A 144,179-nucleotide genomic window follows, 5' to 3' on the forward strand; every position below is an offset into this window, starting at 1 on the left:
GGCATGGTCAGGTATTACCAATTACAGTGCTAGGTATTGTGGTGAGACAGCAGTCCCTGTATTATTCAGAGAGCCTGCAGCAAGCTTGAGTGACCCTGTTTTTTAGTTGAGAAAAGTTCTTTGATAGGAGGGGACAATGGGAGATGATATTCATGAAGTGCCTACTTTGACAAAATAAAGATTCCATATAAACTCAGGTCTGAAGAGTCCTTTCTGTTGTAGCATCTCATGTAGGGGGTTTATCAATACATGGAAAAATTCACAAAAACCATAGTATCATGAGGGAAGCAGTTATGAAGGGCCTGCTTTGATAAATGTTTCTGTGGACCTGTGGGATGATTAATATTGTCACAGTTACTACTTGCTTTCTTGCTTCTGGGCATCTCAGAGTCTTCATTATATCCTCAATAACCTTTTTTTTTTTTTTTTCCCCCATTCCGATTCTCGATGACTGTACTTCTTGAATCTTAAGAGCAAAAACGTGTCCTCAGGTAGTCAGCTCTGTAACATTTCAGTTCTCTGACCAAAAAATATTCACGTGTTCTGGTAGAGTTAGGGCAAGTAGTGGGCTCTCTTGCACTGCCAGCAAGTTTTTCTGATGAAAACTGTAGTAGCACTCTACTAGGTTATCCAGAGGACCAGTGTTGTAAGTCTGTGGCTTGTTTGGTAGTAACTACATTTTGGAAGGTTTTACACCAGAAGAATTGCTAGAGTAAAGCACTGCAAAATGTCAGATAGAGTTGATGACATCATGCATCATGTTATTTGGCCCTCCTTGAAAACCTAATGATTGACTATTCATTAGCCTCCCTATTTACAATGGTGTGTATAAAACATAGAACTTCAAAAGCATAAGCATGTGCATATATATATATACACACACACAAAATGTTGGGAACATTCCAAGGGACTATGAATACCAGCTGAGAAATACCTGTTCCTGTTCTTTGAAAAGCTTACCAGTTCTGACATTCAGCAGTAGGGAAAACTGACAACTAAAATTTAGATGCATGTTGCCAGTACTTAGCCTTAAGTGTGGTAGGGTCTAATGTGTTTTGTAGCAGTCGTAGTACTGGTGGAAAAACAGCAAATAGTGTTAGTTCTGCTTAGGATTTCTTAGCTTGTGTCATTTTAATTACGTTTTTAGTATTTCTGAAATTAACTTAAGCAACTTTATCCTTTTTTCTTTCAAAGGGAAAGACCCACAGCAGAGGCCTGCCTTTCTCATTTGTGGTTGCAGCAAGGGGAGTTCATACTCTTGTGTAGCCCTGAAGAAACTTGTTGCTCTTCTCTGATGCCAGGACACACAACAAAATGCTCAGAAGACCGGAATGTAAAATCCAATTGTAATGATACCTGTAGCAACAAGGAAGACAAAGAAAACATTCCAGAGGACAGCAGTATGGTCTCCAAACGTTTCCGTTTTGATGATTCATTGCAGTATCCCCAAGACTTCGTGACAGATGTCCTATGTTAATGTGTAATATAGACTTTTTTATAATGAATTTAGCATAATCTATTCCAGTGGCGAATATAAGATTATGGCTTGCCAATTCGTGCAGCGTTGGCATACTGGAAATGCACTTTGATTCTTTTATGCTGGTGCTTCCTTTCCTATCCATTGCTGGCAATGGATTTAACTCCTGAGAAACTGGGGTTGTTGCACCAATGAAATGAATTATTTTTTTTAAGAAGAAATAATTAAATATTTTTGCACTTTTCAAGTTTTAGTCCAAAAATGATGCCAGAGTGAACAAACTAAAACCTGAAAATGAGTTTGTTTAGACTCAAGCTTTGCCAAACATACACGCATGCTTTTATGACTAGCCTTAATCAGAAATTGGTCTAAGCAGGGAAACTGAACCTAGCTGTCTTACTGGGCTTATTTGTGACCATTCTCATTGCTTTAAGTGAAAGCTAAAGTTGCAGTGTTTTGGGAATATGATACATCTGTTGGGGCTGTTTGGAAAACTGCTTTCTCTCTAGGATCATCAGTAGTTAAGGAAATGTTTCTGTCTTATAGGTCTGGCCCACTTAAGGGTTATAATGCATACTTTGTGTGGTTTTCCTGTGTTGGATCTGCAACGCTTTTATAGAAAACAGGTAGATCGTCAGCCCTTGTGCTAGTGGTCCTTTGCTTGTGTCAGTAAGCTGTATTCGAAGAGGATGAGGGTCCCGTGCTGATGTGAATATTTTATAAACTTGTTTGCGTTCATAGAACCTCTGAAATAGTATTGTCTACCTGTATTGACCTATTCCTCATCTTAAAAAAACCCCAAACAAAACAAAACCAAAAAACCCACCAACAAACCAAACCACAAAACCCCCCCCAAAACCCCCCAAACAATACCACCCCCCCACCCCCCCAAAAAAAAACCAAAATAGAAAGCCCCTTTGGAGTTAAAGTAGTAACTGAAAATAATAATTTTTGCCAGTGAAGCTGCAATTAAAAGCTTTTCATTATGCCCTTCTAATGTAAAAGTGCAGTGATTTTTCTGTCAATTACTGTTATCCATAGTAACTTAGCTTCATGCCCGTGCTGAGAAATGGACTGCAGTGTGTTAGTATTTAAAGACAAAGTACCTAATAATTGTTTTAAGCCTTTAAATTTGAGTTTAGTGGGTTTGTTACTTTTTTTAAGTTATATTGCTTCTACTTCCTGTTTCTAGGCTCTGAGGAAATAATGCCTATGTCAAGTTTTGACTTAGAGCAAATACCAGTCATGCCTTAACAGCCTGAAACTAATACTGACAAGATAAGATCCTCATCGTAACACTGAGGCTGGAAGTCTTTTTTGTGTAGGGAATGTATTAAAACTCTCATAAATATTTTGATAGTAAGTGGCACTTTAAAATACTCATGGGATTTTCCACTCCTCAGAGCTTAGACTTAATTGTCTTTGATTTGGTTTTGGTTTGTTTTATATAACAAAGTATCAAAATCTGATAATCTTTTCAAGTGTGCCTATGGATTTGTCAATAGTTAGGCAGATTGAGGTTTTGGAACAACATATGAGTAAGAGGTGAACGTAATGAGTGATAAAAGGTGGTATTTTGCCTTACTTCACACAAGGAAGAAACGAGTTTTTTACAAATAGATTTCAATATAAGGTATCGCAATAATGGATGGGAATTCAGGACTGTTGTCTTTATGTTGGGTGACACTCATGTCGACAAGTGAAAAGTCGACTGAGGTGTAAGGCATATATGATTATCTTTCGGCTTATGTTTGTCAGAAGAAGTAAAAGTTTGCCAAGACTTAATCTCATGTGAAATGAAGTAATGGATATGTTCAGTGCATTTGAAGCTCAGATGCCTACATATAAATGAACCACTCGGAGTTTCCTCTACGTATTAATTCTCATGTAACTTTTTTCAGTGATACTGATAATATATATAATTACTTCGCTGGAGGCAGTTGTTGGATTGTGTTTAGGTACCTTGTACCCTTACTTTTCAAAGTCTTTGGCCTTTCCCAGGGGGAGTCTTATCTAACCTTTTATTTTTTCCACCAGCATGGAGTCCAATTTGAACTGGGTAAATTAAAAATACAAACAAATTTGTACATACTCAGAAGTTAAAGTTCACTTAAGATGAAGAAGAAAATGTCAAAAAGCTGTAACAGATAAAGGTAGAAAAGAATGTTGTAAAATTGTTACATTTTAAAATTCTGCAAAAAATATTACTAAACTGAAATTACAACTGGGAAGCTTGTGAAAGTCTTTGTACATTAGTATTCTACTCTTAACATCTGGAAAATAAAGCTGAAAGCATATGCCAGCACTTTATGACAAAACTGTTATTCCTTAAGATTTTTATTATGGTATCTGATGTTTACATTTCTTACTACTTTTGGAGTTAATTTATCTTTAAATTTAAATAAATGAAAATTGGTCTTATCCAAGGAACTTAAGTTTTGAAGACTTTATTTGTACTTTATGGAAACTTAAAATATACTCTGAATCAGATTTTTAGATCAGTGCATTTGACTTATTTAAAAATATTACTGTGCATGCATAACTTCAATTGGATGTAAATACATACATCGTAGACAATTGTTAGCCTGTCTTGCCTCCTTGCCATCTTACTGGGAATTACCAAGCGTAAATGAGTGATGAGTAACATTTTAAGATAGTCATACTACTTTGCAGTTCATGACCTTTTTATATTTAAAAAAAATAAACTTTGCCTTTTTTTCAAAACTGTGTTTTCATTTCTTTGCAGAATCAGAGAATGGTTGAGGTTGGAAGGGACCTCTGGAAGTCATATTGTCCAAGCCCCCTGCTCATGCAGGGCCACCTAGACATTGTTGGCCACGACCATGTCCAGATGGCTTTTGAGTATCTCCAAGGAAGGAGACTCCACCTCTGGGCAACCTGTTCCAGTGCTCTGTCATCCTCACAGGAAAAAAGTATTTCCTTATGTTCAGATGGAACCTCCTGTGTTTCAGTTTGTGCCCATTCCCTCCTGTCCTGTCACTGGACACCACTGATGGGAGCCTGGCTCCATCTTCTTTGTACCTTCCCTTCAGATATTTATATATGTTGATAAGATCCCCTCTGAGCCTTCACTTCTCTAGGCTAAACAATTCCAGCTACTATGAGCCTTTCCTCATAGGAGAGATGCTTCAGTCCCTTAGATCATCTTTGTGGCCCTTTGTTGGACTCCCAGGTATGTCTGTCTCATGTATTGAGAAGCCCAGAACTGGACACAGTACTCCTGTGCTTAGCAGAAGGGAAGGATCACCTGCGTCAACCTGCTGGTGATACTCTGCCTAATTCAGCCCGTGATGCCATAGCCTTCTCTGTGGCAAGGTCATGCTGCTGGCTCATGTTCAACTTGGTGTCCACCAGGACCTGGGTCATTTTCTGCAACACCATTTTTCAGCTGGGTGGTGCCAGCATATGTCAGTGTATAGGATTGTTCCTCCACCAGTGCAGAGCTTTGCACTTCTTGTTGAACTTCATGAGGTTCCTGTCAGCCCGTTTCTCCAGCCTGCAGAGTCCCCTATGGATGGCAGCATGCCCCTCTGGTGTATCAGCCTCTCCTTCCAGTTTTGTGTCATCTGCAGCCTTGCGGAGGGTATGCTCTGCCCTGTCATCCAGATCATTAACAAAGATGTTAAGAGGATTGGACCCAGTATGGGCCCCTGGAGTACTGACCTCTAACGACTTTTTTCCACTGATCACCATCCCCTGGGCCTGTCCATTTAGCCAGTTTTCAGTCTACCTCACGGTCTGCTCACCCAGCCCATACATCAACAGCTTGTCTATGAGGATCTTACAGGAGGCAGTGTCAAAGGCCTTGCTGAAGTCGAGGTAGCAGTGTCTGCTGCTCTCCCATCATCTACCAGCCAGTCATTTCACCACAGAAGTTTATAAAGTTGCTCAAGTGTGACTTCCCCTTGGTGAATCCATGCTGACTACACCGGATGAATCCTGAACTTGCCAGCTAACTTCCTGGAACTCTTTTATATGTGCCTGGTTTTTATACAGAAAAAGCTTATGTTCCTATATGTAATGGTTTAGTTACATCTTGCAGTATTTACTGAGGTAATACCTCTTATGTTAAATTCTGATGGCCTTTGCTGAATACCATGTAAGGAAACTGAAATGGAATGTTTGTTACACATACTAGCCTCCGAGGGCACTAATTATACATTTGTTTTGTTTTCAAGTACATGGCTTAATTTAAAGAAAAAAAAATTTCCTTTAGAAAAGGAATTACACTCAAAAGAGCTGGTAACCCCTTGTGGCCTGGATGTTTCCTACAAAGGCGCATTTCATTGACAAAATGAACGCTTTCTCATTGTTGGAAATGTACAAATGGGCTTTCTTTTTAATGAAAGAAATAGTGTATTCACATGCTTTGTTTGGTTTTGCTTGCAGCATTCAGTTCAGAAATTAATCTGAGTATTTACATTTCCTGCATTGAAGGTCCTTATCAGGAATGCTGCCTGGTTTTTCTTTTTTTTTTTTATATATAATTTTAAGATATCTAGAAAACAAACTATTCTGTTTAACACTAGTAGGGATTTGAGACAGCTTGAAATTTCTGCCTTTTCAAAAGGCCTTCTAAGGAAGGAGACATGTTAGTAAAACACGTCATCGAGACAATAGCTGACCATCTGCTTACTGGGACAGTTGTGCTTGTAATCTCTCCAAGTAAGGTAAGTTGTGCTTGGAAAAATATACTGTAACATTGGGGCAAGATAAAAGCTTGCAATTAATGTGTGCTTGTTTCAGAAACCACCCTGTGCCTTACGAACCGTGGCGGCTGACAAACTTGAAAATACTCCTTGGCCAACGCAGCACTGGTAAAGCGAGCAAGAATGAGATAGCGTGTAGAAAGTCTACCAAATTAATGGTAACAGTGCAAAGCTGAATTGCCGAGTCACCTGCCAGCGCATAAGAGTGTAAGGAAATTTCTTAATTAAAAGGAGGTACATGAATTATGACACGAAACTCTTTATCTGGTTAGCCCATGTAGTATTAATAAATAAGGGCTAGACTATTACGTAGAGTATTCAAAGAAACAATCTTTTCAGACAACAGTGCTAGTTTTTGTTGCTTTCACAACACAACAGGAAGATAAAGGATGATTTTTGAGTCAGTAACACCTGTGACAGAACTGTGGCCTTCCGGTGAAATGAAGACTTCACCTTTAAGAAGGGTGTGCGCAGAGGCTTCCTGTGACAAACACATTTGCATCCAGAGTCAGTAAGTTGGCATACCGACACCGACCACAAAGTAGTCATACTTCCTTTACTGCTATAAGAGTCTTTATAGTAAGAACTCATTTTTCTTTTTTAAACTGGCACCGATAGGTGCTCAAGCTCATTCTCGTGTTCTTTCGGAGTGGCTGTGAAGATGAAATAAGCTTACAGGTTCTGGCCTGTAACTTACTTTGTTTCTGTTGACACAGATGAACCCAGGTCTCTTCACTGTCTTTAAAAATCTATTCTGTGTTCCAGGAACTGCAGGATTGTGTTGTATGTCTGTGCTGTTACTGTGGTGGCTCTTCTAAAATTATTTGCAAAGTGATTTTTCCTTGATGGTCAGTAGTTCCATTGTGACAAGAGCAGAAGACTCATCTGACTGAACACATGCTTCTTACAGCACAGCATGTTTCTGAGAGTGTTTGTTTTTTTTTTTTTACAAAGAATATGTAAATAGTTATCATTCCTCTTTTAGAGAAGAAAATACTATTTTAGTCCTGTCTTTGATTTTATGCATTAATTATTGCATACTCAAGAGGTATGACTTAAACATCATACAGTTTTAAAAAAAATCTTTTTCAAAAGGAGGACATTTTCTAGTATTTCATAGGAACTACTTCTTACTTACAAACCCACTACTTATAGATGTACTTCCATATCATTAGTCTAGGTATGGCAAAAATAAGGTATACAAGGAAAACATAGAGATTTGGGGTTGTCTTTTAAAAAAATTTTTAACTAAAAAATGTACGGGTTTTTTGCCACTGAAAACTTGGCTAAAATCTAAAGTTTCACTGTTCATGGTGAGTTGAAGTGTTAAATTAATTATCTTTTTGAAATGATTAGTCTGTCTCATTTCAAGTGCTATGCAAAATTCAAGTCCTGCCTATGAATATAACAGAGTTTATGTATCAACTCTTGATTTAAAACCCTTAGACTTGAACTTTAATGACTAAAACTTTTCTGTTACAGAAATTATCAATCATTATCAGTTTCCACACTGTTAGAAGCCTCTATGAGACAGCTTTGCTTGCTTCTTTAAAGGTCTTTACAATGTGAGATCCATTACTTGTTTCATGTACACCACAGTGAGTCCACAAAGGGTAAATGTTAGAGAACTTAAAAATATATGTGCATATATATATTTAATAAAAAAATAGAAAAGAGATTGTAGATGGAGTACAAGAAAAGGAATTGTGTGGGCACATACTCTCATTGCTCAGCTGAGATTGCTGTAACCGCTGGAATGATTCAGGAATACAGCTTTGAGAGATGAGTTGTAGGCATTTCAGAAGCTGTGATTCTACTGCATCCAAACATCTTGTTCCATTTTCATGCCAGTTATGTTTTTCAATCTGTCATCTGAAACCTCTGGGGAAGAAGAAAACCCTTCCTGAAATTATTTTTACAGCAATACCCAAATCTGAGAATTTTCATTTCTGTACACACAGGAGTTACTACATTTGTGGTACTTTCAAACATTATTTATTTGCTCTAATCAAAACATACAAAGCATGCCAGTAAACACTTTGGTTAAGAATTAGAGGATCGCTTTTTTCACATTAAAAACAAACCATCTGGCCAGTAAAATACTTCATTATATGTAGTATTTTGGCTTAAGTTTTGTCAATTCCATGGAGTAAATCACATTGTTATCTACTGTTTAATACTTTTGCCTCTGTTTGAAGGGAGAAAGAAATGTATTCCTCGTTACTGGCACTCCAGAATTTAACTGAGGCATCAAGGTGGAATAAAAACCCCATGTTATTGAATCTTTCAGAAAATGAACACTTACTGATAAAAATGTTACCTATGCCCTTTTTTCCTTCCTGTATTTAATTTTACTGTGTCGCTGATCCTTTTCTGTTGCACTGATGCTCCAATCTTTGCTAAACTTACTATGTAACAACATACAAACTGTATGCTGGTGACTGCCTAGGTTCTGTTGACTTTGGCTGGTAATGATGGATTTTTTTTTTAATAGTCTGCTTGATTTTTTTTAATTGCTTTTAGTACAGTTCTAGAACAGATGCTGAGGAGTACTAATTTTGTGTGTACTCCCTTCTTTTCTTCATCCTTTCACCATTTTATTATTTCGACCTTATTTTTATCTCTGAAGTTAATTTAGATTGTTTTGTTAGGTATGACCGTGGAATTTCAGATGAAAGATGTTAACTGAACACAGGAAGGCAAAAAAAAGTTTTAAATCTTTTTTTCCACTATGTCCTCCTGTGGCCTTGGAAATGCTGATTAAAATCATCTGGTATTGCATTTATGTAAAGAAATTGTGTTTAACTGGTCGCTGCAGGAAAAGAATGAAATGGGGGGGGAAAAATAAATGGCAACATAAAGTTCTTAGTTATCTGTAAAAAGAAAGTTGCTCTGATAATGAAAAATGCTATATACACAAGAACTGATTTTCTCTATAACGTTCCTAATACTAGCAACCTGTCTTTCCTCCTCTGAAGGGTACAAATAGGTGTGCTATTTACAGTTTCCAAATCAGTTAATGAAAAAAAAAAAAGTCACTTTCTAGCAAAAGGAATCACAATGCCCAGCAGCGTACGGTGATGTGTGCTGAATGTGCTACTCCTGCCTTCTGCAGATACAGCTTCTAATAGGTGAACGATTCAGTATTAAAGAGAAGTAGCAAGAATCTCCCTTTGCATGTTTTCCAGCCAGACTGTTATCTATTACAGCCAGTACAGCACACAGCTTGTTTGAATCTCCCTATGTTGAGTACGAAGGTATTTCTCATTTCAAAATCAAAACCAGGCTTTGGTACTGGTTTAGACAATGCACTGGGAATTCCAAGTGATGGTGAATTTTCTGCAGCTGGACAAAACAAATACTGGTTCTTTGCCTGTGGTATTTTAACAAAGGGGCTTTTATGTTTAAAACTTGATAGATAAACTTTTACAATGTTCTATGTACAGTTCATTAGGTTGGTTACAGGCTGGAATCGGAGCTCATTTATAGGGATTTCCAGTAGGCTAACTCTCCTGTAAACTGTAGTGCTAGCTTGTATGTGTTGCTGTGAAAACATAACAAAACCTCTCATTTAAAATGCAGAAACTCGGTGACGTGTCAATGGCTGTTGAAATCCAAACCTGGTCACAGCAAAGTGATACAAGTCCTACCAGCCATACCAGTAGTTTATTTAGATGGGTCAAGCATCAGATTCATTGTGCAGGGAGCACCCCTTGACTACCAATGAAACTGAAAGAGATTTTTATTGGTTTTGTGTTAATTTACTGGTTTGGGGGAGGGGGGGCAGGGAAGATTGTTTAAATGCGAGGTCTCTTGTGCACAAGATGGGCTGTTGCATAATGCAGCACCTGAAAAAAACTTTGGTTGCTGTTGTGGTTTAGACACCCCACAGCCATTAGAACTTATTAAAAATGATTTTTTCCAAGCACAGCTGAGTTCTTTTGCATTACTTAGAGCACGTCTCACTCACTGCTTTGCCTAAAGACAGGCACCTGTGTTCACTTACTGACATACATCAGTTAATTTAAAAGGAAAGAAGGAATACCGGCCTGAACGGCAGCAAATGGCACATGCTGCTCAAAGCAATTTTAACTGTCCTTATTTTCCTGAAATTGGCAGGCGTGAAAATGGTATCAAGCACTTCCTACTGGAAGACAATCTCAGTGTAATGACAGCAAAGCTGAAATGCAGCTCGCCGTACCTGCAAATATATTGCAATAGTTTAAAAACCGTCACCACGGGTGTGATCCGTTCTCTGTGGTTTATCAGCTAGTAAACTGCACGCCTGCAATCAGCACCGCCTGAGCGGGCAGCCTCGCTGAAACTTGAGGGTGCTTCGGCGAGCGCAGCTGGGGCTTTGCCAGCAAACCCAACGGCAGAGGAAGGCCGTTACGCGGCTTCCCGCTCCGGACGTTTCTCCCTCGCTCTCCCCCGCAGCAGGGTCTGGGTTAGACTTCCGAAGACCGCAACTTTTCCGCTGCTCGGGCAACGCGTACAGGCCGGAGGAATAACGCAGCAGCCGTCACCGGGCGGGCTCCGTTCCGCCGCGGGAGGCCAGGGCCGGCCGCGGGCGCTGCCCGCTCTTCTCCCAACGGCCGTTGGCACTCGCGGAGCGCGCGGCCAGGGCGGCGGCCAGCGGCCGCGCTCGCGCTCGGTGCTCCTAGGTGAGGGCGGCGTCCCAACGCGCACACCATGGGCACCCCGCAGGTACGGGGCGGAGGGCTGTGGCGGGCGCGGCGGCCCCGAGGCCCCGCGCCGCCCGCCCGCGCCGCCTCTTTCGCCCGGGGCCGGCGGGCGGGGGCCGGGGTCCCGTGGGGTAGGGCGGCGGGCTGGACGAGAAGAGGCGCCTGGCAGCGCTCGCTGGGAACGGGAGCAGAGCGCCCGGGGGCACATCGCGACAGGAGGGGGCTCGTTCTGTCTGAAAAGCGTGTTTTTTCTTCTAAACTTTAAACAACAAGCTTGAATTAAGTTCCTGAAATTACGGGGTTTATCCCTGACGCTTAGTTAAATGCTCAAACTCTGTAAGCGGAGACCCGCTGGGGCAGCCGTGTTTGTGGAGAAAAAAAGCTTTCGTGCACTGTCCCTTTAGTTGGCGGCTGGTTGTGAGGGAAACCCTCAGAAAAACTAAACCATGATGTTTACGCTGTAAACTCCTTAAATCGGTTTTTGGGAGCAACGTAGTCCTTCTTGCAGCTGCCCAGATTTCCTTTAATTACTTCATCAGTGCAAATTTAAACAGACGGTTTTGGTTTGGGCTGCTGTTCCTGCGGGGTTTTGAGAGAGAGGAACTCTCTCCTAAAGGTATCCCATTATAAACCACAGAAGTGATTTTCAGTCTTTAGCTTCGTACGAAATATTGTGCCATAAGCCCTTTCCCCATTTGTTTGTTTGTGGGGTTTTGTTTGTTTGTTTGTTTTTTTAAACACGAAGCATGAAGAGATTTTGATTAATTCGGTTTAATTCCAGAATTGCAGGAAGCTTAAGTGCTGAAAACAAATGCCAATAGAAGCTTTTAGCTATGAATGTGGTTTTAAATCACTGGGCATTAACTGATACTAATTTGTGTTATTTCTCTAGTGGCCTGATAGGGTTGTAGTTGGTTAATGTAATTATAAGGAAGAGTCTGCCCTCTTAAATCATGTTGTTCTCCTGTTAGTAAGTCAATCCTGTTCTCTTTGTCTCTTTTCGTTTTGATGTCCTCATTCAGATTCGTTTTCTTCTAATGAAATGTGTGGGATACTCTAAGTGAAAGCACTCAGTAACTTCCTTCAGTGAATTAAAAACTCAACAGCTTTTCTCGGGTGTGTTTCTTCTTGAGGTGCATATTAGAGGGTGTGAGTTGACTGCTCATAACCGAGATAGTCCTCACTGTCTAGGACTTTCTTTTTAATACATCTTATTGCCAGTAGTAAATTTGCAGTATAGTATTTTAAAATATTGGCACTGTGTTCAGTGGAACTAATTTGAACGTTGAGTTTTTCGGTACTAGCAGCTCAGAGGTATAAGTTGTGGTGCTGAATTCTATGCTGTTCAACAAAAGAAATTCTAAACCAAACTGTGTAATGTTGTATATGAAGATATGAAAACGAGTCTTAGTAATTTTTGTAGCCCTATTATCTGTAAAAATACCCAGGTTTCTGTTATTTGTTCCTAACCAGGAATCTAAGAATTAAGACTGTGGACCTTGTCACTGAGAGAAATAGATAATAGTCTTCAGGAATTCAAAACAATTTTCTCCTATAGAACAGATTGTTGTTTTTTTTTCCCCATCCATTCCTATCAGAGGGTAGTAGATAGCAATCACCATCTGCTTTATAATCTGAACTAGAGAAACAATGAGCTTTACATTTCAATCTCATTACACAAGACAGGAGAACAAAGAGTATGTTTATACACAAAGTTGCGAAACACCTAAGGTGACTTTGTCCGAGCCAGCTCAGGTCCGGCAGCTGTAAATTTGTTGACAAACCAGTGTTCATCAGATCACCACTGAGATGGTGAGGGGGCTGGAGCACTTGGTGTATGAAGAGCGTGAGGGAACTCTGTGTGTTCAGCTTGAAGAAGGTAGCAAAGGACTGTACTTACTGTCTTGCAGTGCCTGAACTAGAGAGAAAATGATGTCAGATTCCTCTTGGTGCTGTGCGGTAGCAGGAGGAGAGACAATGCTCTCAAGTTGCAGGGAGGGAAAGTCTGTGTAGGCGGAGGGATGACATTCTCTTCCTAGTGAGATGGTTAAGCAGTGGAGAAGGTTGCCCAGAGAGGCAGTGGCATTAGAGAACTTCAGATCTCAACTGTGCAGTCTGACCTAACTTTTTGTAGTTATTACGGCTTTGAGAAGGGGAGCAGATAATGAGAGGCCCTGTTCAGCCTAATTTTTTCTATGATTCTGTCATGATTTTGTATAGAGCTGTGTCCAAACCAGTCCAAACTCTGTCCGTAGGCTACACTGTGTCCTAGAGGCTTATTGGCTTGGTGAGCAGTAGTTTCATGATGCAGTGCAGACACATGGTTAGGAGATATGTTTATGCTAGTGTTAGAAAAGACTGGTAGCTGTCAACGCCATCTGTGGTAAGAATCTTTTTGTGGTTGAGTATGTAAGGCTAGAAATAAATGTCTTCATACTTTCCCAGTAGAGTTACAAATGCTCCAATTACCACACAAAAAGCAGGCTTATCGTGTAAATGTTTCTGTATTGGTTATAATACTGCTTTCCCCTCATTTATGCTGAAGTAAGTTCATCATCTGTGTCACTGTAGACAATGAGACTGGTATAGACATTAGAATTTTGAGGTGTGGTCCATTTTGCACATGAACCGTGCCTAACTGGAAGATAGACTGGTGAGAGCATTAAATGAGGGATTGAAAGAGACGTATGTGGTTATTGTGGCGAAGTCTTCAGTCGCCTTTTCTGTGATTGCCAAAAAGCTAGATTAAAAATACCAAAATTTGCCTTCTTGGTGTTTAGGGTACTTTAATTCACCAGGCATTTTGATCTCTGTTCAAGGGAAAGCCAGATGTGCTTAACCTCATTTGGGGAAAGAGGGAGGATGGATCTTCGTTCATTAAAAGAGTAGTGCTGTTGATTTTGAAACAAGATACTTAAACCACGTTGTTGTGTGACTCCCTCTTGCAGCTAGTGGTAGTTTCTCCCCATCACGTTCAGGGGAAGAACTCTCTGGTGCTGGAATGAGTTTGCTCCCCTTTCACAAGTTGGACCACAAGTTAGTTTACACCTTATTAAGAGATTGCTAACAATGGATGCTGTATGTCTATACGTATTTTATCACTGTCAAATTCCTGTATTTTGAAGGAGGTTTTATTTGGAGCCTGATTTGATTTTTGGCTTACTTGGGAATTGCCAGAGTTATACTTAACTACAAAATTCATGTAAATAAGTGCCTAAAACTTGTGTGAGTTCTACACCACAGCAACTGTATTGCAAATGATAGCCAACCTGACTTGTTTAAGGGTAGCTTGAGTATGTCTACACAAACTTTCTGTGCTTTGTGTCTTTCCTCTGTTACAGCCTTTGCATAAGACACACAGCAAAAAGAGAAGAGCTGTAGCGTAGACGAGCAGTATTACTGCAAGTGCAGCTGCATGGGAAGAGGCTGTGTGGGCAGTGCCGGGGTATTGGTGGTGGTGTGAAACAAAGGGGAAGTAGAAGAATACAAAGGCAGTTGTGTTAGAGCCAATTTTAAATAGTCTTGCAGATAGATTGTGTTGTTTGTTTATTAGGAGGTGCTGTACGATACTAAAATGTGCTAGCCAGAGTCCTGGGCATGGTCAGAGGGTGCTCTTGGACAGACAGCTTTGATGCTGAGGGATGAGTGTTGTGGAAAAGCAGAGAATACTGACACTCTTAAATGAAAGTTTATGTATTTTAAAAAATATTGACCAAAGAACGGGGATCAAAAAATTAGTTGTTTGTATTATTTCATGGTATCTGGTGATGCTTTAATGTGTATCTTGACAAAAAGGTAGCAGTAATGCTTCCTAGCCTAAAATAAGTTTTTCAGAGCTGTGATTTTTCAAAGGTGTTTGAGAAAGTTGAATTCTACATGGAAGCACTCTAGGAAGAATAGGGGAAATTATATGAAATAGTAGGTGTAAAAAATTATTATATGAGAGATAAAAATGGAATTACAGCTAGATTACAAGTTTAAGTATTCCCAGAAGACTAAATGTCTAGTTGTGATTTTCTTTTTGGTTTGTTTGTTTGTTTGTTTGTTTGTTTTCCCAAGCCCAGTCCAAGTGGCAAAGGGAAGTTGGGAAAGAGAACAGTGAACTTAATACCACAATTGTCCCAGGTAGTTTTGTTGGCTTTTTTTATAAGCTTTCATTTTCAAATATGTGTCACAGCATGGTTATGTAAAGACCATGGTTCTTATTCAAATACATGCTGAGGTGTACGCTGAGTGCTCTCTCTGCACTATGTATGTATATTATATCTGTATGCGGAGCGTTGTTTATATTTCAGTATTTGGAAGACTTTGGAAGTGGAGTATTTGAACAAGTTTGAAAGTATTTAAGTAACGTATAAAACTAGAGCCTTTACAAACATCACATACAAGTTTAACATACTTATCTATAATGGTCTGGATATTTAGAATTTGAGGGCAACATATAAGTAATACTTCATTTTGTGATTTTTATGCTGCCTTATATTAGGCTACAGTTTCTTTGATTTACTGTATATAAGAAGTCTTGAAGTGTGTGTTAATAGTACTTACAACAAGTGTTAAGCTAAAATATTTATTCCAGGCAAGGTCTAAATCACTATGGCAGCAGACTTGTACTTCATTCCATCTGAGCAAAAACCAGAAAGATGATGAGTCAGATGAGTTTACTGTAAAAAATGAGTATTCACCTGGTAAGGTTAACATTTTTAGTACTGCTAAAGAAAACAGCTTGGAAACATAAACGTATGTGATACATCTGAACTTTTTTAAAAACTTAATTTCAAAATGTGTTTTCTTCAAGGAGAGTATTTGAAGGTGAGATGCAAGAGACACAAGAATCAGGATTCTAGAGATAATGAAGCAGGTGCTGGGCCATCAACTTCTACATTGCAGAGCAGCAGTCGTCTGAAAAGAAAACATGAAAGTTTTGGAAGTGCTCTTGTTGACATTATATTCTGAGTTTCCTTATCTTTGAATAATGTGGGTTTTCTTTTTGATCAATGAACCAAATTTTTAAATTAATTATTTTAAAAAGTTGACAATTGTAAATTGAAAGTATATATATGAGTATGATGGGGAGGGACTTTTCATCAGGGAGTGTAGTGCTCGGATGAGGGGAAGTGATTTTAAACTCAAAGAGGCTAGATTTAAGTTAGATATTAGGGAGAAATTCCTTACTGTGAGGACAGTGACGCACTGGCACAGGTTGCCCAGAGAAGCTGTGGCTGCCCCCTCCCTGGCGGTGTTCAAGGCCAGGCTGGGTGGGGCTTGGAGCAACCTGGTCTGGTGGAAGGTGTCCCTGCCCATGGCAGGAGGCTGGAACTAGATGATCTTTGAAGTCCTTTCCAACCCAAACCATTCTGTGATTCGATAACCTATATCACCAATTTTAAAAGCTGAACCTTAGCACGTAAAATAAAATCTTGATCACATGCTTCAGTGTTGTTTTTGAATCTAATGTGCATTGTTTTGCCAGTTCGCTTTTTTGTTTTGTTTGTTCACAGGTGACATGTAGGATGGCTATATATTATTTATGCCAGTAAAAGGTATCTGAAGAATGTGATGCATGCTGTTTATTTCGTTTTTTTTTTTCTCAGGCAGCAAGACCTTACTGAAGAACAGGTTCCATCCCCTGACAGAACCCAGCCTCCAAGAGCAGATTCTTCTACACCAATAGAGAAAGATATTTTGGTAGCTAAAGACCGTTTTCTAGAGTATTGAATGAAATACAGTGCCAGTCATTTATGATTGACAGAATGAGAGATGACTGGCAGTGACATATTCTTCCACTATTGGTTTCGTACGATGTGTTATTTATAGTGTTACGGTTGAGAATGGAGCATTAGGAATGTATGGATGATTCAAAGAATTGCATAGAGTGCAACAGTAACTGGAGGATAACCAGCATCAGGAAGTAATAAACAAATTTTGCTGAAGGTGAGAATAACTTGCAAGGGAGAGTGCACTGCTTTGAGCAGATAGAATACTTGAGACGATTCTTTTTGGGTTGCCCTCATCTAAGGGCTAGGATGTTCTTTGTTCTCATTCTGATTTAGGATACCTTGTATGACACAATTGCATACACAATTTTGTGTTTTATATATATTTAAAATAGATTAAGATCATTTTGGGATAAATTGATTGAAATAGATTCATGTGTTACTTCCTGACATTGATAATCTTCCAGCTCATACTCTGTTTTGCATGTCTTTGAATTTGGGCTGATACCTTTCTTCACCTGTGTTTCCTTTAATGCTCTGAGGTTTTGTTAATCAGATTTCACATGCCTGTTTAAATGCTGGCATACAAGCAGATGTACTTATTTGTGGTTATACATTTCATATTTTGAGCAATGCATTAGCTGTATGTTGCATATCCACACAAAACTTCAGAATTTATGGCTTTCTTTTTGACTATATGGTCCAGTGCCAGAGCTCATGGATAATAATGGCAGCACTGCAATGATGAGATAGACGAATATATAGTGGAAATGTATTTAAGGAGAAGGTTGGTACTGGCACAATGCAAAGGAGAGGCATATCACCAGAACTGTAGAACTGTAAAAGCAAAACCAAAAGAACCCCCAAATTTCTGTGAGTTATGTCCATGCTTCATTGAATTTTTTGTTATTTTGCTCTTATCAGAGAAATGGAATGAGGCTTATGTCACTATACCTTGTTTTTCTATCTCAACAGCTTTTTATCTTTGTTCTGCGCACTAGTGTTTGGCAGGCTGATGAAGGTATTTACATCAGATTTTGTGATGTATGTTCAACAATGATGTAATTTTCAACATAAATCAGTACTTGGTACTAGTTACATTTATTTTTACTAAATAAGCCCATATCTCTATCTAAACCTGTAGTAGCAATGATTGTCTAGGACTGGACTTAGCCAATGCATGTTATTCTTTTATCCTGCAGAAATACTACTGTTACAATCGCCATGGAATTGATACAGCAAATGTGGCCCCAATGGATGAGTCATGGCTAGACCACATCTTAGCTTTAATTCCACAACATCTGAAAGTACTTGATGAAAGTATACATTCGCTGACTGAGGAAATGAAGGAAGACTATCTTCTGAGTGTAAAAAAGGCTATAGGTAGATTTCTAGGAGATTACTTGCTTTTTTCCCCTAGTTGCTAATATTCAGAAGCATTCATTGCTGAGTCCTGTTCACTGCTGGGAACCACCATTGTGGAAGAGTTATGTAAAAGTTCTCTCCTGGATGTTACAGGCACATTTTAATAAAAAGAATACTCATGTTTTCTTATCCTTGCAATGACCAAAGATAATATTATTCATTATTTTTGGTCCTTCAACAATCCTTCAACACAATCCCTGTTTAATAGTATAGCTTTCTCCTAATTCTATTTTCATGTATATCTACATAAAACTGTTCCTCTCAATGGGTTGTGCATTTGGACATTTGGTTGAGACATTGAGGTCCGAGAGCAACAAAGCTGGTGAAGGGTCTAGGCACAAGTCTTAGGAGGAGTGGCTGAGGGAACTGGGGTTGTTTAGTCTGGAGAAGAGGAGGCTGAGGGGAGATACTATTGCTCTCTACAACTACCTGAGAGGAGGTTGTAGCGAGGTGGGGATTGGTCTGTTCTCCCAAGTAACAAGTGATAGGAATGAGGAAATGGCCTCAAGTTGCGCCAGCGGAGGTTTAGATTTGACATTAGGAAAAAATTGTTCACTGAAACATTTATCAAACATTAGAACAAGCTGCCCAGGGAAATAGTGGAGTCACCGTCCCTGGAGGTGTTTAAAAGATGTTGTAGATGTGGCACTTACGGACGTGGTTTAGTGGTGAACTTGGCAGTGCCAGGTTAATGGTTGGACTCCATGATCTCAAGGGTCTTTTACAACCTAAACGATTCTGTGATTCTGTTCCTTCACTAAGCTTATTTTCGCCTTTTTTTTTTTTTTTTTTAATACTTTTTTCAGTTGATTTTGTTTTAAGAGACACCAGGGAAAAAGGTGAAGACAAGAAGAAAGATTTTCTTCTACATCATTGTGCAGAGTAAGAAAATAGATTTATTAAAAAACACTGACTAGAGAACAGTGGGGTAGAATAGCATGTAAAAGGAACAGTCTTAGTGGTAGTCAGTGTCAGCCGTAAATAAGACTTAGTTATTAGTTATGTAAATTCAAATAATGATTATACAGCATCTTTGGAAGAACCCTGCAAAATATGTGCCTACCTTGAAAGGTCATTTGGAATTAGTTTTGTTTAGCGTTGCTTAACTGGTAGGAAGTCTTATAATTAATCCCACAGCATTTGATGTAGCAGGTCAAATGCTTATATATAAACTGCATTGTAATCAATGGAACAATGTCATGTTCTGCACAGATTTCACTGAAGCTCTGTCTTATTTACAGATTGTGACAGTTTGGCTCAATACATACAGCTTTAAGAATGTAATAAGTACAGACCGTTTTGTTCCTCAGAACAATTTGGCAGTATGTAGTATAAACAACGATAGATGCCTAGCTTTTCTGGCTGGGTTTTCCAGTATGTAGCAACCTCCATTATCCATGGAGTGGATGGACGTGGCCTTTGTTCAGAGTAATGGACTGTCTCCGTTCCATTCACACTTGCCTTAAAAAGTCTGCAGTCTACTGAAAGCAAGTGTAGTACTTCTCCCAGGATCGTACATGTGATTGTACACATGTCCAGTGTGGATCAGCCTACCTAGTATCAGGTTTCCTAGAACTGACTTTAAATCTTCCTGAGACGTTGAAAGTGAAGAGGTACCTCGTTCATAGGTGTAGCCAAAAACTGGTAAATGTGCCTTGTAGAGGAATGAAATCTTACAAATGCTGCAGAAACAAAACATTTCCACTGGTATCAACCAGGCTCTGTATTGGGGGTAGCATTACTAAGTGATTTTAAAAACAGAAAAGGTTTTGTTGTAAATTTCTGGGCTGTGGTTTGAGGTGAATGCTTTTAGATATCAAATGGTAGGCATTAGAATGTAATAGAAGGGGTGGCTGTGACAGATGTTACTCAGGCAATTTGCATCTTAAAAAGAGAAGTAATATATGATGAATTGATTGTTGTTATAGTATCCCTTGGGTGAGAGGCCATCCTACATCTGATTCTTTGTAGGTCTTCCATATGTCCTAGGAACTGTGTATGACATCACAGTAGTTTGTATATAAGCTTATGTCACATGCTTACATGCAAATCCAAAGGTACAAAATTCTTCTAGTAGAATAATAATTGGTAAAACAGTTTTGTTCAATTGACAGTATTTGAAATATGGAACTTTCTTCTAAAGAAATGTGTAACATGGATGTGGAAACCTTGAAGTTTTTTAATTTAACTTCGTGTAGCTACTTTTTCTGTCTCCTACAGAATACAGATTCACTGAGGAATGCATAAAAGCTTTATATCAGAAATTATTGGTTTATAGTTCATGATGAAAATGGAACAGAAGTATTACAAATACATGGCAAATTTGTCAGGAGTGTTTTTGCTTTTCCCTTGCAACTTAAATGTTGCAGCGTATACTTACTAAGTTGCAATGCTTAGTATTTTAATAGTAAAATCAGGCAACCTGTAGAAAATGACAAAATTTTTAAAGCAAAATAAGACTATGAGTATATAAAAACCTTCACCAAAATAGATTTATGTTTTTAAAAATTTGAAAGACCGACTGAGTTTATGAACAAGGTCTAAATTTGTGTTTTTACAGATTTGATGTGACAAGCACGAAGATACTTATTGTAGAAAATTGCATGTTAATTGACTAAATACATGTTACATGTATAATGATTTTATTACATACTAAATATAGGGGACCATGAATAGATTACAGATCTCTTAGGATTTGGCCAATATTTATCGCACGTTATTATTTTTTTTTTTTTTATAGTAGTCAGTATTTGAAGACTTCCTTTTGATGTCTGAATAATGAGCAGAAAACTAGATTTATCTCCTGAATTCTGTACTTTCTGGGATGCAAAACAATTATCTTAAAGCAAATGTATAAACATGTTGGATTCTGGTTCTTAGCACAGCTACATTCATCCTGCTCTTTGTTGTTTGGGGTTTTTTTAGAATAGACATAGTGCCAAAACCTTGGAACAAGTCTTTCTTGTCAGCATGCAGTTACACGAAGGAAAATTTGCATGCAATAAATCCTGTAATGCTTGCTGTTCTGAACTTATGGGAGACCTCATTTAAGTAAGTGTTACCTGTATCTGTTAGGTTTCAGCCACTCAATGATTTCAGAATCTATATAGGGAAATAATGGATGGTGACATCTTAAGATTTCCAAGTTGCCCTGTTGGATTTGGGACTGCTACAATATATGCATCTGAATGCAGATCATAGATATGATGGCTTTGTTCAAAAGTCATTATCCCAAATATATTTGTCTGTGTTCCCTCTAACTTTATGCTTTGAAGAGTTTCTGCCAACTGCTTATCTATAGCAGTCAAGCTTTCTTATCTGTACTTCCCCAGAAATCACATGGAACGCTTTGCCATCTTCGTTTCCTTTGGTATCTAGGCTGTTTTAAGCAAGAAGCTGCACACGAAAGTGGAATAGTTCAACCGTTTTGTACTTGATTTTCGTTAGAGCTTGGGTGAAAGCCATCTGGACCTGGCAGTTTCTGATTTTGTTATTTGGTTTGGTTTTTTCTACAGCATGTTCCACTGATGCTTTAATTTGAGACACTATGTCCTTGTACAGATAGGCTCCAGAATGGAGCTGCTATGATTTTATCTTCTCTAAGCCCTTCTTTAAAAATTTATTTTCTCTTCATTATTTTACAGACTCTGGCAAGATTCCTCCTTCTGACATGTTTGAAAAATAATTTATTTTTGGATATTACTTCCATTTTTTAAATAGTCTTTCTTGTTTTGACTACAGTCCCTTAATCTCTATTTAAATTTGACACTGTCTTTTGAAGGTAAGGAATATTCAAAACAGTCTGTCTCCCAAGAGGAGAAAGATTGCTCTCTTGCCTAGCAGGGCACTTATGTTTTTTCCTCTTACCCAATTAACAAGGGAAAAAGGCATTAGATGGGCTATTATTTTCTGCTTCCCAGAGTAGACCAAATTGCTTCCTTATTTCTTCACTGGTGATACAAGAGAGAATGAACTGACCTGTCTAGGCCAGGTGCTGTAACAAGATGCAAGGAGTGTTTTTTTGTTTTGTTTTGTTTGTGTGTGGTTTGTTTTTTTTTTTTTTAAATTTGTTGTATCTGCTAAGTAGAATGCAAAATTCAACCAACGTCTTTTAAAAATAGAAAAACTGAAAATTATTTTGGAGCTAGGTTTAGATGGTTATTTATTTATTTTTACATTAATTTATAGTATTTGTAAAAATCAACGGAGTCCTAGAAAGGAATGCTATTTAACACATTCAGAATTTTTAATGTTCAATCCTATATGTAATGAGTAAGATATACACAAACTCCGATTCTTTAAATACTTAATAGGCTCAAATGTAGTAATTACTACTTCAATTTAAGATTACGCATAGAGACAGTACTGCAATGCTTATATTTGGTTGTTCTAAAACAGTAGAAGCGAATTTCTGAAAATAACATAATTTTAAAGTGTTTAAAATAAGTTTAAAAAATCTTTATGTTTAAATGTGAAATATGAAAAAAGTTTTATGGAAATAAAAGAATGAAAACAAAGATACAGTGAATAAGCTCCTAAAATATTCATGTTATATTCTATTTCAGAAATTTACGCCTTCTTGATACAGAAATATTTCACAATAAACAGAAGGCTGAGGACCTTGCATTTTTCCAGATTGAGGTCATGAAGGAAATTGGAAAATCCAAACTGATTCTATCCAAGAAGTATGATCCAGTGTATCCGTATTTTTTAAGTTACAGGGAAATCTAACTTTCTCTTCATCTGTTTTTGAAACTGAACTTTCTGGAGAGAGAAGGAATGACCCATTTTAATATTATGTATTAAATATTTTTTATATATATATATATATAATGTATTAAATGGTGTTGTGAAATTCTTTGAGGCCTGTACGTGAAAACTGCTTTGAAAATGTTGAGCATGTTATCATGATTTGTGCAGTTATCTTATTTTGAATTTTGGTGTGACGTATTTTGCTCACTTTCTTAGAGGGACATTAACAATATATGTGAGTTAGTCTGTTATGACAAAAGCTTTTCTTTTTGTGGACTCATTTGTGCTGGATAAATGAGAAAATACAATGTTACTATCAATAATTTATGACATTTTAGAATATAAAGTGTGATATAACTTACTATATAGTAAGACTTGCCCCATCCCTGCTTCACATGAAGGAAGTGTCTCTGATAGGAAGATTAGCCTAGTATCACCTCAGTAAGAGTGTCTCTATAGAACATCTGTTGATGATTTTGGAATTTCAGTTTGTACATCCTCAGTTTTGTAGCTGCTTCCAAGAGCAGAGTCACATCAAAAATGTTGTATTAATGAGATCCATTGACTTTAGAGATTATAACTTAAAATATCAAAAGTGTTTGGATATCATAAAGCTTCTATATTCAGTCAGATTTTTTTAAAAGAAGAAAGGCAGTTTTCTTGGTAGTGCACTAAGTATGCTGCAGTTAAGTTTTCAAATAAAATATCAAAATTGCTTGGTCTTTTTTAGATACTTGTGGCCAAACTGTATTTTTTGTATACATCTGATCTTTCTTTAACCAATAATGCTCAGTTCCTGTGGTTATGTATTACTGTTTTTACTGTTTCAGATTTTAATTAAATAACACAACTGTCTCAACTGCCTGTGAAGCCTTTCTGGCCTGAGAAATAGGAGACCAAAGCAAGATAGCAAATTTGTCTGTCATAATGTCTTGTATTTTAAATATGGTTCCATAATAATAGGTAACATTTTCAGAGACATAATTCCTTAGAATTTAAATATACTGTGGTATGACCTACTTAAGTTAAACTCTAGTTTCCCGAGTATACTGCAGCATCTTTTGATTGCATGTAATATGAGGATTGATAACAATTAACTTAAAACTGCAGGTTTGTTAATGCTAATCACTTGAAAAACTTAAAAATATGGTATTCTTTTAAGGTGGCTTCCAGAAGTGCAGAAAATCTTTTACCAAGGTAATAAACGAAAACAAGTACCCAGCAATGCCAGCATCGCTAAATTAGTCTTTCTTCGGTTGTGCTGCCACTTTAATGACTCATCAACAACATTTGCTTTTACATTCAATTCAAGACTTTAAGGATTTAATTGTTCAGCCTGCAGTAAGTAGTCTTTCATATGCATACTAGCAGCATTGTTTATCCATGTACATACAATTTGTTTCCTGTTTATTTTACTTCTTTTGAAGAAATAGAAAAGAAAGTATGAACTCTGGTGGCAGGTGCTTTCTGGAAAAAAAAGGAATAATATTTTTAGGAATGCATTATTTATTAAGTAGAGTTAAAATAATGGGTTTTGTCATGTAAGAAGGGAAATATCAACATATTTTAACTCCGGTATCCCCAAAACCACAGTGCAACCAGTTAGACATACAGTAGAAATTAATTAATATAAATGCCATTTGCATCTTGCACTGGTGCTCTCTCTGTAGTACCTATCTATGAAGAAGTCTTATCTTCTCTCTGATATTAGTAGGTGTCTACTACCTGCTTTGGCAGAATAGTTCTTTGGGGAAAAAAAAATGTAAGTAAGGAGGAGTTTGTCTTTTGCACTCACATAATGTGTATTGTAGAAGTAAATATTTCTTGTTGATATTTGATGTTTTGGAGTGCAACTGGATCTTTGTTCAGCTTTTTGTTAATACAGCCTTGCCATCAAATATGCGGAGAACTCTAGCTCCAGATAATATTGATGAAAAAACATGCAGAGAATGTAAGGAAGTAAGGAATCATTTTGTGGAAGCAGCGTATATGTTCTTCATTCCTTCTCCCCTGTAATTGCTTTGTATACTTCTGAGTTAAGTGGACTTTGATGTCTGCAGTACTGTTTTCTGTTATTATTAGTAATAGGTATGTATTTTCTAATCTTATCCTTCCTAATGGTGATAGTATGCTACCTAGTGGTGATAAAATGCTTCCTCATGTTTCCTAATTAAATTTTTGTGTAGTTAGAATATGTTAGCAGATGTGGGAAAGTTAAAATTATGCCACCGAGGACAAAAGCATATACAAATTTTCATACTAGGATACGTGGGAATCCATACTGCAAATATAAGCACCATAATACTCAGTTTAGTTTTTTTGGATCAGATTCTTGTTTAGCAAATGAAGTTGGATGTAACGCTTTTTTATTTTTTTTTTTTTTTTAAGGTTAGTAGATTCATAGTGACTGCTGCAGATGGTGAATACATGTACCGCTGTACACATAATAATTAATATATTGCTACACTTGTGAGGGCTACTACTATAAAGCTACTCTGCCTCAGTCTATGCAAACAACTTTATAAAAGTTACTGGCTGGTTGTCCTGGGTTACAGTGTAAAATGTGCCAAAAGAAAAAAATATATTCTATTACCATCTTCAGGAGCTGTTGAGACCAGGTGGGGCGGTGCTCCCTGCCTCCCCCCTCTGGACTATCTCCTGTCAATGGGCACAACAATGCCTTATCGCCTGACCCATCGGTAACTCGCTCCTGGGCTATCTCCTGTTAATGGCCCATCAAGGAACTGCCTCACGACTCCCCATCCCATTGTGAGATACTCCGCCCGGGGAGGGGGGGGGAAGGAGCCAAGCAGTCCATGCCAAATAAAAACGGAGATTTTGAACACCCTAGCCGCTTTTCTTCCACTGGATTCCCAGAGGAGCTTTTCCCCCCACTGGAGTTCCAGAGGACAAGAGCTACCTGCCGAACACTGGACCTTCGGAGGAAGACCAGACTCTTTTACCTGATCGCTGCTTCCACAGAACTACACTCACCACTTCAGGAGGACTGCAGCCAGCATCTTATCGGACTGCTACTGCCACCCTAACAGGGTGTCAGGTTGTATTCCTGACTCTTGTCAGTGTAAACTAGTGGGTTGTTTGTTTTTTCCCTGCCTTGTGTTATATACATATATATATTAGTAAAGAACTGTTATTCCTATTCCCCATATCTTTGCCTGAAGGCCCGTTAATTTCAAAATTATAATAGTTTGGAGGGAAGGGGGTTACACTCTCCATTTCAAGGGAGGCTCCTGCCTTCCTCCACAGACACCTGTCTTTTCAAACCAAGACAGATTTTGGCGCCCAACGTGGGGCTCGAGGGCATCGAGAGATAAAGGAATAACGGTTTTTGTGCATTGGATATAGATTCCTTGTTAAGTGGCATCATGTGGGCTAGTTTATCCCGGTTCGTGTGGCATGTGGTGGTGACTGTATTTCTCCCATTTGCAGGCCCTTATCTAAACATGGGTCCTATAACTAAGGCTACCGTGACTGTTATCCAGTTTGTTTTATGGATTAATAAGGTGAGGAATTCATGGCTTATTAACTTCCTCTGGAAGGCGGGCACATGGATTCGGAGCTATCAAACACTAAATGTATGCTTTTGGGGTTACTTTAATAATGGTACCTACTGTGAGGAAATGACACCGGGAGAAACTTTCTCCCAACCCCTAACCCAGCTCTTTGGGTCTACTCCACCAGTTTTCGAAGGATTCAGAGCTTTCCTAAGTGCTAATGATATCATACAGTGGCTGGTGTTGCTGATAATCCTGTTTTATTCAGTATTCAGAGATCAGGGGAGATTGGCTTGGATAACTACCCTGACTAGGAATGCTGCTCCAGAATCTGACCCTGCCTCACAGCTCACATCAGAAATGAACCACTCGGATTGGGTGAAGGAGATACGTGAGATGGGCCAGATGCTGAAGGAGTGCATTCTCTCAGCTGCTGGGAATCCCTCCTCCTGCCTTGAAGAGGGAGAGTCTAATGGTGCAGCAGTAGAACCCACAGACGTTACAACCGTCCAGGTTCCAGCTGAAACGCAAGGGCAATCAGAGCCAGCAGCAGTCGCCCCTGTGGAAACGAGGAAATCTAAGATGAAATCAGACCACTCAGTTAAGAAAGGAGGGCCCTCAGAACCTGCAGGCGAGCCAGTGGTTGAGATAATCACAGAGTCCCTGACGTACGACAGTCTCCGTAATCTGCACAAAGACATCGTACGGCGGGGGCGTGAGGCTTTTACAACCTGGTTACTTCGGGTCTGGGATCTTATGGGTACGGGTGTGCAACTGGATGGCAGTGAGGCAAGGAATTTGGGACCCTTGACTCAGGACTCAGGTGTCAATCTGGTATTTGTAAGGGAGCCAGGGACCCTTTCCCTCTGGGAGCGGCTTTTAATGAGTGTGAGAGAGAGGTTTGTCCACAGAGAGAGAATGCAGGAGCACCATCATAGAATGCGCTGGAAGACCCTTGAGGAAGGGATCCAGCAGCTGAGAGAAGTGGCAGTATTGGAGGTACTCTTTGGGAGGGATGGACAGCATGGTAATGACCCTGACAAAGTCAGGTGCACAGGGCAAATGTTGTGGAATCTGGCAAATCTAGGGCCATCCGAATACTCCACCTTCATTGCAATGATTAATGCAGATAACGACCGAGAGACAGTGGGTTCTGTCACGAGCAAGCTTAGAAATTTTGAAAGCATGATCAATGGCCCAATGCAGGCTAACGTTTCTGCTGTGATTAAGAGCCTACAAGAGGAGATGAGGGAAATAAAGCAGGAGGTGAGGAGGAGCAGTTCCCATTTGGCACCGGTACAAGTCACAGGCCCCAAAGTCGGAGCCCAACGTCCCCCAGCTAGAGGGAGAGGGTACACCCCACGAGCTGAGCTATGGTACTTCCTGCGCGACCATGGGGAAGACATGGGAAGGTGGGATGGGAAACCCACTTCTGTCCTGGCAGCACGGGTGCGTCAACTCAAGGAGGGAAACACTAACCGGGGGAGTAACACTAAAGTGAAGGTAGCCTCAACCTCCCAGGACCGAGCTGCCAGATATTACAGAAGGGAGGATGATCTGACAGATCCCCTTGAAGGAACCTCTAGTATGTATGTCCAGGAAGGGAATGGTAACCAGTGCTAGAGGGGCCCTGCCTCTAGCCAGGGAGAGGCACGGGAAAACCGGATATTTTGGACGGTGTGGATCCGATGGCCTGGCACGTCAGAGCCACAAAAATACAAAGCGTTAGTTGATACTGGTGCGCAGTGTACCCTAATGCCATCGGGACATGTGGGGGCAGAACCTGTTTCCATTGCCGGGGTAACGGGGGGATCGCAGCAATTGACTCTGTTGGAAGCCGAGGTGAGCCTTACTGGGAAGGAGTGGCAGAAACATCCGATTGTGACTGGCCCAGAGGCCCCGTGTATTCTGGGCATAGACTTCCTCCGGAACGGCTATTACAAGGACCCAAAAGGTCTCAGGTGGGCATTTGGGATAGCTGCTGTGGAGGCAGAGAGCATTAGGCAATTGAACACCTTGCCCGGACTATCAGAAAACCCATCTGCAGTAGGACTCTTGAAGGTGGAAGAGCAACAAGTGCCAATTGCCACCTCGACAGTGCACCGCCGGCAGTATCGGACGAATCGAGATGCCGTGATCCCCATCCACAAAATGATCCGCGAGCTGGAGAGTCAAGGGGTGGTCAGCAAGACCCACTCACCCTTCAACAGCCCCATTTGGCCTGTGCGCAAGTCTGACGGAGAATGGAGATTGACTGTGGACTATCGTGGCTTGAATGAAGTGACTCCACCGTTGAGCGCTGCCGTGCCGGACATGCTGGAACTCCAGTACGAGCTGGAGTCCAAGGCAGCAAAGTGGTATGCCACTATTGACATTGCCAATGCTTTTTTCTCCATTCCTCTGGCAGCAGAATGTAGGCCTCAGTTTGCCTTCACCTGGAGGGGCGTACAGTACACCTGGAACCGACTGCCCCAGGGGTGGAAGCACAGTCCCACCATCTGCCATGGACTGATCCAGGCTGCACTGGAAAAGGGTGAAGCTCCGGAACATCAGCAGTACATCGATGACATCATTGTGTGGGGGAACACAGCAAAGGAAGTATTTGGGAAAGGAGAGAAGATCATCCAGATTCTCCTGGAAGCTGGTTTTGCCATCAAGAAGAGCAAAGTCAAGGGACCTGCCCGAGAGATCCAGTTCCTGGGGGTAAAGTGGCAAGACGGACGGCGTCAGATCCCCACCGAGGTCATCAATAAGATCACTGCGATGTCTCCACCAACCAGCAAGAAGGAAACACAGGCTTTCCTAGGCGCCATAGGTTTTTGGAGAATGCACATTCCTGAGTACAGCCAGATCGTGAGCCCTCTGTACCTGGTTACCCGCAAGAAGAACAATTTCCACTGGGGCCCTGAACAGCAACAAGCTTTTGCCCAAATCAAGCGGGAGATCGCTCATGCGCTAGCCCTTGGCCCAGTCAGGACGGGACCAGAGGTGAGGAACGTGCTCTACTCTGCGGCCGGGAACAATGGTTTGTCCTGGAGCCTTTGGCAGAAGGTGCCTGGAGAGACTCGTGGCCGACCACTGGGATTCTGGAGTCGAAGTTATAGAGGGTCTGAGGCCAACTACACTCCCACAGAGAAGGAAATCCTAGCAGCCTATGAAGGAGTCCAAGCTGCCTCGGAAGTGATTGGCACCGAAGCACAACTCCTCCTGGCACCCCGACTACCGGTGCTGGGGTGGATGTTTAAAGGAAAGGTTCCCTCCACCCACCACGCCACTGACGCCACATGGAGCAAATGGATTGCCCTCATCACACAGCGCGCCCGTATTGGAAACCCAAATCGCCCTGGTATTTTGGAGATAATTACGAACTGGCCGGAAGGTGAAGACTTTGGCCTCACTGACGAAGAGGAGCAGGAACAAGTGATGCGGGCTGAAGAAGCTCCACCGTACAACCAACTACCAGCAGAGGAAACACGATATGCTCTTTTCACTGACGGTTCCTGTCGCATCGTAGGGATGAACCGGAAGTGGAAAGCAGCCGTATGGAGCCCCACACGACAGGTCGCACAAGCTACTGAAGGAGAAGGTGGATCAAGTCAACTTGCTGAACTCAAAGCCGTTCAACTGGCCCTGGACATTGCTGAAAGAGAGAAGTGGCCAAAGCTCTACCTTTATACTGATTCATGGATGGTAGCCAATGCTCTGTGGGGCTGGCTGGAAAGGTGGAAAAAGGCCAACTGGCAGCGTAGGGGAAAACCAATTTGGGCTGCTGATGAGTGGAAAGATATTGCCACTCGGGTAAAGAAGCTACCTGTGAGGGTCCGTCATGTAGATGCTCATGTCCCCAGGAGTCGGGCTAACGAAGAACATCGTAACAATGAACAGGTAGATCAGGCTGCAAAAATAGAGGTGTCCCAGATAGACTTAGATTGGCAACATAAAGGAGAGTTGTTCTTAGCTCGATGGGCCCATGATGCCTCAGGCCATCAAGGCAGAGAGGCCACTTATAAATGGGCACGGGACCGAGGGGTGGATCTAACCATGAACAGTATCTCCCAGGTTATCCAAGACTGTGAGACCTGTGCTGCAATCAAGCAGGCCAAGCGGGTGAAGCCTCTGTGGTACGGTGGACGATGGTCGAAGTACAGGTATGGGGAAGCCTGGCAAATTGACTACATCACTCTTCCCCAAACCCGTCAAGGCAAGCGCTACGTGCTGACCATGGTGGAAGCAACCACTGGGTGGCTGGAGACCTACCCTGTGCCTCATGCTACTGCCCGGAACACCATCTTGGGCCTGGAAAAGCAAGTTCTTTGGAGACATGGCACCCCTGAGAGAATCGAGTCAGACAACGGGACACATTTCAAGAACAGCCTCATAAGCACTTGGGCCAGAGAACATGGAATCGAATGGATATATCATATCCCTTATCATGCACCAGCTGCCGGGAAAGTTGAACGGTGCAACGGGCTACTTAAGACTACCCTAAAAGCACTTGGAGGGGGGACTTTCAAAAATTGGGAACTGAACTTAGCAAAGGCCACCTGGATGGTCAATACCCGAGGGTCCATCAATCGAGCTGGTCCCGCCCAGTCTGGACCCTTGCACACAGTGGACGGAGATAAAGTCCCTGTGGTACACACGAGAGGTATGTTAGGAAAGACTGTTTGGATTAATCCCACATCAGGCAAAGGCACACCCCTCCGTGGGGTTGTTTTTGCTCAAGGACCTGGTTACACTTGGTGGGTAATGCAGAAAAATGGGGAAACCCGTTGTGTACCACAAGGAGACCTAATTTTAAGTGAGAACTCTGTGTAAGGTTTCATTGTGTATATATGTATATATGTATCTGTAAGGGGGCATTGGGTTGGGTATGGTGTAGATGGTAATAGAATAAGGGGTGGATTATGTCCTGGGTTACAGTGTAAAATGTGCCAAAAGAAAAAAATATATTCTATTACCATCTTCAGGAGCTGTTGAGACCAGGTGGGGCGGTGCTCCCTGCCTCCCCCCTCTGGACTATCTCCTGTCAATGGGCACAACAATGCCTTATCGCCTGACCCATCGGTAACTCGCTCCTGGACTATCTCCTGTTAATGGCCCATCAAGGAACTGCCTCACGACTCCCCATCCCATTGTGAGATACTCCGCCCGGGGAGGGGGGGGGAAGGAGCCAAGCAGTCCATGCCAAATAAAAACGGAGATTTTGAACACCCTAGCCGCTTTTCTTCCACTGGATTCCCAGAGGAGCTTTTCCCCCCACTGGAGTTCCAGAGGACAAGAGCTACCTGCCGAACACTGGACCTTCGGAGGAAGACCAGACTCTTTTACCTGATCGCTGCTTCCACAGAACTACACTCACCACTTCAGGAGGACTGCAGCCAGCATCTTATCGGACTGCTACTGCCACCCTAACAGGGTGTCAGGTTGTATTCCTGACTCTTGTCAGTGTAAACTAGTGGGTTGTTTGTTTTTTCCCTGCCTTGTGTTATATACATATATATATTAGTAAAGAACTGTTATTCCTATTCCCCATATCTTTGCCTGAAGGCCCGTTAATTTCAAAATTATAATAGTTTGGAGGGAAGGGGGTTACACTCTCCATTTCAAGGGAGGCTCCTGCCTTCCTCCACAGACACCTGTCTTTTCAAACCAAGACACTGGTTTATAGAGGATGACTCTTGTGCCTACTTACAATAACATTGTATTTCATCTTAATGAACATCAGTTTATGTGAATTTCATCAGAGACATACTTGCACAAGTATTTTTGTTAGGATTGTGGCATGTCATTTGCAATTAAAGTCCTGAAAATTTACAGTTCATATGCTGGAGTTGATGTGAAGGGGTAAGAAAGCGTGAGTCCAGCCACCTCTAAATTCCTTCCAAGCATCTAAGGTGTAGAGAGGATCCTTAACATGAACCGTGGGGGGTTTTTTGGTGTGTTTTTTTTTTGTTTTTTTTTTTTTTGTCCCTGTAAGGATATTCTGTGGTAAGAATCCTTTGTCCATCCATTCTGAAAAAGAACTCAGAAGGCTGAAGTGGTTTTCCTTAAATTGTTTCTCTCCTAGCATTTGGTGCGAACGTCAGTTCTGGAGAAACTAGTATTTACAGGCCTGTCATGAGGGCTTCTGTGTATGGAAGTCAAGCTGACTTGCCCACTAGTCCAAGAAAGCATGGGGTTTGGAGACTCACTGGGAGGCAGAGTCCCTTTTTAATCCTAAGGAATGTCAGGTGTCTCTAACAGTAAAGCAAGATTAGCACCTTTTAGAAGTATCTCAGACTCTGTCATTTCACTGCATAACATTCACTGTTACAGACAGTAGGTGCCCTTCTTTTTTGAGGAAGTAGATTATTTGTCAAGGTAAAAAGCGATAGAAGTAAGACTTGTATGAAGTTCGATGTGCAGCTACAGAGGAACAGTTATTTGCAACTGTAGCTTTTTCTTTCCCTTCTTCACTTGAAAGTTTTAAAGGCATTTTATGGTTTAACTAAATTCCTAGGTGAGATCCCTGACATTCTGGTTAAGACAATGAGAGAAAATATGTAAAATCTATTCAATATTCTGACAACTGTTATATTTGTGTTGCAGTATCTCCGTCTAGGAATGTTTGAATTGCACTGTGGTGAATTAATAAGTGCTTTACGTGAGCAGATAATATTTGTTGATATGGGAAAGTAGAAAATATCTGAAAATATTCTTTTTGAAATGTGTGATATGCTTTAGTCTCTTCAATATTAGCTAGCTAGCCTTGTCTTTGGTATTGCCTAATCAGGAGAAACAAGAGTGTAACTCCCTGCCCTTGGCAGGGCTTAAGTAGGGTCTTTATCACTTGAAGGACTGCTTCATTGTTTGAGGTAAGATGGGATGGGGCAGGAATTGTCTTTGCACACAGACCCTGACCATGGAGGGGGATGTTGCCTTGAGCTGTAGTTGCGGCGGGAGACACTGCCCAGGTGTCCCTGAACTGTGCATGTTCTGGAGGGTGGGTTCAAAAGGACAATCATGATGAAGACTATCGAGGAACTCTTCCTTCCTCCCCAAGACCACCAAGAGACCCCCGAAGAGGAAGACTGTGCCTGCACAAGGGGGAGGAGATCTAATTTGCATCTGAAGCGGGACAGAGTGTTGAATATATACTAGGCGATGACGCAATCTCGTGAATATATAAATTTTGTTGCTTTAAATAGGAGGCAATTACCGCGGCTTGGGGTGCAAGCATCCTTAATGCACCTGACCCTTGCTGGACCCAGCGCTGCAGAGCTGTAATAAACATACCTGCTTCAGAATCAGCTTTGATTGTGGAGCTCTTTCGCAGATCATTGTGAAAAAGTTGTTTCCAAAATGTTCGAAGATCATCAAGACATAAATGTGAGGTAACTCTCAAACAGAAAATGTGTATTGAAATATACTTAATTTTGTTTCCACTGTTGATTTTTTTTTTTAATTCTTAAAGGTAATGTTGATTTCATTTTTGCTGTTATCAATGTATGTGATTTGTCTGAGGATGATTAAAACAAAACAAACATGCCCAACTGGTTACTTTATGTATTTTTCAGGCTACGTGATGAGTTTGTGAGAATATCAGAAAAAGCCCTTACTACTCCGTCTAATACACAGGAACTAATGGAACTTAAGGTACTCTCTTCTTTTTTGTGAGTGCAAGTAACAAGCAGCCACCAGTACTATTGCTCTGGCCTTAAGGAGTAGCATATGCAAGTTGTCCCTTTTACAGATATGATTCTGGCCTTGTTAAAGTCGCTGGTGCTCTATCTGTATTGCAAAATAGAAAAGGACAGTCCTTTGGCTATAAGGCTAAATGTCATACCCTGGCTCTTATACATACAGCTAAACTCTTTTCCCCACCAAAACTTCATGGCTGCAGTCAGACTGCCTATTTGGAACAGTCCTTTGTCTCTGCCATCAGTTGTCCTGTGTGGTGGCATTATTGGTGAGAATGCCAGTTGGCATGGACCAAAGCCTAGTAGGCAGCTGTCCCCAAAGGTGGGGGTTGTGCAGTCTAGGGGTACACAAGGTGATCCACTGGAGTACATGAAGGAAATTTATTTTTTATCTAAAAAAAACCAGAAAGAAATTAAGCTTTACCAATATTTAATATACGGATTGACATTGGTGCCCTCACTCAAGTCTGCATGTCAGAGGGTCCTGCATCGCCTACTTATGTGAGGTGTCCTGAGGAAAGAGTGGATGTTCCACAGTGCAGAGGGATTCACAGTGGCACCCTCACTTGTTTGCTTGCTTTCAGTGTATTACGGTTTGTGTGCCCAGTTAAGTAGATTTAGGGATTATGTTATCTAGTTTTAACTAACCTAACCCTCACAAAATGAGCCAGTGGGTTAAAAAGATTCCCTTAAAGAAACTGCTTATTGAAGATAATACTAATAGTGCGAGTACAAGTGATCAACAAGAAAATGGCAGACCTGACACTTCTAGACCTAGTATGAGCTCTTAATCATCCACATTACAAAGTAAAAAAAATGATGTTCTAATCAGATTTGACAAGTTGGGCAAAAAATCCCCCCCAAATTTTCAGGAAGAGTATTTGAAATATGGGTTTATATCCACTGTTGTTAATGATGAACTTTGCCTGAAATGTCTATTGTGCCTTGAGATATTAGTTAATGATGAAACCATCACACTTAGCAAGACGTGAAAACTGAGCATCCAGATCATGAAAAGAAACCTCTACAATTTCTTCTGTGAACTTTCAAGTCATGCGATACTTAATACAGTACTCTACAAAATGTAATGATCCATGCTTAGAAGACTCAGGAGCCTCGTCTTATTTATTAGTGAAAGAGAAAAAGCCACATGCTATTGGCAAACACTTGTTCTTCCTGCTGTGGTAAAAATGGCTGAAATAGTACATGGAAGTTCCATCTAAACATAAGGAAAAACTTCTTTACGTTAAGGGTGACAGAGCACTGGAACAGGCTGCCCAGAGAGGTTGTGGAGATATTCAAAACCTGCCTGGATGCAATCCTGTGTGACCTGCTGTAGGTGAACTTGCTTTAGCAGGGGGTTGGACTAGATGATCTTCAGATGTCCCTTCCAACCTCTGCCATCCTGTGGCGAAAAACAATATGATGACAAACTAAAATGCATTTCTCTATCAACAAACACTGTTGGAAAGCACATGGAAAACATTGCTGAAGATTTGTAGAAACAAGTATTAGAACAAATTATGCAGTGTAGGAGATTTGCTATACAGCTGGATGAAAGTATGGATGTTTAACTTATCTCACTTGTATGATATTTGTGAGTTTCTGTTTCAGTAATGAAATACATGAAGAACTACCCTTTTCTGACCCACTAAAGGAAAGATGTATTGGAGAAAATATATTCTCAACAGTAAACGACTTCTTTAATAAAAGCAATAATTTATGAAAAAACTGTTCAAGTGTAACTACTGATGGAGTGGCTTCTTTGACCAGAATTAAAAAAAGGATTCCTGGGTAATGTTATAGAGGTAGCATCAGATGTGAAATTCACGCACTGCATCATTCCTAAGTATGCTATGGCAGCAACTGTGTTGGAGCCAAAAGTGCACAAAGTACTACAGGATGTCATTAGTGTGGTTAACTTTATAAAACAAGATCTTTAAATAGTAGAAGCTTCATAACAGTTTGTACTGAGATGAGGTGTAACCATGCAAATCTTCTGTGCCACACAGGTTTGCTGGTTATCTTGTTGCAAATTTCTTTAAATAGTTGTTGAATTTAAAGGTGAGTTATTAATTTTTCTTTCACAAAAAGACAAGTATTCCTAATTTTGCTGATCACCTTTTTCTGTGATGACAAGTGGCTGTCAGTAGTATGCTAACTAGCAGATATTTTTGGTAAAGTAATGACAATCTGTCCTTCAAGGTAAAGGTGACATCTTTAAGAATGAATGAGAAATTAGCTGCTTTTTGAAAGTAAATCATGCTATGATGGAGCTTTTTGAAAAATGGACATTTGGAAATGTTTCCATTGTTATGTGATTTTTGTTACTGAAAACTATGTGTCCTTCCCTTTAAAAACTCACATGTGTACAATTTAAACGGAATTGGAAACGGAATTTTCTGAGTTGTTTAAAAATTTTACAAAATGTTTCAGTGGCTTTTGAACACATTTGTTAAAAATGTAGAAATGTAAGACCTTCCAATTAGTTAGCAAGAACAACTGAGTGATGTTGGGGAAGATGGAAATTTACTAGATGAACTTCAATAAAATCCTTTGCATAATCGGTGGATGGGATCATGATTTCATAAGTGCAGCAAATGATGCAAGTCTTCCATTTGGATCTGTGCATCTTTGTTGTTTTTTAATTATTTTTTTGCAGCTATGGTAGCCATTAAAATGAAGTTTTGAAATAAACTGAACTTAGAATAAGACCTTTGAATCTCTGAATCTCAAAGTATTAAACCAAGATTAATGAAGCATATTCAATCACATTGCTCTCACTAAAAATATTATTAATGTTAGTGAAAGAAAAAAATCCTGTAAAATTAAAAATTATTTGAAATATTGTTTATTTCATCTTCAATTAATCCTTTTTAATTTCTATTTTTGTGTGTGCTTTATTGTGTACATAGTATGTTAGTGCAGTAGTATGTGTATATAATCTAAATATACATACATTTGGAGTGCATGCTCAAAAATTTCTGGCTGATAATGATGTGTGATCAAGAAAGTCTGGAGACCACTGCTGTAGGGGGAGCATGCTAGCAAGCACTGTTGCTGGCTGGAACACTGATTGAGCCTATAACTAAATATAGGTATTTAGTTAGTAATATAGGTATTACCTGGAAGTTTTTTCACTGATTTTCAGGAAGCAATGCATTCATATATAATGGCTTGGAATAAATGCATGGTTTTAGTTCTATCCCTATCTAGCTAGTGTAAGCAGGTAACAGGTAATTTCTGTAGTGTGGGCAACATGCCAGTGGAATTAAATATAGGCTGCATGTTCTTCAGGCTTCTGAACAGATAGTTTAGTCAAGTAGTGAATAGTCAAACAGTTGGTTCTCTTGAATTCAATTCAAGCACTTGAATTAAATGTGGAAGACTCAATATGCGTTCCCAATATCCTAAACTGATCAGAGTTGAAACCTTAGATGTAGGGAATGCGTTTAACATACGTTTAGTTCTTCACAAGAAAACTTTGAAAAGCACTCATTGGCAAGTTTTATGAAGTAATTTTGCCTTTGCATCCTTTGTTGAATGATCATTTAAAATTTAGCAGATGTGGGGTTTGCAGTTCGGTAACTGTAAAATCCCATCTCCTCTTACAAATACCACTTCTATAATCAAAACCCTGCTGTTTCTTTGATGTATGCAGGCTCCAGTTCAGTGAAGCACTTAGATTCACACTTGAAATGTAACATGTCAGTCTCTTGCTGTTCAGCAAAGTTCTGATGTACGTGCCCAGTATTAAATGTGTGAAATATAGGTGTGTGCTTAAAATAAAATCGGTCCTGAGTGGTTGGCTGAGTCTGGGCCTGAGTGATTTGAACTTTTACTACAGTGAAGTTCAATGTGGGCTATCACTGGAGTAATTTTTTCAAGTAAAAAGTAAAATGTTTAGAAGTTGAACTATCTCTATCTGAGAATATGGTGCCTTTAAAATGCATACATATTATGCTATAATTTTTCGTTCGAGAATAAACAAATTGCATGTAATTGTGGGTAGCATGTAATATTATGCCAGCATCAAACCCCTTGTAATAGTTCTTCCATCTCATTGCTGAAAAGATATGTCAGTCTTTGTTGGGAGTATTCTTTTAGTAGCCAAATATTCTTTATAGCAATGAGTATATTCTGAAGCATAGAAACTGCTGTTAAAATCATGTATCAATGCAGTTTACTACCAACTCTTGAGATCCAAAAGAACAGCGTAATTTTACTATTAATCATAATGAGCAGTACACCAGCTGTCTGCATTCCTTATACTGCTACTGTTAGGGAAGACCTAATCTTACATTGGGCTGTCCAGTGCTTCCCTTTCTGAAGTGTGTCCTTTTTCTCTCTTGTAGTGATTTTACTAATTTTTCTTGGTAGCGCCGTGCTTTCTTTGCCAAATTTGCAACACTTAAAACGGGCTGTCTGTTTGGTTTCCATTAGTCCAAACCTTTGTGCATACAGCTTCATTTTGAGTTTTATTCGATAAAATAGCTAGGAAGGCAGTTGTATTGACAAGTTATATGCTGTAAAAATGGCTAATACTATGCCATTACATATGCAAATACGTATTACATGTATTTCTAATTTTACTTAATTTTCCTTGTAAAAAGGAGCTTTTGAAGTTAAGTATTAACATCAGGCATTATTTTGGCATTAAATGATATTTAAAAATATATTAAAAAAATCTTCCCTTTTAATTTCTATTCCCCAGGCCTGTATGCAGAAAGTGGATACATGTGACATGCTTGAATTGGAGCAAAAATTAGTGGGTGCTGTGAAATAGTAAAATTCAGATATATCCTTTAAAGACACGTACATGGCTTGATTTATGCACATGACCAGTACCTTCAGAGACAATGGCAGTATATGAAATTTGTATGATAGGTCAAAAAAACCCCAACCTGCATTAATTTGTAAGTGTGATTTTGCTGTTAGGATAATGTCAAATAAGGTAGTTTTATAACATAAATGCGTCTTGATTCGGGTTTGGTTTATTAGTTTTTATTTTTTAATCTCTTATACTGTATTTTATCTTTTAGAATTTTAATTTGAGATATACTAGGCATTTGAATTTAGTTTTGTATTATTAGCCTGCTGACTACGTCCATCACAGAGAGCAGAAATTTTTATGTCCAACTATATCCTATGACATAGAACCCAAAGTTGTGTCTGTCAGCCCAGTAAGTCACTGCAGGTAACAGTAGGATTCAGGACAAATTCTGTAATTTGGGTGGAATAGATACTCACATGCATATGTGTTGGATGTCTTGGATTTTCTGCAAGTATAAAATGTCCTACTATAGCAAATCAGAATAGTTATTTTTTATAGAAATTTATTCTGATTTTTTTAAATTAGTATGCTTGCTTGACGTTTAATTAGATACGCTGTGAACAATTTGTTGGGGAACTGAAAAACTACTCTAAGCAGGTTGAAGAATTCAGCGCATTTGGAGATATTCAGGAAGTCAACAGGTATTTGAAGAAAGCTCAAGCGTTAAATACAAAATTGGATCTTGCTGCTGATAAGGTACAGATTGTAGTTTAAACTAGTCCAATAATACAAATCGTAAATCTTAATATTTGTATTACTGTAATTAACAGTTTGCTTAGTAATGCAATTACTGAGATTTGGCTGACTATTCTTAAATTAGCTATGAAATATTTTTACGTGATTTGCAATTTCAACTACAAATCTCTGAGCGCACTGATTTGTTACTGTGTGGTCTTGAGTTAATATGGCAGCACATTGCATAGTGAAAGAGTGGATTAAATTTATGTAGGTTTGCATAGATATTATACTTTTATGTTCTTGGAAGTGCAATTCCTGATGCTCATTATTACCTCCTGTCTGTTAAAGCCTCTATGGTAATGCAAATTATCGAGGAATGCCCAGGTACCGTTTTAAACCTCTAACTATATTCCTCTGTTGTCCAGCACAAATGCTGAGCTGTTACTCAGTTAAAGATTTCTTTAGCTGCAGTCGATACCAGCTATTACATAATAGACTGGTTTAGTAACTCAAAACTTAATTTGAAGCTTGTTGAAGACACCGGAAAATCCCCCCCCCCCCAATCCCTGTGACCTGACCTGGTATCATGAACAGCTTTGTTTGTATTTCAGACCTCACTTATGTCTCAACAGATTGATCAGTTTAGTTCAGAAGAAGAGTCCTTTGGATGGCCAATATCTCAGTATCCTCAGCATAAAAACATCCAGAGTACTCTTGCTCCCTACCTTTGTCTCTATGATATGACTGTTGAATTCAACAGAAAACACAAAGACTGGACAGAGGCATCATTTACAGAAGTGAATCCAGACAAAGTAGAGGTAGGTATAGGAAACTACTGGCATGGACTATATAAACTAGAAAAAGCCTTCCACAATTCTCCAAATGCATTAGCAATAACAAGACAGGTTAAATCAAAAGTAGAGGAATTCAGGTGCCACATCCCTCTAATCCAGGTGATCTGCAATCCTGGTTTGCAAGAATGGCACTGGGAAGAGATGGCAAAAATTGCTGGTTTACCACTATCTCCTTCTGAAGACTCAAATGTCTTGTCATATATTAACTTGCATCTTGAACCATTCCTAGAAAAGTTTGAGACCATCAGTGAAAAAGCCAGCAAAGAATATTCACTTGAGAAGGTTTTAACGAAAATGATTTCTGAATGGGATCAAATGGAGTTCACTCTTCTTGCTTATAGAGAAACAGGAACCCATATTTTGTCATCTGTAGATGATATTCATATGTTACTGGATAACCGTGTTGTCAAAACTCAGACAATGAGAGGATCTCCATTCATTAAGCATTATGAAAAAAGAAATTAAAAAAGAATAAGATAAATTTTCTTCTAATAGAAAGTCACCAACTAGTGTTACCAAATAAGAAATCTTTTCTGCTTAACCTGAAGTATAGGGACTTCAAATGCTCTTGTTTATCCTCCTTAAGCAGTGAATTAATCTCATTTTAAAGGGCTAAAGCTTTTGTCCCGTGTCAGCTACATGCCATTTAATCCCATAAAGCTGATTTTTACTTTCAGTTAACAATATGGGAAGTACTAATGCATTGAAGAGGTTGCTAAACATTTTTACAAACTCTGGTACTCAAGGTACCAGATGCATCACATTACCTTTTTTTTACCAGATAAAACATATCTGAGGTATAGATGGAAAAGTTGTAGAACAAGAGACTATAGTCTAAACTTTCCACCTAGATTATAAAGCTACTGAATCTTTTAGCTCTTGAACAATTAAAAATGCTAGGCCTTATGTAAGGGAGATGAAGAAAAGTGAAACAGGACAAATTTCAGGGAAGTGATGAAATTTTTTTTTTTTCCTAATGCAGGAAATTAATTTCTAAAACTTAACATTGCATGTTAAAAGTTCTATACTTCCATCTTTGAGCATAGATTTTAATCTGTTTTTGTCTCTTTCCTCAATAAATACTTTACTTGGTTCTTAAATCCCTGAACATAGCCATATTGTGGAAACCCAAATATCTTTCATCTAAAGTCTGGCTGTAATTATCTAGCTATATAGGAACCTCCAAACTCCTATTAACCTGCAAAAATGCTATTTCGGATTTCAGCACTTATTCAATAAATATGAACGTATGTGTATACGTTCCAATAAGTATTAATTCTCTGATTACTACTGTACTGTAATATAAGAGTTCCTTCCTTATTAATGTAGGTTTTACCTATTTAAAAAGAGTAAGCCTGCCGTGGTAATTTCATCAGAGATTTTTGGTGATTGATAGCATTTGTAATAATACAAGGTATTACTATTGCTTCAGTTTATGAAATCTAGTCGATTATACAGTGGTTGCTTTCTCAATAATCCAGCAAAGCATGTAGAATTCTGGATTGCTGCCAGAGATTATTCCTAATTCCTCATCTTCAGTTTTGGTGTAAGCAAATTAACTGACCTGCCTAACTTTCCTCTTGGAAAGCTGCATTTTATTCTGCCTCTTGGTAGAAGCAAAAATCACCGGAGACGAGGTACCGATACTTAAAGGTGAAAGAGGGACTTTGGTAGAGGAGAAGGTACAGGCAAGCAAAGCTGTCTATTGTTTAGAATATATGGCAGGTGAATGAATGAAGGAAGAAGTATTTTTTCACATGTATCATTTTACAGTTCTCCGTGCAGCCCATGTATGAGTGTCCTGTGGAGAAAATTATTGCCATGGTTCATTTATACAATATGTATTTTAGCAGCATGCACTTACTATAAGAATTCTATCTGTACTGTCCAGTGGTATGGAAGCTGTAAAAAATAATACTCACTGTTTTTATATAGGAAAGAAGAATATATGTACTTGTTATAGGATTATAAATAGTGTTTTATTTTTATATATTTTTTGTGCATTGCTTTATGTCAGTGAATTAGGAATACCAGTGATATTGGAGAACTGATAATATCACATCTGCCTGATATTGGTGAGATAGTAAGAAGTGTCAAGTGGTGAGTGGTGTTAATAATTCTGAAATTATGCAGAAAGATTGAGGACACTTAGAAAAATGATAGACTAAAGGATCTTGAATTTTCGGCTATCAAGAGGAAAGACTGAATAGCTATTGAATTATAATATTGTGTACCCATATTGGTGTGCAGTAATATTGAAGGACTCTTTGATCTATCAAACAAATATGTTCAACATCCACATTTGGAATTTGAAGTCAGAAATAAAATGTGACTTGACCATTGGACTATTTACTTCTTGAAATCTTTTAATTAAGACCAAATGTCTTTTTAGGACAGCGTCTACATATTTTTGTTTTAGTAGTTTTAGGTTACCTTCGTGTCTTTCTTTTGCCATCTCAGCCTGTCTGTCCTAGCAAACAGTTAGAAGTAGTTGTCTGGGCTTTGATGCCAGAAACCAGATTACAAACTCAGTTGAAGTGAATTTGTCCACTGATACTATTACATGCTAAAGTGTGCTATGTTTATTCACTGATGCTGTTAGTCTATGTATTGGATTAACCTAGTTAATGAAATCCTACAATCAACCTTACAGATTATCCAGTTGCAGAAATTAATGTGGATTTTGTTATGCAGGAAATTGGGCTACGTGAATATGATATTCTGCTGAAATCTTAAAACTTACACCTGTTCCACTTGCTGCAAAATATGCAAATTGTGAAAAAGATCTGAGCAGTCTGCTGGAAATCTTTTACTGGATCATCAATTAATGCATTTGAACTAATGCTATTTTATAGGGAATGGGAAGGAAAGCTGTTGTTGGTACAGGAGATCCTACATGAATGGCTGAAGGTTCAGGCTACTTGGCTTTATTTGAAGCCAATTTTCAGTCCTCCTGACATCATGGCTCAGATGCCTGAGGAAAGCAGATGATTCAGTACTGTAGTTAAGATGTGGAAAGACTTAATGAAATCAGTTTTTCAGGTAAGTACTTCTGTCTTAAGAATAAAGAGTGAATTTATAGTATGTAACTCTCTCATTAAAGGGTAAAGAGTTTGATATGTGGCTGAGGGAGGCACTCCTGCTGAACCAGACAACAGTTTATGTCTAAGGAAGAGGAAGGTGGGTGGGGAAGGCCCTCTGTTGAACCAGTCCACGGTTTTATGTCTAAGATACGGAGAATAAGGAAACCCTCCGATTGTGTCATGAGGTTCAGAGAGACCCCCCCCTTACTTTCCCAGACTCCTTCAGAGAGTACAGTTAGATCCCATCCTAGTTCCAGACATGGTCAACAGTTTATGACTAAGGATACAGGGAAATTAAACAGCTGATTTATTAAGGATAGGAGCTTGTTATGTGGTCAGGGAGACCCTCCCGTCTGGTCATGAGGTTCAGAGCAGACCTCCAGCGTAAGACAGACATGGACCTGCTCAAGCAGGTCCAGAGGAGGGCCATGAAGATGATCATGGGGCTGGAGCACCTCCCCTGTGAGCACAGGCCGAGAGAGTTGGGGTTGTTTAGTCTGGAGAAGAGAAGGCTCCAGGGAGACCTTAGAGGGGCCTTCCAGTACCTCAAGGGAGCCTTCAGAAAAGGTGGGGAGTGTAGTGATAGGAGGAGGGGTAATGGTTTCAAACTGAAAGAAGGGAGATTTAGATGAGATGTTAGGAAGAAATTCTTCATTGTGAGGGTGGTGAGGCACTGGCACAGGTTGCCCAGAGCAGTTGTGGCTGCCCCCTCCCTGGCAGTGTTCAAGGCCAGGTTGGATGTGGCTTTGAGCAATCTGGTCTGGTGGGAGGTGTCCCTGCCCATGGCAGGGGGGTTGGAACTAGATGATCTTTAAGGTCCCTTCCAACCCAAACCATTCCATGATTCTACTGTAACAGACAAGTATAAATTAAGTAACCACTACAATAAGCAAGATAATTAAGTATCATGATTCTCACCAAGAAGGTGTCCCTGCCTGGGGAGCAGAAAGGTCCAGGCCTATCAACCTGTCCAGTATTTGGCATTCTCACCTTCAAAAAAGAGAATTCTAAAGACTAATTTTATACTTATTGATGAGATGGGACTGAATCATATCTTGTGTTCTGATTAGCTCCTAGCAGGCTAATTAATTGCGGGGGGTGGGAAGCCAATGCTCACTAGAGATGTGGTCTCCTGCTCTGGTATTGGTACAACCTCTAGCAATTAGACCCTGTCTCCAGCCTTGTTGATAAAACTTCTGGCTATAAGACCTTTGCCTCATCCCAGCAGTTGCAGTAATTGGGCTGGGTCATAAAACATCCAGATTGCCAGGTCATAAAACTTCCAACATCTGTGCACTGTCTTGGCCAGATAAGCAAGATGCTCATATGATAAGTGCATTAGTTAGCCTGCATTCTGTCCCAGGCTGGTACAAAATAAGCATGCTAATTAGCCTGCATCTTTGTTACATGGCAAGCTGGGCAGTTTTCCCACATTAACAACAACAACAAAAAAGAAATTGCTTCTGATAATACAGTAATCTGTTTTCTGTTTCATCGTAGCCCCCTTTCTCAGGTTCTTCTAAAAATTATTTTGCAGAACTGTTTCACGTAGAATCATAGAAACATTGATTGGGAGGGGCCACTGGAGTTCAGTTAGTCTTAACGTCTTTCTAAAAGCAGAACTTTTGCCAACGCAACATCAGGTCAGCCACAGCTTTGTCTAGCCAAATTTCAAAAATCTCCAAGGACAGAGATTTCTTGCGGGTTACCTTCAGAGACTTCAGTGCTGTGGTACTTTCCTAGTAAATAATTTTCTCCTGATGTCCAAGCTGAACCTCCCAAGCAAAGATTTGTATCTGTTGCCCAACTGTCACTGCTGAGAAGTTGGCTCTGTTTTTTTTTTTTTTCAATTGCCCTTCATGTGGTTGCTGTCTACAGTTAAATTCTACTTAATTTCCACTTCATCAAGCCAAACAAGTCTAGCTCTCCCAGCCTCTTCTCACAGGCCATGTGCCATTCTGGTGAGTGAAATTAAGCTGCATACAAACCAAAGTACCATAGCAATGATGATTCTGGCACTGTAGTTCAATTGACATGAACTGATGAATTTTTACACTGATTATTCTTTTTGAAAAATGCTGTTTATTTGCATATTGAATGGTAGAGCTGCCTCTGTAATTTTAAACTGTTTAGATATTTAACTTGCTTCAAAAGTACTATTCTCATCTACTATAAATCAGTACATAAGGCAGTTGTTAGACACCATCTCTGCATGCATCTGGTGGTTCAAAATGTTACTGTCGTGTCAATATGCTTCTTATTTAATGCCTTCTGGAAGTTAGCACTGTTCATCATGAGATTATATGGATGCTCTTTGCTTCAGTATTTAGATCTTCTCAGCCTTGGATTGGGTTAGATTGGTTGTATTTGCCAGCCTAACTGGACGAAGAACACTCCTACAGTCGTCTTCTGCTGAGTCTGTTGAGAGGGCAATAGCTTCTAGCAAAAAGGTGGTACTAGTAAGGGAAGAGGTAACATCTGAAACTGGCACAGCTGATTCTGCAGCAGTTACATGATTGATGGTCTGAATACATACTCTACAAATTCTTCTTTTCAGGGAATAACTAGTTACCTAATAATTCTGGTAATCCTGTTGTATAATTCTAATGATTCTAATAATGATTAGAGAAACAGCATTCATTCTGAAAAAGTTCCTTAATATAAAGGATATTTCTAGTAGGATGTTGTGTTTTTAGTATTTTTTTTTAACTGGGCTTACTAAACTGTTCAACAGACTTGAGAAGATTTATGAGGTCCACTATTTTCCAGGGAAGGGACATAAGGTTTCTGTTTGAAGGAAAAAAAAAAAAATAGAACTTTGTTTTCATCCGTCTTGTGCCTTTGCAGAACTTCCAGAGATCCATTCTGTCATTAGGACAAATGCTAGAATCTTCACTCAGTCTAAAAGCGTTTGGTGTGAGCTCTTTTCAGATTGCAGATGTGGTCTTAATGTAGGAATACATAAAATGTGTAGTATACGAAAAGAAGCATATGCTTCATTTCCTAGCAATACAGCTTGATTATTTAAAAATATAGTTATGTTTCATTTTTTATTCTCTGTTTATTCTTTCTCATTCCACTTTTCTCCCTCTCTCTCTTGTTTTCTTCTGTCCTGCCCTCTGCTTCTTTCTCTATTTTTCTTCTGATTTAGAAGAAAATCAGGCATTTATCCCATAGAGCTGTGAAATCAATAGTATTCACTTTGGGGATGAAATTGGGTAAAAATAAAAAAGGACAAGAATTTCAGAATTTTGATGAGTATTGCATTTCTGAACATTGTGTGCTGATTGATCTGTTTTGATAAAAATCTTCTAATTCAGATATTCAGTGCTAATCAAATACAAAGTATTTTTTGAATGTGAGATATGCTATCACTGGCAGAAAAAAGAATCATCTTTTGTTTGTACAGGAGAGTATGGATGCCAGAATAGAAGTTTAACAATCTCAAGTTAATTTTGGCTAAACAAGTAGGCATTATTTTCCAGAAGATGGCACTCTGTTTCCACAAATGCAATGTTTGAGTTTCACTTAAAAGGATGCTCTTCTCCCGTCTATATGAATGGTCTTTCTTAAAGCATAAGCTAACTTGAGTCTGTTCATGCTTTTTTGCATTTATATGCCATGTATTATAAAATTCCTTTATTTGCTAAGCGTTTCATCACAAATTTGAATAGTCATATCTTATTCCTTCATTTTAAATATCTAATTTAAGCAATGGACATTAACGAGGGTTAAATTACATAGTGGTTTAATTTCTACTTCCCAAACATTTTAAAGAAATCTAGGATATGTAATCTTTTCAGTCTTTGTGGGGAAGAAAGCAAAACCAAAAAAGGGCAAGAAAAAAAATCCCAGTCTGCAACGTGTGATATGTTACCAATTGTGTTTAGAAACTAGAATTAGTGATGGTCTTTTAACAGGCTACTCTATATTTCTATACACTTGATTTATACTATTTTCTTGGTACCGTTTTTTCCAGTAATTGACACTGATAGTGTCACTGACAAAATAAGTTATGCTGGTGTTTTGAAGGACTGAGAATGGTGGCATTCCCTTTTTATTTCGTGCCTTAGCAGAACTGTAAATAGGATATCCGTGTTGAAGCATAGTTTTTTTTTTTTTCCCCCTGACTTTTTCTCATATGAAAGAAAAAACAAGCAGGAAGAATCCCATTTATAAAACTGGCAACACAGCTTTGATTTGCTTTACCAATTGCATTTACTCTATTTGATGACAGTAAATATGCTAAGAAAGGGAACAAAACCTCTTTCTGTTGACAATGTATAGTTACATGGTTGTTTGTGCATTAAAAACTGTTTTATAAAACCAATTATGAACTATGTATGCTGACAGCTTAATTGACTATGTGTAGTTGTTGAGTTTCTTCTGGTTTGTATGATGCAAGAGACAAGTGACAGAAGGTAAATTTATTTCGTGTACAAAGGAACACTATGATTATTGTATTAGGAAGGTGCACTCCCATGAAGCTCAATTAGATAAACATACAATTCTGGACTTTTTCAGCAGATTGGAAGTACATGTGTAACATGAGCAGGGAATTGAACCAAAGCTGAATGCACATTGCAAACAATTTCAAAATGTTATGAGTTTTTGAACTGAACCTGAACTTGGAATTTATTATTAAATTCTCCAAACTGAAGCTGAACAGCAGTCAGGTTACGGGGTCAAATCTGCATTGTCACTCTGTGAGGAGTCTGTTTCTTACAGATACCCTTTGCACCTTCTGGGCTCTGCACAGCAGTCTAGCCCGTCTCTCCTCATCTGTCCCTTGCAACATGAGTCACCCGTGCTTCAGCTCTGTGAGACTATGTTGTTCTGCAAACCCTCTCAGGGACTTTTCTAGTAGGCCATTCTGTATTTGTAATGGGCTCTGACAAAACTGTTCCAAGTGGAAATAGTCTGGGTACATCTTTGATTTCTGCTATCCATTGTTGGAGGATTCTTTGTTGTTACTGTCAGCAGATCTTACAAGCCCTCAGTAGATCGACGAGTCTGAAATTCTCCCCGCCACTCTCTTTGGTGTTTCTTATGGTTGTATATACTTATGTAATCTTTTTTAAAAATTTTATTTATTTTTATTTTAATCCTGGATATGTGTTCTATGCTGTGTGCTTACAGGTGCACTCACTGGGCAGAGCAGGGGGGACTTAAGGCTTAGGGGGGAACCTAACGTTTCTAGTTAGCTCTGTTTCCATCTCACCTGTGGGCATTCAAATTCCAGAGAAATACAGTCTGGTTTAGGGGTAAATGAGAAGCTGTGGTAGAAGCTGTGTTCCATCAAAATGTTTTAATTGTTCATGTTGCTTAATTACATAATCCAATTGAATACCCAGTGTAAATTATGTTGCTCCGACAGAATGATGGGAGTTGTGCTGTTAGCATTGATGTTTTGAAAATTATATTGAAAGGTAATAGTACATGTTTTGAAAAACTTAATTTAATACCAACTGCCTAACTACTTTTCCAGTGAACCCTTGTAATGAGGAAGGTTAGTGAATTGTCAACCTGACAATGGTTTGAGTAAAGCAGAATTTGAAATAAAGATTCATTTTGCTTAAGACTTCCTGCAGTGCTGTTCGGTGATTTACTTGAGAAGGCATTAACATTTTTATCTGGAATAATTTCTTTTCCAGGACAAACATGTGTTGACAGTAGTAATAATAGACAAGATGTTGGAAAAAACTGAGGAAGTGCAATGAATTTCTGGAGCTAATTCTCAAGGGCCTAGAGAAGAAGCGCCTGTTTTTCCCCAGATTATTTTTTTCCTCTAATGATGAATTCCTTGAGATTCTTTCAGAGACCAAAGATCCTACTCGGTATGGTAATATTTAATAGACGTATTTGACACTCACAGTGAATGCAGATAATCTTGTCATACTGTTTCTATGAGCCCAGAACTCTCTCTTTCTCTTACTGATGGTTATGGTATTAAGATATCTGCTTGGTTAGATGTTATGATAGATGAACACAAAGTAATTTTTGATGTGGGTAATTAAATTTGGTTCTGTTTTCTAAACTAGTAACCTTTCTGTATACTGGTTTTCAGAAGAATCAGAAGTCTGTATAGTAATTCGTGGTGAAATAACATACATGTTTTTTCCCAGTAGAAAACTGAGTATCAGATGGAACTTGTATATCACTGACTCGAGCTTCATCTTTTTAGGGGCAGTCCTAATTAAAGTATTTCATACATTTTTTGCCGTGTTTTAACTCTCTCTGGGTTTTCTACTCCCCAACCTCATTCAGGATTAAACTGCACAAAGTATAACTCAGTATAAGTCCTTCTTATACTGAGTGGAATCACCTCTATGAAGATTCCTGCAGAAGTGATCATGTTAAGCAATATAGCCTTCTCTATAAAGCAGAGGAACTGGTGTTTGATTCCCAATATGCAGACTTGATAGCATGCAGTGAATGCAGTGCAAAGTCATGCAAAAATAAGAATGAAAATAAAAAATAAAATGCCAGCTCAGTCACAGAGAATTATTCCTACAGTGCAATGAACAGGGCAAGAGAACTTGTGAGGAAAAAAATCTTAAAGGTTTTTTTTATTTATTACAAGCTGTGGTGTTAAGGTTATACTTGGTTGCTTTACTCAAATTCCTTAATGTTTGGTATAGTTTGCTGGGAAGGTATAAATAATGGAATTTTATGTATTGTAGGTGGATTAGCAGTTAAAGAAAGAATACTTGTTTGTCCTTCCTAGTTTATATTAGTTACAGAGACTATAAGTAATATTTTACATCTTTAAACTGATCTTCAAAAAATACGGTGGTAAGCATCTTGTAGGGGGCAGTACACAAGAGTTATTGAATTTTTTAACAAACTTTAAATGATCTTTTAAGTAAATTGTTTGGATTTTTTTTAAAAATTAGATCTTTTATGGTAGTATTGGCAAGAAAAAATTGTCTTGTCAAAAGCTGTTTAATACTAGTTTTATTTTCTAGAGTACAACCTCACTTGAAAAAGTGTTTTGAAGGAATTGCAAGAGTGGAGTTTACTGATGTATTAGATATTACACACATAGTAGTGAAGGAGAGACTGTGGAACTGGTAAAGACAATCTCAACATCAGAAGCTAGAGGTCAAGTTGAAAAATGGCTGGTTGAACTGGAGGCAGCTATGCTGAAGTCTGTCCACACGGTAACAAGTCCTAACCTCTTAGTTTCTAGGCTAATGGCATTCACCATTGATTTCATCAGTAAACATTAACATATACTGGAATAACTTTTTAGTCTTTGCATCTAGTATGAACATTAAACCAATGAATTCAGTCTTTAAAGGGTGGGGTTGGTTTGTTTGTTTGTTTGTTTGGTTGGTTGGTTGGTTTGTTTGGTTTGTTTGGTTTTTTTTTAGTTCTGGTCTCAATTTCTTGTAAATTCTCTGAAATTCTTTGAAATTAAATAGTAGAGTCAAAACCGTCTGTGCCAAGGATTCTTTTCCCAGAGCTTGTTCTACATTTGATGTGGTATTAAGGGACAAGATTAAACTGAAAGGTTGCCCATGTGTTGGTTTTGGTTTTTTTTAGTGTTCCTCTTAATTATGATTACCTTAATAAAGACCCTTAACTTTTCTTTTCAGATTGTATTGTTCTCGTCTTTACAGTGTCTCATCATTATGTCATATATTTAGCCATCTCTGTTGTAATCTTTTTATGGTCCTTTTCAATGTCAAGTGAGGTAATTATATATGCACACACTTTCCCTGACACTGTCTTACACTACAATTTTAATTATTGTAGCGGCATAGCAGTACAGAAGAAAGTGAATAACCTGATCTATTTGGTGCATGTCAGACATGGACAAGCTGAGCTGCATGAATAAGAAATGGTTAAGCACCATTTGTCTGCATTTAGCCTTGACTACAGAACTTTTATAATGATCTGAAATAGATAACATTTACATAGTTTTCATATCAATACAGTCACCTTTTTCCCTCATAGATGTATTTTTTTAACTAATGCTATTCTGTGTATACAGATGGCAGATTGTCACTGGGGTAGTTTACATTGTTTGACTGAGGAGCCATCTAAATTTGTTGAGGAGTTTGTTGATAATAAGACTTTATTCTTGCGTTCATTTGGTTAATGGCAGGAAAATAACCTGTTGGTATAGACTGGAAGTTTTGTCTCAGTGCAAGTTCTGATTTAATTGAGATTATTCTTGAGTGGCACTAGAACCAGGTTAATAATTCTATTATTAGAAAATACACTTGAAGTTAGATACAAGTTTAAAGAGTATGATCTGGAAAAAATTAAAAGCTCTGTGTTTTTACTAGAATGAATAGATGAAAAAACTTTCTGTTTGGGATATTACTTCTAACTGAATTGTATTTGTAATTGTTTTCTAGTTTCATTGTACATGGAGCTAGAAAATTTTAAATATCTGATGGCAAGAATAATTTTAGAATGTGTTGTGAAATCAGTTCTCAGAAATTTTGTGTAATCACTTCGTATTATGACATTTTGTGGGTTTTGAGCTTTGTTGAGAGATTTGCTTGCAAGATGTCAGTATTATAGAGTTGAATTTGAGGGTGAATCTAGACCCTGATTTATTTTTTATCCTCAGTAATACAATCTTACTTAAATGAATTCCAAAGCTGAACATGACCTGTTTTCACATGTAGTTATAGTGTGATTTTTCCTGTCTAGGTCATTGGGGATGCACTTGAAGCTTATCCAAAACCTCCACGTGTTAATTGGGTGAGAGAGCGGCCTGGACAATCAGTTCTTTGTGTATCCCAAACTTTCTGGACAATGGAAGTACACATGTCTATTAGAACTGACAAAATGGTAAGAGTATTTTAAATTTAAATTTATTCATTAATGTTTACTGCTTTTCATGAAGATGGGCTAGGACTAGCGTTAGAGGGTATATACCATCCTCAGCCTTGTCAAATAATGAATATGTATGCCTGACTGGTACAGAATTTATAATCTATTAGCTATTGCTAATGGGAATAAAGATACTTAAGACATTGAATTAAGATTCAGGATATGTGTTTCTTAGAACCTTTCTTCTGTTTATCACTAAGGCTTAGTGTTCTCACCTGTTGTATTTGGAATTGTTCCAAAATTCCTACCATCAGATGAGGCAACTAGATTTTAATTGTCTGGTGTTTGCACAGAAAGAAACATAATTTTTTTTCACAGTTACACATGAAGTTATAACTTTGTGATAGTTCCTGATACTCTTTTCTTTTCATTCATATTTTTTTTGCAATGGTATCAATTGAAAAATCTTGAAGTTGAGAAGAGTTCTACAGTATTGTATTTTTGGATTCTCCATGGTACATATAGCTGAGCTGTACCACAAACACAAAGTTAAATCTAATCTTTAACCCACATATGGAGCAGTATGTTAAGGCTGTATAACATTTTCTGCTTATTCACAAGTTGAAGCAATGACTCATGGTAATAGTGGCTTTTTTGAGCAGCTACATTCTGACGTGCAAGGAAGAGAAAATTCCGAGTGTCTTGGAAAGGGGAATTAAAGGAATAAGGGTACATTATGTGCTAATACAAGGAGTAAAGCTGATAGAATGTACAAGTTATAGTCCTAACTATTTGTGTCAAATATCACAATTCAGCTTCAGTGTGAAGAATTTATTTTAGTAGCTCTGTACAGGGAGCTACTTCCAGAACTCACAAAATTATATTCTCCTTTCTAGTCTGTTTATTTTTTTGTCTTCTAATACGAAATGAAAGTCTGAAATCTGTATGTGTATATAGTGCTATTGAAGCAAATATAAAGTTATTTCAGGAACATTCAAAGTTATTTTGTTAAAGTTATGTTTAAAATTTATATTAGGAAAGAATTATCTTTTGAGTAAATTTCATATTTATATCTCAATAGCTTATGTAATTTTGCCAACAGTGCACACGTAAACTTCCAAGAAGCATTGTAAACTGCTGTGTCTGAGAGATGACCTTAGTTGAGGTAGAAGGAAGTAGGATGAATAACTGGCCTATTTAGCATAAAATACTGAGATCCCTCAGCAGGTACTAGTAATGTATACACAGTTAAATATAGACAATCACTAGTTCTGCTTGCAGTCTCAGGTGGCTAAATGTGAGACAGCTCCAGGCCAGAAGTCTTTCAGTTTCATTAGTGCAGGGTCATGCCTGAACTACAAAGTCACCTGTTTTAAAAGAACTTACCATGCTAATTTGGTTGTCCTTAGCTATGCTCCTGACGTTAGGGATGGTAGATTGCCCACTTTTCAGCTACGTTTTTCTGATTTGCTGCTATAAGAAGGTTGAACACGCTGTGCAGCAGCTTAACCCTGAATTCCAAACAGAAGGAGCAAGTATCCAATAAATTTGTTTTACGCTCCTTTAGTTCCATACATAGCTTCATTGTCCAAATCACAATCTAGTCATAAAAGCTACTATAGAACTGGACTAAAATTTAAATTTAATTTTAAATTTAAATTTAATTTAAATTTTTAATTTAAAATACACAGCATTACTTGTACAAATAGACAGAGGCTTATTTCATTGGGATGCTTTGAAAATCAAGAACATGGGTTTGGAGTTTATAATAAAAGCTTTCTTTTATAACAGAAGTGTAGTTAAAATACTGTCAAATCTATCTATAACTTGATGATTTCGATCTGTATTTTATAGACTATTCATTACAGGAGAACAGATTGACACTGAACTGCATGTTGCTTTCATTAGGTTTATGACAAGGTGTGGTACTTTTCAATGTAAGCCTGCTAGCTGAACCAAAGATGAGTATTAGAAAAAAACTGCTAGGTTTTTACTGGTTTATTTTGAACTTCTCTGCTAATTGTAGTATTAATGCCTTCTAATATTTAGGTGGTGGTTGAAACCCAGTAATACCACGATTCTTGCAACACTGCAATACAGTTAATATTAATGGGTTTGATGATAAATCCATGTATACAATTTTTTCTAGAATCTTAGACTGGCATCTAACAGTATGGTAAGTGACCTTTATGTATTGGGGAAAATCAAACCAAATTATGGTAGCAGGAAGTCTCCAAGTTATGTTTGTAGGACACTGCTCTTGAAAAGAAATGACAATCTTTTAAATCCTGTGCCTTTTGAGTTATTCATCACTCCATAGAAGTAGGGCTCATCTTAAAATACTCCAGTGGTAAGGTTCTTATTCTGAAGTCTCTAACAGAGGTTTAGATTAGCTGAGGCTAATTCAGTAGCTGAGATATTTCTGTAATACAGTATTCTTTGATGTATAATAAATAAGAATAGAATTTACTTAGTCATTATTCAAAGAATAGAATGAGAAATTGCTCTTAAATTTCCTGTGGTTTGAGAAGGCTTACTCTTTCTTTGGCCTTTTACCACTGCATAATTTTTAATTCTATTATTAGGAATGGACTTCAACTTTCATTGTCTATCTATTCTGACAGCTAAGCTCAAAAAGATGCTTGTATTCTGTTTCCAAGACTAAGTTTGTGATTTGGCAGCTTCTGGCCCTTTGAGGGAGAGAAGACAGCAAGGGCGGTTTGACCTGACTTCCCTGTTGCTGCTGTTAGTCATAAAAATGAGGGGGGGGAAGGGTATAATTAGCTGTCTAACACAGCCAAATTTGTCAGCATATTCTACAGTTACTAGATGTGATTTGCAGAGTTCATCTGTTAATCCAGTGAGAGAACTAAGATTTGTAAAACTGCCTGTGAGGAAGTGTAATCATAGAACTTGAAAACTTGCATGAACTTTTAAGTAAATCAGTGTATATATACAATATTATTTTTTAATTCACATGCTAGTATCATGAAATTATGAGAATCATTCTGTTCTTACCATCTTTTATAACTTGTCAGTTATAGCTTTCCATCACAATATGTATAACTGACTCTGCAAATTATTAATGGAACCATGCATATGTATAAAGAATCTATGAAGAATCTGCTTCCTACACCAGCCAAATCTCACTATTTGTTCAATCTCCAGGACTTTTCACATGTTATTCAAGGTGTTTACCTGTCAAGATCCGAAGCAACAGAATCCGCAGGAATGATAAAATGTCTCTGGGTTCATGAGGTAAATCACCTAACACTAAGAAATTGTATTTATTATAAATAAGAAAAAGATGTGTATTAATCATAAAATCATATAATGGTTTAGGTTGGAAGGGACCTCAAAGATCATCTAGTTCCAACCCCCCTGCCATGGCAGGGGCATCTCCCACTAGACCAGGTTGCTCAAGGCTCCATCCAACCTGGTCTGGAACACTGCCAGGGATGGAGCATCAACAGCTTCTTAGGCAACCTGTGCCAGTGTCTCACCACCCTCAGGGTGAGGAACTTCTTCCCTGTATCTAGTCTAAACCTGCTGCCTCCCAGCTTCCAACCATTACCCCTCATCCTATCACTACACTCCCTGGTAAAGAGTCCCTCCCCACCTTTCCTGTAGGCCCCCTTCAGTTACTGGAAGGCCACTATAAGGTCTCCCCGGAGTCTCCTCTTTAGGCTGAACAAGCCCAATCTTTTTGTAACGCCATCTCCTATTGGCTAGTAGCTGTGAATTGGTATCACACTCACAAGAAAGGATTTTGTATATTGTATGGGCAGAGGAAATCAGACTTTTTCAAAGTATGAATCATATCTTAGTAGATGAATTAATTGTTGATACCTTCACTTTCATGTGATTATGTAGTCTCTGCTGCTTTGAACGCCTGCACAGGCCTTTCCACTTCTTTTCTCCTTCCTCCAAAAAAACCAAATCAACAGTGAGAAGAACAGCAAATAGTCCCGGGTCACTGAAAATTTTGAGTGATTTAAAGTTTGGTCCCTATTTTTTTTTTTTTTTTTTTAATTCTGCACTACTTTTAGAAGAAATTCTTGAGCTTACTGTCTTCAGCAAATGCTTCCTGTCTTTCAGTCACGATAGGATAGATGCACTGAAAGAGCTCAAGTGAAACATCCCTTTTAAAAACAAGAGGAGAAGGCCTCATATAGGTGATACCTGCTCTTTGTTTTTTTTTTTTTCCTGGATTAAAAGAAAGCAACGTCATTGATAACTGTTGCTTTTTAAATATTTAGCCATAGTTCATAGAATCAAATCAATGTAAAGTGACCATGGAGGAGATCTTTGGTGATCATCTAGTCCATCATTCTTCCTCAAAGCAGGATCATATAAAGAAAGGAACAACAGTTACTTTTGAAGTGCTTTTTCTAAAACTTTCTTACAGTTCTTTAAGGATGAAGGATGCTTAGACTGCCAGGCAATATTCATGTTCTTCACTATCTTTTTCATTAAAAACATTTTCTAATCTCCAGCTGCAGTCCTCTTTCTTGAGATGCAAACCCATAACTTGTCCTATCTAGCTGTAGTGGAAACACCAAGTTGTTCTCCCTTCCTCTTTTCAGGAGCATTTTATGCGTTTGTGTAGTAACATTTATAAATATGTATATGTGTGTGTGTATATTTATTTCTGAATGAATTTTCATTTTACTTCAGAAGTAATATTACTGGGCTCAACTGTTCAAATTAATTCTAAGTATCTATATTGGTTTTTTTCTATGTAGTGAATTTTAAGGTGGTTTATATCTTGAAGCCCTTTTCAGGACTCCATTTGTTTTATCTTGATAATTCAAGAGCAGAAGTAACTAATAAAATAAATACATTTTTATTGTACAGGTTCTTAGAGTGTATTATGATCGCTTGGTGGATAATTGTGACCAGGCTTGGCTTGTTGGGTTTATCCAAGAAGCAGAGAAAAATAACCTACCTGAAGACTTTCATGAACTTTTCCAAAATCTGGACTTCAACAATGGTGGCAGAGTGAGAGAAGATGACTTATGTAGCTTAATGTTTTGTGATTTTCATGACCCTAAGAGAGAGGACACTAAATACCGGGAGATTAGTGATGTGGATCAATTGAGACTAGTTGTAGAGAGTTACCTTGAAGAGTTTAGTAACATGAGCAAAAAGCCAATGCAGCTTGTCTTGTTCTGATTTGCTATAGAACATATTTGTAGAATTTCCCACATTCTGAAACAGCCTCAGAGCCATGCCCTCCTTGTTGGTGTTGGAGGTAGTGGTCAACAATCTCTTACTCAATTAGCAGCCTATATGGCTGAATACAATCTTTTCCAGGTTGAAATAACTAAAAGTTATGGTATCAATGAGTGGCATAAGGACTTAAAAGTCATACTAAGAAAATCTACTGAGTGGGAAATGCAAGGAGTTTTTTTTTTTTTACAGATACACAGATTAAAAAGGAATCATTCTTAGAAGACATTAACAACTTACTAAATGCAGGTGAGGTGCCAAACCTCTTTGTGGTAGATGAGAAACAAGAAATTTGTGAGCAAATGCATCAAGTAGATTGCCAACGGGACAGGACAAAACAGACAGATAGCAGTCCTATAGCTCTTTTTAACATGTTTGTTGATTGCTGTCGAGATCAGCTTCATATAGTACTGGCGATGAGTCCTATTGGAGATGCTTTCTGTAATCACCTTGGTAAATTTCCAGCTCTTGTAAACTGCTGCACACTAGACTGGTTTCAGGTAAAAACTTTTGTTGGGCTTGTTATTCTAGTGGAAATGCAATAGAAACATGACTTCAGCCCTTTTTGTAAGAAGTAATTCTCTTTCGTCAAGTTAGCAGTGAAAAATATCTTTAATTTTGTTAGTGTTGTGCTTTAAATTGTTTACACCATTAGAACTGTTCTGACTGTAATTGAGGCCGGTACAGGCTGAATGCAAAATCATCAAGAAAATAACTGTCTGATTGTGGTATAAGAATATAATTGAATGAACATAGAACTGTAGGCATTGCAGATTTTCCCCCACTACTCTGCAATAAAACTATATTCTATCTGACTCTTATGTGCAAAAGATTTAAGGTGCAGAATTTAATCATATAAAGAATCTGAGGAACTTAAATTTCATCAAGTTTTACAATGCAGTACTGTATCTTTGAAGGTTGTTTTGAAGAGGAAGAGCAGAGACAGTTATACACATACATATGGACATACTGAAAATGCAAAATTTTCCATTTAGTAACAGTATTTCTGTTGGATGAAATAAGACAGTGAGCTTGAACTGAATCTCTTAAGTAGATATTTCCAGTTCTGTTTTAGTCCTATTTGATGATCTTTTCATCATGAAGTCAGTTCTCTGTGCCTCAGTAACTTTATCTATGAAATGGGGTGAACTTTTTTGAACAATGTTTTGAGATTTGTGAGTGGGAAGAACTGAATAAGAGAAGGGTATTTATTAATTTGTTTTAGACATGGCCTGAAGATGCATTAGAAGCTGTTGCCTCTCGCTTCTTGGCAGATGTTGATATGTCAGAAGAAACTCGAAGTGGCTGCATTGACATGTGTAAAAGCTTTCATACACCTACCATTGTTTTATCTGACTTATACCATGTGGAGCTTCAAAGATGCAACTATGTTACACCTACTTCATACCTGGAATTGATCTCCGCTTTTAAAAGTCTACTTGAAAAGAAACGCACGTAAGGATTTATAATGTGACCTTTTCTAAAGGAACTGAAGTTCACAAAAAATATTATTTTCCATCTCTTACAGCTAATCTGAACAAAACAAGTGAATTTTTTTCAGTTACTTTAAATGGACAGAATGGTAGATGGATAAAATGTACTCTTAGGACACATGCTTCCTTATTGGACAAAAGGTCTGACTTGGTGCTCTCAAAACATACTTGCATTAGACCACTTCTAATATCCCTGGTGATGTTACTATATGTTGATTATGTATATTATGCTACCAGAGTAATTAATGCAGCCTATTTACTCTGTGGTTCTCTGGAGGGTGTAGGAAAGATGACATCTGGGAAACCAGCTTCCAAGTTGCTAGGTGTCATTGGCTTGCTAGCAGGGCTCAGCTGTCTGTGCTGGTGCAGAAAGGACCTCTGTATGCATGTGCACATCTGTTCTGTTCTCATCGCTGGTGAGGGAAAGTTCCTTTTACTTTCCTTCCCATAACAGCTAAGACAAGTGCTTAATTTGATCATCAGGCTGTGTGAAATACTGCATGCAACAAGAAATTCCAGGAATAAAGGAATACAGTTTTGAATGTAATGATTTGATGCCTTTGGAATTTGTTGATTCTGACACTGTTGGGTGTCCCAAGAGCCGTTCACATTTTCCTGCTAAAATGATTTTCCTAATTATATTAATCCTATTTCAACCTCACCTCAACTAATAATCATGAGTGTATGCCCATCTCCTCCCTGTCCTTTTCTTGTCTGTTACTACTGTGCCATCTTGATTTTGTAGCTCCTGCCAACAAAGAGGCAGAAGCTTAACAATCACTTACTTACCTATAAGTGGTCACTTATTTATCTGTATCCCATCTGATCACTTCTTTATCTATATCTCTGAGTATACGTGACAGAATTGTTCCAGACTATGGCTCACGTAATCCCTGCTATGTTTACTATTTGTTGAGTAAATCAAACAAGATTGGCAGAGCATTTGATTATTTAGAGTAGTGAGAAATTTGGGGAATGGATCCCAATACATTAAGTGATCAAGTGCTGATAAGATATCTTTATAATAAAGTACTATTTATTTTCAGTAAGATGATGAAAATGAAAAGAAGATATGAAGTTGGCTTGGAGAAACTGAACTCTGCTGCATCTCAAGTAGCCTTGATGCAGTCTGAGCTGGAGGCTCTGCAACCTCGGTTACGGAAAGCTAGCAAGCAGATTGATGAGATGATGGTCGGTATTCAAAAAGAATCTTTGGAAGTAGCCAAAACTGAAAGAGTCGTGAAAGCTGATGAAGCAGTGGCAAATGAGCAGGCTATGGCTGCAAAAGCCATCAAAGACGAATGCAATGCTGACTTAGCACAAGCCATGCCTTGTTTAGAAAGTGCTCTGGCTGCCCTTGACACTCCCACTGCACAGGTATGGCTAACAATGCATATTTAGGCCCTGGAGAAGTATTCAGATACACAAAATCATGGAATATCCGCCTTTTCAGATTTTTACATTATACTTACAGAGTTTTGTAATTTAGAAACTTCTTGAAATCTTTCAGTTTTAACAAGCAAAATGTTACTCTGTCTTTATTTTCTAGCAAAAAAGCTGTAACACTGAATTTTTGTGGACCACAAGATCAAATATATTCTAGACATTTCAAAATTCATAGTAATAAAAATATTTTGAGTCAACAATTGAGAAGTTAGAAAATGTATGCTTTTTACTTTCTTATTTAGAACCTGACAGCCTGTCAACTGATATTTTTATATCCAGTCTTTGAGTCTAGAACTTGATGTTGAAATTCTGTGTCTGCCTGTGTTAAGGGACCACCCTTCATAAGAGTATGACAGTGGAGGCAAGCCACCTTTGGTTTTATGGATATTCAGGTTTTCTTTGCCTGGATAATGTTTTGCTCATTGTGGGTTGAAAGGAAGTCTCCCAGATTGTTAAGAGTGAGAATGAACTACATGCTCCAGCTATTGTTGCTGAAAACAAGATTTTCAAAAACATTCAAGGAAACCTTAGATAGAAAACAGGTGGTTTGTTATCTACAGCTATTTCAGGTATTAAAAGTTTTAGATTCTGGCACTGTCAAATCATTGGCGTGCTTTGTGAAAATAGTAGATGGCTACTTAGTCACTTCAAGGCAATTGCATTATACTTGTGAATAACAAGATGAGAACGAGGCTTTGAAGGCTAATGAATGCTTCAGCTACTGTCAGTGCTTATTGCCTGCAAGTAAGGGAGTATTATAATACAAAAGGAGGAAAAAAAATGTAGTAGGAACTTCCAAGGGAAAAAAAAAATAGAGGCTTTTTCCTCAAAATGCAGTTAAATAGCATTATGAACACAAAAAAATTCTGTGTGTAGGAGAGCTTAAAGTACCTGTACAGGACTCTTGTTATTGATTCACCCTTCACCCTGACCACCACTGATGGAAAGCAGAGCAGGGCACACGTTGCAAATTGTGCCCATAATTCTACGTATGTAAATGTGCAGATTAAGTGCTTTGTTTAGAGAACCAGATCTATGCATAACTCAGTACTGCTGAAATGAGTATCTAAAGTCAAAAGGAACTGTGTACCTCATGTGTCTTGTTCAGCAAGGGTTAGAAAATGTATAGCAATTTTAAGTGTTATTTTGCTGTTGAAATCTAAGTTTTGTAGCAATACATATATGAAGACACTAATTTAGAACTAGGAAGTGACCTCTGGAAGTCATCTTCTTTTACTTATAATCTGTTCCACTTTATGTGCATTTATCATTAAGGTTTTCCTGGTATTTACTGTTAATCTTACTCATTATAACTTAATGAGTTGTAAACTTGTTTTGTGTCCTGCTCCCTGGGGACATGGTTATCTTTTATGCAGTTAAAGACTGTACTTGTTGATCTCGCCACTCCCAGTTTTCTTTTCTATAAGGTGAGTAATCACTATTGTGTTAATCTTTTCACATAAATCAGATTAGCTTTCCTGGTTATTCTTTCTGGACCTTCTCCATACATTCACTTCATGTGCACTTCTCAAAGTTGAATACAGTATTTCAGCTGTAGTTTTGCTGAATACTGTGCAGAGTAGAAGAGGATTATTGACATTTGTACTTTGTGATTCATGCTAACAGCTGTATCTTTTCCTGAAAATCACTGTTACATAATTGTCGCTTTTCCTTTCTTTTTTCTTTTTGTACTGGTTCTAGTATACTTTTCTATTTCTGCAGTTTGTCAAGATATTTTTTTCCTGGTTTCTACTCCAGTGTGTTTGCATTTACTCTCAACTTTCTGTTGGTTGGAAATTTAATAAACATTGTCTTTTCAATCATGCATTTCAGTAATGCAAATATTGCATAGGTCCAGTCCTGTGTGACCTTGGTGACATCTTTGCTGTGTTTTGCAGTGTTATCAATGGTGCTAGTCACATACGCACAGTTAATCTTTTAGAGAAGTCAGATATAAAAAGCATTAACATTTTGACTCTGTATGTCATTTTCTTATATCTTGCCCTTTTCACCAAGTATCTAGCCAGCATTTTTCTTGCTTTTCTTACTATTGCTGTAGTTATAGCACTTTTCTTGTTATACTTCATATTGCAGCTGAGTTTGAGTTTTGCCTTTAAAATAGTCTCCTACTCTGCTTACAACCCTTGGTTGTATTAAGTCAATTTGTATTTATCCTTAATTTTGTTTCCTAGAATGGCTGGCTAATTGTTCTTCATCTCCAAGGACTTCCTACTCTGGAGATCACATCAGCTAATTTTCTGATGGCCTCATTGAAATTCCCTGGCTTTATTTACCTGGCTTTTGTTTCCCTCTCCTAAACACTTGTGTGGTTGCAGGTTTTGGTTGTTGTATTTGTTGTTGGTTGTTTTGTTTTGTTTGTTGCCTTTAGCTCCAGGAACTATAGTTCACAGTTTCAAGGAAATAATTGTCTTTTTTTTCCATCCAGTCTTTTAACATTTTTCTGGTTTTTGTGACAGAAATCAATATTCCCAGAACTCAGGATTTTAGACCTCAAAGAAACCATGGGCAAGCTCTCAAAATCTGACACTAATTGGCAAAATAAACATGGGAATCTAGAAATCCTTTAGTTTATTGAAGTATGTATTTTCTGCAAAAAGCTTAGAAAGAATATTTGAACTTCCATCCAGAGTTATTCTTTGGGAAGAGTAAGAGAGATTATGCTCCATAAATCTTTAGTTTACAAACCTCTTGCTTAATTTGCTGTGCATTTGTGTAGATGTGTTTCATTCCTTTATCTTATTTTTCTATATTTACTTATTCATTTCCTGCTATTTCTTGTAATGTCAGTACTAGTTACCCAATAGTTTTCTTCCTTTTAGCTGCCTCTTCCCTCATTAAGCTCACTCTGGGAGTTTAATAACTGACCAGAATACTAATTGATTTATTTTCTGTACTTGGAGAGCATAGATCTTTAGTTCTCAGTTGAAGGCAGCTTTTACCTTGTTATCTTAAATCTACTAATCCACTGTTGATGTGATCCTGTCAGCTTGGAAGTATTGTGTTAGAGCCTGAACTGAAGGGTAGAGCGTAACACTGGAACATCTGAATTCCATAACTGAGGTGCAATGCCTGCTACTGAATTAGAAAAAGTACAACTAAAAAATGAATGACAGATAAGGATTTTTTTGTCTCCTCTCTAAACTGTTGACTAGATATCAGATATTTTTGTTTAGATGTCAGTGTTAGTTTAACCTGCATAGCACCTTAAAGAAAGGACTAGAAAGAATGGGAGAAAAATTAAATAAAAATTTTGCTAATATTCCAGGCTTGTGCTATGGACTTGAGATCATTTTAAAACTATCAAGTACGAGAATAGTAAATGTATATGGAAGAATACCATCTTGGCATAAAAAGGGTTATTATTTCTATTTGTAATAAAAGAATTAATCCACCTATGTTCACACCTCTAAAGGTGTTTTATTTTAATTATTATTTTAAGGATATTACTGTGGTTAAGTCCATGAAGAGTCCTCCTGCAGATGTCAAGCTTGTAATGGAAGCTATATGCATCCTTAAAGCCATCAAAGGATTCCAGATCAAACAGGTTCTGGAAAAAAAATTGAGGATTTCTGGGGTCCTGCTAAGAGACTTCTGGGTGACATAAAATTTCTTCAGTGTCTTCATGAATATGACAAGGATAACATTCCCCCAGCTTGCATGGCTATCATAAGAAAACAGTATCTTACAAATCCTGAGTTTGTACCAGGCAAGATTTGAAATGCTTCCATGGCAGCAGAGGGTCTGTGCAAATGGGTCATAGCCATGGAGTTTTTTGATAGATAAGTATGTATAAAAATTGTAAAAAATGTTAAAATAAATTTGATTAAAGAGATCAGTTTATTTTAACACTGAAAGAGATGTGAAGTTACTTCTTAGGAGTGTGAAACGTGCAAATAAGCAGTGGTAAAGATTCATTCACGTAAGATACCTGATGTTAAGGTGTAGGGCCTGATTTTCAGGTCTGAATTTGTCTAAGAAGGCATGGGAGCAACAATCTGTTCAGTTAGCAAATAAAGTTAACTTCCTTTTAGAGTGTTGCACAAAATAGAAGCTTTATTGAAAAGTCTTTGTAAATTTCTGGCAGTCATATCAAACCCAAAGCATATTTTTTGTTACACATTGTATTTGATGCACTGAAAAAGTGTGCTTATTTTTTGTGGTGTTTCCTAAACTGAAACATACAGAACTCACATTTAACAGTAAATCAGCCCTGGGCGACTAAGGTTTGAAAGTTGTGTCACGGTAGGTAGTGCATGCCTTCATTCGAGAGGATATTTTGTTATTTGACTGAAAGATTAGTAAATGTATACTTGGTAGAGTCCTCAATTTGTGAACAACTATTACATTACAAGTACCAATTGTTACAAAGAAAATTAACTAAAAAGGTGGACTTTAAAGGAGTTCTGCAAGTTACACCAGTACAAGAGGGGATTTATTAATTATGAGGACATTCTAGCTTATTTTCTTGCTTATTGTTTTTGGAAAGGTGAACAATATGTTTTCAGTTATATATTACTTCCAGTATTCTTCTCACAAAAATATCTCTGTAAAGGATTGAAATCCTCAAAACTGGAAAATAGATTATTGGATGTGAAAAGCTGTTAATTTTTTCTTTTATTTTGTGTGCACAGTGGTCTGTATTTGTGTGTACTGTGTCTGTGAGCGTTACTAAACATATATATATGTTTATTTGTGCATTTCTAATGGCTCAAATCCATAATGGATTCTGAATTGTGATCAAATGGGACACAGTTTGGAAGCATTACCCTTTTTGCTTTTAATCGTTCCCTGTTGTTACAGAAAAATTTGCAGAAACTGCATACCACAGAAACAAGTGATTAAGTAAAAACTAGTTGTCTTCAGATACCATCAGATTATGAAATGGAATATTGCATGAGCTACTGAGTTGCTGAGGTTTCCCTTCATGTTTCCTGTGTTTGCTTTTTTAACAGTAAACCTGGAGTGAGGATGCATCTTTCAGATGGTTAATTTGTTCTTTGACTTCATTTAGAGTGACCAAAAATGTTGCACCCCAAAAGCTAAAGTTGAATCAAGGTGAAGGAAAATTAAAGATTGCTACGGATGGTCTAAGAAAGAAACAAGCAGACCTGAGGGAAGTTCAAGGTAAATTGGCTGTACTCCGGCAGACACTGGAATCCAAGAAACAGGAGAAGGTTGACTTGGAAAATCAGGTATATGATGCAAAAGATGAACTATTGTTCTATTGATATTCAGAAAAGTTACTTAAAAATTTCTTCTTTATCAAATGGTATTTTTCCTTTTAACTGACAATATGTTGAACAAGTCATACTTTCAGATAACCATCTTTTTATTTTGGTCTAATTGTCTTGAAGTCATAAATGGGAGAAGCATGAGGAATAAATGTTTTAAAGTAATAGAAATTGTAGATGTTATGAATTTACCCATTGATATCACTCTCTTGCATCCTTATATCTGCTTTCTTGTGAGGAGATAAATTTTCAATGATTGTACTAAGAGTTTGATTCATCTTGTAGGTCAGTACATTTAAAGTTTTGAAAGTTTATTTTATGCATTCTCTGCTAATGCAATTTTGAGAATGTTTTTGGTAAACTCTGTTCCTGAATGCTAAATAGCTGTCATGTGTGCAGGAACAGGCAATGTTTAGAAGTTGGGGGGTTTTTGTTTGGTGTTTTGTTGCTGGGTTGTTTTGGTTTGATTTTTTTTTTTTTTTTTAAGATTTGCAGTACATCATCTTGAGGTTTCTTTACAAAATTGTATTGGAATTTGAAATGGAGTCTTAATTCTTGTCTGTAGTTAAAATCAGCTCTTTCTATGTTTCTTCTGCATCCTGATACAGTTTGAAAGTAGAAGGGAGAGATACACTACACAAGCATTTTGTTACTGTGGTATAAATTGGCTGCTATTGTTACCAGAAGAGAGAGAAGACTGTAACAGAAGCAAGAGTTGGCATCATTTTTCTCCTATTCCATGGCTGAAATGTGTCTCTACTAGATAGTAAAGAATTCTAAGAGAGCTGGATTAAATTCCTGTTAAATCATATTTTTTTGTTAGATTATAAACATGCCTGGAAAGATGGCTTAGTTAAAAACCAACAACAGAAATGCAGATTATGTATTCATGAGGATGTGTTTTTGCAGCAAAGACTGTACCTACTTTCATGAGACTTTGATCTCTTTAAGGTGCTTTTGTTTCTCTTATGACACGTAGGTAATTTCCTTGACTATTAATATTTTCCATATTGCATACAGAGCTATTTTGAATTGCACGTTTTGTATTGGTCTCTTCCTTTATTTGGATGAAAATGTAACTGAATAGACTACTGTGCTGGCACTGAGGTTGTTTTTGTTCTTTAAACATTTCCATTATAATAAGAAGGTGTTTTCTTTCTGTTTGATGAAATTACTTAAGAAAACATTTGCACAGTAAAATAATCCTTGAATGCTTTTAATATCTGTAAAATGTCTTCAAAGTGATCAGGTAATATAATCAGCACTATTTTTATTCTGAGGTTGAGCTATGCAGCAAAAAACTACAGTGAGCAGAACAATTGATTGGTGGCCTTGGGGGTGAAAAAACTCACTGGCATGAGACTGCTTTGGAACTGGGAAGGCAGTACATCAATTTGACTGGAGATATACTTATTTCATCAGGAATTGTAGCCTACCTAGGAGCCTTTGCATCCAGCTACAGACAAGTAATACATACAGTGATTTTTATCCCTGTAATTTTTGTCCCTGTTTGTTTTGTAATTATATTAGTATTTTTTCTTCTAATATAAATTTTGTATTTTTAAATTATGTTTTAATAGAATTCTTAAGTGGAACTGAAACTGTATTGCAGGATTTTGAGTTGTGTTATAAGACTCTTGGGGGAAATCCTTCCTTTGTCCTACTGTAAAGTACTTCTTACTGGGTAAAGCATGGAGTCCTTTGGTTGCTTTTCTTTGCTGAATCAATTGCCAGTAACTTTACACCTCATGGCTCTGGTTATTCTTCTTCCATTCAATGGCTAAATTCTGCTTAACTTCAAAGAAAACAGAATTAGCTTCTATTTCAGCAGCAGCACAATTAAGCAAGGTTTGAAGTGGAGTAATTCTGTACAAAAAAAGACAAAAGATACAGTAGCTCAATAATACAGAACAGATTTTTACCTGTAATTCATAGTGAAAAAAATGGAAATTCTGAGTACAAAAAGATTTTGACATGACAGCTGATTTTAGATACAAGAAATTTTGGATGTCAAAATTACCCTGACTGTGATGAAAGTTTTTGAACACCAAAACCTGCCACTGAATTCAGCTGAATAAATTAATGCCCATTTCTTTTGGTATCAAAAATTGCTAAAAATTAAGAGAGAAAAAAAATCAGTGTACCTCATTTGAGCATAGAATTTGGATATAATCCTTATTTCCACTTTTCCTTCAACGTACTTCCTTTGTCCATTTTTCTTTAGAAAGTTTTGTACTGTTTTTTCAAACAGTTATTTTCTTTGTAATGTCCATGTTCTGAAGTTACTATTTTAAAACTTTATAGAGTGAGAGTTTATGGTATGAGTATTTATAGTGTGAATAAATAGTCAGAAGCTTTTGCAATTCCAAATTACATAATTTTGAGAAAGTGTTCGCTTGTATGCTTTTAACCTACATTGTGTATAACATTGTGTCTGGGTAGGTAGGAATACTTTTTGTGAAACATCTTAAGGGGTGCTTAACTGCTCCAGGCAAGTGTAGATACAGGTGTACATGGTAGTTATAAAAGGCAGAGACCTCTGCATGATTATTCACTAAAAATTAATGCATAGTGGTTTCATCTCAAAAGTTTAGTGTAATGTCATTCTCTCTGACTGCATAGTTTCTTTCTCTGTGCAACAGTAGGTACAGATTCATGGTTGCTTATTCTTACTTTCATGATTGTGCAGACACATGTTAGTTAGGTATCTCTTTCAGAAATCGTTGGATAGCATAATTGCTTTTGTGCTGTTCTTAATTTCATCTGCTGCTATGTTGGTGGTTTTTTTTCCTCCTGTAATTTTCATAAGTGAAAAAGGTTACTTTGGAATATTAACTTTGGTTTATGGAAATGGATGAGTCCTTCATTCACCACCTCTGTGAATGTCTCTAGCCCTTAGAACATTTCCTTTAACACTGCGTTTCTGAGTTTTGTTCCTTGAGGCTTTGCCAGCTAATTTTTTAATTTAGAATACTACAACCCAATTTCTTAGACCTCATACATAGCTTTCATACAAGATTGTGCCTTTCATATGAACATGCTATTTCTATACGTTTCACTTCCTTAGAAGCATTATTCCTAGTGGAATACACTTTTTGGTTTACATATTTAAAGGTCTCTGTGTCTTCATTATCATTATGCACCATACAAATACAAACGATACTGTTTACATGACTGTAGTGAGTTAGATGATACAGAGAACAGTGAACTCTAAATGATTGTTACGTTGTAAGTTTGGTTAAGGCCTAACAAGTGCCCATTAAGTGTGTCCTGAGAGTTAAATAATGGAGATTCAATTTTTTTTTTTAGTTAGAATATGTGCATTTGTTCTATACTATAAGTGTAGAAGACTGCTGCTGAAATGGTAAATAAAATCATGCCAAGGCTTGGACCAATAAACTTATATTTCATATACAGAAAACACATAAAAAGGCATTTTAAGAGACATTTTTAGACATTTTATACAGAAGGATGAGTTTCTTTCCATTTGAAGATAATAGAGATCTTGTATGTAGTAACTGGTATGGGAAATGGGTTGAAAAATACATTTTTTTAATAGTTTGAATATTCTGTGAATAGACAGAACTTCAGTTAATATTTGTTTTCATCTTACCTAGGTGCAAATTAAAGAGTGGGCATTGCTATGTAAAAAGAAAGACATTCTTTGTTCTGATGATTTTTCTTTAACAAATACCTTGGGAGAACCAGTGGAGCTCAGAGCTTGGAATATTGCTGGACTACCTTCTGACATGTTTTCTATTGATAATGGCATCATTATCTCATAAGTAAAAAAACCCCAAAAATTTCATTACATAGCTTCTTACTACATGCTTTTCAGTTATTTTTATAGACAGTTTTCTACTGTATATCTAGTTAAACAACCAGAGTTATAAAATGTCTGTAATGTTTAAATTAATAAGAAATAATACTTTTAAACTTTATAATGTAAAGTTTTTTAATATTTTTTTAAAAAAATAATTTATTTAATTAATTATTAATTTAATTTAATTTAATTTAAAATTAAAATTAAATTTAAATAAATTCACTCCCCTCCTTTTTATCTCCTATGGATTGCTATAGTGATAACTCCCCCCTCCCCCCCTTATTTTGTTTTACAAACATGCTGCACACTGGATACAGTTTAAGAAATCCTAACATGCTTCACAGATAGAATTTTGAATATTCTTGTAGTATAATTGGTAGATATGGAACTAGTTCTCCTTTAAAAAGCTAAAAAGATCTTTAAAATTAAAGAACTATGCTGGCATCAGTTGCTACCAAGAGGTGTTTCTGCAGAGGTACTGAAGATTACTTTGCTAATCTTTCTATGAGAGTCACACACATTTTCCATAAGATGGCACTTGAAATACTGTAGATAATGTTTTGATTACTACTCTATAAACGGTTTCCCAGTTTATGTTGCCAACTGGTAGGAGATTTTAACATCTAGGCTTGTAACATATTTAGTACGTAAAGCCCTGACATTTTGGAAGTGTTGGTTTGTACACTGATGAGCTGAATCTTCATTTTCCTATGACACAGTAACAAAAGAACAAAAAAAGGCCGGTGTATATCTTCTACTGAAGGCAGTAAGGAAAGTGCAAGAAGCTAGAATGGAGAGAATTTCTAGTCTCCTTTCTTACAGAGGATGATCCCAACTATATACTCTTGCCAGGTTCTTCCTCTCTTTCTTGCCTTTTATTCTATATACGTCTAAACTGCTTTAACAGGAAAAGGTGAGATGGGCCTTTCCTGCAATAACCTCTGATTTCAGAAAGGTGTTCTTTATACCCTTTCAGGCAGTTGGGAGGTAGATATGGGTCTTCCTTATTTGCGTGTTAGTTTTAAATATTTGATGAAAAGTGAAAATGCGTATCTGTACTGAGAATTTGGAGTCTGTTTTCTTTAGGTCCTCATTCCCCTAACTATTGATAGTTCATACAGACTAGTAATTCCTAGGATCCCTTCTGGAGCAGAACAACCTGGCATATTCCTAGACAAATCTAAGAGATCTTTGGGTTTTGGGTTAGTGTAGGGACCTCTTTAGTAGGCATTATGAATGGGGTGCTACAAAGTCTTCTTTGCACCCAGCCCAGTCCTCAAAGAACTTAAAAAAAAATATTAAAATGTGAATTAATAGCAGAAACCTGATTACATCTTTGGAGTATTGGAATTTACTAAATATTATTTATAGTTAAAAGCTTGGCAGTTGCCTTTTAGCTTCGTATTGTAATGTAGTTAGTATGACAATAGTCTTATCACAAGTTGAAGACAGTTCTGATAAGAAAAGGATTTATTTTTCATTTTGAAATCCCCTTTTTGTTTTTAAATTTTCCCTTTTGTAATTATAGCTACATCCAAATAAAATACTTTAACTTCATCTAACAATACATTGTTTGATCTAAAACATTTTTAAAATTCTGCATATTTAAAGATATTCTCATTCTTATTTGGAAAGTGAAACAAATTCTGAAATCTCAAAATTACTCATAGAAAGAAAACATGAACTCTAAATCTAGTATTATTGCCTTTCACTTTTAAGATGATTGCAAACTGAAAGAGGGTAGATTTAGATTAGATATGAGGAAGAAATTCTTCACTACAAGGGTGGTGAGACACTGGCACAGGTTGCCCAGAGAAGCTGTGGCTGCCCCCTCCCTGGCAGTGTTCAAGGCCAGGTTGGATGGGGCTTTGAGCAACCTGGTCTGGTGGAAGGTGTCCCTGCCCATGGCAGGGGGCCTGGAACTAGATGATCTTCAAGGTCCCTTCCAACCTAAACCATTCCATGATTCTGCATTCTTATGTGGTGTTCTCTAATACATGTACATCTGTGTCTCAATCAGTGACTAGAATTACATTTGTCTGGGCAGAGTTCATCTGGTATATGTCAGTGTCACAATCAGTGCAAACATCAGTGATTTCTATGAGGATGTATAGCACGGGAACCAACCACGTTCATTTTTTAACATCTAGAAATATCCACAGCTCACTAGTGATTAGCTTTAGAATAATGTGCCTACTCATGACTAAGACACATACAGCACTGGCAGTTTTGTTACGTACAGAGCTAGGTGCTTGCAAGAGGCTAAGCTTTGTGACATTGCATAAGCAGTTATGATTTTCATGTGGACTTGTGTTTGTCAACCCTTGGCATGACCATAAACAAAGAACCTCTCAGTTCTGTCCAGTATGCTTGCTAATGCATTGCTACTGACTCTTACCTTTTAGGGTTTTTTCTTAGCATAGCTGAAGCTGAATTAACCATGGAACAATGTTGCTTTAACTGCTTTTCTGTTTGTGATTGCTACTGATTTACTTCACATCTGTTGTTTCTCTTTTCTGTATACCAAAGAAATACTTCTTAAAATGCTTTTCCATAGCTAGTTTAATGGTTGTCAAGTCTATGATAACAGGTACCTAAGATTTACACATCTTTTTTACAGTATGCTACTGCAGAAATTTACTAATATAAATATTCAATTTTCGCTACTGATTACGTGAAAATTCTTCTCACTGTTTGAGGAGTCTAATGTTGTATAGAACTGGTGAATGAATGCTTCTTTTACTGTAGAGTGAATGTTAGGTTTTCACACGTAACTGAAATTGTCTATTATAGCGTTAACCTTGGAAGCATAGATATGTGCATAATACTTCAGCTTTGGCAACTGGATAGGTGACAAAGTGCAAAATAAAACAGCTAAGACAAAAAATAATGCACTAGCTAAAGAACATCAATGTACTTTCATTTGACTTTAAAAATTGGCATTGATTATACTTCTGGAAGCAAAACTAGTTATTAAAGTTGGAGGATATATGCTGGGATTATGATTGTATATGTAACTTTTTTTTTAAGTAATTACTGTATTAATAATTCAATCACTCAGGCTAAACAGTTGACAAATGTTAATGAATTCAACACTTCTACAGTACATCCTAACACTTCACTTTCATAAAGCTTTGATCAAAATTCTCTTTGAACTAATGGGAAGATGATTAGCATTTTAAAACTAAATAATGATAGCTTTTAATTTTGAAATGTAAGATAGAATCTACCTCAAATTGATGATACATATTATGCCTGTAGTTATGAGTTTATGGCTAGATGAATTTTATATTAGGGCCCCAGGAACCATATAAAATGCAACTCAAGCTTTTTATAACAACAAATGTTTTAAAAAGCAGAATTAGAGAGCTATTTAAGGATAATTTGCAGACACACAGTGACTGCTTATGTATTCTCATCAATGAAGAAGGATTTTATCCTTGATGAAAGCCATGTGTGTTTGGCTGTTATTAGAGAACCGCTCTTTAGTTATTCAGTCTTAAGTATTTCATGTCTGTTACACAGGAAGTCTGAAATGGGATATGCTGAAAATAGTATGTGAATGAAACTTTGACGTAATTAGGGAAAGAAGTACATACTGTAGGTTTTGGCTGACGTTTTTTCAAATCTTAAATTCCTATTTTAAAATAAGAACAAGTAAAATTATTATAAGCAAATTGCATAAATATGGTCTGGTTTAGAATGTGCGTAACATGTGAGTTTACTGTGTTCAGATTACAGGCTGCAATTGCTGTATCACCTTGTATCATCTTACTCTTAAAATCACCTGGCTACATATCCCTTGGGTCTCCCTTTGGGTTCGCATTAGCAACTGAACTTTGGGAGCTCAGCAATTCTTTCAGTACACTTTGGATCCATTGGTGAACACTGTTACTTACTCTGAGACTGTCTTCTAATACTGCTGATGCTACTGCCTCATCTGACAGTTGTTCAGATTTCAAATCCTGTTTGCTTCTCTAGACCTACTGTGTTACCAAATTTGCACTTATCTGTGTTTATCAAATTATTCAAAATACTTCTAACTTTACAAAGCCCACATTTTAACTCTCTTAATGTCTGCTTAGATATCATGCTGTCCTGGTGGATTACAAACACATTTCCTGAATCTCTCAATTCATTTTACCTGTGAAAACTTTCTTCCTTCATGGGTAGGCTGGGCAGGGTCCCTTCCAGATGACTCATTTTCCTAAATCATTCTATCCTCCTCCAGCTGGTGAGTGGTCACTCCCAAGTCCAGTTTGTGATACATAACACAGAAGGAACCTCTGTAGCATCCCATGTATAATCTCACAATACTGCCACACATGATACATTTCTCTTCCAAAACTTTTGTTCCTAAACTTCTGCTATCTTGCTTTCACAATCTCCATTTTCAGTCCAAAGAACCTAAGGTACTTGTGCTCCCTACCTCCATATATATTCCATCTTCTGAGGGTTCACATTTATTTGGGCATATTTTACTGTGCAGGGATTCCGCAACCAGGATCAGTCATGATTTCTGAGTACAGAATTATTTTTTCACTAATACACATACGTGATAGTTAGGAGTAACACTACAAAGCTAAACATTAATTTGCTCATAACTGCATCAAGAAAACTTTATAAGTTTGTGCTAGCCAGAAGGCTAACACTGAGGTGAGGAAATGTTGGCCTTTGTTACATCTTGGAAAGGGCTGGTTCTTGATCTTGCTGAGCTGCCAGATTTGACATCAGTTGCAAAAAAATGAAGCAACCAGCTCTCCTTTCAGCTTTGTTTTCACTTCTTTTATCTTACATAGTTTTGCTTATCTAGTCTCTCACACCTTAAAAAAAAAAAGTTTTTTTTCCAGTAGTGATAATCCAGAGTCACACAGCTGCGCTTCACAGAACTGTGCCTGAGTCACAGAGAGCTGAACCCTTGGGTTAAGGGTTACATGCATATTATGTGTGTTGTTATATTTACACATGTATAAATAGGCCTTACGACTACACTTAGTCCTTAACAAGAAGTTTGTGGAATAGAAATTATGACAGAGAATATAAAGGATTCCTCTCTCTTAAACTGTCCTTTACCTGTTTTAAAATGACTCTCTTGAATGAAGATCAAGGTTTAGAATGTGTTACGCAGTTTCGCCTGTCAGCACTTTTGAAACTAACATTGCACTAAGTTTGTCTGAGCATTGTCTTTTAGAACTTGCACTCTATGTACACCTGCTTGCTCTGTACCTTTTTCTAATTCAAGGCTTGTCGCTTTCTGTTGACAATTTACGGAAACCTTTCATAAAACATCACTGTTTCTAAGAGAATGTTATTTGAACATCAACCAAAAAATTAGATTATGCTTTACTTAATTGAATACATTTCATCTAAGTATTTTTAAGGAAAATAAGAATACAGATGCAGACAGGTTTACATGTCAGGTTTTACAGGTCTACAAGTTTTATTTGTGAATCAGGATTTTTCAAGATATATTGCTTCAATTAAAAAAAAAAATTAATGATAAATAATTTGCCAGTGTCATTGTGCATAAGCTAACTTGTAATAATGATAGAGGCCATCAAAGTAGCCTGAAAGATTTATTTTTATGCTGAATCTGGAAAAAATGGTATTGCTGTTCTTTTTGTTCCAGTAGTAGACTATATTGTATCTCCTAATCAGCTACGATCTGACTGGGCCCCTTGATCCAAATTTTTAGGACTGCATTTATTTTGGAATTCTCACTTCTGCATGCTTAGATGGTTTGTAATTTAGGTGATTGTTGCTGTAATTGTAATTGACCATTAGAAAGTGTCACTAGTCTTAGATATCTTCCTAATGTAACTGCATGTGGTAGAGAATACTGTAAAAGAATCTGTGAAGTAGTTTCTAAGTCTGCCAAAAATAAAATCCAGAAGTTCTTCATGTCCATTGCTTCTTAAGGATTAGGGATTTAAAGGCAGATAGCTTTGTATCTGCTTATGTATTTCCCTTTATACTAACTGTAAAATGTCTCTTTAGTGGAAAATTGCATTTGGTGTCACTTGACAATGCTCACTGAAGCACTGTATTAAAGCTGTTCAAAGTTTCAAAACTTAGAGTCATCTTTTTATTTTGAAAGTGTTATAAAATTAAATGCAATGAAACTTCCTAGGAAGAAAGAAATCGAAGTACTTTCTTTGAAAGAGGAAAATTATTTTTTTGTAAACAAAGAACTTTTAAGATTTATCTGTCTCCTCTTAAATTCATCAAGGATTATACCTGAGATGTGCCTACTATGATTTTATGCTGACACACTTTTGTTTTAATGACAAAAGGGAATAAAGTGCTTTAAGAAGTACTTTGAGGTAAAAATTTGAATAGCTTTTATTTCAATTTTGAAAGTTTGTATTTTTCCCTTCAGTAATGCAAGAAGATGGCCTCTAATGATAGATCCTCAGGGTCAAGCAAATAAATGGATAAAGAGCATGGAAAAAGCCAGTAGCTTGCATATAATCAAACTCAGTGACCCTCAATTTGTTGTAACACTGGAACACTGCATTCAGTTTGGCAGTCCTGGTAGGTTAATGACTAATGAAACTGTAAATTACAGAAGAACCTGGAGGGGGCACAATTAGCTAATAAATGAAACTCCAGTGAGTATCAAATGTTCTCACAGTTAAGGAAAACAGAGACATTTTTTACTTGTTTTGAATTAGTTCTATAGTAATTGAAGTCCTCATCTCAGGTTATAAGATACTTCTTAGCACAACATAATAGTCAGTTTAATTTGTATCTTTTAATTGCTTTATGAGATTTGCCATTTCTTTGTTTTCATGTTACAATAATTTTATTTCTAAAAAGTAACGTTTTTTATTTGGCTTTTCAAGAATATAAATACTGGGCTGCGATCATCAATGATTCTTACATTCTCTGTAGTGTCTTTATTGCAAGTAGTCTTTTTACCCTCAAATAGAAATAAATTAAAGAAACACTTTGTTACAAGTCCAGCTATTTTTCAATGGCTAACTGCACTACAAGAGATGCATTGTTTATTCTCCATTATTTCTTTCTTTATTTTGACAATCTCATATAGTTACAGTGAAAATTGAAGCAGACTTAGTAAGCCAAAATTATTTCTGTGCAATGTGGCATTTAATTTGTTGTCATTTCCCTTTTTAAAAATGGTAGCCTTAAACTGTTGTTCTAAGCCATTGGCAGTAGTAATAGTGATAGCATTTTAGTTGCTTTTTTGCAAATTGATATAATATTAGAAAAAGGCACTGAAGGTACATTTCTTCAATTCATTTTTCAATCAGCTGAATACTTGAAGAAACATTAACCTTATCTCTAGATATTGCTTGATTAATATTTTCATTGTTTGCACACTGTAAATACACATTATACATATGTATTGTAAAGAACAGCCAATTGGTAATAAGTGCCAAGCAAGTCCTGCTAATTCTTAATGTTATTTTGAAGTGTTACTGGAGAACATTGGAGAAGAACTTGATCCTATCCTAAAGCCACATTTGCTCAGACATTTAAGCAGTCAGGGAGTATATGCATTTGCTTTGGACACTCCACTATCGAATATGCTCCTGAATTCTGCTTTTGTATTACAACTAAGCTGAGAAATCCACATTATCTTCCTGAAACATCTGTTAAGGTGAGAATTTTGAAAATGAATGTGCAACTCTATTTTAATTTTACAATGATTTCTTGGCTAAAACTAGGGAAGAATTTCTCCTCCCCTGCCAACATTGGGTTTTTTTTTTATACTGCTGCAAGACTGGTATCATCTTAGAAGTGTTGACGTTTCTCATATCTAATACTTCACCTTGCAATACTGTCATTATTTCATACTGTCAGGAATTTATTTAATTAATTTTATCACCTTTCCCAGTCTGCATCTCCTGATGCTATTTAGTCACCTTTTATTACAAAAATATTTACAAGGACTTAATATAATAGTCACCTCACATGCAAACTCTACATTAGGCTTTCATATTAATGATTTTTTATCTGTAGCATAGTTAGGGACAGGAGTCTGAGCAATTTCTGACATCATGCCTTGTTTACAACAGATAGAAACTGTATTTACAGATTTATATATTTGATAAATATAGCTATTCTTCTTTTTCTATATTAGGACAAAAACCCAGGTGCTTTTCTGCTTTAAAGAATAGAATTGGTGGTTTAGTCTTTTTGAAGTTTGTATTCTCCATTTTATTTATTATTATTTTTGAAGAACTGTTTATGGAAAAGTATTGCAAATTTACGCTTTGGTTAAACATAGACTATGCTGAAACACAAAATCTTGAAATCAAAACTTTTTAAACTATTATGATATTCAGTAAAACGGAACAGTACGTTGTTCCCCATTTGGGGCAGCTTTTTTGTGTTTCTAAGATTATTAATTAAATGTAGTTAAAACCACTAAAAAAAAATTCAGATAATTTTCAACACTGATGAGGGAAAGGTGACTTATTGATGTCCATAAAGAATATCATTCTGTCCCTCAGGGACCAAGAAGAAATGTAGAATGTAGACAGCAGCTTGCACTTAGACCTCAGAGGTTCTTTCAGCCTACCTTTCAGAGCGTGGCAGCTCTGATTGAAAGCTAACTCATAATGCTGTTTGTAGCTAGCCTTTTACTTTGAAGAAGGGAAATGGAGCCTATAGAAGACTCCTGAAGTTTTGAACCATTAGGTCCTGCTTATATTTCCCATTACTAAAATTGTTAAATAAGGTGAGGAAGAAATAGGCCATGATGCTTCTGAAGATCTTATTAATTCTTAGTGTCAGATAAACTGAACCTCCTCTCAAAATTCCTGTGTGAAAGAACAGTGTGATATGCTATCTGTGCTCTTAAATTTTTTTCAGTTGAGTCTTACTATAACAAAAAACTTTTAGTGATGTATTTTAAGAAAGTTAAAATACTACCCCTCCTAACTTTACAAGCAAAACCCATGGAAAAAAAGCCTCAAATATTTGGAAAACTTTCAAATATTATTAGTGGCAGTAGCAGACAAATCAAATTCACAGGTATTCCGTATTCTAACTGATCACTATGTTCAAGGTGAATGTTCTTTTGAAACACGTGTCACTGGTATCTGTTCCCACCAAAAATGCCCAAAGAGAATCTGTATTCACTATTACCTAGTCAATTAATTAAACCAAATACTTTCATCTGTCTTCATGATTGACAAATTGATTATTTTCTTGAACTACATGCATCAAACTATTTTCTAGCCTTCTGCTGGTAATGTATTCCTTCACTTTCTCATGTAAAATAGTGTAATTTTTGCTACTTCTTCAGCAAGAGCATGTGGGGTTTTTCTGGATCCATTAGAATATGTCATGGGATGGGAATTCTTTCAAACAATAATTTTTTTCCAGTCACTTCTTATTTTCTCATGAAAAAGAGAACATGATGCTACCCTAATTCTATGGTACAAATATCCCTGTAATAATAACACCACAAATTGCACGTGAACAGGGCCATTAAAGAGAGAAAACGTATGTGGCAGAGGCAATGAAAGTTTGAAGTATAACTCCAGCATGTATGTTACCACTTACTTTATAAAAGCAGCAAAAGTTTTATGGGTGAAAAATTTCTAAAGACCATAAAATGTGATCTACCTGGTCTTTATCTGTATTTTTGTAAAATACTGTGCCAGCATCCCATTTGCACTGGGATGTTCAGATGGAACAATTCTGGAAAACAAACAATACCAAATTTATTTACAAAATCTGTACATTAAGTTGAATCTTCCATTCATAGAAATGTTTTGGTTCTTTCTCTGGGAAGGCTGCTTGATGCATACAGGTATCAAATGGGTAGCTTCCTCTTACATGCAAGAGTGTTAGTTCATGTTATATGGACCAATCACTTAAAGCACTGATATTGAACATTTCAGTGTAATTTTGAGGAACAGAATGAAATTCTATACATTGTTGTCACATCCCTTTTATGGTTAACTTTCTGGGTTAATCCTGGAGTTAGCTTTCTAACACATACTCTTAAACCCTCAGCTGTGATTCATTTACTTTCAAAGTTTGGTTGAGCATATTACATATAAACCTCATCTTGTAAATGAAGCAGCATTTGAATTGCATCTGGCCGTGACTGTGCTATCTTTCAAAAAATATTTCTTGTGACAGGTAACATTACTGAACTTCAGGATAACTTCAGAAGGAATGCAGGATCAGCTTCTTGGAATTGTAGGTGCAAGAGAAAGGCCAGATCTTGAAGAAGAAAAACAAGCCCTCATCCTTCAAGGGGCTGAGAATAAAAGGTAGCAAGATAACTTCCCTTGCTAGGAATAGAAGCAGATTGCAGTTTAAGGAAAACAATCATGGGAAATACATTTCAGAGACTTCTTTTTTTTTTTATTTAACAGTAAATTCAAGACTGCTATTTTTGAGAGCCCAAACTTAGGCTTCTCTTTGTTTTTTAGGCTGATTTGGATGTATGCTCTTATTTATATTCCTACTGGTTGTGCCTTTCATCTTCCGATATGGTTTCGTATTTCTGGGATTGTTAGAACTTATTAAAGAGCTGAATTGCGGGTTGTATAATTTCAAAATGTAACTCTTGATCCTGTCCTCCATTTTTTACATCCCTTCCATGCTATTGGCATATGATTTGCTGTCTTCACAAATTTCGATTAGATATTAATGGCTGTGTTTCAGAAATGTTTTCATTGAGTGCTAGATTTGCACTGGTTGTATGTGGCAAAGGGCATCTTTCCCCATGGGTCAAAGCATGAAATATGCAGTATTCAAAGTGGTTTGTCACTTCCTCCTTTTGCCATTTGTTTTCAGCCTGAAAGTGGATACATTTTTCAGAAATTTAAGGGAATATTTAATAAGAAAAAAAGGTTTTGTATGTAAGTTGCTTACCATGAATAGAATCTACACATTGTCTTTTTTTAATAGAAATTAACAGAAAACAGCTGTAACTTTCTTATGTGAAAAATCCTGTATATTATTTTAGGCAGCTAAAAGAAATAGAAGACAAGATTTTAGAAGTTCTTTCAGCCTCAGAGGGAAATATTTTGGAGGATGAAACTGCTATCAAGATACTGTCTTCTTCCAAAGTTCTGGCTAAGGAGATTTCTGAAAAGCAAGCTGCAGCTGAAGAGACAGAAAAGAAGATTGGTGCTACTCGTATGGGCTATCGTCCTATTGCTATCCATTCATCAGTCTTGTTTTTACTATTGCTGATCTGGAAAACATTGAGCCAATGTACCAGTATTCAGTCATGTGGTTTATTAACTTTTTCATCATGTCTATAGATAATTCGGAGCAATCAGAAGTTTTACAAACAAGGTAAGAATGATAATTCAGCATTTGTAATTGGTGATGTATTTGTAGTTACTCCAGAAATGTTACTGTCATTTCTCCAAAGTGTAGTGTCTCAGGCATTGCATTTTGAATTTTTTTTCCTTTTTTTTTTTTTTTTTACATATATAAGGCAGATATTTTTTCTGGAAAATTTATTCATAGAAACAAAATGGTACAATATATTACAAGTGAAACATATTACGCTGTTTCTATTTAGTAATTGCTACCTCAAGTTGTGTATGAAATTACAGTTAGATAAAAATGATCCACTTGCTTTGATTTTAAATTTCATTTCATGTAGTGACTTTGTACATCTTCAAGAAACAGACAAGAAACTTTTCCACACAATTGGTGAGAGAGAATGAAGTCTTGTGACTGGGGCTTGTGGCTGTAGAGTGTGCAAGGCAGTGATTATTAACCCAACCATTTTTTTAATTCAGTTTGAATGTTGTTATACTTAAGGTGTCTTTTCCTCTTCCAGCTTGTTCATGAGAACAGGAGAAACTGTGCAGTCTTTAATGATCTGAATTTTACACGTGATGGACCTCACTAGTATGATCACATTAGGATTATTCAAAATATACCCTTGAAGTGAATTATCTACACAGAGACTGTTTAAAGAAAATTTTTCAGTGTTCTGTCACATCATTGATAAATTCTACTTTAGTGGCTTTATTTGATCTTCAAATCACAGGGGATTGCTTCTGTTACTTAGCTACTTGCCTGTTCATCAAATGAACAAAGGATGGGAGAGGGAAACAAATCCCGTTTGTATATAGAAAATACTGCAAATGGCGATTTCTGAATTATCCATTACTGACCTTATTTTATTTAAATACCAGTAAGTTACTTGCTTACAAGCAGGTACTCAGTAGGGTGATACTTAGTATGTATTTTAATGTGTAGTGTTCAGTTCAGTGGCATACTGGTTATGAAGGTTAGTTTTTCATTAGAATTCAGTCAAGGTCTGGGCAATCTAAGTCTAGCATAACTGTTTTTATCATAGATATTGCTACTAATCATTTAAGTCAGAGCTTAATATTTTGGTATCATATTTGAAATTACATTCAAGGTAGCCTTTTACCAAAAAGGCAATCTGTGTTCTATAAATCTAGCTCTTTGACTTTAAAAAACACGTGTGCCTAAATTAAAGTAAACAATAAATAAAATAATCTCATTTTTATTCAGAACTTTTCCATCAGCAGAAGTAGAAAGATACAAGACTTGCATTCCAGCTGACAGTATGCATTCCCAGGGAATGATTGGTGTAAGCCCATTTTGATAATTTTGCTCAGTGAAGGCAGACAGACTCACAGAAAGTTCTCTATGAATTAACAATTCACATAAGCCTGTTTGTCTCGGGCTCTCTTCACTAGTCAGTCGTTTTTTACTACAGGCTCTGTGCCGAGATTTTTTTTTTAATCATTCTTTTCTCATGCAAGCAATGTTACTTCTGTAACTTGAAAAAACTTTACATTTTGTCCTATAGCCATCTTTGTGTCAGTATTTTGTGTATAAATTGAATGTATATCCATTTAACTGATGAGGAATTAATAATTTTGAAAGGACTTAAGATCCTAATAAAAACTAGGAGCATTTATATATTACAGTAATATTATTAAAAAGGGTCTATTTCTTGTTAGCTGCATGGAAGAAAACAAAAATAGACTGAAATACAAGACTGAAAAGGAGAAGACACAGATCAAACAGCATTGCTTGTTCTTAAACTTGATCTTCTGTCAAAAGCTTTCCATTTTTCAATTATAATAGATTGCATTTATGTTTCTGAATGATCACCATGTCTGAACTGCAGGAAGACCTTCCGAGTCGCTCTCTGCCAAGGGACTGGTGACCTATGGCTATGGAAAAAAGCCATAGTGCCTGTGCACATCTTTGTTACTACCTTGAAAGAAGTATTTGAAGTAGTTGTGCAAATTCAGACACTGCATTTCTAACCACCTGAATGGACTTTTCCTTATTTTGAGTAAGTATTCAAGGTATTCTAACGTCAACCCTTATAAAACGATAGATGGCATCTTTGCTTTGAAATTAGAGTTTTAAATATATTTGTATTATAGTGTATTAAGGAAACTACTCTGTAGAATGGGAAATACATTTCAGATAACCTTTAAAGATGGACTGTTTTGATTTTGGCCCTGGTCTTCCTATTCATAATTAATTTTAAAATTGCTGCTCTTTTCTGCCCCTCCCAAAAGGGACCTCTCAATTTCTCTGAAAGTCATGTGTTACTGAGATGTAATTGCACTTAAATGTTTTTTTTATGTTATGTTGCTCACAAATTGTTACATGCATTTAACGATTGCTTTGGGGTAATTGACCAGAGAGTGTATTAGAACAAAAGAGATCAGGAGATCTAAATGGTTTGTAATAGGTTTCCAGAATGCACACTCTTTAGAGGGATATTAATGGAAGGCTGTTCTTTTTCTAACACCTGTAGGATGAAGATTCTGAAGGATCATTTTACTTACTTTATGTCAATGTCTGTCACTCCCTCTTTGAAAAGGACAAGCTGCTCTTCTCTTTTTGTCTAACTGTGAATCTCCTGAAACATGAAAGATTAGTGAGTAATTAAAAATAATTTGCAGTTTTATATGATATATATTAAACTGCATATACAAACTATCAGTAATAGGAACACACAGGATAAGAATAGAAAAATGAGTTTATATATAATTACATTACTTAAGCCTCAATTTTGTGGTATTTTATTTTCATTTTAATAAGCAATTATAAGCATTGAAAAATATTCCCTAGAATAAAATAAATATATAACAAACAAATAAGGAAAAACTGTGCTGGATGATAACAATTTTTCTAAACATTACTTAAACCAAAGCCCAGCCAATGCTATTCTTAGTGAACAGTTTGCAAAATTTTTCTGTAATGTATTCCGAGTTCTAAGAGCATATCAAAATGAATTGTAACCATTGATTTAAGAAACTACTCAGCTCTTTCTCTTAAGGTGCTAAATGTGTTTATTTTTGCATAAATTCCTCAAAATCAAACACTTGTATCAACTGAATTCTACTGATTTCTAGTAGTTCTTTACAGGATTTTTTTTTAATTCCTAATAAAACACACGCATTTTAACCATATCATCTGCAAAACAGTACTTATGGTTGCTTGGAGTTGTTTCTTTCAGTGTAATATGGAAACACTTACTTAAAATTTTAGAAACTTTTGCAATTTTTGTATTAGAGAATACGTAGAAGTGAACTCTTTTAAGAGCTGACAGTAACGATCATGGGACACCGTTCTGCCATTCACAGGGACTTCAATTTACAAATTCAAGCCATCAAAGAAATTTTAAGATAAAGGAGTGCTGAGAAAGGAATGAGACATGTAATAGGCTGATATTTCTTTTTGATATTTAGACTTGCATTATAGGAAAAGGTTGTAAAATGTATGGTTTCCTGAAATATGTCCAGTATTTTTTTCTTTGAACATTTTAGGATTTGAAGAGTGGGTCTAAAAATCTAATCGGTTAACGTCGTTCATTCCCCAAGTTAGGAATGCAGATGAATCTTTAAATTGGCTCATATCTTAGTTTTTTTGATTCCTTAAACTCATGTTTAACTGAAAACCAGACACTCAATACTTCAGAAATAAGCTTTTAGTAGTTGTATAGAAGCTTTTTCAACTAATGCAAGAATCCAGATAAATGTATTGATTTCCTACATAATGTACTAAAACCACTTGATTTTTTTTTTATTTAGTTGTGAGAGCAGTGTTTTTCCTTGTAGATTAATGAGAATGAGTGGAAGTTTCTGTTGACTGGAGGCATACGTTTGGACCTATGTGAACCCATAGTGAACTCCCTTTTCTAATCCATATTCCTGGCTTCCTCCAAAATCGTGGGATGAAATTTGTCAACTGGATGATCTGCCATGCTTCACAAACATTTGTAAGGATTTTATGCGACTGAAGAATACATGGAAATTAGTATATGACAGCTTGGTATGTTAACATTCCTGATTGCTTGCATTCATAAGCTAATTAACACATTGAAAATATTTATTCAGGGAAAAGAAAGTGCTGTCATTTTATATGGTATGTTCTTAACATATACAAATGTAAATATTTAAGCAAATATTGTGTCATAGTAGATTATTGCCAGTTTGTCAGGTGGTGTCATGAATATTTAGTCAAATGACACAGGACTTCCTACATCCATTTCAAAAAGATTGTGTTTTATTTACTGTAAATGTCAAGGATTTAAAAATTCTTTGTATTTAAAAAATGGGCTTAAAGTATGCAGAGAGGAAAAGAATGGATTTTTGGTGGGAAATGCTCCTAAGTGTAAATGAGAGACATTAAAGAAAGTAAGCAACGGCAGCTCCTTCAGTTGTCCACATTGCAGGAAACAGATGAATAGCAGAGTTAAAGCTTTCCTAGGGCATTTACAAAAACATACAGCACATTGAGGGCTTTAGTTTTTCTTTGGGAAATAATTGCTTGGAAAATGAACAGAGAAATGATGGCATTTGAAAAAAAGAGTGAGTGAGGGGACTACATTATGCACTTTGGGATTATAGCTTTTTAAAGTAATGCCTAATGCAAATGAAACGTGCTGACTTTCAGAAGTGAAGAGTCAAGATGTGTGCAATAGCTATGTGTGCATTCACCCAGCCAAACAGAAATAAAGAGAAATTCCTTCACTTAAGTGGCATTCAATAAAAATGAGATCTATAGAATCAGGTCATCAGTTAACTGATAATCTAATAAACAGTAACACTGAAGCCAGTGAGTGCAAGATCAAAAGAAATGGCGTTATCTACCACAGAGCTGCTATGCCTTTTACTTGTTATGTAAAAGCGTTTGTTACCTGCCTAGCTTTAATACTAGTACATTCATGTGAATGCACTAGCATTTTCAAAAATGCTAGTTAGTAGATCTTGGGGAAGATTACTTTTTGATAACTGTATTTTTGTATTACCAGTATAGTTTATCCTCAGTAATATGCAACTAGCTCTTTTTCCCGTCTTAATAAATTGCAGTTTCTTGCGCGTACGCATGTGTTAGAGAAAAGGGCACAAAATCAGTGTTGCTTGAGCCACTTTGTCATCAGCAACCATACACTGAATATGAATGTTTTTCAAAGGAGTCTGAGGTGTACTTTTGTGCTCCTACTGTTGTAGATCAGGTTGCTTCCGAAAGTAGAGGAGACCTGGCTTCAGCTCCCTAATTCAAGGATTCTAAATATTTTATCTAATGTCATATCGCATATCTTGGAGCAGGGACTGAAACTCAGTTCTCCTCTAGCTGGCTGACTTAATCTCAAAGCTACTGATGCATCTCTTCTGGTGGAGAAGTGAAGAGTTTTTGGCACAGTGGCACAACTTAATGGAGTCTTCAGTGCAGCCTTCACTCCTCAGTGTTTCCTAATTCACTCAGTTTCCTAAAAGGCTTGCAAATTTTTAGCTAAACTCTTCAAGATGTCATTCTGAGGTGCATATTTTCCCCATATATTAATTATAAAAATAATGCAGCAGTTTGGATTCTGATCTGAAACTAAGTGCCTAGGAGTTGGGAAGGAGGGAGCCAGGCTCTAGATCCTTAGCAGAACCTGAGCTCCATTGTGATTTGATTTTCTAAATCAAAGTTGCTCGGAATGCAGTTTGGGCAGGTCTGTCTGCATATCTCTGTACCCAAGCCTCTACAGGCAAGCCTAAGAGCCTCACCAGCAGTGCTGTAATACCAGTTTCCAGAAAGGCATACCTAGCTGGCACTGTACTTCAATCTCATAAGAAGTTAACATGCCACACAACAACTGCTGTTCCCAATCTGATACTGCAGTAACAGCATAATAGCTGGATTATTCACAGGCCATTTACAAACAGAGTTCTCTGGTGCATTGTTTGACTTAATTTTCCAATTCTTGTTTTCCTGCACTCATTTTCTGCATTTGCATGCAACCTAGCTCATAGTTATCATGTAATACTGTAATGTGATTGTCATTGATTATATGGTTATAATTGTAATATCGTTGTAATATTGAAGACTGACACTGTAATTCAGTTCTAATAGAAAGAGGGAGGTAAAGTTCATTTTCAGGTTTCCACTACCTCATTCCTTTTCCACTTTCTAGAGAAGAACTTTGAGTAATTATCTTTTAAACACTTAAAAATTACTATAGCTTCTTTGAAAAGCTTTTTTTTTTAAAAAAAAAAAGTTTAAAGTATGTCAACTCCATTTCTGTACATTAAGAAAAAATACATTATGGATTAATGTGTTAAGTTAAAAGATAATTTACTCTCACTATAGGTAATTCACAAATGCTTTAAAGAATTTTGAAATACATATGTTTTTAGGATCCCCAGCATGAAGATTCTCCTGCTCAGTGGTAAAACAAGTTGGGGGAGTTCCAAAGGATGCTTATCATTCACTGCCTGAGACCTGACAAAGTATGTACAAAACTTCCACCTTATTCAAACAGGTCTGTCCATCTAAGAAACCAGTATTTGCAAGTATACATTTCAACTGTGGTGTCTACAACCATTCTACAACAGTCTATCATAAGGGAAAATATGAATTAATGAGATTTCAAAAAAATAGCAAATTTGAAATTGTAATGAAAAAATTTTAAACCAGAAGGGTAGGCCTCTGGCTTTTGTTAAGTTTCAGTGTACACACCAAGATCCCCAGAGCTCTTCCTCCTTGAGACAGTCTTACCTTGTGACTTTTCCTTTTTCAGTACACCTGCTATTTTTGCTTATGTATGGTTTTTGATGGATGTCACTATGGTAAATTTTGTCTGATCTAGGAAGATAATCAAGTTGTAAGCAGGAGTGTAGATAATATGTGCTTAAAGGTACAATTATTGCAGATACAGATCCATTTTGTTCTCTGGGAGGTGTCCTGAACCAGAACTGTTCTGGTTTGAGTCTAATTGTAAGGCTTGAACATGGCACAGATCACAATAGGTGCTCACAGTTGTGAATCTTTATTCCAAACAAGTCAGCTACTAAAACCCAGAATATAATTTGCTTAGAGATTTTTCATATATTCACAGGGCAGCGGGACTACTAGAGTCCACACCTAGCCATAATGACAAAGCATATTGCAAAAGACAGGAATTGGTATAAACAGTTATGACCTCTGTTCCAGAAAGCCTATGAAAGGAATTCTCTAGACTTCCTCACACAACTGTTTAGCTTTATGTTAGTACTTGATAAAAATTTTAATATTTGTACCATATAAAGAGAAACTTTTAGAATCAGACTTTACACTTCACTTCTGGTTTTTTTTTTGACTGGCAGTATGAGCTTTCAGAATGCTGGGCAGATGGATCGGCATGGAGAGGCGGTGGCGGTGTATACTGATGCTTGGAGACAAAGTTATCCACCAGACGCTGCCGAGTTGCAGTGACTTCTTCTTCAAAAGAGTTTATTATGCTTCTGCCAGTTTTGCACTTAAAGCAAAGCAAAAGATTGAGCAGTTTAACTGTCTAGTTCAACTACATTCAAAACCAGATCCTCAAAAATCCACTGATTTGCCACTAATTCTGGCTTAGAAATCTACCTTTCACTGTGGTCACCTGGCTGAGTGGTGCAGAGCAGTTTGGCAGATATTTCCTGTGCATACCTGCATTTGGTACAGAAACTCCTTTATTAGCCTTGCTAGTAGGGCTCAGTAATCACTTTTAGGATGTCTAGTATACTCGTAAAGTAAATTGTGAACATGCTGTTTAGGTATATTTTAAATAACATCAGGGAGGGAGACTTCAGTTTGATTTTCTTCTGCATGAAGAGGCATGAGCTTGCTTCTCAGGATGCATTAGGATATTGGTGCTTCAAGGTGGCAGCATGCTCTGGATCAGCCATACTGCATAGCCCTCCAACCTATATTAGTGGCAGCATTCTTGGAGGCAAAGTGTTCCCACTTGAAGTGGTTGATGCTTCAAGTTTTCTATATGCTCTACTTCGAAATAAAGTAATATTATGGCCAAGACTCCTTTTGTACCTTGGAACACTGTGCTAAATAATTTGCTGTTCATAACAACATCATCTTCTCACTCTTAGTCCACCTTTTAAGATACCAAACTGCTCCTGCTGCAGCATGTGATCCTGTTTTTAGGTAGAGTCTGTTGTATAGGGAACTTAAATACTTAACCTTGACAGTCACCAGGTATCTTTTCAACATGGGATGTTATCAGCAAGGCAAAGATCTTATTTGTGCAAAACCACCAGGAAGTAAGATGCAGAAACTTTACTGTCCTCATGAGGGATCTTGGTTCACTTGATTCTTACTATCCATAGGATTAGGGGTCATATATCAAAGATCAGCTGATCTTGATCAACTAGTTGAAGCTGTTCAGCTTTCTGTGCTTTTGTATATGTCAGCACTAGGGCATGCAAGAAATCCCAGAAGTGGGGAGGAGTAAAACTGGGTAACTGTAAAACATTTGAAACTGTCTTTAAAGTTTCAAAGCTTAATTAGGCTGATTTACATGTAAAGCTGGACATGTGATGCAAAGATCTGGTCAAATTTTGTCTTTTCACATGTGTTGTTCATCCCTCCTGAGAAAGAACTGCTAATTGTAGAGCTTCCTGGATTGATTGATTATTGCACCCAAGATAATTTGTCTGCTGTAATGAGTTGTTGGAAAAACATTTCTAAAGGAAACAGGTTTTTTGACAATAGACTACACTGAGAAGTATTTAGGTGCAGACTTCTTAGCCAATAATGCATGTTAATCATTACTTCAAAATAAGTCATGTTCTAGCCTTACACAGTCACTCCTTGCTGATGCTTAGAGATGGACACTCTCTTTTACATTTAGCTTTGAATTTATCTTAAGATTATTTGGTTAACACTTACAAGGAAGGTTCTCAGCCGTGTCATCTCCAGCATGTAGTACTCCTCCATTGTCAGGTCATCAAAGTGCTTAGTAAGGGATAAAAAGCCACAGCTGTGACGTTTGGTGTGTTCCTCCCTGCAAGGTAAACCCAGAATAAGAACAGATACTAAAGCCATGAAAGTTACATTTTAAGAGATGAAGAAATCTGAATAGACAGGTCTTTTCAGTACTTCCACTGCCTATCAGTAGAAAAAGTATCATACAGAAAACATACGAATTAGATTTTAGCGGATCTCAGATAAAAGCTAGTTGAACTATTTCAAGGTTACTGGGTAAGATAAAATTTCAATAGGCTTCAGTTTTGTGAACTGTTACAGAGAAATTGGTAATTTTATAATGAGTAATGGCATGTTGTCAAAGAAATTTGGAGGAATACTTCAAGAACATTGTTAAATCTGTGCTTACCATGGGTCATCATTTGGTTTCCAGCCCTCCAGTTCTATCAAGCAAAAGAAACATTTTGCCACATCTGGTTCATTTGCATTTGGACAGTGGACAAAGCCCGCCTTTGCCATCTGCAGGTAACAGTTCAGAAGTTTAGAGCTTCATTCAACCCACTGCTCATGTTCACATCAGCAAACTGTGTCTGAGAGCTTGCAAATAATGCCTTTCCCCACAATGTCTATCAGCACTGATCAGGCCAAAAAATAAATTTTAAGTGAGAGGACTGCAAGCAGGTAAATAAGCAACTAGTAAAGGAACAAAGAATAGGCTACAAGTAGTGAATGGATTTCTGCATAGCTGTGGTATCTGCAGGCTACTGGAGTAGCTTTGTTCTAGCAGATAACGTCTAGTAGATGCCATGCTACACAGGCATTTCAGTAGCACTGCACACAGTCTGCCATGGCCAGAAATTTAAGTATTTTCAGATTAAAACCAGCATAAGACCATGGACATAGAGAACCTTTAAATATAAATTATGTGAGTAAAATTCTTCTATGTTTTCATGTCAATTCAGAATCACATTTGGTCGAACACTAAAAATTAAGTAAGTTTGTTTCCCTTATCACACTTCACACCTCCTCAGATAACTCTAGCTAGTATGACTCATCTGAGATCCAGCCTGGAAGTTTCATGTGTGCGCCAAAGTAGAAGTCAGGTGGACTTTTTTTTTTAATGCTCAAGTCAAAGCCTGCAGGGACATAAACATTATGTTTTCTAAAATTTAAATAATTTTAATTTCTGAATTTTAAGTAGTGATCATTCATCCTTCCTGCTGGATATGTACTTGTTTCTTCTAATATAGGCTTTTTTATGAATGAAACTTTGCAATCAGAAAGACTACATAATACAAGGAATTAACTTTTAAGTGACAAGAACAAAAAAAATGAAAACAAGAAAAGTAACTATATTCAGTTCTGTAGTTAGACTAGTAAACTGTCCGTGCAGAAGCCAGTCATCCTACTACAGTATGTCTAAGCAGAGAACAGGGGAAAGTTGTAATATTCAACTTTTCATCTTCTTCAGGCTTGGTGGAAGCTCACAACTTCTCTTGAACATGAATATAACTAACAATGACTTTACATTCAGGCACAGTATACAAAAAATAAGGCATAGTCAAAATATCCATTTTCAGACTTACATTCTCTGGAGTGCACTTGCAGTTCTCTGTAAAAGGCCAGTTTGTGAAGGTTTTTAAACGGTTCTCAAATTCATACATATCCTTAAAATTACTCAAGAGCTTGGAAGCCAGACCAAGCTCTTTCAAGAGCATCTCCATTGATGAAGCCTGCAATTAGTATAGCTCAGAGCTTCCCTCCTGCTCTCAATTTTAAGGCGTTATACTAATTGGTGACACATTGCACCTGTAAAGCAGGGTGAGTGTTAAAGTAAAAACACAGGTGAGTTTGAGCAGGACAGTCAAGAGAATGAAGCTACTGGAACTTTTTTTTCCCCTGTATCACATTCTGTGTACTCGGTCACACTACGTATTTATTAACTGAAAGCACCTATGCTAATGCAGCATGAAAATCACAGGTTTTGTAACTGAAATTTCAGAAATGCAAGTTAAAAACTCTGGTTATGAATACAGCAATTTAACATATAAAAAAATTGAAAAATATTATACTGATTGTGACCAAAGTGGTTGAATTAATGTTGCTATTTGAAACCTTTAGCGTTTCTCAAATTTTGCATTCAGAGATTAAATCTTAGTGTCACGTTTGAAAATACTGTTGCATTTCTTTAAAGGGGAGGTTGTTATTGTAAAATACTCTAGAGTGTGTCCAGAGATAGAATGAATGGTTATATTTAAAAGAATTATACATGTAAGGGTTTACAGAATCAAAGCATTAAGCTGTCATTTATAAATTGTCTATCATTTTGGTATGGAGCCCAGTTAACTTCAGCAGGAAGTTTAAACACCGGAGTGTACAAGACTGCTGTACACAGCAGTTTTCTAAGCCATGATCTTAACACCTTTGAAATATGAGGCTTGAAAATTGAAATTCTCTCCATAATACAGATGGAGTAAGTGCAAAAAAATCCTGGCTTCCTACACCAGCACATTAGTCTGTCCAGATGTGGTGACAGAAATGAGATTAAGGATTGTTTGCATAGGACTTCCAATTTCAGCCTTTTTAGAGCATCTTTTTTTGACTAGATCTAAACATCCCAAATCATTGGTTCCTCTGGGACTGACTTGTATCTAATTTTATATGCAGGAATACTGTCCGTGAAATGCATATTAAAATGTTTAAAGTAATATGTGTTAATGCTTACACAAAAATAGGACACTATAATTCTGTTTTTCCTTTTTTTTATTAGATAATACCAATGGTGCAGGAATTTATTATTCACAACCTGGGCCGTCCATTTGTTGAGCCACCTGCATTTGATTTGTCAAAAGCATTTTCTGATAGTCATTCTTGTGCACCACTGATATTTATACTTTCTCCTGGTGCTGACCCCATGGCAGCCCTTCTTAAGTTTGCTGATGATCAGGTATTTTAATATCTCCAGACTTTTTTTATATAGTTGATATGTGTGCGCACATGCGTGTATGCTGGTATGAAGCGAGGAACTTTGGCATTTCAACTTTCACTGAAATAAAGTGAGCTCAAAAACCTGTTTTTAAGCCCAAAAACATGTTAAAATTGATCTCATCTTTCTCTTTAGCACAAAGCACTAATTAATGCAAATAGAATGTTTTTAGGGATTAATAATTTGTCTATTGTTTATAAGAAATTATATCTTAAATATTTTTTTGCATATTTTATAATGTTGTGATGTCATGATCTATTTAACTGATTAGTTTGGGTAATCTCAAATGGAAATATGGAACAAAACCATAATGGTTTAAATGTTCATTGTAAGGAATCTTATCTGAAAATGGTATTTTTTTTTCTAATAAGCATTATGTGTAATATATTAATTAAAAAACACTGTAGTAATACAGGACCTTAGGATCTTGGGTGGCATTTTCACCTCAGAATTCAAATACAGATTTTTGTTGGCTTTGACTGTCATTATTACGGCATTTAAAACAAAAAATTCTCAACAGCCTAAATCAGTTCTTATGTAGAAGAGTACTGTTACAATACTAGAAAGTTGCTGTTTTCTGGTAAAATGTATTTCTTGCATTTCCTGACTATTATTCTGTCAGAATTCTATGCTGTTGAGAATGACAGACATACTTCAAGTCTCCAACCACCAAGCTGCAAATGTATATTGCATTTTACGGTAGGTTGTCTACATCCTTAAAGAGCATACTGTTTTCAGGCAGGAGTACTTTGAAACTGTCAGAATTTTACAGTCTGGATTAAACGGATGTGCAGTTGGAGCTTTTCACTGGAAGACAGATAAGAGGTCTTAGTCAACTGGAATGACATGGAAAATAAGATTTAAACTATATTTAAAAATATACTGTACATTAAATAATTCAAGAATACATACAGGTGTAAACTCTCATACCAGAAAGTTTAGTGTATTTATGCAATATTATTTTTACTTATAATGTGCTTTCTATATGCAGGGATACGGTGGTACAAAGCTTAGTTCTCTGTCACTTGGTCAAGGCCAAGGCCTGATAGCCATGAAAATGATAGAAAAGGCAGGAAAGGAAGGAACATGGATAGTTCTGCAAAATTGCCATCTAGCAAGTTCATGGATGCCAACACTGGAAAGAGTCTGTGAGGTAAAAATAAGTATTATCTTATTTTACAAATACTTTTGAAGGCATGTCTGATCCATAGAGGTGACTGAAAAGCCAGCTTAGCATACTTTGTGATGATTCCCATTACGTAAGGGTTCTTTATATAAGGATTGCATCTTTTTCTTTCTGCCTGCTGGAATAGAAAGTGTTCACAAACCTAGTGGGTCTGGCCCATTGCTTGAATGGTAAATCCCAGCTGCTGTAACAGTCTCTTCAGTCCAAGAGCTTCCATCCTATGTCTACTGCTGCAGAAAAGCAGTAAGCTAAGGAATTTTACTCTTGAACAGCTATAGGTTTCCAAAGATGTACTAGTGTATATTTCTTTCTTTTTCTCCCCCTTGATAAACTTAACACATTTCTGATGTATACGTATTATTTCTATAGCCCTTCCCAGAACAGCTCTATGACAGGCAAGTGTGGTAAACAGGCAAAGTATGCATTCCATTGCTCTTGCGGTACAGAGCAAAACACTTGGGTTTGTTCATATATTCCATAAAAATGCACAGAGACGTCAAATTTTAGTTCAAAATACTCAAGTCTTGCATAAAAGTACACCAGCTCTGGAAGGGAGGGTGTCATTCGTAACTGTGACTTTCACTATAATCACATATAAGCATCTAAGAAATTAAACTTCAGATTGGTATATTTTCCCACTTAAAAAAAATTGCTTTAATAACAACACTTGAGGTGTATATTAATCTATTTTGTCTCCCAATTGCCTGTTTTTTACATGTGTTTATTGTAGGAGCTAAACCCTGATACAACACATCCAGATTTCCGAATTTGGCTCACCAGTTACCCATCTGCCACATTCCCAGTGTCTTTACTTCAGAATGGAGTGAAGATGACCTATGAAGCACCAAAAGGTTTATGGGCCAATATAATTCGTTCGTACCTGATGGATCCAATATCTGATCCTGAGTTTTTCAACAGCTGCAGAAAACCTGTTAGTAACATTGTATTGTAACTTTGTAAATCAGTTAAAGCAGACCCTGATGACTGTGTATGTATACTCTGTGGGAAGAAAACCCCTCCCAAATTAAATAGTTGTCTTCCACTGCAATGAAGCTGGTTTTGATTACTGACAATAGTGAAGTAAATTTAATTTTTATTTTGTTGCTCATCTCCTTCTTCAGTTGAGATTTTTCTGGGTATGACATTAATAGTACAGTTTGAAAAAAAAGACTAGGAAAAAATCTTAACCACCCTTTTCACAATTAGATGGCTGTTTGCAAGTATATTTTACATTATTTTTCTATAATGAATGTAGTTCTTCTAAATGAGGTCATATACTTTGCTAAATGGTCTCAAATGAAAAACAAAAGTTCCTATCTGAAGGTTTTCTTTAAAGGCCTGAAATCTATCTTGATAATGAGAGAGGAAAAAAAAAAAAAAAAAAAGCTGAAATAGTTGTGTTGTATGTGTTATGTATATTAATTACATATACCTGGATATATAGCTTTAAAAATGAAAATGTTTTGAGGGGTCAAGAGAATTGTTTGAGAGAATATTTAGAACTGATTCTTATGATAATTTGAAGATTTCCTGCTGAAGGCCTTTGTATGTCAAGAAAAAGCTACCCTGACTCATAAAGAGTATGTTACCAGAGCAGGAGATGCCGGGATTTGAGTGACTCAAAGGCAGCACTGCTGTGCAGGATGTTAAGACAAAATGAAATGGTTTAAACCAGCCATGAATTAGTAATAGTGTTGCATTTGGTTTTAAGACTGAGTTCAAAACATTGCTGTACGGCCTCTGCTTCTTCCACATGCTGGTGCAAGAAAGGAGGAATTTTGAGCCGTTGGGTTGGAACATTCCATATGAGTTCAATGAGACTGACCTGCGCATCCGCGTGCAGCAGCTGCACATCTTCCTGGACCAGTATGAGGTAAGCAGCCTCTCACAGTGGTCACCGGTCCTTCCTTGCACTTTGTAGGACTGTTAGTGCATGTGCCAATGCAGGCCGCGTGCTGCCACGGCAACAGTTTACTGGGAGCAGTGAATTAGAAACCAAGGTCTACTTGCAATAGTGCTAACCACATTCATTTTAAGTGGTTAGTATACCATGATCAGTATATAACTAATACGGCAAACTTTCAAATTACAATTCAGAAGTTCTGCCATGTAAAATAGAGCAGCATTTGTTCCATAGTTGCCTTACTTGTTGGGATCTTAGCCTGTCTCTAGCAGGAGCTGTAGATTCAGCTCTTGGTGGCGTCACTGCAAGCTGTAAAATACTGTACTAAAACACTTAATTGCTAACTGTGATTTACTCAATGATAGGGATAATACTAGACCCTGGACTGCTGCAGATTAATAACAATCTTGACCTGTTTGCGTAAATTTGGCAGATGATGTTTCCTTCCCCATTTGAAGAGACAGGCAGTGTTTCATAGAAGCCTGTCTGGAATTTGATAGCAATACATGACACTTCCAGCTTTCCAAGCAACCCACTATAGCAAGAATCTGTTAAAGTTATGGCTAGGGGCAGGAAGGGGGTGTTATTTTCAATCCACTGTAAGCCTGGAGTGTTTTTGGTTATCCATGTGGTTAACAGGTAAATGGTGGTTCAGCTGAGAAAGCAAATTCATGAAGGTGTGTGTTTCTTTCCCTGAAGGAGAATGAAGGCGGGGTGGGTCTGAGGGGATGTCCTCCCATTATACGACCAACGCTTATGAGAAATCATATTGCCTAGCAGGGAGGGAAGCTTTTTTTTTTTCCTGAAAGATAGTAACTTGTATGTAGTAAGCAGATTTCTTTGCAGTTTTTTTTGACTGGTTTGATTTATCACAATTCTTAGCATATCATGCACTCGCCCTGACTTCCTGTAATTTATCTCATATCACTCATAATTTGTTCCTTTTATGCACTTAAGAGGAGTCCAGCTTCGCCCAACCTCAAAAATTTAAGCATGATCTCTTCCTTTTCTAAAAATGTAAGTAAAATAAGATGTATGAGCACAGCTATGGCCCTGTGACAACATACATTTATTTCAGAAGTATGCATAGCTGAACAAGTACAGATAATCTTGGAAAAGTTTTCCATAAACTTGTACTCAGAGAGTTCCAGCTGCATTACTATGGAAATTTTTGGTGCTATTATTCTTCAAAAGAAGCAATGCCGGGTGACTTGATGGATGATTATTAAAGTATTTGAAGCTCAGGAGATCAATGCTACAAGCATGAACCAGCAGAAGCAAATAACAGCTTTTAAAATTTACAGTGAGAATTCTGGATGACTTCTAACTAAATTACAATGATACAGATATGGCTGTCCAGAGAAGTGCTAGGCTGCAGTTCAGATCATCGTCTTGCTTTTTTTTTCAGGAGGTGCCATATGATGCTCTTCGCTATATGACTGGAGAATGTAACTATGGTGGCAGAGTCACTGATGACTGGGATCGGCGAACGCTCCGTAGTGTGCTAGACGTGTTCTTTTCCTCAGAAATCATTACAAATGTAGATTATAAATTTGATCCAAGTGGCCTTTATTTTGCTCCTCCTGAAGTAGATGTAAGTATCCCAAAAGAACAGAATTACCAACAGCTTATTTTTTTAAAACACAGATCTATCTTTACTGACATTAATATGTGCGTCAGTGCTTACCACTGTCACTGCTCACTTTTGTGGCTTAATCTCACATTCTATTAGGACTCATTTCAGTGACTTCTAAGAAATGGAAATGATGTAAAAAAACCCACCCCAACTACTACAAACTAAATTGACTTTGCTGTGTGTGAGTCAGCACACTTAAGGGATAGTAAGGGTGAAACATAGCCTGCTGAAGTTATAAGCATTATAAAATAGGCATAAGCGACTTAGTTGATAATATCTGCTGGAGGTAGAAAGGATGTAGTAATCAGCTTAATTTATCACACAGGAGACTTATATTACCCATGAGCAAAATGCCTTCAGATGCTCGCAAGCAGTAGGCCCAGAAAGGGGCTGCAGCCCCTTGCACTTGGTATCTTATTTTGCAAGAGAATTTCCAACAGCTGCCAGAAATTTTGTCAGAAAGTATTTAAGCAAAGCCAATCCTGATTTCAGGGCAAGAGGGTGGCCCAAAGGAATTTGTACGGTACAGTTGGCCCCCTTTTATATCTTAGTTTACACACTGTATTCATTAATAGGAAAGTTTGTAGTGGTTTTGAGAGACAGCTTGCAGCCTGTCAGGGGCTGTTTCTGCACCTCCTTTTAATTCTAGAGTTTTGGGCTTGTTCTTTTTTTTTCCCTTCCTTTTTTCAGTACCAAAGCTATGTTGAATATACAAAGACACTTCCATTGAATCCTTCCCCAGAGATATTTGGAATGCATGCAAATGCTGATATTAGAAAGGATCAGTCAGAAACGCAACTGTTATTTGATAACATTGTTCTTACACAGGTATGTAAAAAGTCATACACCATCTTACCAGAACTCTCTACTCTATGTCCACATTAGTATCTTCAGATTTTTTTTTTCATTTTTTTACTGTACCTCACCGTGTTGTATCTCCATTCTGCTGAAATTACTGTTTCACTTAAGAATCTTTTAAAGGTTTTTTGGTTGTGTGTTTTTCTTGACTGTCTTCCTAAGGAAATACAGCTTCTATGATTGTACAGTCAGTTTGCGTATCTTCTACTCTGCCCCTTGGCTTTTAACAATTTTCAATTTCTTGGCCAGTTTCAGTCCAGTTTATAAGCCAGGTACAATCTAGGGATACTGTAGTTCCTGTAAGCTTCATGAGGAAAATGAAAACCTTAATATAGAGAGCAAGAGAGACATGGAGGGACAGTGAGACAGAACTTGGCACTGCTCTGTGCCGTTTCACAGCACCTGGCTAGCCAGTAGTGCTGATGGGTACCTCAGAGACAGGGGGAAAAAGATTGGTTTACAGTGGCAGCAGGATTTTGGTAAAAAAAAAATGAAGAGGGGACAGCTCTGTAGGAAAACAGATTTTGTTAGTTCTAAGCTAATAACTTATTGCAATAATATGGGAAATTCTGAAACGAATTATTTTTAATCACAGAGGAAGAGCATTGGAACTGTAATGATCTTTTAAACAATGTCTTTATAACAGCTCTATTCTCTTGCATTTTAACTACTCAGTCTCCTAAGTCCTCTTCCTTTTGCTCAAAATCCAAATTTTTGGCTCTTTCTAGTCTCGGTTATCTGATGGTGGTGCAAAATCCACTGATGAAGTTGTTTGTGAAGTCACAGGTGACATCCTGAGCAAACTTCCTTCAAATTTTGACATTGAAGCAGCAATGAGAAGATATCCGACCACTCACACTCAAAGCATGAATGCTGTGCTTGCCCAAGAGATGGGACGCTTTAACACGTTACTGCAGATAATACGGGACTCCTGTGTTAACATCCAGAAAGCAATAAAGGTGAGCTGAAGATGACCTTTAAAGGCATATATCTGGAACCTAGACACAATCTCTGAGCTATCAGTGCAAGTACCTTAGAGAACTGACCCCTAAGTCTGATTCAGGTTGGTCAGTCAAGCACGTTTAAAGAATCTGGATTCCAAACTGATTTATTGTTCTGTATCTTAAAAATGATAGGAGTACAATAGAATATTAAAATACTATTGTGCCTACTGCAGAGAAACCAAAACAAAGTTTTTAACTGCAGATTCGTGAGCAAATAAGACAAGCAATAACCGGGTTCACATCTGTGTTTCTGCCTCACTGGCATGAAAGACTGAAGCATCTCACAGAGTTTCTTACAGATGAAAGCAGATCTCCTCAACACCTCAAATAGCAAATTACTGCCAGTGAGGATTCCAGTTAAGATATCACAGTCTAAAGTCGATGTTTGTTCTCAGTAGGAATCAAAAGCTACAGATGTGCAAAATACAAAAAAAGGCATGAAAAAGTCAGTTTGGGTAGTTTTTATTTATCCTTTTATAGCTTAAGGCTGATGAGGCATTTAAAAAAAAAAACAAACAGTGCCCCCGCCCCAACCCCATAAATACCACTCCTTTCTCGCCAAACTACAAGCTGAAAAGTCTGCCACTTTAGAATAAGGCATTTACAGCAATGTCACAGAGTTTTGAGGAAACTTTAAATAATAATAAAAGAGAACATTTACAGTTAGTAAAACTCAGAAGTGCTCTGGGAAGAGCATGTTTCTGGCGAAGCATGGCAAGGGAGAATTTTCCAGTATGGGCAGTTTTCTCCAGAAGCAGCTATGGAACTTTTCCCTGACCAATCTAGTGACTAACTACTGGATCAGACAGAATACTGCAGTAACTTCTATAAAATCCATTATGTCCATTATTTTTGTTTTCAGTGTTGTTCCTGTCTGACTCAGCTAGAAGTTCATAACATCTGTTGGACAGAGTGCTATCTTGATTTTTAATTGTTAAAACAAGCCTGTTTGTTAGGCAAAGATTTTGACAGCCTTCCTTTCTTTTAGGGGCTAGTAGTGATGTCTGCTGAACTGGAAGAAGTGGTAAACAGCATTCTGAAAGGCAAAATTCCAGGGCTATGGATGAGTAAGTCTTACCCAAGCCTCAAGCCTCTGGGCAGCTATGCGACTGACTTCCTTAACAGACTGAAGTTCTTACAGGTGAGCACACCCCACTTACGCAGATTTGGTCAATGCTGCTTATTATTTTTGTCTGTTGATGTCAGGTGACTTCTCCACAAGTGAACATACACACAAATTACTTCCACTGAATAATTAACAGCTTCAATTCATTTGTGCATCTGTTTCCTATAGCTGTTTACTCATCACGGCACCTAATGAAGCACTGCATTTGCCACATACCCCACACCTCACAAAGAAAGATGCAGTATGTCAGTAATACTGTATGACAGAATTAGTCTTCTGAAGTGAGTTTACACTAAGAGCCTCTTAAACCACATATAGATCTGGCAGTGGTAATGAAGTTAATTAAAATAGAACTTAGGAAAATAATATTGAGTTTCTTTTCCAGTTATCAAACTTACTATGTGAGCCCTTCTGTGGCTTAGTAATCTCAATCAACTCAAGAAAACGGATCTCATAACAGGTTGCCTACTCCAAACCTGTTGTAAGAACAGATCCCAAGATAGATAAAAGATCTAGGAACAAAAATCATCAGTTAAAAAAAAAAAAAAAAAAAAATTAAAAACAGCATCCAGTTTTAGGTCTAGAAGAATACTCATAAAACCTGCATTTCTAGAAAACCTATATTTTATGTTTTTGGACACACATCACCCAGTCAACATGCGTCAGTAACTTCCACTTCCATCTGTACCAAGCCTGACAGCAGTATGTGTAAAGAACAGAAGTGCCATTTCTTGAACAGATTCCAGGACAGAAATTAAACTTGTACAAACAGAAAACTGCCAATAGCTATGTGGATAACTTTTTATTTCTTGGGAGGAAAACTACTTACTAGTAGAGACAACTAGTTTAGTTGTCTTCATTGTAATTCTCTGCAGCAGGTAATTGTAGCAAAATTTTTTCAAAACTGACGTTTGCAAAATCAGAAAACGGTCTTCTTGCATGTAGTAAATATTCACCATTGCAACAGACCTGACATATATTACAACCAAATCCAGTGAATTTTGGAATTGTTGAATATAATTTTTTTATAGAGGCCTCCACAGACTAAGCTATTAAAAAAACCCAACCAACCAAAAAACCTCAAACACTCCCCCCACCCCAAATCAGCAGAAGTTTAATTAGGCCACATATCCTCCTCATGAGGAAATAATTCCTCCTCATCTTCAACTTGCTGTACGCACTTATAACATGTGCCTTTGGCCCTGGAAGGCAAATATGACCCTTTCAAAGAGAAAACAGCAAAAAATCTGTAGTTTGCACAGACAAAGAAAGGTTGAATGCTGAACAGCCTTCAATAACAAGGGAGAGGCAGAGAACTGAACACTCATTTGATAAACCTTCAAGGGTGATGCATGTTTAACAGACTAATTCAACTGTCATTCACATACGCTAAGTATTTCCAGGCAACAGTGTTGGCGTTTTTTTTCATTTGAGGGTGGTTGGGTTTTTTTTTTTTTTTAAAAACAGAAGCTAGTGACATTTTGAAAAGACATGGCAACCATCCAAAGTTCTGCGGCTTTCAGAAAAGAAAAAGACAATCCTGGATTCACAAAGGGAGAACTTCTGCTGTTATTCCAGAAAACACTTGCTTTCCTAAATACTTTAAAAAAAAAAAGAGCGCTTTTTTTTTTTTTCTTTTCTCCTCCACTCTCTCTTGCTGCTGCAGCTGTGGTATGAAAATGGAACTCCAACAGTCTTCTGGATTTCACGATTCTTCTTCACTCAAGCAGGTGCCCAGCAGAACTATGCCAGAAAACAGACCACTCCGATAGACCTACTAGAATTTGACTACGAAGTGCTGGAAGATAAGGAATATGAAATTGCTCCTGAAGATGGTAAGTAAATGCATGACACAATTATCTGCCTTTGCTGATGTATTCAGAAGATAACATTAATTTGCAGACTCAGAGTTATGCAATTAAGTTAATGAATTCAGCTGGAAAACATACACAACTGCACTGCTTCCATGAGAGGCACAGGGAGTGAAGAGGCAAAATACTATTTAAATCCTTAAGAACCACTGAGAATAGTTCCCCTCCTGGATTAGAATGCAGATACAAAACACCAATAGAGGACACTTCTTACCCCAAACTTCCCACAAATTTCAAGTGATACCTAGCTTGCAGGTTGGTTTTTTTTTCCCTTTATTTCATTCCATGAGCATATATGTCTGAAGATCCGTATTTTCCTAAGCCAAGGAAAACAAAATACTTCGTAGAGAAGCTGTGAATGCTACTTTAACTATCCCTTGAAAAGTATCTTGTGGATATGATCACAGTGTGCAGTAGGGGGCCACTCTAAGGGGGGAAAAGCCCTAATTTTTATCAAACCACTTTATTATATACTACTTACCTTAGGTCCCAGATATATTTGTTAGCTTGCTCTTCCTCAGAAAAAAAGGACAGATTAAACTGAACTGTTCTTAATACTCTTTTTAATACTTGTCTGAGGATCAGTTTGACTGGAAGCAGTGTAAAAAGAAGGGCTTGGCAGGTTCCCTGGGAGAGCCACAGCCAGTCAGTTTCAAATCACTTTCTGTATTTCTATTTTTTGTTTTAGAAGTTATAGTTTTGAGTCTATAGAGCAAGAAGGTGCAAGTTTGATGAAAAACAGAAGTTGTAACATTTTTTTCTTCTGGAGAGCTGATGGAATGACAGCTGTCATTCTGTCAAGTCATTATGACATATCAAAATGAAGATATTTTTGGTTTTTAAACATTTAAAAACTTTTTTTCTTCTTTAATGAACTGCTTTAGAAAGGTATAAGCAGGTGTCAATTTGAGATGTAAGCAATGAAACAATGTGACAACTAACTAGTGAAAGACTGTTTATATGATCAAATCTCCAAGTTTGGAAACATTAAAGCTGACAATATGTAGTACATACAGAAAACTTTGTAATAATGACAAATGTAAAAATAGCGCCCTGTACTGTGGAATAAATTTTAGGCTCTGTCATTCAACATTCAGAAGAGGCTGGATACACTACGGTATCTCTAGACATTGTAACTTTATAAAACTTTATAGAATTGTAATCAGAATAAATTGTAATAAAGTGTAAGACTGTGTTATACTCAACGTTATTTGATCACTGCTTGGAACACTCAATTAACTGACAGTTAGCAAAGTGCGTTGCACTAGCTGCTGCTCCAGCTAAAAAGACATTTTCAGTTTTTGCATAATATGGTATCTTTTTCAACTGATTCAGGGGTCTACGTTCAGGTATTGTTCTTGGATGGAGCACACTGGAACAGGCAAACTAAGCAGCTACGAGAATCTCATTGAAAAATCCTCTATGATACAGTACCTGTGGTCAGTATCTTTCATTTGGTGACATTTTATAGTGTTATATACCAACAAATACTGTAGAATTATTACTCTTATGTTCTAGTCTCGAAGGAAGTAACAGGGGCATTCTTAAAGAAAATAATTTAATTGAAATGTTTTGTGTTGAAATAGAAATGAAGCATTTGAGAGGAGCTGAGAATCCTCTGCTAATAACGACAGGATGTTTGGTGTTCCGTATTTTGGGAGAGGAAGTGATCTGCTAAGAAAGAGGAAACACAAAACAGGTTTTCAGGGCTATGTGTTAAAAAGCAAACAAAACAAAGGAACAACAATGTCAAAATACTTTGGCCAAGCCAAGACTGTTTCCCTATTTTTTTTTAACTGAGATGAAAAGGAGTATTTTATTCTTTGCTGCAAATATGGCTAAAGCTGTGTAAGAAAGCAGACATTCCACAGCGACCAAGTTACCTAGCCCCAGTGTACAAGACCAGCAAGAGAAGAGGGATCCTGTCAACTACAGGCCATTCCACCAACTTTGTCATTGCAATGACTCTCCCTTCAGACAAACCGCAAGAACACTGGATCAGACGGGGTGTTGCGTTATTATGTCAGCTTAACTCATAAACCTATGACAATTTATGGAGGTAGGTGCATCTTCCAGATCACTTACAAGGGATGCATGTCAGTCCTGAAATGCCACGTAAAAAGAAAAATCAAAATGACTTTGTTTACAAGGTTGCACTTGTGCCTTTCATGAGATTTGAAACAAAATACTAAAACACAAAGGTGCACAATAAAGCCTTATAAAAGCCAACAAAAATATCTGCTCCTTGAATAATTTTATTTTCTGAAAGCTCCTTATTTATAAGGAACATACATAAAATGAACACAACACTGTTGACAATGAACAAAACAGCATTTGATAATTTCCAGCTTTATAAAATTTTAAAAAATGATTTAGTTATAACAAAAAGACTGATAGCCTGGCAAGTTATGTTATAGGACCATAATCACATTTTTAAACCGTAGACTCAATTGTTAATGGGGAGGGGAAAGAAAAATTAAAAAAAAAAAAATCACACTGCATCTAGCAACTACAATATTTTCTAAGCATAATCACAGCAGATTGAGTGCAATGTGATCTACATCAAAATTCATATGGGATGTCACACAGTGACAGCATTGTAATATACAAGTAACATTTATGCCCTCCAACAAATACAAGTTAAATGAGACTGTAGTCAAGCAGAATGGAATGTTGAAGCCAAGTAGAAATGTAGTGGAATTCAGATTGTCTGTAACATGACTCAGAAGTGTACATTAGAATAATTTGGAATTCAATACTGATGGAAACACATAGAAGAAGTCACAGCTGTTACACTGCTCTTCATAACTTGTAATAAATACTAGAAAATAAAAGGAAACTACCCATATTTAATGAAAAATACAGTACCTACCTTCAAGGACCATGTTTTTCCCTTGTCTGAAGATGGTCTTGGAAGGAAGTTAACTATTTGCCTATAGAGGAGTGTATTAAGCTATAACCATATTCCAGCTAACACAAAAGTAAATACACTACCTGAAATATAGAAATCTTCATTCAAAAAGAATTAAAAGAAAGAAACTTTAAAAAATGATTTGACAAAATATCAGTTCAACCACATAATGACCCCCTTATACGCAACAGAATTAACAGAAAAGGAGACTTAAGGGTCAGGTTAATACATAAGAAACAGGTTGTTTAAACTTAGATCCTCAGAAAGTATCCAGTGAGTTGAGTCTCTTTGAAAATGGTACTCAGTGACCTAATATGGGCACTATGAAAAAATGTCACCCAGGATCGTTACACTGCAGGAATTCCGTAATCTGAAGCTAACAGCGTGTTTGCTAATTAGGGTCCAACAGTAAACGTGCCTAAGGAAGGAAAAGGAAAACCTAAGTTCGGAGCATCAAACGGCTGCATGCTGAACTCTGGGCTTTTAGCTTCTTCACTGAAGAAGCTGTGCCCTGCTTCGAAATGGACCCTTAATACTGTTTCTTGATACTGTATTAGGAAGAAATACTGGCAAGAACCAACCATATCTTTAAAATCCATGAGCTGCTCTCAGTGAAAACTAAATCGACCAACAAAGTTTCAAAAAGTAAAGGGCCACAGGAAACACACATTAACATGAAATGGAATGACGATACCAACTGGCTGTCATTGAAGGCGTTAGGATCAGTGTTTTAGCAGCTACACTGGCACCAAGCAGACCGAAACAAAACTTACGGCACATAATCAAAATACAGCTTTTACCTGGCATACACATAAAACAAGATGAACTGTGTTTTAGAAAAGCCTACTACCATGCTTAGGACTTAGAATCAACTTGCACTCCTCACAAACTCAGGGGTTTTTTAAGGAGATGGTACAAGAAGAACTAACTCATGTCTGGCAATATAAGCGTATCAGCACAATCCGATCTAGGACAGCTGATACTAGCAAGTGGTTAAGGCCCAAATTTTCAGTCTATCCTTCCAAATTACACATACCATGGATCTATCATCACACCTGCTTTTTAATAATCTAATTTAAATACCAAAAATTGTTAAAAAAAAAAGAAAAAAAAATCTTAGAAATGAACGCCTTTTTGCTGGAAGTAGAAATCTTCTTACATACTCTCTACTGCCAGAAATGGCTGGTGCTACAATGTCTGAATATCAAGGCATTGTAGAAACAGATCTTGAGCTGATATTACAGTATTGTAAATGACCTACCAGTACTACACACACATAGCATAATGTAACCTTTGTGCCCAGGTTCGGAAACTAGCATCTTGCACTTTGGAGTGTTTTAACATGAAAAGGAGAAAACAGTCCAAAATAATTGTTAAAAAAATATGGAGAAATTCACATATGGATTCTATATTAAAAGAGTTTGCACAAATTCACAGCCACAATTCTTCAGTAGTTTATGCTGCAAGTGGCACACAATACATGTTTAGCATCTGTAAAAAAGAACCAGAAATAGCTCAATAACTCCAACATTTCCCCAAGCTAACACTAATTCTACTGCATTTTGCATTTTCCTACCAATATCAAGGAACAAACATCAAATAAATCTTAATCAGGAAAAACATTGTCAAACTGATCCTTGACAGAACATAGCACTCTGCAGCGTATATTGCAACAGCCTGCCTTCTTACACATGATGGACTGCAGCTTAACGCATACTCGAAGTTAACAGTGTTTAGGTTTTGGGTTTCTTTTTTAAAACTGAAACTAGCACAGTGTTTTCCAGTCATGTGCCGTTGTAAGATTTAATACTTCAAGTCACCACTATGCAGACGAATCAGCACAGAATGACTCTCTCTCGCTCTATATATACGTGCATTCACACGCACATACATATATATGTGTGCACGCATATCTCTATATATCTATGTATCTATCTCTCTCTATATATATCTAGACATATATATAGACATAAATATGCGCTGCTTAAGACTTATGTGGCACTAAAAGCTTACTTAGATTCCTTGCAGAGGTATGAATTTCAGCTGTAACATTTTCTGGGTTTTGTTCCAATGTACTAATGAAATGGTATTTTCCCAAATGAGCACACCATTCACTGTACTTCTGCTTTCTTAAGCAAGCAGTGCTTCTTACATAGTACACTGAACTTGGCATTTATTTCTCGTATTTAGTATTTCCTCATGGTTGATCACTTGAGTTTAGAAGATGCATTGGGTAACCTCATCTGATTTGAATTAGAAAAAAAGCGAAGTTAATCTATACAGAAATGAATATACTGTACTTGTGTAAGTAGTGCAAGCCACTGCTTTTCCTCTGAGCAATGTGCATACAGCAAAACAGTGCAGACTCAAAGCCATACAGTAACATTATTGTAACCACAGTGATTACCAGAATTAGGTCAAAACTGGATGTCAAGCACAATTTTATCTTCATAGAGGGCAATCACCAACATGATGGCAAATCCAAGAAGCAGGCCCAGATTCTGAAGAATGAACTGCCCCACCGGACAATAACCATGCTCTTCATTATCTCCATCTCCATGAAGCATTTCTGGAAGCTAAAAGGAAAAACAATTTAGAAAGTTACTTCATCACTATTGCACTTATACATGGACAAGTTTACAAGATGATCTTGTCAAGAATAAACACTCCAGGATTCAGTTATAAAAACAATATACCAAGACATATCTTAAACGCTACTTAACCACTGCATTTGATAAGAACATGATCGCATCATGTATTTACAAAACCAACTAAAAATGCCTTTCCATTCTTTTGAACTTTTTTTTTCTTAAGCTTTTACTGGATCACACATCTACTTGAACTTTAAGGTCCTCCAGGTAAGGACCAGCCCAGCATTCTTTGTGTTCTGCTCTTTTGAGTTCTTCTACTCAACTGAAATTAAGTAATGCTCAAATAAACATCATAAAAATGTTGACTACTTCTACAGTAATCACATTGCTATAAATATACCCTTTATAATGGCTTTGCTGATTAATTTAGCCATTCATTTGTCATGTTACGTGCCTACACATATTCACATACGTGTCCCTTTTAAATGTGGGAATAATAGCTACAAGTAATTCAAGAGAAATTCTACGTGAAGCTATAAAAGAAATTCTGAAAGCTCTATATTCCTCACCTATGAATGAAAAAATAGTACTGACAAAAGCAACAAATATATAATAGGGGACTTGGAAGATGTAAAAATAAGTCTTATGAAGTGTCTTGTAAAGCCACCCTACAAAAAAGAAAAAGCTTTCAATGTTTTACAAAGAAATTAATTCAAGAAAGCATGAGGTAAATGAAGGAATTCATTCAAGGCACACTTAATACAGAAAAACACAATACAGAACAAAATGGAAACTTTAGGTAGTACATAGCACAAGTCTCTATTTGTTCCTCTTCATTAGATAAGCTAGAATAGTTTTGGTTATTCCGAGTACCTGAATACTGCACAACAGACAACAACAAATTATCAGGGTATCAAATCTGCTAAAACCCCCCAATATTCTACCCATCTGGTCTTGTATTCCTGTATTTCAGAAAGACACATAAGGCTGACAATTAATTTGACCCACTGAGTATTTAAATAAAACAAAATATACTGATGTGAAAAATTTTTATCACCTATACAATAGACCAGGCAGTCTAACAGTGAGCACTACACCAAATTACAAAGCACCCTTAAGTCATTAAGAATAAATGAAGTAATCACAGCCTTTACAGTAATGAAGACTGCTATATAGCGCTCATTGGCAGGCAAGATTTGTTGCAGAATTATTTTTCTTCTTAATAAATCAGTGTTGTATTCAGCAATACAAAACCTAATCAGAGAATTGTGCTGTAATTGCTGCTGCCAATTCTCACCTTCATGTTTTTTGAATGGAAGAGCTGCACGTAATTCAAGTTTTGTAATCAACTTCTACAGAGACATAATATTGCTGATCCAAATCTAAAGATGCTCTTAAGAATAATGAAAGAATATTCTGGCATCTGTTTCAGAACACAGGAAAAGCACATTGCTCTGTCTCCATAACTTCAAGGCTTTCAGTCACGGACATGAAAAGGGAGAGTATGATGAGTAGAAGTGGAAGTCTTAGCTATGGCTAGTGACAGCTGTCATATATTCCCAAAACTGTGGAACTGAATAGCCAGTAAAAGACCTCTTTAAGATAGAAAAAGAAGGTTATTTAACAGTACTATGGGCACAGTCCCCACCACTGTCTTCAAAATACTTATTTATTTTTTACTGCTGCAATATCTGGAGAGGCGTGCTCATGCTCCTCTTTCTTGTCCTCAGAGCCTGGCTAAGCAGGCTGAGCAGGCCAGTGCCACTTTGCTCTCCCTCAGCTGCAGAACCCCAGTGTAGAAAGGGTCTTGGAAAGACTCTGAGTTGGACGGAGGAAGGTGGAAGGTGGCTGTGCACTGCAAGAACTTGTTACTGGAGAAAAAAACCCTCCTTCCATCTTTGAGATATAGTCCACACATACATTAGCACTGTAGGAACCTCTTGCATATTCACATTTACCTGGAGACAAATCTCCTTGAATTACTGCCCAACTGCTCTACGCAGTACTGCTTCAACTCTGATGTCTCTGCAGTGCTGCAGTAGCTAAAGAAAGTATAATCAGAAATTCAGATAGCAGCGTGGCAGGCGTGAAGAAGAAATTTTTCAGAGAAGCCACAGATGTTTTTTGAGATCTGATGGAACATGCTCTGGATGAAAAAAAAAAAGCTTCACCTTAGCATTACTATAATGGGCTTTAACACTGCCAGTTATCTTCTTTGACAGCATGTCTAAAGGTTACTAAACTTTTTGATTTACTAGCTATTGATGCAACCATGGGCACCATAGAAAGAGTCTGGTACTGTCAACAGAAAAAACACCACCATCCTCAAAGTTGAAAAGTTATAGTTTCAGCCTTAGAAATCTAAGGCATGAAAAATATAACAGATAAATTTATTTTCCAGTAAGATGAAATGATTCAAGTTGGACTAGGAAGGAATGTAAGAAAATTCAATGTACCCATTGAAACCAAAATAGCAGTGTTGGGAAGGAGGATATTTTGATTATTCTTCTGATAGTTATAATCAAATGAAATGTCATGGGAGATCACGGAAAGCCTGAAGGATTTAGAAATGCCTGAGTTTAGGTTCTACTGGAGAAGAATATCCTTACAATTAGAAAACATGTAATTAGACAAACTTCAGGACAATTGGCTTCAAAAATACTGAAAGGTCCATTCTCAATGGGCTGGTGTAAGGAATGGATAGAAAACTGCACCTACATGAACCTCTGTCAAGTTAGGGAGGGATCAAAATCTGTTCCTATTGTCAGATAACAAGGTCTTTGAGAGGGAGGCAGATTATGGAAACACCAAGACAGAAATCTGGTGCAGTTTCAAGTGTGTCTTGCAGAACCTTTCCTGCTCTTGTTTAGTCAGACTATTGGGCTTTGACTATTTGGTTGCTACTACAGGGACTGAGGAAAAGGATAAGGAATGAAAAAATGAAAATACTGCTTTCCTTTATGCATGATGCCTTCAGTCAAAATATGTACGGGAAATAAGTATCAGCCACAACACTTGTAAGCAAGTGACCTTTCAATTAATTACAGGCTGCTGTAGAACATCTAAAGTTGCATGAAGGATCACTCAGCTACACAGATATTCTATTTAGCAAGCTGTGAAGAGGACTTACATACCTTATAATAGATTACAGCAACTTCATCACTAGAGTATATTTACAAATTAAAGTCTCCATAATGAAGTGAAATATCCTATAGTGTGATGGCCAATGCTTGTCTTCCATGAGTCCTAGTCATAAAGGCCGTAATGGCAAGCAGGACTGAATGAGATGAAGGTCCCAGGAGCAGCCTCCACCACTGCGTCCTGCATTGACCTGTGCTCAAGCCCCCAGCTGATGACTACTAATGGGACTAACATGGGATTTTCAGAACCAAATCTGAGTTTAAGAGCAGGTTCTCAGACGTGGAGGATGCCACCTAGAAGCAAGCAGGAAGCCCCACTAACACCAAATTTATTAAGGACCAACATGGCAGCAGTGCTGAACACAGAACTAACTGCAGAGGTAAATCTGCCAGAGAGCAGAACGGCCAAGACAGTTTCTGCCTCTACCAGGAAATTAATCAGAAACTGAACCCTTGCTTTCAGTAGTCTTCACTAATGATTCAATGATACCACTGAGGCTGAGAAACCAGACTGAGCAGCCACGGCTAGGAACTGGCAACTATTTGCCACAGCAGCAGAAGGGAGAAGGATCTTCATAATGTCAGCTGCTTTAGTTAGCAGCAGGGAAATGATACAATCAGCCCACACCACACTGACAGCCTCATAGACAGTGATCTGACAAAGACGCGATGCTGTTTCAATGAGAATTGCTGAAACCCAAAGTCTGTGTCTGTGGCTTAAAGTAACTGACAGATGCCTGCCTGCTTTGCCAAATCAGCCAGTGGGAGTCAAACATCACATCTTTCACTCCTGCACCAGTTAACGATTGATGAAGCTTCTAAAAAATATGGTTTGAAAGCAAAACAGTCAGCAACAAAGGTATGCAGAAGAGCACAACTAGCAGTGTAAGCTAACAGAGCTACCAGATATGGCAACAAAATTCCTGAAGAAATTTGGGAAGTTGAAGAAATTGCATGGTTTAAAATACTTCAGAACAGTAAAATACTCCATTTTACCCACAACTGAAAAGTGAAACAGGCTAGTCCTCATTTCAGTAAACACAACCAGCAATGGAGATGCCATGAGGTTAAACAAAATCTCTACTGGAACATCAGTCAAAGCCAGAATGCATGCTACATTTAAGTATTTTTCTGTAAGCAGCATGTAGCCACACCAGGTGATCCAGGTAGCAATCTACTGATAATAGGTAGCCAGCTACTTAGTGTATTTGAGAGAAACAAGAGTGGTGAGGAAGCTTGCCTCTGCTTTATCTGTACTAGGAAAAAGTAGTTTGTGAATAAAGCAATGGAAATCCAGAGCGCCACTCTACAAAAAGCTGTCTGAACTCTTGCAAATTAAAGCTTAACTAGGTTGGAGTTTCTAGTCTAATTGATAAATAATTTAATATGATAGAAGATCTGTCCTTGAAGTCCAGGGAAGTGACACATCTTTTTCTCTGTACATTAAAGCAGAAAGAGCATTACAAAATGCCCCCAAAATGAAAACTGATCTCATCATCACTGGACTTTGGAAAGACAAGAAGTGAGAAAATTGGCTTATGCACAAGTGGATTACTGCCTGAAGGATCTGGATCTATGGCGTGCACGTGCTAAATATAACGTACCTAAATGTTCTTGAAGGAGTGGCATTTTTCCAACAGATAATTTTTTGAGAAGCTAATCACCACAAGAGCTACGTATTACCAGCTGCTCATGCTAACAGTTCAGACTAAGATTTCCAGAAATAAATATACGAATATTAAATGTTATTGAAGAACAATTCTAAATACTGGATGGAACTCCAGCCTCTAATGTCTCATCCACAAAACCAGAGAATCATCCTATTTTTGTTAGTGCAAAGTTATTATTTTTAATAGTGGGAAATGCAAGTGTCTTTCTCAGCCCCCCTGTAGTTTTCATATTTTAACAGGGGTCACCGGTAGACTTTGGTAGCAGAAACTCAAACAGGCAAGCAACTATAAAACTTCATTACATCTCTCAAGGTATCTGCAACATTTTAAAAAGTCATAGAACAGAAACAGCCATCTACTGTCTACAGATATTTTATGTGTTATAGCAAAAAAAATTTCTGTCACAGCTGCCATTTCAAGTCCTAGGTTTTATGTGTGGAAAGCAAAAACGACACAGGATCATAACAATCTTACCATGTCGACCAATGCCACATAGAGGAACATGCCTGCAGTGACTGCAAAGATCCACAGGGTGATGTTATTAGCATACTGTCCCACCGCTGTGCCTATCAGCATCCCTATGTAAGCCATCATGGCAGACAGGAGGTTGTACACAATAGCTTGCTTCACCGTCATACCTGCTTTAAGAAGCACAGCAAAGTCACCTAAAATGGAGACAGAAAACAAGGGTTTAGTATCAGTGCTTCTCGGGAGAGTACGCAGATTAATTAGCCGACAGTTACTATCTCACCAATCCAAGGCATTGCTGAAGTAAAGATGCCGCTTCAGAGGCTCAAAGACTGGGCAACGGTGTGACAACTCTTAAATACAGTTCTCTTACGTGCAGCAATCCCTTGACTAAAATATGATTTAAAGTTGCCTATACATCATGCTGACTGTCAGAAAGGTAACAGTGATTAATGGTTAAAGATAAATGGAGGAGTGTAGATCTGGTCCTCCCACAGAGAATACGTCTGTTCACACAGACTTGTCTTTAATTCACAGAAGTTCTTCATGGCAGATAAGAGAGGCTTAATTTTGATCAATACCTGTGAAAATTCCTCTTAGCTATATACACCTCGTTCTGCAAATTCAAGAGGAGGATAATGAGGCATTAGTCCCCACAGAAGGCGACAATGAATTTGAGAAATGTAGCACTAGGAAAAGGAAAACTTACATTCAGAAAGCATCACTTTACACCTATGTTGAATCAGGTTTTCTGGTTTAAGACATGCCAGGTTAACCTGTTTTATTTTCAATTGAGGGCAGCTCAGCTAAATTTGCTGATAGAGGTAGATGTTCTATAAAGATCTAAATTTTCGTCTTGTAATCACCTCTGATAGTTTTACTCCCTTCAAACTGTATGAGGAGTGGAAGATGATATGCAGTCATGAGGGTAAATTAATATAATATTCTCATGTTAGATATGCTAGAAATTAATTGCTCAATCTAGAATCAAAAAGAAAATATGTACAGTGAACTGCTTGCTTCTTATACCAGGTTATTTTAGTCGTGTTAACCTAGCAAGTTATGAGCACACCTATATATTGCAATCTTTTATATACTGCAGAAGCTTCACTTACCTGATGATTGTGTAGCACCATTGTCAAACCACGAACATCTGCTCTGTTATCTCCTATCTGTGCCCATTACTTACGTTATACTTAGTATCTGCCTATACAAAATGCTTTCATTCATCATCTCTAAGGGTTTTTGAAGTACTTATTTTACATTACTTTTGATCATTCAGAAGTAGCAAGTCAGCAAGCTGTGAGTACATAGACAGTTTAACCTAGCCAATTTCACGTTACTGGCAAAAAAAGACAACGCCTCCTCTCTCTGGCTGCTCTTTTGAAAGTCTCCGGGTGCACTAAAATTTCATGCAACGTGCCTTACGGCTCACAGGAAAACAACGGGTTTCATCATGCTTAGCTAACCCTGAGAAGAAATGCTTCAATCAATGGCACTGGCAACAACGCCTACAGGCTTTAGCCTGAATCGTCCTCCACACCTAGTGGACTCAGAAACAATTGGTACAAAGCATCTTCTCCAGATCTCCACAAAGGATTTTACTTACGCAAACTTGAGTTTATTTACATAACTTCACTTTGTGTAAGACAATGCCACACAGAGTATGTGACACTCTATAAAATGCAGAGGTGCAACACCAAAATGTAAACTGTGTGCTCCTAACAACACGTTTAAAACATGTTCAAAAAGCTTCACAGAACTGTTGTAACTAGGTACCTGCCAGTGTACTCCTGTATTAATGTTCTCATTATGTACTCTGAAGCAATATCGCTCCATTATGCTCTGAAGTTCTCGTCACCCCTGCAGCATCTGCCTTGCATTATGCTTATCAGGATAAGTATCACAGCAGCTTTTTAGATAAACATTTTGTACAGATGAAGAGAATGAAACACATTATGTTTATAGAGTTAGTTACCTAATTCATGGGGAAGCTCATGACAAAATACTGCTATAGATGTACTAATTCCTCCTGTCAGTCCAGCACTAAAAGCTGCTCCTAGGGAGGAGAGAAAAAAAAAAATTCAAATGATATTTTACTATTTTCAAGTCAGAAAATTTAATCAATAGCCTTTCCAGAGATGACACCCTTCTGTTACAGAATGAACATTTTTCATTATGTCTGTGTCTTGTCTGTATATAAACTGAAAATACTGAAAGTATCCTTGATGTGCCTTAACGCTGCATACTTTATTACTCAGTTTACCTGAAAGACAAATCCCGGGAGAGGAGAACACAACTCAGCAACACAGAGACATAAAGGCAACAAGCTAATAAATAGCACCGCTGTCGCATTTTTAGGAGCTCTCAAGTACACCAGGACAGTTAAGAATGCCCACAAGCAATGGTCTAGCTCTCCTTTCCAGGCTGGAAATCCAAACTGATATTTAACCTGTACCCTCTCTATTTCCTTTATGTTTATTTATAGAGCCCACATCAACAACATTAATAAGACAGATGTGGAAAATAATATGGAGAAAAACATTGGCATAAACCTTTTCAGTAGCTTTTGTGTAAGCTAATTTAATTCAATCAACTTTAAGTTCATACCTTAAATAATTCTGAGATAAGAAAACTAGTTTAAATTTCTGTATTGTAGCAGAGAAAGGCACAAGAAGAGCCTGCAGTGAGAAGTCAAAACAGGCAAAATAACGTAGAGAAGACAGAATCTGAAGACAGAGGGGAAATTTAACTTTCCTCTGGATTCCTCATAACTTGGTATATTAAAAAGATGAAGTCGCTTTTCTAAAATCCACATTTCACCAAAGAATTGGCTGTTTGGGCTTGACACAGCAATATTTAGAAATGGAGTTTCAATACAGTGAAGTTCTCAACAGATGGTGCAGTGATCCTTTTTGGCCTTAGAAGCCCACTGTCTAAATGTCTTACCTGTTTAATGTGAAAATGAAGCAAAAAGTTAATTTTTATGGAGTTTAGTTTCTTTAGAAATTGTTTGGAGATAGTGGAGAAACTGTAGTAGATTCCACTGTTAACTCATGAGCCTAAGCAGCAGCTTATCCCCCATCCTTCAAAATGGGTATGTTCCTTCTGCTAGTAGTTCAGAACCCTCTTAGAAACTACCTTAGTAAAAAATCAAAAGCATGCACTGCAGTACTCTCACCATCATTTTGACTCATAGTGCTTTACAGTTCAAATCACATTTAGAGGTTTCTATGAATCAAAGTTGATTTAATAAATCTAATAAAATCTGTTTGGTACTTCAATTTCTTCTACATTTGGCTAGAAATAAACCTACACTGACCATAAGCAAAACCAATACTTTGCTCAAACAAAAATTTAATTATCCTAAGTAGTACTTTTAAAAAATTATTATTTCAGTAACCTGACTTATAGTATATGTCTTATTTACCAGTATGGTACAATTCTATGTATTAAAAATATCAGAAATAATAATATTATTATAAATAAATATCATTATAAATAAGACTGAAAGGCACTTATTTATTATTCAAAGGCAAATACTAAGACCCAAACAACAAACGTGCATTACACGTGCTCCACAATTTGTAAGGAGGTTTGCCTGCACTATCTTCACGTGGCAGAGATTGCTACTGTCACTACTATCCATACAGTAATCTTGGTGGAAATACTCACGGAATGTTAACAAAGGGAAGACTACTGATGGCCTTTTAATTTCTGCTCTGAAGGGGGTTAAACAATGCCAGTAACCATAGGAGCTAACTGGAAGTCTTACCTGTGATCACTGATAAATAAAATATTACCAAAGTTACTAAAGGCAAGAAGAAACTGTTGAGAAATACTCAGTGCTTGTGCTTACCGATTGCTAAGCCATCACTAAAGTTGTGAATGCCATCTCCCATAATTACCATCCAAGCAATATTAGCTATCCCAGTATCTTTCAGGTCTTTTCCAGAATGACAGTGGCCGTGGGAATGATGGGAATGTTTGTGATGCCAGTGGTGACTGTGTTTTCTAGCTATCATTTTATCTTCGCCATGGCTGTCATACTCTGAATCATGACGATCATGCTCTTGAGCAGCATGTGAGACATCATTGTGAGAACGGTGCATATTGTTGTCCTCTTCTACAGGCAAGAAGTTTTTGGGAGGGGATTCCAGCTGGCCATCTAAATCAGTCAGTTCAGTTTCATTGAGTCGATCTTCAGATAAAACTGAGTCGTCGGCTCCTACGTTGAAGCCAGTTGGGAGAGACACTGCATTAATTCTTATTTAAAATATCACCAGCAACTACTGTCGGTTTTAGTCCAACCTACGCTTGTATCTGTAATTTTGCTACTGACGAAGCCTAGGGTTCAACATTGGAAAAGGACAGTTGTGAGAACAACAATAACGACTTATATGCTGTATAGGGACTCCGAATTGCTCAGGAAACCTTAACTGGCTGCTCTCTGTGCATGCCCGAACAGGTCACAACTTAGCCTTCCCTGAAGCACACCAGGATCCACCACTGATACAATAGAACTTTAAAGGGTTTCTGTATGGCGTGCATCTTTGTGTCAGGCACTTGTGTCACACCGTGAGCTCCTTCAATGCAGCTCATTATCCTGCCAGCAATCAGAGCCGTTTTTACAAAGAAATACAAAGTGAAAACAATGCAGAAGGCATATATGCGTGAATTTTAAGTCTACTAGTATTTCTAAAGTATTAATAAATAAATGAAACTGGCAAGCTATGCTCCCACCGATTGTGGGAAAAAAGCAGTTCTGGACAATGAAGTTATTAGCTCACAAAAATATTTCAGAGTCAAACATAAGCAAGTAGTGGAATTTAAAAACGAGGCACAGAGCAGAGAAAGGGTTCTAGATAAACAGGGTCTTAAACTGCACCTGGAAGCTGTTTAAAAAGAAATGGAATGGCCATTCGGGTCAGTGGCAGCGGCACTGCAGTTCAAAATCCAAAATTCAACTTCCAGTGCCCATAGATTTGGTGAATGATTTACCGATCAGAAGAGTGCACTTTCAGAGGAACGGTCTTATAAAACCAGTACGTACTCCATGTTATTGAAAGCAAAATTCCTCTGACTGCACATTCAAAGAAAATGAAGACATTTCAAATATATGTAGCACCATCCTCACAGCTAAAAGTTTTTCTATGTTCTGTGTCAATGTCCCAAATCCCATTTTAAGTTGTTTGAGTGGAGGAGGCTACAGTCCTAACTCTCTCTTCTACAAACCATTCAAATTAACAAAATTGCATTTGCATAAATATAGCCTATGGATTCTTCATCAACAAATTAATTCAGTAGCCATCCAGGCAACAGAAAGGGAAGGTTATGAAGCAAAGCCCTTCCCCTTCCCTCACCCCTTTGAGAAGGGTGATATGGCATTCCTGTTGTATTTATGAAAAGAAATTAATTTTATTTAGACTTCTCAGCCAAACTATAATTCGTCAGAGGCTGGAATCTGCAAAGTGAAACAGATATCCCCTTTCAGGTTGTGTGTGTGTGTTTTCCGTCTAATTTTTGCCAGGGCTGAGCTAGTCAGGTACGGCTTAAGCAAAAAAAAGCCGAAAACCAAACAAATTAAAAAAACTCCAAAGAACCACAGCCACCCAAAACCTGACTGCTTCAGAAGCCTGAGAACCATTTCTATGGCTTATTAGGAATTGTTCAGAGTGCTCTCAGATCTAAGAAAAATAAAAAAAAATTTAATAAGGAAAGCCTATTAAGTCTTATTAACAATGATTTGCATAATAGCAGGAAACTGTACAAGAGGGTACATGCTACATGCCATAGGTTACATGCCATTACTTTGAATCTCATGATCAGAGAAAATTCTGAAAATAAATGCCTACCTGCAAGGGGTTTGAGCTGAAGCCAGTCAGCATCTGGTCTATTATTTAATTTGTGATCGGAAAGTTTCCTTCCAATTGGTGATTCTTCAGTTTGTTTTTTCTTGCACCATTTCTGCTTACTCTGCAGCAGGAAACAGATAACATCTGGCTTGTAAAAGGACACCAATGGAAATAAAAGAAACTGAAATGTGGTCAAAAAATCTCTTCAAAACAGACCAAGTTACTATCTCTTAATATGTCTAACAGAAGTATGTGACTACAGAATATTCATCTTTTTAAGGCTCAGCAATGACATCTATCCCAGTGGAAATTCTTTGCTACCTACCACAGCATCTATCTCACTCACAAACACACGCACGTACACACAGACGGTATTTCACTTCAGTAACAGGGTACACTATTACAAGGATTGCTCTAACAGCCCAGAAACACACGAATGCATTATTGTATTTGCTTATTTGGTTCAAGAAAGCAACCATGCAGCAAGAACAGTTTCTCTATTTTCAACTAATTTTTTTATACTGCTATAACTTCCTTGTATTTTACTTCAGAGAAAAGCTTGCTACTTTCCTACCTGCAGCCCATACCACAGAGATCATACATTTGCCAAAGCAACCTACGGTATTTAATTATTTAATTCGTCTCAAAGAAGGTATGTCCAATGTGACAGCTTTTACCTCTTTTTATCTCTTTATCAGAAGATCGAAGAAATGCCTCCTCCAACACAGAAAATCTTTTGCTGCCTGTCCAGCTGAGGCAGCAAGTCTGACGTGAAAACAGAGAACTTGAAAATTTTCCACACTTGTTTTAGAAGAAGGAGTTATAGTTTCACCAAAATAATTTTCTCCTCAAAGTCGAATGACGGAGGCAAAAGTTAAAAGTGTATTTATGTACTGGTGAAAGAATACGGCTCTTTGGTGGCTTGAATTCCTATCCACTGTCAAACTTCCCCTAAGGTGTCACACTCTCACGGAGGTACTCGCTCTCCTTTTATACCACCATCACGAATACAACATGCCTCCAGCCCTAAAAAGTCAGTAGTTTTCAGGGAAACAAGTCAAATTTTGACTGGCAATTTATAGAAAGCAGGAGGTCTGCAAATTTTAGCATTTTCGTATGTGGAAAACCTGAATACCTCTGTTACTCTGGCATCATTAGCTAACAGTATACAGTTAAACTTCTTCTAAATTGTCTGACAATTGTCTGTCTCTATTACCAGTTCTTTCCTACACACTACCTTTCATATTTCTGTGAAAAAAATCACGGTCCTTTAGAGAAAGAGCTGTAATCTCTTTTACTTAGATCTACCTCCAAATACATCTGGCCAAAAAGTTGTACCTCCCCCATCAGATTTCTACTCTGTCTTCCCAAATTACCTTGTTAAGAAAAGCAACCTCTTTTAGAAAAGAGTTTCCTCACATAAAATCAAGCAGAATGCAGATTAGCAGCACTTGTTCATGTTCACAGACTAATGAATCATCACACAGACAATTCCTCAACACTCGGAAGACAACTTCAGGTAAATTATTTTAAAATAGCATGCAGCTTAGTGCGTACCTTTTGTTTATTGTAATGCTTGTACATTCTTATACAATGTTCAATGATGAACAAAACATAAATGCCTCCAAGTGCCACAAGGCCTTTCAGCACTGGATCATTTTCTTCTAAAAACCCTTCAGTCCGTACTCCATGTCCGTGGGCATGTCGATGGGAACGCCTGTGCTCATGAACATGACCTTGGCTATGGTGGTGACTGTGGTTGTGGCCTCCATGTGACTATTAGGACAGAAAATAAGAACACAGCATGACCCGGTGCAATCAGGAGACTGAAATGGCTCCAAGATCAGATAACAAAATACGTAACCTTGCCAGAAAAGTAGCATAAAAAGAAGTTAAAAGTTGAGTTGTGGTTTGATGTGGGTTTTTTTTGTTTGTGGAGGTTTTGTTTGTTTGGTTTTTAATACGAACGCATTTTACCATAGAAATTTTTCATTAGACTACTCATTACCCTAATCAATAAAAAAATATTCCTCTGGGAAGTTTTAGGGGGGCAGTGGGAGATAATCAAGCTTCAGCTTTTTTCTGTCACAAAGCTAAAGATAATGAGACTAACACTCAGAAACGTCACAAGGAATTACCATTCCTAAACTCCCACAAGCAACCAAACCTCACAATGTGTTTTTATCTATTACAGTCAATTACAACCTTAATCCTGATCCGAAATACAAACTTTCCAAAAAAAAAAAAAAAAGACCAAAAATTTATATTAAAAATTACACAAAGAAAACATGTAAACATTAGTCTTTTTGCTAAAAGAATTAAGGTAATAGAATTTTAGAAAACACTTCCCCTTCTAAGAATTACAGTACAGCATCCAAATTAAAAACTGCTTACCTTCCCTGGAACTTGGACAACTTCTTGATTCAGTTAGAGGTTACTTTCTCCCCAAAAGCTAGTAACCAGGAAGGTTAATCCCCCTGAAATACTTTTAGGTGGTACTGATATACAAGTATCAGTAGACAAGAGACAGTAATACTGCTAAATTTAAAATACTCTTGTTGGTCTCATTAAGTGTTTTAAAATACTGTGACAGACCTTAAACTATGAATACACAACTACGTGTTTTTCTCACCCCCCCCCCTTTTTTTTTTTTTTTTTTTTTAAGAAATACACATTTCCTTTCTTTTTGTTAACAGAAAGTCTCAAACACTGTTTCAGGGTGTCCCTCATAATCAAGTCAATCTACATCTGCATCAGTGAACATTTATTTGTTGATACCTGTAAACCAATTCTTTGAAAATTCTGTGCTCAGTTACAATTAAGAAAAATCTTGAGGTCCCTTCCAAGCTGGCATTCTATGATAAAAGGTAAGGAAACAACACTTACATGTGGCAACAGATGGAGCAGTGCATCTCCACTCATTGTTCCTACAGCCAGAGCTACCAAGAAAGTTAGAAGAAATTTGAAGCACCATTGGTTAATGATGGGAATCAAGATCACACCTAGCAAGGAAAGCAGGCTAATGACGGTGATAGAGATGATACCACAAAACCAGGCTGTGGGAAGAAATGAATACAGAAAGGTTATCAGAACAATACTTGTGAAACTTTTAAGACTGATTAATGACTTTCAACTATCTCGTAAGAAGGTGACTTTCTTCAACCTAAGTTCTGTGATTGTTCATTCAAAAGGTGCTGAAAAATATGAAGGCAGTACTGAAGTCCAAGGCAGGCTTATTCACAGTGGAGTACAACATAGTGAAAGACATCAGAAGACAATCAGATAAAAAGAGCCCAGCAATTCTTCCTGGTTCTAAGTTCCAGGCTTAGCTCTGTAGCCCTTAATAAAACATAAAAAGCAAAAGATTTCATATTGGAAGAAAAACATCTCCACTACTTAACTTATTAAGGCTCTACCAGCACTAATTCGTATTTAACATTTAATGCAATTCTGATGCAAAATTTAACTGGAATCAGTACTTCTGCTCCTTTGTTAGGAGTAACATGTTGTGTGAGGCACCATTCATTTCACCTGGTGCTTTGAAACAACATTTTTATTTATGAAAAGGAAGATTGAACCTTTGACAGAGGAACTTTAAAATCATGCTATCATAAGAGCTTGAAGAGCTGAAAGCAACTTGCCTCCACCAACAAAAAGCAGCATCTATTTTTGCTGAGAACCTCTGTTGTCATTAGAAGAAAAAGTGATAATGGGATAGGGTGCACTCAACATAACCCTGTTGATTAGGGAAGATGCAAATTTCTATATGACATGGAAAAGGAGGAATTACACAAGAAAGACATCCTGTAAGCGAAGAAACATGGCTCTTGCAGCCAGTATCTCCCCCTAAATTTTTTTTTTTTTTTCTAGTTTTTCAAGGCATCAGTAAGGCTAAGAATTAAAAACTGTTGGGTTTTTTTTCCTCTCTCTGCTTCTCTTGTTTCTTCCCATCACAGAAACTTCAAAGAACAGTAAGTGAAAACTGTTTAATTCCAACAATACAGTTAAAAAGGTTCACAGTCCCAAAGACAGAAATAGTTGGGGCTCCTATTTTACAAACATCAACTGTTTGGGCTGAGATCTTTCACGAACATGATTTCCTCAGTCTGAACTTTATTTATTTATTTTAAGTTTTAGCCTGAATACTTCAAGTTTTTCCATTTTTTTCCCCCTAGCTTTAGTCTTAATCAGAAATGTCTATACAGTTTAACAACTTTACTGAGAGTTAAGAACTCGTGAGTTAAAATCATCAGCATTTCCATACTTTGGTGCATGATCTGACTTTCCTTACATCTATGAATGTCCACTCATTTTTGATCAAGTGGTGGAAAACATCCTGGGAAATGGGAGAGGGGTGGGGAGAGAAGGGAGGAGGAATGAGTATGTTGTAGCTGCTCAATTAATTTTACAATTTAGCAGTCAAATGTCCCGAAAATTCTATCTGTACGAAAAATGCTACAGAGATCAGATTTGACAAGACTTGGCCATGAGAATTGTGGCTGCTGCAGGTCTGGTCTGGTTCAACACCAAAACTTACAGCATCTGCTGTTTTACATTTTATTTTGCGATATTCATTCTTATGAAGTCTGTAGCTGTCATTCCACAACAGTGAAGAAAAGGAAACAATCCAATTCAAATGCAAAGGGTACAAAAGCACAGCCACCAGGAGAAACTGATTGGAAAAAGCTTTAGAAAGTATGCAGCGTACACTGAAACACATATTGATACTGAGAAGAAAACAGAGTTGGTGAAAAAGCAAAGACTGCCACCAGATGAGGAACTAAAAAAACAGAGGCTGGAAAATGGGAATACAAAAGTGGGCCTAGAGTGGAAGCAACACCCTGCTAAATAAAATACTGCCACTACAGCCTTGATTCAACCCCAGAGCACTTTGATCATGCACTCTGGATTAACAGGCTCTGCCGAAAGAAACAGCACACATAGACTTGTAATTCAATACTGAAAGATGCATGCATGCACAAGTAGCCCAAATAAAAGTTACACAGCCTTTTGGCAGGACATTGGATTTCCCATCTGGATACAGACATTGTGATGTTAAGTGCCAGGTTAGATGACCAACAGCCTTAGATGGAGAAAAATCGAAAGGAGATTATGTAAACTGGCTTAAGTTTCATGTATCAAAGCATAGAGTTGGCAAACGCATCTCTGAAGGGCTTACATACTCTTATGAATGATACAGTATCTAAACATGGCACCATGATTAAGATGAGGCACATGGGCTGTAGAATACAGAATCTGAGCATCTCTCAGATCTTGGTCATCAGCTTCGGTCTCTGTTTAAACTCTTAAAAAATGGTATGGAACCAAAATTATCTGCAAAAGGTTGCTGCCACGTCAAAGATAAAAAATACATTCTATAGAAAAGCTGTGCATGACCCCACAGTTACATATACGTACAAACATTGCTCACATGAAAAGGACTACTAAGGAAGACTTACGACAAAATTCCAACATAAAATTTTATTGAAGAATTTCATTCAACCATAGTGTTCAAAACACTAAAATATTATGGAAGTGGAACTAATATGCAATATTATAAACACTGCCAGAGCTCTTAAGTTATAAAAGATCTTGGTGTATAGCACTCCTAGGGACAATATATAAAGCTTGGTCAATGAGGTGAAGTTATTATGCACTCACTTATAAAATATTTCTGTAGAAAAAAAACAAGAGGGAGGTAACCAAACAGTTTCTTCAATAAGGGACCTCTGTTCAAACAGTGGGTAGCAAACAACAGGCAGCTGCTCACACTAGATGTGGACAGCTATCTGTAAATTAAACCAGACTAAAAGGGTAGTAAGGTAGATCCTTGGAAGGCTGAGACTGGTTAACTATTTGCAAACTTTAACAAGAAAGCAAGCTAACAGGAAGGCTCCACTGAAGCAAAGCCTTCCTGGGTTCAGGGAACCATGAGCTCTAGGGAACACTGGCATCTGCACCAGCAGATTTACCAGTTATATTTGATCTGAAATACAGTTTCAGATACAACAGTTCTAACTGATCTCCACCTTTAAAAAAAAATTGCTCACAGTTTATTTGTATCAGTTCTATTAGCTTGATTCATAAGTAGGGTGTACCTTTCCTTTTAAGTGATGTTGTTTAGGAGCCCTCAATGAGAACAATGCCACACTCTTCCACCAGGTACACTGTGAAAGCTCGGTTGTATGTATAAGCCCTTGAAAATCCTCTATTAGAAGATGTTACAGACCTACCTGTAAATTACAGGAAGTTGTACACGAAGCTTGGCTTGTACATAGCTTCATAAGCTTTTGGTCATCAGTTAATTAAACTACTTTGCTTTAGAAAACCGCACTATCAGAACTAATGGGAACCTTCCAGGTTAGTATCAATGAATAGAAGCAGCACTGGTCTATTAAGGATTTTTGAAAGTTTAATTAAAAATAAAGAAAACCACGGAATGCTAGTGTTTAAAAAGGTCTGCATCCTCCTAACTTTGGCAAATATTTCTATCTAAAACTTTTTAAATTAGCTTGGATAACCACACATTTTCCTTTTAGTAGAATCCTACAACCCGCAGGTTAAGTTACTCTATGACTGACACCTGTCCTACACCTCCCACAATCCCCATATACCAGTTAAGATTTGTTATTTTGTGATTCACTGCCTTATTTAAGGAGGAAAAATTATACTGTAGTTAATACAACAATATACAGGAAATTATTATGAAGAATGATTTATCACTACCTAATCAAGCTGACCTGCTTTAGAGGTTACTGTTTTCAGAGCCAAATCCGTAAGTTAAAATCCAATTTTTTACAATTAACTGGCAAATGTGTTATTTATACTCAAGATATCAGATGTCATAAAACACATTAAATGTTCACAATAAGTTTCACTAATTTTGCAAATTAAGTCTCTTAAAATGTTAAAGGTCTTCAAGCTGAGTTACTCATCAACTGCCTTACTCATTACAGAGAACGAAACTGCACTCTTTTAAAAAGAAGCACTCATCTGTAGAAACTTTCTAATTAAACTGGTTCAAAGCATGTGGAACCTGACAGTTTTGTACATGGTTTCAACAATTTAATTGGCAGAAAATGCTTAGAGCTAGTCTAGAAATCCTCTTGGTAATAAGGCAGGGGTCAACTTTTACTACAGTAACACTATCCCACAAAACAATCTGCTGCCATATAAACACAGTGTATTCGGTTTACAGCAATCTTATAACAGAATAGTTAACAAGATAGTAGCTGTGTCACTAGAGGAGAGTTATGTAGAACAAGTAATTTTTTTAATGACTCCAGCATTGTTAAGAAAGATGACCAGCAATGCATTCTTTCCAACAGTTATTAACATCTATGAGAATGTACTTACTTCAAGCTTTATTTGTAACAATGATAATAAACACCTATGTACTAATCAATTATTCACAATTACCAATATTTTTATTTTCAAAAGATGGACACTGTACCCAAGGTTTTTTAGATTTTTAATATTTCATCACAGCTAAACATCTGTCAGTAGTTCCACTATAATTTATGGAAGACAGCAGTAGTAAACATATATTGTAAAAGTATACTCAGTTATGAAATCACAATGGATGCTGCCCTTAAAGTAACTTCTTTAATAGTAAAAATATTTTTAGCTTAGAACTATGGCAAGAAGAAAAATAAGCTACTGATTTTTACTCAAGGCACACACACAAAAAAATAAAACTGCCAACAGAGGGTTTTGATTGAATACTTCTATGCTTAAGAGAGTAGTATAGAATAGACATTGGAAGTCAGAAAAGGGAAGTGTTGTCAGAAATGGCAATTTAAATGCTTTTATAACTTGCTTAAGTCTTTATATTTCTTAAGTTCACAAAAAATTCTGGATGTCAATTCTACAAATTTGCATCACTGCTAGAACATAAAAATGGTAACACCTGAAGTTGTATTTTCCAATGAATGAACTGCGATGAAGGTGCTGTTCTCTATTCCTGAATGAATAGATCCAGGTCAGATTTATTAAGAAAATTTGTGCTAAAGTAACACTGCAACTTTCCAACTTCGAGATAAACATATGTCCCACCTCAGTCACACTAAGAAAAAAAAAGACATATTTTAAATGATGGAAATAATCCAAACTGTGGGTGAACCTGCTCATCCCTAGAGGTCCTTCTGTCTCCAAAGATTCTTGCCTATGTTCCTACTACACAAGAGTCCAGCGTCGAAAGACATGTGCAAAGAATCTAGGCCAAAATGCCCAGGCCATAGGCCCAACGATAGGATGCTAGGCCTCAATAACAGAAGACAAAAAAAAAGAAAGAAAGAAAAATAAGCAAACATAAAATAAAAAGTAAAAATAATGAAAAAGGATAAAAAGGTACCAGAAAGAATGGTATGCCTCCCTGACCCATGGTTACTTAGGAGAAGCTATTACACTGCCAAACAGAATGCCATGTCTCCTGACTTAAGCATGCTGTCTCAAATTTCTTCTAATATGTTAAATTTCAATCATTCCTTTACACTACAGTCAACGCTAAGTTGTATGACATTTCAAACTTTGAAGTTAACATTTACAATGCAAAACGATATTGAGGACTTTAGATGTTACACACCTACCTGATGCACCTGTTTTATCTTTATTCTCAATTGATGCATTTTTACTTTTCATAAAATCTTCAAGCTCATCATAATGTACAATACAAAGCCTTCTCTCAATCTGGTATAGCAAAGCAGGACACATGTATATAAACAATTCAGGAGATATTGGAGAGCTGGTTTCCAGACCATAGTACCGTAGCAGCTGGGTAACATTTAAGCACTGCAAGCAAATTGTACAAACAAATGAAATATGAAAACAACTATTTTACTAAAAACTACAGTTGCGGAAAATTTAGCATATGATTTGAGAGCACAAACAGAAAGTAGAAACTCTGGCCCACAACATACCACCAGCGCTAAAACATGTCTAAGCTGATCTAAGTGGTTTACGAGGGGAAAGAAATAGTAAAAGTATCTGCACTATGAACTCAGTCTCCAAACATGTATATAATTTTTGATAAATGTCAATGAAAATGAATTTCCATATTCTTTACCATTACACAGTATACACAATGAAGAAAGAGCAACAGGAAAGGAGTGGAAGAACATAAATCCAAAATACGTTTTCTAACACTTCTCATTACCTACCAACCTTCTGTGTTTGGAGTTCACTTTTTAATTTGGTTTAAAACCGCAAACTCAGCACTCACCCCATCCTTTCCTCTCCTCACTTCTACTTTAAAACCGTGATATCAAAATGTCCTACTTCTGTAGTTAACTGAAAGGGGGAAGTGAAAGTATATTTACGGTCCTGGCAGAAATTATGGATGCTGAAGGGAGAAAAGGAAGAGCTTATGCTGAGCACAGTAGTATGGAAGCTACATCTACATTGCTTCACAGTCTCTTAGGACAAAGAAATTAGAAGCATGTTGAAAAGATGCAGGTGTTTCTTTTTGGAGAGAGTCTCTGTGCAGTTTCCAAAAATGTTCATGATCTTAGATTCAGAAAGAAGTCCAAAAAAGGTGTGTGGAAGTATCCATGAATACTGGGAAAGAAAAAACCCTACCTGTAAGCAAAGCATCTCAGAAAGCTTTAAGAATCTCCTTTACACAGACAAACAGGCAAGAAGATAGATCTCTGAGAAAAGATGGGCAATGGGCAGACAGAAAGGAAAACCCATAAAGTAAACTCCAAAATTGCGGCAGTGACCTCTAGCGTTTGCACTCTGCTACCTGTATTACGCAACGGTTGAAAACGCACTTCTGCATTATTTGTGGGTATGCACTTTCAATTATTAACAACAGTGAAAGTCAACTTACCGGTTCTCCATTTCATACTCACCTCTTCACGATCACGTTCATCTTCATTATGATCCTTATGACTACGTGTTGAAAAAAGAGCATGTTTTCTTACATTAATCTGCTTATGAGCCTCTCGCTTGCTGGTATGGTGGTGTCCATTCTCATTACCTAAACTGGAATCTTGATGTCCATGACCAGTAGAACGATCACTACTGTGTTCATGATGGTGTACATGCAAGTGAGATGCATCATGTATGTGATCAGGTTTATGAACACGATTGTGCTCATACTGATCACCTGGATCATGATCTGTAGCATCTCCTGAAGTCTCACTGATCTTCTTTTGCTTCTTCTTCTGTTTCCGTTGTTTTCTTTCTGGCTGATCCTGAGTTGTGTTTGTCTCTGTTGAAGGTTCATGATTCTGTTCTCCATGTTCACTGTGACTAACCGAATCATTACGAGAATGATGTGTACCATTATGGTCATGATGATGCAGACGAGGGTGGTGATGATGGTGATGGCGACTCTGGTCATGAACATGTTTGCCATCATCTTTTACTGATGGCACTACTGCATCTCTCTCAGGGTCACATTTATGACTTCTTTTTGCACCCACACCAATCATGGTTTGGTTTTCTGAATCCAAGTGGCTACGAGGATGGTTATGAGAGTGAGAATGCTTTCCTTCCTGTACTTCTAAAGCATATAAGTGAGAAACATGGTCATGACCAATATCATCATGATTTATCATCACTACTTTTACCTCTCCTAAACCAAGGCTTATTAACAGTTTTTCCAGGCCAAAAAAGGACAATCTTCCATTTTCACCATAACGATCAAAAATCTTTTCAATGTAGTATTTTTGTTCATTTTCAGCTTCCAACGTTGAAAATTTACTCGGCATAGATTCTGTTCCTCCATTCTGGAAGTAGGATGCATTTGAGATCTGATAGTCATTATGGTAGTGCACATGGTCATGTCCATCTGCATGGCAATGATTGCACTGATGAAAGATAAATGTCAGCAAACAAATGATGCAAAATTTTGTGTGCATGTGTACCTTCATCTCTGTTTCCTACAAGAAACACAAGGGGAAGCACTTAGGTATAAAAGCAGTCTCAACATTTGTACTACATGAGTATCAGTCTGGTTCTTATTTGTACCAAGCGAATGACTCACAAATCTTTTTAGATATTTGCATTAACAGAATAACAACTGCAGTATTTTTAATGCAGAAACTGTATTAGTGTACTTTTCTTATCCAACAGTAACATAGGCTCTGTGTATTTTAGAGATGCAGGCCTACGTACTGTGCTTACTGGAGGCAGTTACAAGAAAACGATCAGCATTTACAGGCATAACAGAACATTTTTTGTGTATATTTTCAGAGGCATCTATGCTTATGATAACCTATAACATTGAAAATCCTGTTAAAACACAAGTTCCAAAAGAATAATAATGATTTAGAAACAACAGTACTGTATTTTCTTATTTATGGGGATGACAGATAATACAGTCGGATACACATAACGTGCTCTTACGTGCTGCTAAAGTACCTCCACTAAACACATACACTGCACAACTCCCTATTTTGATTGGAAATTAGTCATTTAAAAATAAGTTGTCATTAACCAACTTCAATGGGTCGCTTAAATGTTTGTATTTTTAGTAGTTTATACTTACACGAGTTTACTGATTTCAAAGATCTATGTGGACGTTAATTTAAAAGGAAGGTTATATGGAAAACATCTGTTTATGCAACTCAAGAAATACCGTTAATGCTGACAGTCTAGCTCTAAGTATTTAGTACCGATTTTTAGGAATTATATCATCTGCCCAATGTGGTTTTAAATTTAGTATTAAGTATAAGAAACCTACTATTCAACATCAGGTAATGAAGAGGACACTGCAGAAGTCTATATTGTGTTCAGAGTTGAAAACAATTCACTATTTTACAAAACATGACAGCTTTACTTCGTTTACACCTGCTAACAAAAATATTTGTAAAACTGGAACAATTATTATAACAGAAACTTTTAAGAAAAAAAAAATCCAAGTTTATGTAAAAATGTTATCAAACTAGAAAGCTAAACCAAGAAATGTACTTTATGACTTCTGTTTTCTAGAGAATTATTTCGGGTAGAGAATAACCTCTAAAATACATGTTTAAAAACCCCCAATCATTTAAACACTGCCAGCGTTTTCTGGCAAAACTTAGTTTGTTCTGCTCGGTACCAAGCCAAATAAAATGTGTAACATTTACAACAGTTCTGCCAGATACATGTAGTAGATAATCAGGCCATCCTATCAGCAAAGGAGTGGACAACAAAAAGGAAAAGCAGCTCGGAGCTTCTCAATCGATCTGAACAGCTGAATGACTATTTTGAACAGTTTAACAGAGCTGACTAAGGTAGAAGGAGGAAACAAGTACAGAAGTAGGGCTTTTTACACATAACTAGCTAAATATAGAATATGACTGAGAAGGAAATAAGAGCTGAGAGAAAGGGTAAAGGCAGAGCCCCATCGGCCCTGCTCTCTGTATACTCAGATGCTACCAAAACCCTGCAGCAAATGCAAGGATGTAAAGTAACAGGAAAATAGGTCAATTATGCTTTCATCTCTTTGTACACTGAAAGCAGTTTTAGTTCCTTATGTGCACCTTGACTAGAGCTGTGACTGACCCTACAGTCACAAAGATGCAAGTGAACCTGGTCAAATCATCCTAAAACGCTACTGACTTTCAGACAAGAAACAGTAAGTTGAGTTGTCCTTCTCAAACCCATCCCAGCTGCTAACTAAAACATGCTTCGTGAAATAGGCCAGGAATGTACTTTGCAGCAAACCACAAATGTTTAAAGTCCATTTTAATTTCCTAAAATATTAGCTTGATGTTTTGTGCTTAAGCACTTGTGACCACATCATTGCACCAAAAAAAAAAAAAAACCCAACTCTTGGAAGCTCCTATACTTGCAACAGGTTGACAGAGAAAAGCAATTGGAGTTAAAAAAGGAAAGGGCTACCTTTAAATGACCTTACATAGCAAATAAATGAATTAACACAGAAGACTGGGGAAACAGTTTTTCCTGTTAACCTCTACAAATACAAAAGATGAAAAATCACTTTTCACTGGAGCCTCAAATGCTTGCAAGATTTTAAAAAAGCAGAATTCTCTTTTGGAATGCTAACGCAGTTACAAACGTAAGATCAGAAGAGTATCTGTCAAATGGAGGCATTTGCCTCAAAATTGATTCCAGGGACATCAGACAGGTCAATGGGTAGCTGCTGTTTTGTTTTGATAAACAATTGTTCAATCAGCAGTCTGGAATGACCGCAGTTTGTCTCCAGCTCAAACACCTACATTCCAGTTACTGACTTAAGGCCTGTGACAAAACGTTTTCAAGTCATTTAGTGCAATGAGTTCATCCCCAAAAGCTACCAAAATACTATTTTAATATAGTCTTTTTCACTCACAGACTCTATTTAAGGCACTCTTAATGAATGTTCTTATAAATATATTGCTGGGATTAGTACTGAAACATTAAAATCATCTCAAAGCACCTTCCAGAAGCTTTTTCCATCCCCCTTTGAGGAAACAGGTAAGTACAGAGTTGTTACTGGTGGAGTAGAAAGAAACAGTTTGCAAATCTTTATCCAAGAGTCACTGGACTGAGTCAACCCTCAGACCGATTGTATGATGTCTGGAAACTCATTCCGTAACCTTTAAATAAAGAACATACGCTCTTTCTCACACAGGCTGAGAACCTGGCCTCTGTGACTTACATCATCCCAGGAAGCAGAAACATTCTGGCAGTAAGTAAAGGTACTGGATCAGGAGTATGGCTGGTGACAGATCAACAGAGCTCCACGTTTCTATAGGAATATGCTGATTTTCATCAACTGAGGATTTACAATGTTGAAGGTTACTTAATGTGAAGAGCAGGTTCAGGATCTGGAATAAGCAGTTAAGGTACATGCAAGACAAATGAAAGCCCTGGGAGAAAGACGAACTTAAATACGCTTGCACAGGAGACGGCAGCAGCAGGTAAGTACATGCAGTACACTGTAATGCTCTAGCAAATCGTTCAGTATCTCTCTAACTTCATTTTCTCAGTCCTGAAAACAGCATCTCAAGTTTAAGTAAAATTCAGTTACTCAAAGGATACTACTTTTGTAGGTAAAACACCTTTTTTCCCCCTTTGCACATAATGGTAATATAACCAGAACAAGCACAGTCAAATTATTCTCATTTAAACAAGCACGATCCAGACTAAAATATCTCTACCAGGAAATTCATGACTAAAGCATGATCATAATCCTTTTCACCACCTCATGATCTTTTTCATGTGACTGTCTCATACAATACTACTAATACATTACTTTGAAACTTTAGTCATGCATCCCTAATTGTGGTGTTTAGCTTTGAATGGCACCTTTTCTCTGTGCCCTAATGGTTAAAATCGTTTGTAACCTATGATCATGATTCACTGCTGAAATACAAGAGCTGAGCATTATCTGATCAATTTCAGAATCAATTAGATGTCTCACTATTTTCAATTAAAACTGTAATAACCCTACCATAGTATTTTTAATCCTCTATTATATAATCTTCTGTTTTCTATTGTAATTCTTGTTACAGAACCAAGATGCTTACAAAACAAACGTACCCATCACAAAAAGTCTCAAATAGAACAACTATTAAGAGTTGATTATTTATTTGTTTCTTTTTAAACAAGCTTCATTATTCTCTAGGCAATTATAAATAGCTGCCACCTTTAACCCGTCAGGCAGTATTTCTGTGTGTAAAATACGGTAAAGCTGAAGTCCAAATTCTATACATTTCAGTGGCACAGAGTTGTATATAGCTGATTTCAACATTAAGACTCTCAAATCCCTTCAAAAGGATATAAAAGGGCAGTCTGAGGACAAGGCTACACCAAAGTTGAAAAAGATTCTGCCTGTTATGGCTGTCAGCCTTTGCCTTATTTTATTCACTCATTTGATACCCTGCTGCCTCCCCTCCTTCCCTCCATAGCTCAGTGACGGCTGGGCACCCAACAGGGGGAGACAGGAGGGAAAGTATCTCCCAGCTACCTGCTGGGTAAGAAACTACAGCACCTGAAGGCCAGAGCTGGAAATAGCAGCACCTGCTACATTTCGTTGAACTGCAAACAAGAACAAGACAAGTCTTTCAGGACCCACTCAGGCAGTGGGACAACCCCACCCCAAGTCAAGCTGCAAAGTTAGAACAAATGTGTAAATTTACAGTGGATAAGATAAACAGTCCTGCCACACCAACTGACATTTCAGAAATCACAGAGTGCTGCCAAAAGCACCCCCTCCCCTCCTCATTCATCAGTGCAAGCAGGTCATTCACACTATAAGCAGTACTAATTGTGTGCCCATATATAAGGTTTTTAAATCAGAGGCTTGAGGTTGAAGTACTCCAGCAGTACATCAGCAAAGAGCTATCTTTTCTGTATGGAAAACTCACAACATCTCTATGCTAAACCACTGTCTGCCTATGGTACTTCATCTATTAAACTAAATGCACCTCTGATAAAAGTTAGGAATTTTTTTTTACAGCCTTTTTCACTCAGTTTCCCTTGTATTCCTGAAACTTCTCCACAGTGCCTACTATTTCAACCGTTCTTCTTTTATAGCACTTTATTTTTGAGAAGACTTCATCTAAAGACTGGAATATGAACATGACTTTGGGCGACATTTTTGTTTATTTATGACCAACTGCTTCACTAAAACTAAAAAGCTAGTTCGATAGTTAGGCTTTACTTAAAACAACAAACTTTCACGCAAATAATGTTGTCATACAAAATTCAAACTCAATTGAAAGTCACATCTATCATTTTAGTGTTTGCAACCCACCTAGTACGGCATTTTTCATTAGTGTACAATGCTGACTAGAATATTTTAATTGCCCAACTTTTTTCTCCCCATCTTTTTTCAGGACTGCTCCCAACAACTTTAATAACCTGAAATATTTGTAACACAGTTGGACCGGATTTCTTCCCTTCCCCATGCTTCTTCCTAAGTAATTTTAGTTTCTCTCCCTTTTTGTTCAACTTTCTTTCCTTGCTTTCTCTGAAGAATGTTCTATCTTATTTCTTTTTTCTATCTGCAGGGGAGATCTTAGAAAAAATATCTTTGACTCCTCGAAGTAGTTACTCAGCTTGAATGCCACAGAAAGTAAAGTGCTTTAGCAAGACTTGATGGGCAACTAGAAGTTTCACACCGTACAAAAATACCAAACACATACTTCAGCTAAGATAAAAGAGAACTGAGAAAGACAAAAGGTGTTATAAAGACAAAGCAATATTCTTACCAAACTAAGCTATTCTCTCTGTTCAGCACTGAAAAGTTAAGCACGTGTCATTCATTTCTATCAAGAACTGCTCAGAGTAACAGCTCTATGAGAAATGGCATTTTTTTAAAGAGATAAATACTTCTTGAAATAAAGCTACTGACAACACAAAGACAGTTTTTTCTTACAGTTCCTGAAAAAATAAATTCTTTCTGATATTGTAGATATTTACTCCAATGTACATGGAGGAGAAATGCCTGCAGCCCCCCAACACTTCAGCAACTGTGCAATTTCCTACTAATATTCAGTTCAAAAAAAGGCTGGAATCTGAAAATTCAAAGGAACCTACCCTTTATTTCCTAAATATCAAATGCCTGAATATAAAGTCCTATTAATCTAGCACACATTTTAAAGATAAATTATTTTTTAAAAGTTATTAATAAGAAATTAATACATTTCTGTTACTGAAAGACACTTTAAGAAAGCCATAAAAGCATTTAATTAAATAAGTCTCTTTCTGTTTTATCAGTCTTAAGCTGACATTAGCTTCTGAATATAGAAATAGGAAAACAAGCTACAGAGCTAAAACGTTACAGTAACATTTTCTAACTTCAGTTCTCACCCATCTCCTGTATTTTCTTCCCTCTTCAATTTCAGTGAAACAGGTTTGTGGATTTAAGTAAAACTCATTCATTTGAAAATCTACAGCCCAGTAGGAGGGGCACTTTGTAAGAACAGACCATTAACTAATTGATCCAAGCCATATTTGCTAAGTTAATACCAGATAAGACTTAAACAGTACAGAAAGCATTTATGCATAACTGAACACACGATGAAAACTTTTTAAAAATCTGAAATGTAAAGTATTTGCAATGCCAAATCCCAAGCATACTAGAAAATGATCCTAAAGTAATACAGCAGCAAGCTACTAGTGCAGCTATCCAGAAAAGGGCATTTATTTTATTTTGAACAGAAAAAAAATGGACAGCCTTCTTCAAAAAGTTATTTGTAAGAAATTGCTCAGTACAGGATCCTTTTCAGAGCTCAAAAGAATATAAAAACATCAAAACGGTTGGAAGTTCTGCAAGTATTAGTTCTGCTTACGAAGAATCAATTTTCAGCCTTTCATAGATAAGCTGTATATAGTCCATAAAACATCTATTAATGTGTAAAATTTGTATCAGAACTGGCTTGATTTTGTGCCAATATCTTACTGTTCAATTAGGTTCTATTAAGATACCAGTGCATGTAAGAATGAAATACTTGAAAAGATGAACCAGTTACACCTGCAATTAATATTTTATTTTTCTGCTGAAAGCAAGCAAATGTTTTTGTTCGAAATAAGGCTGAAGTTCAACAACTATTTTAAGATGGTGTTGCACTTAAAGCAGTGGACCTGTCCTCCCTCACTGCTTCATTGATTCATTTCCACTCCCACAAAACCATTTTTGTACACCAGCACATTTGTTTGCTGATCTGTTCACTGTGCAGCTGGATAACTAGATTCTGCTGAAAAATAGCCTAGAAAAAGAAAAAAAGATTATTTTCAAGACAGATTACTTTTCCTATCTGGTTCACTGTGCAGCTGCACAAACACCACAGTCCACACAAAGAGAGAGCAACCCTGCTTTTTGTGGCAACACCAGCTTACAGATTTGGTTGATCTGCAGTCTAAGAGTATTTTGGCTGTAGCACAAACAAAACAACTGGCCACCTCAAAAGGTACTCAAGTAACACTGAAAAAAACCAGCAGCGAACAAATTTCCTATTGAAAAACATTTGAGAATAATTTCTCCAACTTTCCCTTCAACACAGAATATATAAAGTTTGCAATAAAGCACTAAAACCAGTTGCAGTATTATTATTCTCCTATAACTTAAACCACTATACCTATTTCATCCTTCCGCTACATTAAAATACTTGCACTATGTTAAAAGGCATTAAAGGCAAGTCTCTGACAGGTGTTTAACTCCTACACTATCACAATAAATGCCCCTCTATCACAGCTACAATCTAAAAAGGAATTATACATGTCTACTATCCACCCAATGGTTTCTCTCACTCTTTTTAAAATAAGTAATAATTTACAAAAGTTATCAAGTATAAAAGTCAATTGAAAGACGGGACTATGGCACGTTTCTTTTACATGTGCTACGACAAATTAGTGCCTGGCGGATTATTAAAGTCCATTTCTAGAATTTAGACTTTGCAAATTTTTTACTTGACAATATATACCATTTCTTAAAATCTGCAATTTTAAATAGGAGGTTTAGTTAATGAACCACCATCACAGACTTTTATAAAGCCCGCTGTCAACATGCCATTCAAATTCTTCTTCGCAAATTCATTCTGTCAGAGTACAAACCAAGAGAACTACCACTCTCCTTAGGTAAGGACACAGCCGCCTTTTCCTATGGGTGTAAAGGAAATCTGGGAGACAATAGGCAGCTACTGGAACTACTCGCATCTTGAGTTAGTGGGCTCCCAAAGCTGTCTTTGTTCAATAATTGTGGGAGACAAAATTGTTCACAAAGAGATCTCGGCAGGTTCAGAAGTAATACTTCACCAGTCTGACACATAACATAAAGTCATACATATTTCAACAGGCAGATCCACCAAGAAAATGCCCAGATGAACCAGAATGTGTAGTTTCCATCACATTCCAAGTAAGACCTTGACAGAAGTCACGACATTTCCTAGCTCTCATTTATTTTAGCCAAGATTATTGTTAAAGATCTATATGGGTACCCATTACAGTTCTGTCCAACCATTCAAACCAATATAAATACTGGTTGAATTAAAAAAATCACTCACCATGAACGACTAAGCTTTCTTAACAAGGTATTAAAGCAACTTTGAAGAGACCAACTTTGAGGTGAATGAATGAAAATGTAGTATTTAATACCCAATATTACTCTTACTGCAAGATTAGAGACAGAAAAGGGGAAATGAAGCACAATCCTTAGAGCCTTAACCTAAAATGCAAGAAGAGATGTCTTCATAGCCAATCAAATTAAAAATACTGATGGGCTAAAACTGAAAACTTAAAAATACCATTATGTTTATGCACTTTCCTGTGTCTATCACCTTGCAAGCACAGGTACATTCTAATAACAACCAGACAAATAAGGACAATTACTATGGAAAGTGAGACTGCATTATCAGTTTTTCTAAAACTGCATTACCATTTCATATATCTAACCTAGAACTATGTTGTGTAGCATTATAATTTGATCTAATATTGGTTCCTGGCTTTTATAGCAACTGTAATTCAATACATTCTTCTTCTAGTACCTCTCCTGAAATACAGATGCTCCCCTGTAATTTATTTTCCTTGAACATCACCATGTCTTCTTCCTTTCATTGTAATTATAAAGATTTTCTGGACTAACTGCTGATTTAGTTCAATACTATAGTGGTCACCATCCTGCTCAGTGGGATCACAAGGACAATAATGTTTCCTATGTCACTCCTTGGATCACTGACATCTTTCATTTTCATAAATTATTGTTTTCCCTTACTATTTGGGCTTTCTTCATTTTACATTATTCTATTACTTCTCAAGGCTCTATGCAATTTCTGTAACCCATTTCTGTAAAGAAAGAACACTTTTTATCAGGAATCCACTACTTTTGATACACCCTCCCAATTACATGAAACCTGTAAATTTTAGTTAATAAGCAACTGAACCAACTTCTTGTGATTTTTCCAGCATTAAAATCTAAAATTGTTTCTACTGTCATACTATGGCACAAGAAACAGTTTAAAAAAAAAAAAAAAAAAGGAGGCACTTGCTGTCTCTAACCTTTAACACAAGCGATCAGTAAGTGTATTTCAAAACAAATCCAGTATTTTGGAAGAACAAGACCACCCTGACTAATCAAGAGGCACATTCCACAAAGGGTGATGTAAAATATTTGTAGTTTTTGTCTCTTTGATGAAGAGAAATGGTTTGGCAGCCTACCACTGAAATTACGGGTTATCAAATTTCTCTGAGAAATGTTTTATGTTCTTTGCCACTGACAGCTGACACCTAAGGAAAACTTGACTCTACCTCCAAAATCGAAGGGTCAATAGTAGGTTGTGACCATTATTCCACAGGTTCAACTTCAAAAATATTTAAGATTCACGGAATGTAAACATGAGTTTCTGCAACAAACACTTTATTATTCCATGGATAGTGGAGTCAACATTTTTGTTAAAAATATCCTCCCTCCTTCCCTCACCTTTTGCTGCTGTAACTGACAGTACATCACCCCCTTCCAGAGTCTGCTGAGCGCGTCAGAGTTATATTACAAAATACTTGACTGTGTTAATATTAAAGCTATCCAAAGTAAATGCATTATGTGATCAGGGTTGCACATCTTTTCTACAAAAACAAGCCAATTAAAATGACTGTATTTCAAATTACATGTTTAACTAATTAACAGACTACAAAACAGACTTGTGGTAGAAGATAGCTTAAACCACCAAGGTAAACTGACAGAAATCTATCAAACTGATACATATCAGCAAAATTAAAATCTACTGGAACAACCAGTTAGGAATCAAGACAGTTACAGTCCAGATACACCTCCAAGCTTATTTTTAACATCTAAAATAGCTCAGTTTAAAATACCATTAAACATAAACAGTATGAGTTTAATCCTGAGAACAGACAAACTTTTGATTCCAGTTAACCACAGCTGAAGATACCTAAACATCTGTGTGCACTTAAAAGGAGTCTGAGGCTTTACTTATTTCTAGATGTACAACAGTTTCTTGGGAATCCTCTGATCCTCTTCATAGTCATTTAAGTTTTTATTATATCTGGTTGCTAGAATAACGTGCTGTCTCATGGCAGGCCACCTCATTGCCAGGTCAAGTTGAAATACTTCAATAAATAGGTTGTCTATTTGGCACTCAAACCTGTATTTGGCACCTGTATCTAGCTAATGCTATACCACGGTTCCTGATCAGAAAAGTTTTCAATATAGGGGAAAATCTCATAACCTGATGCCTGAATAATAAAGGCTGAAATACCTGGGTTTAGAAATCTGGCAAGACTAACAATGTATCTTATCTTTGGCCAACATGACTATCCTCAAAGCAAAGCACAACACATATGCAAAAATACTAAAAAATACTTTCCGGTCTGATAAGCTAAATTCACTACTTATAAATTTCTGACTAAACTACATGTACTTGCTAGTATTCAGTTTTAGCTTTTATAATGTAAATGTAATGTTTAAAAAGCTTGTTACTGGTAATAGGACTGTGAGGTAGAAACGTTAGGGATCTTGCTTTGCTTATTGTCAAGAAAAGTAAAACCTAAGCAAACCATAACTGCATGTACAAAATATAAAAGAGCAAAGGCACATGAGGTATCATTTCAGTATTTCACTATTATTTAATCACTGCTTAGAAATACTGTGTGACATAGTTGGTAAGACATGGGGAAAAATTCTGCAAAAAGTGTATTTTTTCATAGTTAAAATACCTTCCTTTTATTTGAAGGACTACGTACTCCTCTCAATCTTTCACTTTGAGAATATTTTATTTATAAAATGTAATTAATCCTTTGCCTTTCAGGTCCACATTCTCAACTTCTTGTTTACAATTAAGCTACAGTAAAGAAAATTCCAGTAAATTAATTTATTTGTAGAAACTCTCACAATTTTCCTCAATGAAGTGACAATTTGCCTTTTTCAATTTTATTACTATTTTAAGAACTCAACAACAGAACATTGTCTTAATCCAAAACACCATTTTGGTTTTGTCCACAGTCAAATTATATATAAAAAAAAAATCAAAATATTAAATCCATACATTTGTAAGGGGTTCTTGGCTTAAACTATACTACAATTAAACCAGAAGAGGTCTTCCTATGCATCAAAGGCTAAAAAGCACCATAATAATACACTCTTTCATTAGACAAATGCAGTCACTCAGCCCTAAGAAAACAGCAGTTTCTATGGGGAATACAAGACAAAGTATGTTCTTCAAAGACAGTCAAAAGTATTTTTACATCACCTAGCACAACTGTTTACTGCCCTTATTTTGAACCACAAAGTTTGATACAAAGAAAACAGGAGTTGTAATAATTTGCTGCAGTTGCCATAGTCTTACTGAAGCATCTCATCGTAATCCATTCTTTTAAGAGTCAGGAAAAACTCCTCCCATTCCTCTCCCTGCTATTGAACACATATAGTTAGCAAAAGCCAGCATGAGAATTTTTGCCCAGAGCCAGTAAAAATGAACTTCTGCTGAGACTCTGTACCTTACTCTGCAAGATGCAGATGCATAAATTGAGATTTCACACTTTACATACTTTTTACCTGTAGTACAAAGACAGTAACTGTGTAAAAAAGTAAGTTTTACCATGGGGGGAAATTTAGGCCGTTTTTCTTCGATAACGTGCAAACAAAATAAAAGTCTAGAATATATTACAAGCATTAAGAAATTACCTATGGGCATATTACACTAAAAAGCTAAATTTTGTATATACCTCCTGCTGCAACTACTGTCTATTTGCTGAATATATGGTGCAAGTCTTGAAAGCAACTGGACAATTCAAGCACTGTTCGTACAATACAATGCCTCTGCTAGACAACTGCCTCAATATGCAGCTCAGAACAGGAATGATGGGAAGTCTATCCTGTTTATATATCATATCAGACATGAAAAAAAGGGGAATATTTTATTTTTAGCATAAAAATGTATCAATGCAAGGCTACTGCATTATTTGGACTGCAGCTAAGTTTCTTATGTTTTCCTGTAAGCTAGTACAATTTAGAATTATACTTCTGGGCTGAGATACTGTCTTCTATAGACGGACATTCAGGTCGGCACTAAATAAAACTGCAAACAAAACCAGCCACTAAATACTGCCTAAATGACATGGTTTGCATTTCATGGGGTGAGAGTCCTTATCAAGATAGTGGAGCCCTGATGAAAAGAGGTCTGTCTTTACAGGAATGGATTACATAAATTGCACAGAGCCTTGAGAAGTAATATAATCATCAGTTAAAACATAGAGTATGATATTCCACTTGACAGTAAAGCAGCTCTTCTGGACTGCTTTGTATATGATGTGAATGAAGTGGTGCCTACGGTGGCAAAATAAGGCTTAGTCAGACTTAGATGCATTACTTGCTCACTACTCCCCCTTATAGGAAACACTCAGTTGTGGTATCATTAGTAATTTCTCAAGGTGAGTTAAACTCAACTTTCAGTTGTACGAACGACATATGGTTACTATCATGAACAACTTTAGAACCAGTCACCCGTGGACACAGTGCTACTCAGTCGTTCTTAAAATGCAAATCAATATTAGCAAAGATATAAAATCCACATCAAGAATGACACCGAGTAATGCCTATTCAAGGAGACTACCTGGGAGATTGCATGTATTTTTTCTTGGTTTTGCTTTGATATGCCAAACAAAGTACGGCTGCATGCTATCATCAGCTGTTAGCTTGGTTAAAAGAGGAACTATTTATACATATCCAATCACCAGCTGTAAATCAATTATAATTTACAGTTACCCTTCAGAATTCAAGGTATTATTTTTGTCCATTAATAATCATCACACTGCAGTAATAAAAATGCAGCTGTAATAAAAATGCACAAAGATCAGTTTATGAATGTGGTACAAGTCAGGTAATCTCGAGATATCTATCTTTATACGCAAATTGTATGACAGCACCAACCTGGAATTCATATTTTATTACAGCAGTCTTTACTGGGAGCTGTGATTGGAAACTATTTCTAAAGTGTTTATAACCTACACGCAGAAACACTGCACAAAGTCTGTCTTGAGTATATTTATAATTTTATGCAGATCCTGCAATCTTGCATAAAACTTCCTTAATCTGAAGAGCTTTTTATCTCACATATGCATTTTATCTTACAAAAAGCCTAACCACAGGAATACTTTTACAGGACTTCAGTTGATTAATGAGTTTCAGACATGATCATAGTTGTTCATTAACTTTCAGTATTATGCAGACTTTATCTGTTCTAGACTGGTTTAGCTACCTAGTATCAATGACTCCAAAAGTAAGTCTCTTTGTCACTTTAAGCACCGAATCGAATGCTTACAGAATAGAATTTTCTGTACCTCTTAACAGTTCAGAAGCTATAGAGCTCTAACTCCTCTCTAGTTAATATTCCACATTTTGTACATACTTGATACTTTGTTTAATACTGAGGTGATGTGACTGTCAACACACAAGAGACGGGCAGGTTTCTATAGCAAACTTCATCATAAGACTACAGATACATTCCTCAAGTGAAAACGAGATTTCTCTTAGGATTGCTCTTCATAGAAAAAACAATCACCCCAAAAATCAACCCACCCCACCCCCCCAACAGACCTAGAGATTGATTTTATTGATTTTCACTGCCAAAAATTTCTAATAAACACCAGCACACTGATCCACAGCTTCCTAGGTTCATCCCGCTGATGTTCACGCCCTGTTCGGGAATACGTCTTACTCTGTTCATGTTGTTCACAGAGCAGCAGTAACAGACAAATACACCTACATTCAGGCCCTCCAACAGACAATGCAGTATAAATTCTGTAATGGGTCCATCCATTTTAGTAGCAGTCTAATTTTGCATTAGTAAACCCAGATGATTTTCTTCACTCTCATCCTACTGCTTTGGAAAGCAGCAAGCTATACAAAAGGTGACAGCCAGATGAGAATGAAGCTCCTAGGTCATCAACAGCTGAGAGAGAGAAGACAACAGCTGAGTCATTCCTTCTCTGCAGCAACAAAGAAGTCAGAAAATGAAAAGAGAGAAGATGAGGCTGCACAATGTGATACCTAGAAGGTGAGAACACTGCCAGTGTAATGAACAGTCTCCCCCCAGCATGGGTACAACACCCTACATGTAATTTCAACGTCCCTTCTTCTCATAAGCTTTTGAGATCAACATCAGGAAACCATCATCTTCCCAGTCTTTCATGCTAGCTTCCAGCTCTTTGTGTATTAAAACCTGCACAGGGTTTGGATTACCACAAGAGGTAACAAAACACAAGTGACTTCAAACAACTATTTTTTAACTTCTTTACTCCTCAGATTTCTATTACATTAAAAAAAAAAAAAAAAGGAGAAATGGCACTGCTGGAAGAGCACGTAAAATATTATGACTAGGTAGACTGACGCAGCGCATACCTTTCTCTACTTTAGGAGGTTACAATGCAGG

At 37.1% G+C, this 144,179-nt stretch overlaps 4 protein-coding genes across 6 annotated transcripts in view; 2 read left to right on the top strand and 2 right to left on the bottom strand.

Moving 5' to 3' along the window:
- Positions 1 to 2,231, top strand: part of STK17B (serine/threonine kinase 17b) — a 16,185-nt gene extending 13,954 nt beyond the window's left edge. Inside the window, exon 7 of the mRNA XM_009949974.2 lies at positions 1,195 to 2,231. Coding sequence (XP_009948276.1) covers positions 1,195 to 1,477 — 283 coding nt within the window. The 3' untranslated portion in view covers positions 1,478 to 2,231. The remainder of the gene's footprint in view (positions 1 to 1,194) is intronic.
- Positions 2,232 to 13,961: 11,730 nt separating this feature from the next.
- On the top strand, positions 13,962 to 104,264 carry DNAH7 (dynein axonemal heavy chain 7). The gene is given in 56 exon segments (XM_086465981.1): positions 13,962 to 13,970; positions 15,472 to 15,580; positions 16,394 to 16,400; positions 16,487 to 16,580; positions 17,812 to 17,992; positions 18,841 to 18,916; positions 20,960 to 21,085; positions 22,600 to 22,719; positions 23,949 to 24,029; positions 24,031 to 24,127; positions 32,893 to 32,960; positions 33,624 to 33,677; positions 33,861 to 33,939; positions 38,698 to 38,751; positions 39,367 to 39,513; positions 40,128 to 40,808; positions 43,200 to 43,391; positions 49,087 to 49,131; positions 49,133 to 49,269; positions 50,401 to 50,474; positions 50,477 to 50,595; positions 52,103 to 52,243; positions 53,709 to 53,760; positions 54,275 to 54,401; positions 55,264 to 55,483; positions 57,083 to 57,634; positions 57,637 to 57,957; positions 58,683 to 58,912; positions 59,997 to 60,327; positions 63,857 to 63,941; positions 63,944 to 64,204; positions 65,431 to 65,609; positions 66,929 to 67,114; positions 69,266 to 69,425; positions 75,847 to 76,005; positions 76,909 to 76,959; positions 76,962 to 77,095; positions 79,594 to 79,727; positions 80,429 to 80,640; positions 80,643 to 80,763; positions 83,237 to 83,265; positions 83,268 to 83,359; positions 84,543 to 84,593; positions 84,595 to 84,756; positions 87,111 to 87,203; positions 92,426 to 92,602; positions 93,633 to 93,794; positions 94,558 to 94,758; positions 95,539 to 95,700; positions 97,139 to 97,324; positions 98,057 to 98,194; positions 98,953 to 99,183; positions 100,217 to 100,369; positions 102,021 to 102,189; positions 103,561 to 103,668; positions 104,038 to 104,264. Coding segments are annotated over 56 exon segments (8,547 nt in total).
- Positions 88,016 to 91,379, bottom strand: LOC104350775 (baculoviral IAP repeat-containing protein 5.1). Its single transcript, XM_009956698.1, has 4 exons — positions 91,242 to 91,379; positions 90,065 to 90,174; positions 89,620 to 89,734; positions 88,016 to 88,210 (listed from the first exon to the last, which is right to left on the bottom strand). The coding sequence occupies exons 1-4, from the start codon at positions 91,377 to 91,379 to the stop codon at positions 88,016 to 88,018; spliced, it is 558 nt and encodes a 185-aa protein (XP_009955000.1).
- Positions 104,265 to 107,455: 3,191 nt separating the features above from the next.
- On the bottom strand, positions 107,456 to 129,740 carry SLC39A10 (solute carrier family 39 member 10). 3 transcript variants are annotated; one of them, XM_086465606.1, is made up of 10 exons: positions 129,128 to 129,737; positions 128,712 to 128,866; positions 127,449 to 127,650; positions 121,747 to 121,916; positions 120,418 to 120,636; positions 118,861 to 118,981; positions 116,865 to 117,233; positions 114,984 to 115,064; positions 113,012 to 113,202; positions 107,456 to 107,712 (listed from the first exon to the last, which is right to left on the bottom strand). In XM_086465606.1, the coding sequence occupies exons 1-10, from the start codon at positions 129,735 to 129,737 to the stop codon at positions 107,554 to 107,556; spliced, it is 2,277 nt and encodes a 758-aa protein (XP_086321732.1). In that variant the 3' UTR covers positions 107,456 to 107,553. The 3 variants fall into 3 exon arrangements, with proteins under 3 accessions (XP_086321732.1, XP_009954999.1, XP_086321733.1); XM_009956697.2 differs by having other exon boundaries at positions 128,712 to 129,740; XM_086465607.1 differs by having other exon boundaries at positions 118,861 to 119,008; positions 128,712 to 129,740.
- Positions 129,741 to 144,179: the final 14,439 nt, after the last annotated feature.

Source organism: Leptosomus discolor, chromosome 5 (assembly GCF_034619465.1).
Source record: "Leptosomus discolor isolate bLepDis1 chromosome 5, bLepDis1.hap2, whole genome shotgun sequence".
Taxonomy (NCBI): Eukaryota; Metazoa; Chordata; class Aves; order Leptosomiformes; family Leptosomidae; genus Leptosomus; species Leptosomus discolor.

Excerpts from the sequence above, each read along its gene's own strand:
- LOC104350775 (XM_009956698.1), bottom strand. The coding sequence starts at position 91,379 with ATGGAGATGCTCTTGAAAGAGCTTGGTCTGGCTTCCAAGCTCTTGAGT. Across the intron at positions 90,175-91,241 it reads GCAAGTGCACTCCAGAGAAT|ATGGCAAAGGCGGGCTTTGT; the intron begins GTAAGTCTGAAA and ends TGTTACCTGCAG. Across the intron at positions 89,735-90,064 it reads AAACCAAATGATGACCCATG|GGAGGAACACACCAAACGTC; the intron begins GTAAGCACAGAT and ends TTTACCTTGCAG.
- SLC39A10 (XM_086465607.1), bottom strand. The coding sequence starts at position 129,737 with ATGAAGGTACACATGCACACAAAATTTTGCATCATTTGTTTGCTGACA. Across the intron at positions 113,203-114,983 it reads TGAGCTTCCCCATGAATTAG|GTGACTTTGCTGTGCTTCTT; the intron begins GTAACTAACTCT and ends TCTCCATTTTAG. Across the intron at positions 107,713-113,011 it reads ATGTGGCATTGGTCGACATG|CTTCCAGAAATGCTTCATGG; the intron begins GTAAGATTGTTA and ends TTTTCCTTTTAG.